Genomic DNA, 144,179 nt, shown 5'->3' with positions numbered 1-144,179 from the left:
CAGCGCTGCGAGACGGTGTAAACAAGTACAATGATCTAATTAAACTTGTGTTTTCTCGAGCTGATATGGGGGCGTTCACAGGTTTGCGTGGATTGCCTCAGTAATTTGCGTTTGAATAGCGCGCGCTCTCCGTGGGCGGAGTCACATTAAAAATAATTAGATGAGATGAGAACGACTGACATCTCGCTCTTTTCTTACAGATTACATGAACTGAGAATATTTGTTTTTTATAAATTACTTAATTTAAAAGAAGAGAATTCAAGCTTCATGCCTGTGTGTCTGTATGCCTGTTTGACTGAGTATTCGCTGAGTTATTGTTCAATTTCGGACGCGTTTCAGAATGGACTACACTGACAGAGAGAAGGCAGAACTCGCTTCGTGTTTATTTTCTTTATTTGGCAAAAAGCAAAACACTTTGTTTTTATTGTGAGTATACACAAAAATAATACACATTTAACAGAATCGATTGCTGTATGAAACGTGTTTGTAATATCAAAGTCAACAGAGCAAAATTAATCTCTTTTGAACTGATAAAAAAAAAAGAGAGCTGGTATCGCCGGCGATACCGCCGACCCCAGGGGGTTAAATTTGATTCCTATGGCGAAATGGCCCGCTTATATAGCCAGAAGCCATGCCCATTCTGGTCAGTCGCTTCACCATAGGTTCGTGCAGTTCCCGGAGCACAGCCAATGAGCGCGCTAGTCAGCTCTGCTCTGTGCTCGCTGTGCAGCTGCACTGCGTTTTAAAATAAAGGCTTCAATATTCATGAGAAAAGGAGTTTTCCCATAGCGTATAGCTACGCAATATGAGAGACCATTCTCGAAAGGGAACTGTGTCTGTGGTGATCTTTCGATGCACCTAAAAAATCTATTTGACATCTCCAGTAGACCCGCCGGTTTCACACTGCACGCGTTAACAAAGCGTAAGCAGCAAGTTAACAGATTAGAGCATTCACACCGCACGCAGAGGCGGTGCGGCAGCGCGTAGCAGGAGCAGAAGCAGCAGCGCCAAGTCTATTTTTGTTGCACCGCTCACGCTGAATTAAAGTGACACTGCGTTGATCATGGCCAAAATACACAGCAGTTTTACCCAAAAAGCGCATTGATTATATCTATTGTGTTTTAACAGTCAATCAAATGACCTTCAGCAATTTAAAAATAAAACAAATGTCCAAAAACTTTTACGTTTAAACAATTTATACTGCCAATTTAGCTTAAGTTACAGATTAATTTGATTATATATATTACTAATCACAAAACCACAAAATCACAAAACCAGTCACATGTCGCACGGGTATATTTGTGGCAATAGCCAACAATACACTGATTGGATCAAAATTAAAAAAAAATCTTTTATGCCAAAAATCATTAGGATATTAAGTAAAGATCATGTTCCATGAAGATATTTTGTAAATTTCCTATCGTAAATAAATAAAACATTTATTTTTGTGAGTGAATGCATCACAATCGCGAACATAAATGGACAACTTTAAAGGCGATTTTCTCAGTGTTTCGATTTTTTTGCACCCTTAGATTCCAGATTTCCAAATAGTTGTATCTCGCTAAATATTGTCCTGTCCTAACAAACCATACATCAATGGAAAGCTTATTTATTCAGATTTCAGATGATGTATAAATCTCAATCTCAAAAAATGTACCCCTGTGACTGGTTTTGTGGTCCAGGGTCAAATATATACAATGAACAAAATTATAAACGCAATACTTTTGTTTTTGCCCCCATTTTTGATGAGCGTAACTCAAAGATCTAAGACTTTTTCTTTGCACACAAAAGGCCTATTTCTCTCAAATATTGTTCACAAATCTGTCTAAATCTGTGTTAGTGAGCACTTCTCCTTTGCCGAGATAATCCATCCACCTCACAGGTGTGGCATATCAAGATGCTTATTATTGCACAGGTGTGCCTTAGGCTGGCCACAATAAAAGGCCACTCTAAAATGTGCAGTTTTATCACACAGCACAATGCCACAGATGTTGCAAATTTTGAGCAAGCATGCAATTGGCATGCTGACTGCAAGAATGTCCAGAGAATTTGGCAGTACATCCAACTGGCCTCACAACCGCAGACCACGTGTAACCACACCAGCCAAGGACCTCCACATCCAGAATCTTCACCTCCAAGATCGACTGAGAGCAGCCACCTGGACAGCTGCTGCAACAATCGGTTTGCATAACCAAAGAATTTCTGCACAAACTGTCAGAAACCATCTCAGGGAAGCTCATTTGCATGCTCGTTGTCCTCATCATGGTCTCGACCTGACTGCAGTTCGTCATCGTAACCGACTTAAGTGGGCAAATGCTCACATTCGATGGCATCTGGCACTTTGGAGAGGTGTTCTCTTCACGGATGAATCCCGGTTTTCACTGTACAGGGCAGATGGCAGACAGCGTGTATGGCGTCGTGTGGGTGAGCGGTTTGCTGATGTCAACATTGTGGATCGAGTGGCCCATGGTGGCGATGGGGTTATGGTATGGGTAGGCGTATGTTATGGACAACAAACACAGGTGCATTTTAGTAATGGCATTTTGAATGCACAGAGATACCGTGACGAGATCCTGAGGCCCATTGTTGTGCCATTCATCCACGACCATCACCTCATGTTGCAGCATGATAATGCACAGCCCCATGTTGTAAGGATCTGTAAACAATTCCTGGAAGCTGAAAACATCCCAGTTCTTGCATGGCTAGCATACTCACCGGACATGTCACCCATTGAGCATGTTTGGGATGCTCTGGATCGGCGTATACGACAGCGTGTTCCAGGTCCTTCGCAACTTCAGCAACTTCGCACAGCCATTGAAGAGGAGTGGACCAACATTCCACAAGCCACAATCAACAACCTGATCAACTCTATGTGAAGGAGATGTTGCACTACGTGAGGCAAATGGTGGTCACACCAGATACTGACTGGTTTTCAGCTCATGAAAAATGGGGGCAAAAACAAAAGTGTTGCATTTATCATTTTGTTCAGTGTATATACAGTATATATATATATATATATATATATATATATATATATATATATATATTGGCATAAGAACAGATGTCATGCTGACATCATACTACAAAATCATAAACAAAAGCACGTGGTGTCACAGGCGGTGGTCTTCAGAGTGCACCTGAAAAGACGACAAAAATGGACGACACTCATCTCATTGTGGAGGTTGAGAAGCATAAAAATATTTATGATCCACATAATGTGCTTTATAAAGACTTTCAGCAAAGGAAAAAGCATGGATGAAGTTGCAGTGGCTCTTGGTGCCGATGGTCATTTAAAAGTGCTGTAACTTTCCCTGGCCCACGAGCGAACAACTCAACTCAATATAGAAAGGTAAATAGAATAGACAGATTAATATAGCACACATACAGTATAGACATCTATGATGTGCATGATTTTGTTGAATTTTTTACTTTCCAGCGGGTAGGAGAGGTGGGGGTGTAGCTGCACTATTTAAAGATGTCTATCAATGTAAGCAAGTACCATTTTGGAATTACCCGTATTTCGAATATCTGGGTATTGTGTTAAAATGTACTCCATGCATTTTACTTATCATTATTTACAGGCCTCCAAAAAATTCTCCATTAATATGATTTAATATGTCTGCAGACACTCATAAAAGTAAAGTTAGGAGGGGCTGTTTCATTGAGGACTGTTGCACTGCAGCTGTCTTCTAGCCAAGTTTCATTTAGAAGCATGTGGATATTAAGTCATTGACCAAAAGTGATTTATTTTTAAGTGATCGGATGTTTAAAAGATGTCTAACTTGACGTATTAACCCCCCCCCCCCCCCCCCCCCCTCCCCCCTCCCCCCTCCCTCCTCCCTCCCTTTTTGGTTTCGCCTACTCCAGGCCTTCCTGTTCCAACTGTACAGTTCCAACCAGTAAATTTGTCCAACTACAGGAAGTTTCTGTACCAAACATAAAAGTCCCATATACAAAAGACAGAGAACTTTAGCTAGGGCCTGAAACCATTTTTTTTTTTTTTTTTTTTTACAGTATTTTATCTTCCTTCATTTTTGTAAAATAACAAAGTATCTATATTTCTCATTTCAGTTGTTTTGACTGTGGTTCACCGGTTCTCAAAGACGACTCACTTTATTTATCTGCCCAAATTACCTTCAGCCAGAGAGACAGCATTTGCGTCATTGACGCATTCATGGCCTTGGTCGCTGACGTTGTGAACAAATTTTGGAGAGAGTTTTGTCCTTTGCTGGGGGTGACTGTGAGTCTTTTCTATGGGTTTCACCCTCAGAGTCAGACTAAACGGGCCAACCAAGATCTGGAGCGGCCCCAAAGTTAATAACTAATGATTTTTACAATGGAAATGAATCAATCAAAAACGTAATTTGGCAAGACAGTGACTTTCTTCTAGAGCTTGCAGATGTATCCATCTTTCACATGTCCAAATTAAACTAGTTTTTTATTCTCCTCTTAATCTGCCTGTCCTTCACTCCCTTATTCAACAGGTAAAACATCCTACGGGGAAAGGCACTGTCACAGTATATGGGTCTGTGTGTTCAATTTTGTGTGTTTTCCTTGTGTTTCTGTCATTGAAGTGATTTGCTGTCAGCGCTGCTATGCCAACTCATTGAGCTGGTGAGCTAATCAGGTCAATCTGCACCTGCAGCTCATTCTCTCTCTTCTTTATAAGCTCTAGTGTGTGCGTTCATTCTTTTTCAGATCGTTATTCTCATGTCCTGTCGTTTTCTGTTACTGCCCAGTTTCTGAGTATTGCTTGGACTTAATCGCTTGGATTACCCATTTGCTGTGTTCTATTCTTGGATTTCCAAGGGTTCACTGGTCTGTTGGTCTGCTTACCTGCCCAATTCAGGCTGTCACCACAATGCCAAAACCTGCTTCATTCATCTGTTTTCAACATCTGACCATATGAGTTTCTGCACTGTTTCCCAAAAAGTTTTCTGTAAAGTAAATCAAATAAAAAATAAAATACCTTGGAAATGATAGGTATGTTGAACAGAAACCATTTCAGGAATGGTGCAAAGGTGTGTGATTGTTCAAGTCTCTGTGTTTAGAATAGTGTGCTTAATAATGTGCCTCTTTGTCCTTTATTATGTATATTTGGATTATGTTGTAAAAATGCAACAAATCAAAAAGCCATTCTTTTAATCTCCTTACATTCTTTCTTCTAGTCCCATTCAGCTGATAGGACCACTAAGGGGGTTAGTCTTTGTCTTCCCAGGTGTGAAACATCAATATTTATGATCATTCACACTTCACCACATACAACCTTACACAAAACAAGTCTTACAAATTTTAAATCAATATAGTTTGATAGTTTTGAAGCAAAAGATCTAGGCTACAAGATCGTGTTTTCAAACAAATATTCAGTATGGGTTGGACTTTCAGTGGCATTTTTTAAATTTATTTTTTACTTACCACACATAAACATCATTTTCTCAAAACTACAAACTTTTACATACATGCTGCTCACATGTTATTGTAGCAGAGCTTGTGCTGAATACAGTGACATTTTATAAGTATCAGAAATAAGCACAAATGTCAGGGCATGTCAAAACACCTCCAGGGCCCAGAAAACACCTTAGACCCCAGAGGGTTAAAAAAGTTCAAATACATTTGATTTTCTATTCAGGCAGATAAACTTGATCACTTCAAAGTGTTTTGAGAATGTGTATGTCCAATGGGAATTAATCAGCTTGCAGCATTCAGTAATGAACACAGAAGTCAGGCTGCTCTCCTACACCTCACAATTAGGAGAGTAATTCAAGGCATGATGAAGAAAGAGCTTTATACTTCACACGGCCATCAGTCAGTCAGAGATGATACTAACCAGAACACTCCTTCTTCTTTCCCTCTCTTCCTACCCTTTTACCTCTTTGCTCTCTCTCTCTCTCATATTCTGTCTGGCTCTCAATCTTTTCACATCAGCAACACTTAGCTTCCAGGCCTCGCTAAGGCATGAGACTCCTTGTATACTTTATTGATAATAAATTTATGAACCAAACCTTGGAGGGAGGAGTATTAAACGAGTGAACGAATCGCCGCAGTTCACTTTGCCAAGCCGGCATATCCTTTTCATCAACAAAAATAACTCTTCAAAGGCAGTAAAAGCATGCTTAGAAAGTAAAGGGCCATTTGAGCGAGTATAGAGAGAATTGTAGAGGTGGGGGTGGGACAGATATGATCCAGTATGAAACACCCCCACTCTCATCTAAAAGCTAAACCCAGCCTTTGAAAAACATACAGAGCCTTTAATAATTCAGTCTTTGGAGAGATTGAGTAGCTTCTTTAGCGTAAAAATCTGCAATCTCCTGACATAAGATCAGTCCCCACGGGGGCATCTTGCTGAGTCTCATGCAGTCTCCTTGAGTTCTCACATCACATCTAAGCACTGCGTTCCAAGACAGAATTCTGTACTTACAGCATTCACAATATTCCAAGATTACCTTCCAGATAAATAATTATTGTTATAAACATTGACACATTTCACAAATAGGCAACAAGCAAATTCAGTGAAAAAGTTTAATGTATTGACAATTATTGAAGTTGACTGCCGACTTAATTGCTGTGCCCCACCAATACTAAGCTGTAAATATTTTACAAATTTGCACCCTAAACACATTCATATTTTATCAGGTTTTTCAAGCAGTTTATTCTCAAAGCAAAGTGTTGGACTGCATAATTATTTCAGTTTAGCATTTTTTTTTTTTTTTTTTTTTTTGACCTATTACTTACATAAATACAAGAATTTGAGTTATTGCTCCTTGGAGGGCTAATTTGAGCTAAGGCATGCATTAATTAATATAACCTAGATGGAAAAATGATATCTCTAAATAAGCTCTTGGTGAACATCCAGGATGATTGCCTTCTTCAAAGGAAATTGGGACAATTATTGCACAGAAAGGTGGTTCATATTTTATGCTCTCAGATTCACTCCCTTCAAATTGGTAGGTAGCCTGCCTTCATGCGAATCTCAGGAGAACATGTTTCACATCTATCAGTAACCACAAATAATTACATTTCATTGGTGAGGAAGAAGGTCAGAAGATGCATGCAAAACACAGAGGGCCACATTAAGTCAGATACCAGTTCAAGGACACACTACAAAACACCCCATGTGTTATTGAACAAGTCAAACATGCTGATTAGGACACAAATACATTTGCAAATGAGATACATTAAATCTTAAATACATATATCCAAATATTCAGTCATTTTTTAACCCTTTTTTCCCATCCTAGTCTAGCATAGTTTAGTGCCAACTGCCAGTGGAAGGCTTTTCTGCCAGACCTTGTTTTCTCTTTCTTTCTGTTTCTCTTTCTTTCTGTAACAAATGCATTGTCTGCTCATGCTAACCCAATCCATCACTCCTATTCTGGCCATGAAAAAAGCACTTTCCTGGGGTGTGTTTTTTATTTTTGCCAGCACTGCTGTTCCTACAGCACTCGAGAGACCACACTGATGGACACTCTGGTCAACGTAGGCAAGGTGCAGAGGGATGGAGGAATACACTACCTATGTGCATCTCCTCCAAACCCCCACTCCAACACTCCCTCCCCAAGCCAACAGCTCTCCCTGTAGGCCACTTCCATGTCCCTTGTGTCTCAGTAGACTGACTCATCCTTATGATAACCTGTGCACTATTAAATCTCCCAAAGGACCACAAGTCTGTCAATGTGCTGCTGTGACAAACAAGAGGGATGCTTTCAAGGAAACAGTGGTGTTGAGGTGTTTATTAGAGCAATCAAGAAGCAAACAAAAAAACACACTCTAACTGACCAGAATGTACACTGACAGCTCAGAATACAACCAAGGTCAGTGACATAAGAGTGTCCATGATTAAAAAAAAAAAAAAAAAATCTTGTTCACATAAGTGCATGCAACCAAAGGTATTCTTTAAGCTTTGAACATGTCATCTTAATAGTTATTTAATAAGTAAATATTTTTAAAGATTATAAGTATTTTTTTTTAAAAAAACATCATGTCATCATAAACATCATTATTAATTCATAATAAATATCATTAAATTTTTTGGGGAGTCACACCACCTTACATTTTACAACTAACCTTAACTTGTAACACGATGGTCATATTAGCTGACATTTTAAGATATTGTTTTCTGCATTAGACCATGACTTTGTTTTGTAAGCAATGAAGCAGTTTTGGTTAAAAAAATAAACATAATAATAATTCTAAGAAATGGGAATTATACAAGCCAAGACCAATTTTATTTATAAAGTTTAAATTTCCAGATGATTAAGGTTTTTTTCCCTTTCATTATCATATCAATTGTCACCCTGACATTTTAATTAAAATACTCAAATGTATGTATTTGTCACTGTATATTAATTGCATTTTAATGCATTTTAAGATAAAAAAAAAATTGTCATGTCATTTCAATGACCGCTAAGAATATGACTAGATTAAATGGAGGCGTGATCATAGAAGTCTACAAAGAAAATATATGATTTCTTCACATTTATGTAATTTCTCTACAAATTCTATCGGCATTGTTTTAACAGAATTGTCATTTAGACGTTTTAAAGCTTGCTTTTGTGCAAGCTTTGAGTGATGTGGAGAGATGTGTGACTATGTATTTGCAGCAATTACTCTATTAAATCTATTCAAATTAGAGTCTGTTTCAGGTTTCCCCTGACAAAATGAAATTTGATTTCCAAAATGTTCTCTCGTCTTTGCTGCACAAAGAAGCCGTTGGGGATAGAGCGAGTGATCGCTGGAGAGGGAAGTGGGCTGGAAGGCAAATCTAGGTGATGTGTATGTTCTTAGAGTGCCCCTGGGTCTATCTTGGGTAGGCAGGATCTGACAAAAAGATCTGTAAGGAGGAAAAAAATCCTCCACTCTGCTCAAGCACGGGAAATTAAGCCCAGATAAAGATTCTTACTTAAAACACACCCTCAACTCTCGTTTTCTACATCTTTTCTCCCAACAGTCGCAGGAGAAATTACCAATTGTTTCATTATATAAACTCCCAGAAGTACCTGCCGTTAAGACCTGTAGGTTCTGGCGCTGTCCCAGGCTGGCCTCCCTCGGGTATTTGTTCAAAGGGAAACTCCACTGAGCCTCCCGGGGATGTTTAACTGATTGCAACAATAAGTATTTAGAGTATTAACTTCTGTGGGAATTCAACAAGTTTGGTTCTGTCAGAAGCTGAATTTAACTGTCAGGTAGCTTTACTTTCAAAGGGTCCTGACAGAAGTAATGACTATTGGCAGGTGTTTTTTTTATTTTATTATTATTCTATTTCTTCTAATAAACATGCAATTACCATTGGTGCGGTGAGACAGAATTTTAAGTCAGGAATTCTCAGTTTATCTCAATCAATTTAGATGATAGTCAAAATTTAGATGATTGCCAAATATTACAAAAAATGGAAATTGAAAGCCCTGTTTGATTCTTCATATCAAAACCTAGATCGGAAGAAGGTTAAGGGATTTTTTTATGAGAGGAAGGATGAATTATTAAATGTTTTCAGGCGTGAAATATTAAGTTGAAGTATATAACTTAGGGTTTCACATACAGATGTAATTCATATTGCGTTTAGGTTCAAAATCTTTAAATATACAGTAGCAATTTGAAAATGAAATAGATTAAATTGAATTGATTAAAAACTAACATTGTGCTAGTTTGATGATTAGATTTAGTAATTGTGGGTAAATGGATAGAATTCCCTCCTGCTATGACAGTGACATATGATGGAATATAACAAGAGCTTTACAAAAGAGAACAGTTGTGTGTCAGTTGACATCAAAAGACAAAAGCCTGACTGACACTGAAATGAATCTTTGAATATGTTCAAAAAACTATTCTGCTGAACACCGCAAAGCTATACTATAGCGCCCTCTGTCTTTTGCAACTAGTACACAAATCTTCTGGCTAACAGAGACCAAAGTAAATTTCAAATCACATTTTGATACCAATAAAAAAATCCTCTTTATAGCTGCTCCAGCTTTCTGACCTCACACAATCATCAAAGGATAGCAAACTTACCACTGGAGCGCACATGCATGAAAACTGTTACTAGTTTGGAAGTTCCATAATTCAATAAGTTTACATTTTGAATAATTTATGATGAAAAATGTGAAAGTTTAAGAAGCCATACTGCACAAATAAAAGTTATTTCTGGGGGGGGAAGCATGTCTGCATGGTGCCCTGCTGGTGTGTAATTTGTGGTGAGGTGTTCTGGCCTTTTCCAGTCCTGTTTGGGCCAATGATTTTCTCTTGTCTCTGTGTAGCACTGACCTTCTGAAAGGCAGCTATGTGGTTAAAGCAGTCAATTTCCAAGGCCCTTGTAGCTCAACTCAAAACTCCATTATAGATTTTACCTCCAGGGGAACCAGAGGCCTTGCAAGGTTTTTCACAATTTTACCTGTGGAAAAAAACCTAAAAGGACGGGCCACTCTCGAGAGGGCTGCTTAGGGTTGATTGGTGATTGTGAGGGACTGAGAGTGCCAGGTGTGTACCCCAGGACACCAGCCTCATCTTCATGTGATAAGAAGGGGGGGGAGGCAAGAGCGAAAATGGAGCTTTAAAAACATTCGGATGGCACTGAACCCTTGGCATGACAAGGCCAGCACCTGAGGGAGATAACGAGAACACAGCTCAGAATCTGATAGCAGCTACGTGGAGTTTAAAACACCTCCTAGCAGGAGAAAAAGAAGAGAGACGGAAATGGATATATGACGAAGAATGAGCAAGTAACAGAGGGTGGGAAAGATGGAGGCCTCCGAAGAATACAAGTAACAGTTATTAAAAAAAACAACAGTTCTCTTCCCTTGAACCATGTGTACTAACAAGCCAGGCGGGGGCCAAAGACTCAGCCAGATCCTATCAGGACATCTGTCACTTTGTGGTGACAACCTCCTTTAATAAGTGACAGGGCCTTAGTGCTCGTGGGTGCATGCTGGGGGAGGGTTCCTCCACTCTGAGCAATAGAGAGGCCACTGCATCCATCAAAGTCATGCAGAGGATGCCCTTTTTAAAACAACTTGTCCCAATTACAGCCAATAAGCACCAAATGGTGCCCGGAACACCCAGGCGGGGGCATCTGACATCAAAGATGCCAAGTGAAAATGCCCGCGTGAGGTTTGTGTGGCAATTAGAGGACGTAAGCTGCATTTCATCACCAAATGTTTTCAAAATAAGTCTTAATTTAGAGGTAGTAGTAAGAAGAAAGACACTGAGAGAGAGATTGTAAGAGAGGGAGGGGGAGATGCCCTAAAGAAATCATTAAAGCATAATTACTGCTCATCATCTCTGCAAGTGCTTACAAAGTGCCAGTTCTGGATTTGTGCTCTTTTCCCTTGGGCAACACACACACATAAACATACACACAGACACAAATAAATTCAAGGCCATACCCTAGATAAAAGTTTTACAATCAATCTCTCACTGGGTTTAATGCCCAATTAAAATTGGAGCTTCAGCATCTAGAACAGACTTTTTTTTCTTTCTTTGTATACCAGAAGTTCTTTTTGGTCTTTTCTAATAGAATATCAACATACATTTATTGCACATCTGTCACTTGTCTGTATAGTTAAAGCATGTGCTAATAAATTTAGCTTAGCACAGTGATATTTGTATTATTTTTATAGAAGTTTTTTTTTTCTTTTTTTTTCTGTAAAGCATGTGTGTTCCATATTAAACTTCTGTCATTTCAGACCACATAATGAGTCATGATAATTCAGTGTGAACAATCATTAAAATAATAAGGTTTTGTCATGTTTGGGTATGTACTGTCCCCACCTGACGTGGAATTGCGTCTCCTTAGAGGGAAAGCAATGTGGAAAAAATTATTTAAAAAATAATTGCATATTAAATCGCAATATTGGTTAAATAAATATCGCAATTAGATTATTTTCCCAAATCGTTTAGCCCTACATGGAATGTTAAGGGATTAGGACATGTGGTAAAAAGGAAAAAAATACTGACTTGACTTGAAAAAAAAGAAAAAGCCACAGTTGCCATGCTTCAAGAAATGCATCTATCGGATAGTGAGCATCTGAAATTGAATCGGGATTGGGTGGGTCAAGTATATTATTCTTCATGCGCAGCTAACCCAAGGAAAAGAAGTACGATTATTTTAATTATCAAACACTTGCCATTCATTCTTGAAAATCAAATTAGAGACCCAGAGGGTAGATTTATTTTGATCACTGGCCTAATATTTGGCCATCATATTACTGTTAAATGTTTATGCGCCAAATGAAGACTCTCCGAAATTCATATCCAAAATGATTTTGATATTCAATGAACACTGCAAAGGACTAGGAGTCTGCGCCAGTGACTTCAATTGCGTGATGGATGAAATATTGGACAAATCCTCGTCAGGCACTCTAGTCAATCCTAGATCCTCTTTGGTTCTTAAAAAACTATGCAAAGAGAGTGGTTTAATTGATAGCTGGAGAGAAATTAACCCTCTTAGTAAAGACTATACATTTTATTCCAATCCTCATCGTTCGTACTCAAGAATTGATTCTATTTTTATCCAAAATAATTCCTAATAAAATCTTACATCTATAAGTCAAATTGGCTCAATTGCATTTCAGATCATGCTCCGGTTCAGATACTGTAGATATTACATTAGAGCCTCTGACAACAAGCAAGGTATGGAAACTGAATCGTTGTCAGACCCCAAAAAATGAGGGATGCAGATACAATCCGGGATACATTAGCCTAATTCTTATACTGCTGCACATAAAAAGGCCCTGATATCTAAACACCAAGAATTGGAAAGGGATATTAAAAGATTAGAGCATCTACATAGCACAACTCCCACTCAAACTAACTGGTCTGTTTTATGCTGTGCTAGGCCCGAACTCAATCTTGATCACACCAATCATTATAAACATTTCTTTCCAAACAATATTATTATGAGCACCCAAACAAATCTAGTTGACTGTTAACATATCAGATAAAAAATAATCATTCTCAGAGAACAATTTAGTCTCTAAAGATGTCGGATGGTATCACTACATATGATCCTGCACTTATTAGCAATGCATTTCGATCCTATTATGAATCACTATATTGTTCACAAAATAGAGCTTCACAATTAGAATTTGAAACTTTTTTAAAATAATATTTCCCAGTTATTTCAGATGAAGACCGAGATTACCTTAAAGGTACACTGTATAGTTTTTTAAGTATTTTATTAGCTAAAATCAATGTCTTTATTCATAAATATTTCCTCATTGGTGTAAAATTACCTCTGCCTATGATCTGACTTATCCTCGTAAGCGAATCATTTCTTACCTTTATTTACTTGGAGCAATGGCGAAAGCAGTGGCGAAGGTGGGCCCACCTGAACCAAGCCTGTTTGAAGCATCAGGACAGCAAAGGACACCTGCATTCACAAGCTAAACTGGCCGCTTACAGACAAAGTCAACAGCCCAATGGCAGAGGTACAGTGCTCGATCAGCTAAACAGAGACAAAGTAAACGCATCTTTTGTGGAGAGAAATCGGGAACACATTAAAGTTGTGCTTGATATTGTACTTTTTTGTGCTAAGCAAGATATCCCATTGCGTGGTCACAGAGAAAGGGAAGAAGCATTAAACGGGAATTTTTGGGGAATAGTTCCGTTTGCTTTGAAACTATGATCAGGAAATTCAAAAGCGCCTTGACCAGCTGCCTAAAAATGTGACGATGACAAGCTCAGATATTCAGAATGATTTACTTGAGTGTGCCGCTTCCTTGCAGCTGTGCAAGATAAGAACAGAGTTGCATGCAACACCGGACAAGTATTATGCCATTATGGCAGACAAGTGTAAAGATCTCTCGAAAAAAGAGCTTGTTGCAGTTTGCATCCGTTACTTGCATGGAGGACTTGTGAAAGAAAGAGCCATTGGATTTTTTGATACATTTTTTTTTTTTTTTGATGAGCGATTTTGCAACAAAAGGTTTACAATCACCAGCTGTATCGGTCACACACTGAAATTTAATTGAGGGACTGAAATCAAATTTAAAAGTGTTCAGGGACAACAACAAAGCACGATTTTGAAAAAGTGCTGATGAAAGACCTGATGGAAAAACAAGACTACGCAAATGGGACATCACTGTCTCGCGAGAAAGGAAACTTCCTGCTAAACTGTCTGCCTCCGTAGTCACAAGCTCTCTTGGAAAAGGTGGCAACATTAAAAGTGATGAAGATATGAGGCATCTGTGGAATGAGATGTTGGATCGACAAATCATGGAGCTGAACAGCCGTTTCCATGACGACACCTTGGCTGTTTACCTGGTGCGAACACTTTTGGAGACATTGACTCACTAAAGCCCCTTTCACACAGCGCTTTGAACCCGGCAAATTGCCGTCAAATTGCCAGAGCGCCTTCTGTGTGAACGCAAACTCGACCCGGGATTTATGCCGGGATCGATGCCGGGTCGGGACCTAGTAACATTGCCGTGTTCAGTCCCGGAACGCGCGCTGTGTGAACAAAAGCCGTAATAATGCCGTGTCGCAGTGATGACGCTGAAGCGCGGGATCGTTCGCCAGCAGTGAAACGGTACGTAAAGCACAAGTTTATGATCGAATCAGAGAAAAAAATGCACAAGCGTGGTTTGCAGCTCATAAGCAAACTTAAGACGCTGCTGAGATTACAAGTCACATCGATGTCACGTGTCTTTACGGCATTTTTACGGGTTGTGTGAATGAACCAAAATCAAACGAACCCGGGTCAAATCCCGGGTCACTTTATCCGTGTATTTTCCGGAATCTCTGTGTGAAAGGGGCTTAACAGTTGCATGCAAACATTATAGCAGTGGCGGCTGGTGCTAAAAAAAAATGTTGGGAGGTGCAACAAACTGAATTATTAATCCAGGACTGAATGTAGGCTAATTGTTAAATAACAATTTAACAGTGATAATAATGTAGCTATCATTAGCCTAAAGTTTAGCTAAAACTTCAGCCGGTAGGGTTGGGAAATAGCCAATTGCCAAATAAATCTGCATTTTGGGGCTAAATGGCGATGTATGGTATAATCTGAGTATTTAATTATTATTTTTCTATTTGAATAAAAAAAAAAAACTGTATTTAAAACAAAAAAAAATTTGTATTTAATATCCTGATCAATATTGTCCTACAAACAATGTACATATTGAAGGTTATAAAAACAAACAGTGTAACCTTGCTGTCTATCTGCAGTCTATCCAAAAAAGGGGTCAAATTACATTACATTCTACCATTGCAACATTACAATCTAAAAACAAAATAATGCTTTTTAAAGAAGTAGTTAAATTTACTAAACTTAAAATAAATAAATAAAAAATAAATAAAAACAAAGCTAATATCATAAAAATACACATGTAGGTTTGAAATTCTCTAGCACATTTGTTCACCAACAACAACAAATATTCAACAACAAATATTTTAGCTAAATATATTTATAATTTAGTGCTAATGTATATTTTAGTCAGAATAATTGCGCTCCTATTCTATTGCGCTCCGTCTGTTCGGCGCGCATGCACGGGGCGGCGCTCGTTCATGGAAGTTTAGCTTGCAGAAAGCTCGCCCACTCATGACAGCAAACTGGAAATATTGACCTTCTAACATTTACGGATGGAGAATATGTCCGTGAAATGTAAGTTATGCACTGAGGAAATTATTGGATGTCACTTCAGCTAATGGCTAAATATTATTAGAGGTATATTTGTTTCCACCAATCGCTGCACAAGTGAAGTTTACGTATGATGACGAAAGCACGTTAGTGCGAGCCCTCCCGGAACCCATAGAGAATGCATTGCAGTGCCTGCAGTTAAAAAAAAAAAAAAAATCTTTGAACGTAAGTCTATGGGAACACTCTGGGCGATTTTCGGCCATAGTGAAATCGCCCAAAAAGAGGCGGTACTCCACAGAACGTGACTTGGCGCTGATTGGACTATATCCAGAGGCAAAACATAGTGAGTGACTGCTAGCGTAACTCTGTGGTTGAATGAGATTGTGATTGAAAAAGTCCCTTTCACACTTTGGTGGTGCGTCGCCTGATCGCCCTAATGAAGAAACCGCCGCTGCATTATAGCATAGACCAGTGGTCGGGAACCTATGGCTCGCGAGCCACATCTGGCTCTTTGGCAAAAATCATGTGGCTCGCGAGGTCTCTCACCCTTTACCAACAAACCATCGATGAAACAATTAAAACACATCAACAGAGATCGGCTCTCTGCAGAAAAAGCAGCCAATTACAATTCCCTTGTTGTAGTCCAGCCTACTTAAGTTAATTAAAAGTTTATGATAATAATAATATTCAAGTTGTACCGGCAAAAGTGCGTGTTCAGTGCTGTTCGGGAGTGTTCTGTGGTAACCTACAGCTCCTGCACTGGATTCAAGCTGGCGAAAACCATTCTAGAACAGCAGCGAAAATGTAAAAGTAGGCTTTATAAACTTTAATATATCCTTTTATTGAAACGGGGGCTTTGCTGTGCAAAGAGACATTTGCGCAGAGACCCTTTATGTCCTATAAATGTGTCGTATTTTTTGATAATCCGCGCAGATTTCAGTTGACGATTCTGTTTAAAGTTATTAATAACAAAACATGAATGAATGAGAAAGAAAATAACAGGATGTGCTTTATATTGAAAATAAATATTAAAAGCGTGATAAGTCGCGAAAGAGAACTGAATTCTACTGACAGGACGCTGTGCGCGCGCTCCGAGCGCAACACGGACAAGTAGCCTTTGTCTTCGGTTGCGCGCCTAAGCGGCCAAATAAACAGAAATATTTCAAAATGGCAAGTCGAGTATTCACGTAAACACAGCAGATGTACTCTGTGCATTCACTCTCTCTCTCTCACACACGCACACATAAGAGGATTTATGCTCATCACTTGGTAACTCAACCTCACAGTGAAAGCCCTGCACAATTAATTCCATATTGCAACTAATTTATTGTTTGCTGAATATTTGTTTGTTTTTAGTTGTCTATGGACCTAATAATTAGCCTACTACTGTTGAATTTTTTATTGAAAAAAGCACGTCTTTAATTTATATATATATATATATATATATATATATATATATATATATATATATATATATATATATATATATATATATATATATATATATATATATATATATACATTTTTTTCTACTGTGGCTCTTTTGGAAAAATGCATTATCCAAAAATGAAAAAATGGCTCTTTGGTCAAAAAAGGTTCCCGACCCCTGGCATAGACATTGGTGTGTTCCAGTGTTCATGCAGCAACTAAAACGGAAGGTGGATGCTGGACAGGGCTTCACATCACTAATGGATGTATTGGATAACAGTCCTGAGGACATCTTTACAAACGTTAACAAAATGATACGAGCACTGATTACTCTGCCAATTACATCATGCAGTGTTGAAAGACTGTTCTCCACTACAAACTGCATAATAACATGTCTACGGTCCTCAATGCTTACTGGACGCCTAAACAATTTGTCTCTTCTCTCCTTTGAACGTGAACTGACAGAGACACTTGATTACGATGAGATCATCTCCATTTTTAATCAAAAACCCCATCGTCTCAGACTATAGGAGCTGGAGTGGAGGACATGTGTAGGAAGGTAGATGTAAATGTATGTAAATACAAACATTTTCTCAATATTTTTAGTAAAGAAAATCTAACAATAATTCATATAGGCTAATATTTATAGGCCTACTTGACAGAAAATATAACTGTTATTGTGTTTGTTACAGTGTCTATGTGCATATAGTGAGTATATATGTTGCTATTCGCTACTATATTAAATGTTATTTGCTGTTATGGAACGTTATGCTGCGTTGTATTTTTATAAAAAAATTTTGGTGATTTGGCATGCAGTTTTTGTACGCTACACTGCCCACCCTGTTTTAGGAAGGTCCACCCACTTTAACATTTCTGGCCTCACCCCTGATTGGAAGACATGTTTTTATAGCTTCTTGGTACATAACAGCTACTGTAGTGCAACACGCATTTGAAAAAGTGAGGCGCTAGAGAGCACTATTCGTTTGAATGCAAAATACAGTTTCACCGCTAGATGGGAGAAATTCCTACACAGTGTACCTTTAAATGAGTAGTTCACTTTATAATGAAAATTACCCCATGCTTTACTCATCCTTGAGCATTCCTAGGTGTATGACTTTCTTCTTTGAGACGAATACAATCGGAGTTATATTAATAAACACCCTGACGCTTTATAATGGCAGTGGATAGCAACCATCAGTTTGAAGCTCAAAAAAGTGTATCCATCAATCATAAACAAACTCCACACGGCTCCGGGGGGATAACAGTGCTGCCTCCTCACTAAAGTTTATAATTTGCCTGCTACCATTTGACAATATGAGTGCATATGCGATCTTATAATCAAGAAACAGCTTGTGTTTTAAGCCTTTTAAACTTAAATTTTTCTGTGATGTCACAAACATCATAATTGTTATGCTCCTCGGTTTCTCTTACCTTATTGGATGTTGTTAGCACTTACGCCACCTGGTAACAACCAGTGAAGAGACGGCAACATGGCGGCAGCTTCAAATTATGAGGCTAAAAGAAAACATCAGTTTCTAATGTCTTGGAAGCAGACCTTTACATGGGTACAACACAACGGAAAAAAATGGTTTGATGTTTTGCTCAGTTTGCCATCAGTTTCCAGGAAAAGCAGACAAGTCGGGAGCCTTTTTCGTTGGAACAAGCAATTCATTTTGTATTTTATTCATTTTTATACATTTTCTATGTCAGAACTTTGCAGTTTGTGTGTAATAAGAGAGCCTCAGACCACTTACATAAAGGCTTGCCACGGTACAAGGAACGATATAATAGCCATATATAATGTAGTTGTTTTAAAAAAAAAAAAATCTGTAAAATTCAAACATTGAAATCAGATTTTTTTTTTACTTTATTTTTAGACTATTGTACAAAAATGTTGCACATAGTACCACCTAGCTTCCAACCAGCGGCAAGTCTAGTTTGGATAATTTAACGAAATTACAAATAATTACAATGTCAGCTAAGTGAGCCAACTTTTGTTAAATGATTTAGAACTGCATTAAAATTTCTGCACGTTTTCCATACTGCTATTTGTTTGTATTACACTTTCAATTATATCAAACAAATTTTAAATATTTTAATTCTAGATTTGCAGATGTTATTTTTAAGGGTCTTTGGGAAGATGTCCTAAATTACATTCAGGCAGTCCACTTCATTAGTGTGCAGGCAGATTCTTCTACAGATTCAAGTGTAAGAGAGTTGGAGGGTGTGTTCGAATCCTCCACAAAGGTATTCCCAAAAACATCTTCATTGGAGTGGAAGAACCTCCAAATGCCTCTGCACCTGGACACTACACTGCCATCAAAAAAGGTGATATGTAAACACATATATTGCAAGAAAAGTGTTGTAATGATGCAATGCAAATAATTGACCTCTTGTCTTGATTCAGCTCTTCAGAAAGCAGATATTCTTGACTGGAAAGAACAGTTGGTTGGATTTGGCTCAAATGGTGCAGCTGTTATGGTGGGGAAGCATGGTGGTGTTGCAAAATTGCTGAGGCAGGATGTTCTGCACCTTATTAATAATGCTCTTGATACAATCAATGCCCATGAAAAAAATTAAGAAAGTAACTTAATCTTAGTCTCATTTTGTTTAATCTTTCTCTTATATCAATTGACTCTGACTAACAAATATTACATATTGCAGGTGACAGATATGCTGAAAGGGCTATATAAGCAGTATCATTATTCTCCAAAAAGCTTGGAGAGAGTTAAAGGAGGTGGGGAATATGCTAGAACAAAGGGTATGGAAGCCCACCAATTTAGAAGGAACAAGGTGGCTACCCCACATAAAGGGAGCTCTTAACACAGTGATGAAAAACGACAGAGTAGTGTTGACAGACATGGAGAACACAGTAGCAACAAGGCAAGTCTTATTAACATGCATAACGCAAAAAGCAAATAATTATACTAAATGGACAGTTGACCAAAAATTAAACATTCTTATCTATTCCTATTGGTTGTATGCAGTGGTGTAGTCTAGTTTTTTGTAGTGAGTATACTGTGATGCACCCCGTCACCCCATAAGCACCACACTCACTAATGCATACAGTATGCATCGACATGTAATTGAGAGCATTATGAAAGACTAAGTGTTATCAACATGTCAATTTCTTATAAGCAACACAAGACTTTAACAGCCAATAACAGTTACAGCTGGGGAGACTGGACTGATTTTCTACTGTTTAGTGTTAATCACCATCTAACTCAGCCAGTTAAGAGCTACATTTAGCCTTAGATGTTATGTGAATATGGTCCCTGAAGCACAGGTTTTATCAGCTGACAATTTAAAAGAAAAAAATTAAATTTAAAACATTATAGGCACAAACACAAATTTACTTTTAGAAATGGTGTTTTTGAAAAAAATGGTGTTATTGTTTTGGCAAGTTTACTGTTTAAATTAAAACATGCATGAAAACTTGTGTGATATTCCATTAAAATAACATTTTAATAGATTTCATTATTATTATTATTATTAATATTTTAAAGTACATTTACTGTGCAATTTCTTTCATAATTTTTTTTGAGTTAAGGCCCTTTCACACCGGATGCGTAACGAAAAAGTGAAACGAAAAAGCGAATAGTTCGTGTGCGAATAGTTCGCATCAAAACCATTCACATCAGCCGCGACGCGAATTTGCGACGTCTGTGACGTTCAGAGAGCTTCAACATTCCCAAACTTTCGCGCGAATCGCGCCGACAGCTGAGAAAACATGGACACTTCATCATCATCATCATCATCCAGTCATAGTCATAGCATCCAGTGAAGACGAGCTTTTCATTTTATTTAAAAGAAAGAAAAAAAGGTTTTGGGTGCACCCAATCTTACAGAACAGAGAGTCTGAAGGGGAGTATGCTTATGTGCACATTTTTTTTTTTTTTTGCCGTCTTCAACTAAACACAGTGCGTTTTGTATGTAACTACACATTACATGTTACACACGAAGTAAGTAAGTTAAAAATCATTCGACTAGAAACTGTAGATATCACACAAAGAATGTATAGTATACTAAAAGCAGCCCTAAATAGTCTCACTACATTTTGTTACGTGTTCAAAGTAAACACGGTCTCTGTCTCTATCTTTGACGATAATAGTGTTAGCTTTGTATCCCAAATGTAGTTTGGCCTGCTAGTCTACACAGCACAGGACTATATGACTAAAACTATCACACAACAAACTCACAGTCAAGATAACCGAGTTGGTTGGCAATGCTACGCCACACATTGTCTTTCAAATCGTTGTCCTTGTAGTATGTGATTGGCTGAAGCCTATTCTGTCGCCGCAAAAGTAAAAAAAAAAATCGACATCGAAGCGAATAAAATAAAAGTCGTTTTTTCGCCGCTGCGCATTCGCGTTCGGTGTGGAAGCACTCATTACACAAACAGCTGATCGAAAAATAAAACCATCGCGCGAATGATTCGTGCGTCAAAATCACGTCCAGTGTGAAAGGGCCTTTAGACCGAACTTTTATTTTGGTGGGTTGTAGACATTTGAGTTTCTGTGTATTTTAATAAACTATTATTATTATTATTATTATTATTATTATTATTAGGCCTACTTGAAGTATTCTCTACTGTGCAATAGTAATTTCTGTTATAATTTCTTCAAGTTATACCGAACTTTTATTTTGACAGGTTGTCGTAACAGTTTCTGTCTGTATATGATACGAATGAATGACGATAGTTTTATCAAATGAAATGGTGAAATTCTCGTGAAGTGACTCTCATAGCAGCTCTGCGATGAAGTTCACATCATGTCTCAATACAGTGAAACGCTGAAAACACAGCGTGCTTCAGTGTGTGTGTAGGCTAGTAGTAGAGTACACATTGAGCGCTCATTCCCAGAGATGCTTGAACAACTGCAGTCTCTTTGAGCTTTAATATTCACAGACACTAGTCCATATCGAGATTTGATTCATTGTAGGCTACAGCCCTACTTTTGATTTATTCATTCAAAAATGGCCAAATTCCATGACGTTCTGCTTTATACAGCAAGTTCTGGATTCCGCGATTCGATCCGTGTTGCTTCGCAAACACAGATGGGGTGAATTTATGAATGAAAGTGAGAAAGTTCTGACAAAACGAAGTTGTTACGTATCCTCACGCTTTTTTAAGGGGGTATACGGAAATCCTTGGCCTTTCCTAGTGGGTATATGGCGTATACGTGCGTATCACGTAGACTACACCACTGGTTGTATGATTTTAAATGTATCAAATTATAAAACCTTTTTTTTATTTATTGCTTTCCTCTTACCCTTCCTCTCTAGATCTGCAAGTGCTGACATGATTGGTCGAGCCAAACAATGCCTTTTAATATTGTAGTTTAGGTTAAATGTCACTTGAATGTCACTTTCTGCAGCTTTAGTCTCAAACTCCAGGAAAATTGCCTGACCCTCCCACAGGCTTTTGCAAGCTTTTGAGGTCGCAGTACTTACACTTGTCAGCATGCAAACAACACCAGGGGAGAATCTTGAGCTATTTCTTGATCACACGAAAGATGAGGGCAAGTTCCAGGCAGTGCAGCTTTCCAATTTCAATGAAGATGGCAAAGGGAGATTTAATAGGTAGATTAGTTAAAAAGATGAGGGAAGGTGTGGGTGTTTGTTTTATGATTCAGTTTCAGAAATGAATTGCAAAATTATTATTATTATTATTTTCTTAGAGTGAAAACAGAGCTCCTGAGTGCAGTGGTGGTCAGCCTGCAGAGGTGATTTAAATGTGCTGAATTAGAGAAAGTCCTCCTGGCAGCATGCTGCATCCTGGCTCCAAGAGAATGGCCAAAGGGTGCAGAAGTATTAGTTAGCTTTGGAAGCAAAGAGCTTCTGTTGCTAACAAACCATTTGCTCAAGTCCTGGATCATATGGGCTGTGACCACGACACTGCTCAACACATGGAGTGGCTTATAAAATATTTACTTCCAGGCCTTCAGGTAGATGCTTGGAGAGATTTCTTCATGGATGACCACTGTGAAAATGAATACAGAAACCTCTTGCTGATTATTGAACTATTACTAGTATTACCTCTTTCTACGGCTGCTTGTGAGAGGGGCTTCAGGTCAATGAAACAATTAAAAAATAACTGGAAAATAACAGAATCTCAGTTGACTCACTCCACAAACTCCTATTCATCAACGATGAATATACTGTATTCATCAGCATTGAAGGCCCTGAGTTGGACAGTTTCAGTGGCCAGAGGGTTGTTGAAAGGTGCCACCGACCGACCGGGCCAGTAGAAAAAAATATTTATTGATGAGCCCTGGTTACAGCACTGATGAAATACGCAGACTCTTAACTGTTAATTTTAAAAGGAAAGGCAAGATACTTGTTGCAGACTTGTTATCTACCTTGATGCTTTTTTCAAAGACTTCAAAGTTTATTTGGAATAAAAAAAATTTTTTTTTTTAATTTAACCTTTATTTATCCAGGTAAACTGTTTGAGAACCACTTCTCATTTACAAAGTTTATTTGGAATAAAAAAAAAATGTGCCGGATTAAAATTTCTAAACTAATGAAGCCAAAAGACAAAGGTGGGATCGCCTTGCCAAATATTCAGTTATATTATTGGGCAGCCCAGATAAAAAAAATATATGATTAGTTGGTGCTGTGAGAGGACCAATTTTATCTGGTAGTAATATGGAAGCAGCAGCTTGCTCTCCACTATCAGATTTGCACCATTTGTTAAGAATTATACAAAGGTAAAAAATAATAATAATAATAATAAATATTACATTATTGTGCTTTTTAATGTGTATGGAGATGTAGTTTTTTTTACTAAGTGCAAAATATACATTTTGCTAAAATATTTGTTGTTAGACATTAATGGTGCCATATGTACAATTTTAAACCTACATTTAAGTGCATTGTTATGATATAGCAGTAACTGTATCATGATTATTGTCATGGAGTAATCAAATGTAGGCTAATATAATTAATTACTAAGCTTACCAGTTAACATAAATCTGCGCTTTTGTTTTTATTAATTTTCACTTTTAGTTTAGTGAATTTAACTTCTGCTTTAAAAAGCAGAAGTTTGCAGTCGGTTCATTTTCATTAATACCCACAAAATAACATATAATAATACAGCTAATACTTCCCACATAATCATGTATTGAATTATAGGCTTGGAATAATGAGTGCAAGATGACCACTTGGCCAAAAATGACGTCCACACAATTCAATATGTTTCGTTGCATCATGACAAATTATACAACTGGAACGTAGAACACGTTCATCAGTTTTGCACTCCAGGCACAACTTCACAACATACATACAAAATATCTATTATAAATAATATTTAATAAAAAGTAGGGATGCTCCGATCGATCGTCCACAGATCGGTATCGGCCGATACTCGCATTCTATGGCCCTGTCCCAAATGGAACCCTAAACCCTTGCAATCTTCCTCTAAGACCCCACTTTTGTGACATAATGGCACTTTCGTGGGCTCAGCAAAAGTATGTATCCAAGGGTGCATCTTGGCCACCCTTCTGAAACCTAAAACAACGTGGACTTAACGGACATGTGCATACGGCGACCATTGTAAGTCCACAAGACCATAAGTGCACATGAAGTGTGCCATTTGGAACAGTGCCTATGACTTGACCGGTAGTCACTAAATTTGGATTGCAATTTGATGACGTTAAAACCGTAAAAAGTCACCACTGACTTTACGCATGTAAACAGTATACAGAATCAAATGAGGCTTTTGTGCCCCGTTCTGCTTTGTAACTTTACAAAACATTAGGAAACCATAGTAAATTGCTCATTTTTGTTTAGAGAAGGTTGTTCTTGATTCAAACGAGCCCACACACATAGCATGACCCTACTACTTCTGCCATAATTCTGAAGTTCACAACCAATAGACACTTTACTATCCAGTATCCATAGGCCATGGGAGAGGAGTCATGAATACAGGTAAATTACACAACTCACTCAATAGCTCACATGATAGCGGCGGATCTAATACACTGTAACACATTTCTGTAGTTTTCACAGCATTATTACTGTAAAATGAACAAATGCTTAGAACCTGTATACAGCATGTTGCTGTAGATCTGCAAAGCATCATGGTCAATTTGCAATGGTGGGTAAATTGTACAGTAAAAATATTTTTTTCTGTGAATCACAATACAGCAATTTCTTGAGGGATTTTTTTCAGCCGAAAGCTACGAGATTCCACACTTTCATCGGAATTTTAACTTCAGAAAGGTAACTTTGCTCATTTATTTCCACAGTTTACTCTTGTAAAGTTACCTGTTTGTTCAACTTTAAGAGTGCAATGAGAGAGAGAAGTAGCGAGCGGCACCCTTCATATAAGCTTGTGTCACGTGTGCATTTTATTACCAAAAAAACAAACAAAAACAAAAATATATGAGCATGATTTAGATAGATCTTATCTGGCAACATTTGCTAACGTCATCAGTTTGGAGAAGGATAGCATTGTTGAATAAAACTAAATTGAAATTGTGTATGTGATGTATTTGTTGGTGCGCTAGCCGGAAATTTTATCACTTGGATCTTTCTCTTGCCAGCTAACGTTAACTGTCACCGCGTGCGCATGAGGCAGTGTAGCCAGCCGACTCCCGAGTCGAAAGAAAACGCAGCTACAGGTAAAACTTAATTTTTCATAGGGTCATGATTTTTCTGAACTTCATCGCAGGTCAAACCGCAAAAACGAGATTGTTGATAGCCTAATTTGAAGTTTGTGGGAGCATTATACTGTATTAAGATTTTTCTTATCTGGCAACATTACATTTATAACGTCTTCAATTTGGTTAAAGAGTAACATTAGCCTTGTTGAATATTGTGTAGGCTATGTGATGTATGTGCTGGCACGGTATCCGTTTGAATAATCTCACTCGTTTTTTTCTCTTGCTTGCTAACGGTGCCGTGTGTGGAATCAGACACTTAAGCGGGCCAAGTCGAAGGAAAATGCAGCAACAAAACTTTAAAAACATGACATTTTTCAAAGGATCGTGATTGAAAAATTTAAAACACAGTGCAGCTGCACAGCCAACACAGGTGCAGAGCTATAAGCGTGCAGATTGGCTGGGCTGCGGGAACTGCACGAACCTATGGCGGTGTGGCTGCGCGAACCTATCAGGGCGTGTCCCGCCACCAGCGAGCTGAGCCCGCCAAAATGGGCGGAGCTACTGACTATATAAGCGGCCCATTTCGCCATAGACATCAGATTTATTCTCCTTCAGCGAAGACTCACCTCGTCGCTGATCTTCTCCAGCTTTGAAAGCCTTCTCGCCGTCGAATGAGCCCAGTAGCGCAGTTCAGCAGAAGGCAGCCTCCTGCTCAGTGCTTCTGACTTGACGCCGTCATCTGCTGATTCGCCGTTTCCCTGCGGCCATCCGGCGAAGTATCCTTTTAACGAGCGAATCCGCCTAAAAGGAAAATCTCTTTCTAAAAGAGCAGCGCGGCGTTGTTTCAAATGACTCCCGGCCTCTCGTTTCCCGCCTCCCAAGAACCTCGGAGGAAGAAACGGCAGGGTCAGAGGACACACAAGCACACGGAGACGAGTGAGCTCACACCGGCTCAGACCCCGCATGCCTCACTCTCTCCACAGAGAAAGATTTCGCCGGTGCTCATGACCAAAGCAGACCAGCGCCCCTCCTTTGAAGCGGCCTGCCTCGTCTCGTTTGGTGGATCGGAGGAAGACCTCCACGATGGCAGCCTGTCATTGACGGCCTCTGAAGGCGAGGATTGGTCGGGCTTAGTCATTGACCCCACCCCCGTCTCAGTCTAGCAAAAGTGACGCCAGGGCGAGCACAGACGCCGAGCTTCTCCATGTTCTCACCAGGGCCGTTGAAGAGCTCGGCCTCGACTGGTCTTCACTGAAAGAGCCCACTAGAAACCACCTCGACGAATGGTTCCTGCTGGGGCGTCAACAGGCCCCTCATCAGCGATCAGTGCTGTTCTTCCCTGAAGTTCATGACGAACTGACGAAGTCATGGCGCCCCCCCCTACTCGGCCCGCCTACGCACTTCCGCCTCTGCAGCGCTCTCAACTCTTGACGCCGCAGAGGAAAAGGGACACGCTCACACTTTCCCCCTCCCATCTTTCCTCTGCCGTGTCATCCTCTCTTCCCCCACCCTCACAATTCTCATCTCTGGATGTGAATACCGCAACGGACACCTTATGCTCCACTCTAATCTCTTCTCTAGACATTATCTGCCCTCTCTCCTCCAGGCCAGCACGCGCTACTCCCTCTAACCCCTGGTTATCTGAGGTTCTTCGGGAACACCGGACCGAACTCAGGGCAGCGGAGAGGAAATGGCACAAATCAAAAGACGCATCTGACCTGAGTATGTATCAATCTCTCCTCTCCTCCTTTTCTGTTGATGTTCATGCTGCAAAATCTTCATACTTCCACAACAAGATCAACAGCTCCTCCAACACACGATTACTCTTCAAGACATTCAACTCTCTCCTCTGTCCACCTCCACCACCACCCGCCTCCTCCTTAACTGCTGACGATTTTGCGCACTTCTTCACCAACAAAACAACAGCTATCAGCAGTCAGTACTCAGCTCCACACACACAGGAACCCAGACCGACCCCTTCCACAGCCAATACCCCTCTGTCCTCCTTTTCTTCGCTAACCGAGGAAGAAGTATCTACACTTCTCCTCTCCAGTCACCCTACCACCTGCCCGCTTGACCCCATCCCCTCACACCTTCTACAAGCCATCTCTCCCACACTTCTACCATCACTCACACACATCATCAACTCATCCCTCCATACTGGCACCTTCCCTACAGCATTCAAGCAGGCTCGGGTTACTCCACTGCTCAAAAAACCAACGCTAAACACATCATTTGTAGAGAATTACAGACCTATCTCTCTCCTACCATTCATTGCGAAGACACTTGAAAGAGCTGTCTTCAACCAACTAACATCCTTCTTGTCTCTAAACAACCAGCTGGATGTCAACCAATCTGGCTTCAAGAAAGGACATTCAACTGAGACTGCATTACTGTCAGTCACAGAAGCCCTACGGATCGCAAAAGCTGCTTCCAAATCTTCAGCCCTCATTCTCCTGGATCTGTCCGCTGCCTTCGACACGGTGAATCATCAGATCCTTATGTCCACCCTCTCATCACTGGGCATCACAGGAACTTCACTCCACTGGTTTGAGTCCTATCTCACAGGTAGGTCCTTCAAGGTCGCATGGAGAGGTGAGGTATCCAGAGCACATCAGCTGACCACAGGTGTTCCCCAGGGTTCAGTTCTTGGTCCCCTCCTCTTCTCCATCTACACCACATCACTGGGACACATCATACAGGCACACGGTTTTTCCTACCACTGCTATGCTGATGACACGCAGCTCTTCCTCTCCTTTCAACCAGATGATCCCACAGTAGCTGCACGGGTCTCAAGCTGTCTGGCGGACATCTCCACATGGATGAAGGAACATCACCTGCAGCTCAACCTGGCAAAGACTGAGCTTCTCGTCCTCCCTGCCAATCCATCTCTACAGCACGACTTCACCATCCAGCTAGAGTCATCATTAATCACCCCATCAAGATCGGTCAGAAATCTTGGAGTAACGTTTGATGACCAGCTGACCTTCACAGATCACATTTCAAAGACAGCTCGATCATGCAGGTTTGCACTGCACAACATCAGGAAGATCAGGCCTTTCCTAACTGAGCATGCAACACAACTTATCGTCCAGGCCCTGGTCATCTCTAGGCTTGACTACTGCAATGCTCTTCTGGCTGGACTTCCAGCATGTGCAACCAAACCCCTACAGATGATCCAGAATGCTGCAGCTCGTCTTGTCTTCAACGAGCCCAAGAGGGCCCACGTCACTCCTCTGTTCATCTCTCTGCACTGGCTACCTCTCGCTGCTCGCATCAAGTTCAAGGCACTGACGCTTGCTTACAGAACTATCACAGGCTCAGCTCCCTCCTACTTTCACTCACTCCTACGAGTCTACATCCCTACCAGACACCTACGATCGGTCAACGAGCGACGTCTCGTGGTTCCATCACAGAAAGCCACAAAATCACTTTCCAGAACATTCTCATTCACAGTTCCATGCTGGTGGAACGCTCTCCCCACCCTCATCCGGAATGCAGAATCCCTGACAACATTCAAAAGACAGCTGAAAACCAATCTCTTCCGTGAGCACTTAACCTTATAGAAAAAAAAAAAAAAAAAAAAAACACATTTTTCCTTTCCCTTTGAAACATCACTTATCAGGCTTATGCTACTCTGAATAATACCTGAACTTCGTATTTTGAGCACTTCTTGCATTGTTGTTGCTTTTGCCTCTTTATGATGACTCGCTGAATTTAGTCCTAATTTGTAAGTCGCTTTGGATAAAGGCGTCTGCTAAATGACTAAATGTAAATGTAAATGTAAGTTGCTTATAGAGCTGCCATTTGGGACCTCCAGTATTCTAAGCAGTTGTAATGCTCCACGCTGTTAAATATATTTTCACAGCAATCACATCTGGTGTTCAGTGAACATTTAATGGTCAACAGATCTAATCTCAGAACAAACAGTGAAAAGGCAAATGTCCATTCCCAAAAATTATCGGGAGCAACACAATCTAACACCTGCATTCAAATATAATACTGTAAAGTTTAATGGCATTCAGAACAGTGGCAAAATATTTTTACTCAAAATATGCATATACTACAGAGACAGTACAAATTAATCTCAGACTGCACTGTGAAGAGTACACTTTTTTTTAAAGATAGAAAGAAAATGCCTACACTTTGAGAGGAAAACTAGCCTACACTTATTAGCATGAATCAATGTGGACTGAATTATGAAATCAAAATGATGAAAAATTTATCTCAGGCCTTTTACTTTACAAGTTCATCTGAGCATTTGAAGTTATAGAACAAGAAACTACCATAGAACAAAGCCTTTCCCTCTTTTCTCTTTTTCTCCATTCATTACTTATATCCATTTTTATGAGTCACTGTTCTCTTCGTCTTCCTCTGCTTCATCAGATCTCTCGGGGTCCTGAGAATCAGAACTTGCGTCTTTGGCATCTGTTGCAAATGGATCTTCTCCCTGTCAAATTAGAAGAGAAGAGAAATAACTTCAAATATTCTTTAAAAAAAATTAAAACCTTATTTTGTGTTTCAACATGCCACAAATGTTGTTACCTTCATGTACCTCTCATAGCGCACTTTCACATTATCATTATTTATTATGGCTTTGGCTGTGACCACGCTGTCTCTTTTTAACTGCTCCTTGTAAGCCTTTGAGGGGGGAAAAACATGATAAACAAGATATATACACCATTATAATATACAACCCAAACAAACACACCCCTCACTTCATTGCTCCGCCCCAAAATGCACAAACATGCAATGCAAGAGTCGATGTCCCTTTATCATAACTGAAGCGAAGCAAAATAATGATACGCAAAACAATGCGAAGATGACGAACAAACGACAAGGAGAACAAAAAAAGAACATACAGTGCACAACAGTATACAAGCAAATGTTTGTTGTTAGCCACCAATAGCACACCAGCTCAAGACAAACAATGTAACTCAAAACTGTCCTGTTACTATAGCTAACACTAGAACAACAGCATATCTTAGTTCTGTGAAACATAGCAAAACCAATGTTACTCGTGAATGGAGCAGAAACAGAAAAATCTGATTCATCCAGTAATTAAACAGGTGAAGTGTTTATGAGTGAGTCATTTAATTATTTTTTAAAACTATCGATTTAATTAATTATTCATTCAAATTAAATATTTTTAAAATAGACTGTGGCAATTACTATTTTGTCAGAACCTCTAGTAAATTACGTTTTGTTTAGTTGTATGTTCAGAATTGTGATTCACAATTTAACCAGAATCGTGCAGCTCTAAAATAAATAAATATATAAAAATAATAATATAAATATACAAATATACAGTCAAACCAAAAATAATTTTTTTACTAGTGGGTGCAGGACACTATAGTTCATTTTTGTAAGTGAGGATAGCAAAATAAAGTAAACTGTGACATATTATACCCAACAATTCTTCATACAGTGGACTACCAGTAAAATGTATAAAATATTTGGGACCAAAAATGATTCACACTTTGACCTGACCACGTTTTGTTTAAGTGTTTTTTCTTTAATTGTTAATGCGACCTTTTTACACCACAGACTAAACAAAATTAACCATTGCTTGGTAATTGGTTGACCTAAATTGGTATTATCTAATTGTGTAGTTCATTTAACAGCTGACAGCTATTCAACCTAATTCATTTGTAAGACAGTCTAACAGAAAGATGGCCAAAACCAGTGAAATATCAACTGATCTGATAACTCTGAGTACTTGTCATATTTTATTACCATTTTCTAAACCATAAAAAAAGTGTCTCCCAGTTTGTTTGAGTTTAATTGGAGATTTTTTGAGTTTACTGCTTGATGTGAGCATTAAACGACTTTTCACAGTGAAGTAGTTCACCAATGCCAGCAGCTAAAAAGGCTCCCCACACAATGACACCTCTTCCTCCATGCTTTACTGTGGTAGAGATGCATTTATTATAATATTTCTCAGCAGATTTATGAAGACATCGCTCTAGATAGAACATCATAATGCAATTTGTTTCATTGTGATTCATCACTCCACACACAACTTCCCATATTCTGCCAAAAAAACATTATTCTGTCTTTGATGTAATTGCTTTTCAAGTGGTGGATTTGCTTAAATTTAGCTAATTTGTGGATAAGACAATCAAAAGTCTTTTCTTTTGTTTTGTTTGTTTTTTCGCCCAATAGTTTGTGTATGTTATTTTTTCATTAGATACCATCCATTTTGAAACTAAATGAAAGCATGCAGAGGATTGGTGCGCAAACGGTAGCTCAGGACAGGTGGGTCAAAAACACAAGAGGAGAATACAACAGTATATGCATATACATAAACATGAAGGTTCGGGATATTTAGATGAGACAGAACAGAGATTTCTTACCATTTTGCTCTTGAGGTGAGTGAGTGAATGAAGATGTTGCTGTACAGAGCTGAAAACCACAGGAATGTGACTGTCACATGCAACACAGTAAACCACCTCCATCCTTCTCATGTAATCATCTTCTGTCACCCCTGTAAGATTATGAAGTTTGAATAAAGTGTTAATAATCATCTTTGTAGTTATGTAGGCTAATAAAGCCTATTTCCATCAAGTGGGGAAAAATACCTGTATGCATTGCAATATATTAAAAAATATAATACAATGTATTTATTCATTTCATATTATGCGTATTTATAACGTTACATACCTTCCATTATTTTCACCCACTCATCTTTGCTTCGTCCACAGGAAAACTTTAGTTTGTGTAGAGTAGAGACAGTTTTATGAAATTTGTGAACCATGCAATCCTGTGCAATATTAAAACAGGGTAAATGTACATCAACAACTGTAATACAAATCCATACAAAAACCTCAAACAATTAAAAAAAGAACATTTCAAAAGTCTTACATGCAAAAAATTGATGACCTTGTCATCAAATTTGGCTTGCCGTCTTATATAGTCAAGAGTCTCTCTGTGATACGTGCTTTCAAAGTGTTTCTCAATGTCTTTGTCTTCAAACGTGTGGAATTTACAAAAAGCACATGTAAAAGCCCACCTAAAAAAAACACATTGTGAACACTAAGCTGACATAAATCTGCATTTACCTTGACATTTAATGTATTTATACAACTACTAATGTAAATGTACAATTTGAACTATTTTGTATTAGCAAGTGAATTTAAATTCTTTAGCCTTTCTACAGATGTCACAATTCAACATTTCACTGCCTCTATAAGGAATACAGCAGCAATTATCAATTCCTACCTCAAATAATATTTTTTTTTTTACAAATATTTGTATATATTTGAATAATTTAATTAATAAACAACCAATAAATGTAGATGCGGTTTAAAAACACAAGTGATGCCTTACTAGAAATGTCAGTGTTCACCTGTGCTTATCTCCATATTTTTCATGATTCTTCTCTCGTCGTCTTCTGCGCTTCTCTCTGGTTCGAACATTTTTGCCAAGGTCTGCACACAAATATTAACCCATGCTTGCATTCAATTTTTGTGTTAGATACAACTTTGTCCCCCCCAATATAATAAACAATGAAAATAATAAAGCTGTTATATACCATGCTCTCCAGTTGTTTCCTTGCTATTGGAAGAAAAGCAACGGTCCTGTGGAAAATAAAAACTGTAGTATCACAGGACTGATTCTATAATGCACCTTTGATTGAAGATTCTTACCTTTGAAATGTGTGGTCCTAAGAAAAGTAAACAAATTAAAGCATCATAAGCATCAACGCAGAGCAGCATTTTAACAGAACGTGCAACAATTTAACAGTGGAAACTTTGTTTTGCCATTTTTTAAACCATGTTTGGTCTATCAAAGCAGCACATCACATACCCACAATGCTGCTGATGCTGGGACCTGCTTTGACAATCCTCTTTTTTTTAACCAACTTGCAAGGAGGCACTGGTTCCATCATCTTCCTCTTGGTCCCTCGAAACACTAGAGCAGCTGATGTTGAGGGGTATCTCTCTATGCAAATAGATGGGTTCAGACTTGAGCACTGCAGAAGAGAAGAGACAATTCAACACTAAATGTCATTGATTTTGTTCAAATGATAAACTAGATACCAGACGTACCCTTACACCTTGTCCTTCAGCCTCAGGTACAACAGAACCTCTTCCCCGGTAGTTTCTGTGCACGTATGGGTGCATGTCTCTGCCCCGTGAGCCAATCGGCGCAGCCCGAGAGTGTGAGGGAGAGTACAGGCTGGAGGAATCAGAGAGATTGGAAGAGTATTGACTCTCTCTGCCACTGTCTGAGAATGGAGACCTGGACCTCTGGGAAGACATGGCATAGGGCCTTTCCCAGTTTGACAAGAGGTCTACATTCCAGGTGGATGAACAGGAGTCACTGTACCCTCCATTAGAATGATCAAAAACACTATCTGCATCTTCAGTGCTCAAGGCCCTTTGTTCAAAAGACTCATAGGCACCATATCTGAGGACAAAACAAATGGTAGCACATTACAATATGCATATATATATATATATATATATATGTATGTGTGTGTGTGTGTGTGTGTGTGTGTGTGTGTGTGTGTGTGTGTGTGTGTGTGTGTGTGTGTGTGTGTGTGTTTTTACTATATATCTATATACATTTAAAATGTTTAATTTAAAATTTCAACTTCAATATAATTTTTTCATATTTATTTATTTTATTAAGGTTTTGAAAACCTTTTTGTTTATAATTTAAGCTTCTTTTTTTTTAAGATCTTCAACAGTTTATATAGAAAAGCAATTTCTATTGCCTGCTAAGAAAAGCACAAGGAAGATCTTCTGACAGTTCTTACCTGTCAGAGCTATTGGTCTGAAAGGACTCAGAGGATGCAAACGATCCAAATAATGTCTGACTGTAGCATTTCCCTGGACATTTGACAAGTGAAAGTGATTATTCGAGAATGTACCTCATTCAGAAACAATAAATACGAGACAGCTGTATATAACATTATAGCAACATAAGAGTGAGAGATTTATGCAATTACCTGGATTTTCAGCTGAGGCCGGGAACATATCTTCTTTATCTTAAGTCCTTTAAAACAGATTGCATAATGTCATAATTAAAGCCCTGCTTAAATATAGATTATTACCAGCAGGAAGACACAGCATATTAGCTGACTGCTACTGTCAATTAGCCTAAGCAGGGGAGTGTGTTACCTCCAAAAAGTAAGCTTTTAATTCAATGTTTGTTTGTTTTTTTTGTTTTTTTTAATGGGCCATAAATAATGATCGAGCAGAGTAAACTTCCATAAGATTCAGATTTTGAATGGGTCTTGTGTGAATTTTGCCCTTGTGTTTGTGTCCTCTGATAAAGATTTACTTGTCAGATCAACTGAAACTGGCCAATGCATTTTGCACCATTACTTCTATTTAAGCAGAATGTGTTTTGTGGTGTGTGTGAAATGTTACATTGTGTTTCTTGGCCAACTCCAGGCATACAGTCGATTTGAAACTTTTTGGCTTATTTTGCTAACGTTTCTCAAACATGTAAGTATACTTATGAAAACCAAAGGCATCACGTTTAGTAATTAAATACAAATAACTTAGTTGAAGTTCTGAATACATGTGCAAGTTGCCGTAAATACTGAGCCCGGTCCCAATTTAAAACGTACGAATCCTTTCGTTTAAATTATTTATTATTATTTTATTTTTAACGAAAGCAACGTTATTTTCAAAATGAATGCACACTTACCACATAAACGAGGGTCAATCAGTCCTACTGCGCTAAATTAAAGCAGGTGTCACTGAAATCATTTCCCCCTGGAAACAAACTAAACAACAGTGTCAGGCAACTTTGAGGCTGTTTTTTTGCAACAACTACTTCATAACCATTTCAAGTTGTCTTCCTCTAGAGGGCGCTTGTCGTTCACAAACAGATTTGAGACTGCCTCATACAAATCGTTGCTGCTTTAGTCTCACTAAGACATTTTATAAAACATGCCATTTTAATCTTCTAAATGCACGGATTGATACAGACGTGCAATATAATAAAGGTAAAATAGAATGTATAGTTGTAAAACTGCCAGAGAAATCTCAATAAAATGATTAAATACAGGACGTTTCCAGTTATCACACCTGAGCAGCGCTGTGAAAGGTTACTGTTACCACGTGACAAGACCGTATGGATGGCGCTTACATCTAGCTCCCCTTGCTAGACGCTGGACAATAATTTACACCCATCACAGAGTAACAAAACAGTTCATCGTGAGAATTGCTAGTAATAGGTATAAGGTATAAGGTAACATACACAACCAATTCGAGAACTTAAGGGCCACCAAATTCCGCCCTTTGTGGTAGGCTATTAGCCTCTGCTTCATTAGATTATTCACAAAAATATATTCATGAATACATATATGGAAGTAGAATAATGTCAAATGTTTTTGAAATAAAAAGCCTGTTGAATTGCACTACTTGAAAAAATATAGGCATTGCATTAACCATGCTTGCATTTTAATGCATTGTATTTTTAGTGCTTACATTTTTATGGGCTGAAATTCAACATGGTTGAATATTTAAGCTGTGAATATTTCAATTAAAAACATTTCAAACACCTTTTCATTATTAATAAAATTCAACAATCCATATTCACCTTTCATATTTCACTTCCAAAATATTCAAATTGTTTAAAAATACAACCAATAATATTCAACAGGCAATTTTCGGTCCATTTTATTTCGCTTTGCAAATTCGCTTCCAATTCAGTGGTTCAAATTCGACAGTAAATTCAACATTGACGTCCAGGAACTGCAGGAAAAGCAGTAGATTGCCGATCATACTCTCCATCTGCTGTTAGTCGACCTCACCATCAGATGGTGCAAAAGCGCTTGTTGTTGACGAAGACCAGCAACAGTTAGAACAAGTCATTCATTCATAAAACTCATTTACAGCAATGTAAGTGTATTTGTGATTATTATGACGGCTGTTTTATGTTAAATTCAGTGTCTTCACGGTTACTTTTCCTGTGTAGCCTACATGCATCTTTCTCTACCGTGAACGAGATTATAATTATTCCCCGATGCGGGTATACAGATCCAATGTTACATTTTTGAGGTTGACATATATTTCTCTTGGTTGTTTAGTTGCCTTAACTTTATATTGTGGCGATGTGCTGCCTGCAGGCTATTATGGTTTCCCTCAATACTTAAGGATTACCCTGCTGGACATACAACGCTTAACGTAGCTTAATGGACTGTACAGTGATATAAAAGACCAAACTCGCAGGCAAGCAGATGGACTCAGAATAACGCGCAAAGCTTAATGCTGAGCGTTTCCCAGTGATAGATTGGCATACAGATGGCTTGATGTTGGACATTCGCACATTTAGGGACCGTCTCTAAAGTGTATACGACTTAGGTATACACGTTTCTAACTCCGATAGCATTTGAATAGAACGACTTACAGTCATAAAACCTAATGTAAAGTGTTCATTTAGTGTCAGGCATAATGCGCACCCTTTGGATTTTTGATATTTATTCAAATAAATTTAAGTTTGCTATTGAAGTTAGAAACGTTTAATGCCAATGTTGTATGCAACTTTAGAGACGGTCCCTAAATGTGCGAATGTCCAATGTCAAGCCAATTTTTACATTTAGTCATTTAGCAGACGCTTTTATCCAAAGCGATTTACAGTTAAACTAACAATAGGACAACAATATGCAAATGCTGTGACAGTTTAAGCTAATGCAATACACGTATGCATACTATATATATATATATATATATATATATATATATATATATATATATATATATATATGTGTGTGTGTTGATTTTATGCCAGTATATCACGAAACGCTCAGCATGAAACTTTGCGCGTTAAGTTCATATTCTGAGTCCATCTTCTTGCCTGTAGCCTATATAATAGCCTACAGCCTACTTCCCTAATAAGGTGCAAGATTGGTCTTTCATATCACTATCAACGGAAGGGAAATCCTTGAGTATGAGGTAGCCTATTGAGGGAAACCGATTATAATCCTGTTCATGGTAGAGAAAGCTGATGACATGTAGAATACACAGAGAAAGTAACAATGAAGTTATTGAATGAAACATAAACACAGCTTTTGTGTGTTTATCATATTTTCCGCATATACTGACACAGATAATCATTTTCATTTTATGAATAAATGTCTTCGTTAACAACAAGCGCTTTTGCACCATCTGCTGGTGAGGTCGACTAACAGCAGATGGAGAGTATGATCGGCAATCTACTGCTTTTCCTGCAGTTCCTGGACGTCAATGTTGAATTTACTGTCGAATTTGAACCACTGAATTTGTGGAAGCGAATTTGCAAAGCGAAATAAAATGGACCGAAAATTGCCTGTTGAATATTATTGGTTGTATTTTTAAACAGTTTGAATATTTTGGAAGTGAAATATGAAAGGTGAATATGGATTATTGAATTTTTAATAATGAAAAGGTGTTTGAAATGTTTTTAATTGAAATATTCACAGCTTAAATATTCAACCATGTTGAATTTCAGCCCATAAAAATGTAAGCACTAAAAATACAATGCATTAAAATGCAAGCATGGTTAATGCAATGCCTATTTTTTTTCAAGTAGTGCAATTCAACAGGCTTTTTATTTCCAAAACATTTGACATTATTCTACTTCCATATTCATATTTACGAATTAATTAATATTATGAATTGATATATTATGAATTAATTATTCATAATATAAAATAGTATTCATCTTGTTATCAAATATTGTTTATTTTTGCAAAGAGCAACAAAACAATGTTTGTAACAAAGACGTTATTGTTATTCACCTCTAGAGGGAGCTTAACGACTGTGCAAGGATTCGGCTGAATTGTCCAAAACCATATATTTGTTTAACCTGTAGGTGACCTAACCTAAATAACCCAAATTATGCTTATTTTAAAATGTAAACATACAAAACGTTTTATAGAATATACAGTTTGTACATTATAAAAATCATTATGCTTATGTAGAGTCCCCCACAAAGATAAACCTAACTGAATTTAGCAGTTACCTAACAAAACCTAAAAAAAAAAACTAAAAAAAAAACCTTCCTGTATGTTTTGATAGTGAGGTCCTGTATTTATTAGAAAGTTTTAACTTTGGCTTTGCTTTACCTCCTCGTATACATACTGTATGGGTTTTACTTTCTTTAGCCTAATTCAGATTTAAATGTTTCAAACAGCACAGACACCAATGTATTTATTTTCAATATATTTATTATATTAAAAATAGCAAGTTGCAAATTGAACGTCCTTTAAAACAAAACATCTCTGATTAGGAGCAAAGCAGACTAACTTCACTCTCCTTTCCATCAAAAACAGAAAGGCTAAACCATGAAGGGATGCAGTATCAGGCTACATTCAAGGCTGAAGAGTAGCGTAAAGTAGCTTCTGTAAAATAAAAACAAAATTGCCTTCATTCTGAAAATAAGTACTCAGTTGGAATGAACAATAAGTGTACCTGAATGGACACAAATCAGGTATTTCAAAGTTAAACTTTTTGTAGGCTATAGAAATGGAACATACATAAATCTCTACATAAATGAAAACAATCTTTCATTCAAAACATCAAACAGAACCATTTTAACAGTGCAACATAGTTACATTTTACAAAACCTACAAAGTAATCTAATTTCAACTCGCGCAAAACATTGAAACCCATCTTTAGATTCACATGTGGTTATGATTATTGTTAGTCACACATGTATCAAAAATTATTTTCAAGCCTCATCTGGCAAGCCATCAACAAGTCTGAAGATTCTTGAGGGGTCAAAAAGATACCAATTACAGATCAGACCCTGCAGCATTTCAGAGGGACAAATATAACACAGTGTGGGAAGAATAATTCCACAAAACTGGACAAGTCTTCTTTGAAATGTGAATAGGACAAAAAATAAATATGTGAAGTTTGTGTCCTTTTGAACTCCTTTTGGTTTGGTTTGGTTTGAAAATAAGGAAAACACAATGAACTTTATTCCAAATCATTCAATTCATGTTAAAATCACTTGAAATCTTTCATTAACAACTGAATGGCTTGAAGCAAACACCACTTAATCTGTTGTCAACATTTTATACGTCAATACATTTTGTTTCAACAGATTGAGCACATAGTTGCACCTCCTCTTCACAAATTAATGGCTTAAAAATAGAAAATGGTTAAGGAATATTTGGGTGCAACAGTGAAACCATTTTAGTTATAATAGCTTGTTATCTTAAAGGTATAGTTTACCAAAAAAATACAATTCTGTCATCATTTACCCTCATGTCGAAACAACTCAAAGGGTCCAAACAACTTTCAACTACTTTTTATGTTCCACAGAATAAATAGTCATATAGGTTGTCTGGAAGGACATTAAGGTGAGTAAATGATGACCATATTTATTTTTAATTGAACTATCCCTTTATATATTGACCATGTTTCAATCATTTCAATCAAGAAAACTTTAACAAATCAACGAAGGTTCAGGATAGGAAATCCAATCACTGGAGTGAATATCGGTAACTAACATCTGACAAGTCACCATTTTGTGCATTTACCTCAAAAGCTGACTGCATGGGCATTCACAGCACAGAGAATGTCAATTGCAAGGTAACTTAAAACACTGATTCACACAATGCAAGCATTTCCGTTACTTTTACTAGCCAGTAAGGGCTAACAGTTAAGCAGATGGTAGTTTTACACATTTACTGACTAAGATATGATTTTAGAATATATATCAGGGCATGTTAACTACTATATGTCTATTGGGAGTTTTTGAGCAGCAAGGACCATGCAGTGTACACATTACAGGTCTGTCCCATCATAATATAGTGTTATATACAAAACATGCACAAGTCAAATGAGGTCACTGTAACTTATGCATTACTTCTCTAAGTCACATAAAAAGATGATGTTAGCAGAACAAGACTATTTTGTTGCCAAGACTTGCATTGCAATGCACATTATTACCATTAGTTTGTACATCATCAAATCCAAATTACATGTTGCTGCAAAAGCATCGATACATTTTCAATGCTGAACACTGTTATTACAGTTCAAAATAGTTTGTTTAATAGTAATTGAATAGGTGGACACAAACTCATTACAGAAAGATGGAACAGACTGTAACTAAAGTATAAAATATACAGTTTGATCGAGCTAGATGGATATGATAATTTTGTATCAACGCAAACATTCAGTCCTCATCTTAAATTACTTTAGTGCACTTTTCACTAAACTCAAATAAGAATTTCTTTTTGAGGAATTCCAGGTAGACTCTTTTACCACTTAAACTCAAATACAGTAGTTGTGATTAACTTTGTAATTAATGTCAGTTGTTCTGGGTTCTTCCAAACAATGTATACAATCGTTAATGGCACCACAATGCACAATGCATGTGATGCAGACTGTGTGTAAAACAGCTGGTGAAAACAATTAACATAAATGCTAATGGAAAGTAACAGAAAAAAAAAGAAAAAAAAGATCTGAATTATATCTACACTGTAACATGGGCAAATAATAAAAATGATAATAAATATAGCTGCAAGCAGCAATTATCGGGGCCAAGCACAAGAAGACGATAAGACGTGCCAACATGGCAGGGAGTGTCCGACCAACTGCAACAATGAGCAATTTAAACATTTAAAGATGATTTTAGGCAAAATAGCAGAATAATCATACAGTAATTCAAAATATGATTTAACGGTTCATCACTTTCGGCCAATAGGCGGCGCAGTTACGTGATGTGGTGTGGTCAGAGTGAGATGAAAATGACACATACAAAGTTTGGTGTCAATATGTCAAGGCATTGCAAAGATAAAGCCTGAATAGTAATTTTGGCATCATACCTAAACTTTGCTGCTGCGGTATACAAAAACGAATTTGTCTATCGACATGAAATCCATATTATTTTGTTGGCCCGGTCTGGAGATGATACGATTCGATTTTGGTGAAAATCGGACAAACGGTCTAGGAGAAGTTAGAAAAAGTATGTTTTAAAAGAAAATAAAGATGGTGGACAGGAATTGGTATCTATGTTTTTGGCATAACCCAGGGAATCTATTAAGAAATTAATTGATTAGGCAAATTTTTTGCCTAATACAATAGGCAAAATTATTCAAAAGTTAAGTTATTCATTTTTGGAAATTTTGCTATAACTTTATACCACAAGGTGGCGCTGCCCCAAAACCTTTTGAGTACCTTCAAGGCATGGTGCCGAAGAAACATACCGGGTTTCGTAATGGGACAACAATGTATTCGTAAAGTGTAGCATTTAATATCATTAATATTATATTGTAATTAATGGCAATTTCCTTGTTTTGTTCTATAATAGCGCCAACAAGAGGCACAATCCCACAATTTTTTTCATGTGTCTTCAGAGTGTACATGTGTGTCAAATTTGGTGAAAATATCTCATTTCGTTTTGGAGTTATATCCAAATACATAAAAAATGACCCACAACTGATTTTGTTTGTATTTTCTTTCCACTTACTATTGATATTTTGTCATTTGGGCATTAGCGTATTATAGCCAACAACCTATTTTCCGAACTTCCTACATTGGTTTCGTCTCGATTTGTCTAACGATTTCGAAGATATTGGCAAATGTTTTTTAAACGCTCAATCACAACGTTACATAAACAGTAACGCCAAACCTAGCATGTTTGGTATTGTTGAACTTGGAAAGGATTCAGGAACCTAAGGAGATGACTCCCGTGAAAATAAGTCAACCACACCCAGAGTTATAAGCATTTGAAAAATATTTTTTGCCACTAGTTCGAAACTTCGCACTAGTGGCAAAGAAACTTTTTGTTGGTTCGAAACTTCTCAGGCTCCTTCAGGGCATATGTGGCGCTGTGCCAAAATACAGCATGAAGCCAAGTCATGCTTGTGATGACTTGTACCAAGTTTGGTCTGAATGTGATAAAGAATTGCGGAGATACAGCCTTAAGTCTGTTTTTGCAAGCGCTACGTAAAATTTGTTTGTGCGGTATTTGAGAACGGTTTGACGAATCAACTTGAATTCCATAATTTTCTGTCGGCATGGTCTGAAGATGATCTGATTACATTTTCGTGAAAATTGGAGAAACCGTCAAAGACGAGTTCGAAAAAGTATGTTTTTCAAAAAATTCAAAATGCCGGAAAGATTTACGTGACGGAAAATGACATCATAGGGTGCAATTGAATCGGCTTCAGCCAAGGAATTAGAGGGGGGAATAATTTTGTTTCTAGCCAATAAGGTTAAAAAGTTATTAGCATAAACATGAGTGCAACTTGTTGCAAGTTGGTGGCGCTAGAGGGATTGAGTTAGAGACTCCAAATTTGCTATGGTGACTGTTCCGACTGTCCTCTATCAGTGTGCCAAATTTCATAACTTTCCCGCAAGCGGTTCTATGGGCTGCCATGGACTTCAATACGGAAGAAGAAGAAACAAAAGAAGAAGAAAAAGAAGAACGCCAACGATTTCAAGAGGTGCCTACGCACTTTCAGTGCTTTGCCCCTAATAAAGAAGAAGAACAAAAACCCATGCAAACAGGCATAATAATCTCAAAGATTTGAATAATTCTTAAGAATTCTATGCACTATGCATAGTTAATGTCCAAAAAGTTTTATATTGGCTTACTGGCAATTTGTTTTGGCCTGTGCAGAAAATGATAATAAATGTTAACATAAGCTTTGATACTGGACTAATTATTTACACCTGGAACATCCATTCATGCCAGCAGTCCTGGATAAAATTTATTTCAATTAAAAAAAGAAAAAAGAAAAATAAAGAAAGAAGAAGCAGCCTTAAAAAAAATAAACAGAAGTATTGAAACATTGCCTCTTGAGCTCTCTAATTCCGTTCCACTTAGAAAACCATGACTGGGCTTTAGGTCTAAACATTTATTCCCGATTCACAATCACACCCCATTAGCAAAAGTAGCAGTGATTTCCTGACTTATGCTCTCTTTGACCTCTAGGGGCAGTGAATCAAAAAGGTGGTCCTCCACAATGAGACCATTTCGGCGCAAGAGTCGGCACTGGCCAAGCTGTGCAGGTAGGCGATCCAGGCAGTTACCCTTCAGCTCAAGATGAGTCAGCTGCAACAACTGTCCGATTTTCTCTGGTAGCGACGTGATGCAGTTGTGTCCAAGGGATAGGGTACGCAACTTTGTGCATTTGAACAGCTGCTTGGGCACCACTTCCACCTTGTTTCCAGTGATGGCAAAGTGCTGTAGATTTTGGAGAAACCCCACCTCTGGAGGAATCACTACGATGGAGTTGTTACTAACATCCAGGTATCTCAGTTTGAGAAGATTGAATAGAGTGGTAGGCAAGGTCTCAAGTTTGTTATGTGACAGATAGAGGAACTCTAGGTTTTTTACGTGACTAATGGACAATGGAATGGAAATTATTTTATTGTGCCACAGTTTGAGGCAGTTAAGCCTTTTGAGGTGCTGGAAGCTGATGACCTCTTCAATGGTACGGATATTGTTCGATTTCAAGTCCAACTCCTGCAGGTTGGTCAAACTAAAAATTGCATGCGGTATCCTCTCCAACTCACAATTGTGCAGCTCGAGCTCAGCAAGATTCATCATCTTTTTCAAGCTATTTAAAACCAAGAGTTTAGTACCATCGTTGTGAACCACAAGTTTGATCAGGTGGGGTGATAAGTCCGTAATGTTAGTTGGGATCTTGGTAAGGTTGCTCTTCAGATGTAGGATCTTTAGATGCCTCAAGTCCCTGAGGGACTCTAATCCTATCATTTTGTTATTCTCGGAGTTCAAGTTTCCCACCAAGTAGAGCTCTCTCAGGTTCTTCAGCATGTAAACCCAAGTGGGAATTTCTGCTACATCCGTAAACTTGACGTGAAGGCACCGGAGGTGATCGCGGAGGAAACTGAATGCAGTCTGTTCGACTTTGGCGGGGCAGTGGTAAAAGTGCAACTCGTGGAGATTGATCATCTGGGAAATTTTTGCTGTGATACGTGCCTCTGGGATGAGTTCAAGTTTCAGGACCTCTAAATCAGTCAGGTCAAAGACAACATCAGGAACACCTGAGAGCATGAAAAGATGCAGCTCAAGCTTATCCTGTGCATTACGAGTCACATGTTGCCGTAGTTTCTCAAAGGTCCACTCGTGGTTTAAGCTTATTTCCCGCAGTTTGTTCTCACTTACCTCTGAGAGAAAGACACCAAAACGTTTTGAGTACAACTGGTCATACTGGTCCACCATGTGAAGGAGGAAAGCAAAGTCATTCTTCACATCTGGGATGTCACTAAAACTGCTTTCTTCTCTAACTTTTTCAAAGGAATACTCCTTAAGAGGCCGTCTAAACAGCCAAAAAAGAGTGTAAATGCAAACCAAGCCATAAACAAAAATGAGGACAATGTAGCTAACGAGAAGCTTTTTCAACATGAAAGCCATGTTGTGGGTGCACTTAAATTTGGAGTATCCAGTTAAATGCTTAATGTCTGGCTCACAATCATGGTCGAATTTAATGGAGGTGACAAAGGTCATGGTGTAACACAGAATCAGAATGAATTTGACAGTTTTAATTATAGTCTGAGCAACATAAAGTTTGTAGATCAAGTCACTATCTTCGACATGTGTGCGGAATTTCCTCACTTTCTCAAAAAGTGCTTTAGCTTGCTCTCCATCTTTCTTATCAAGTATAGTCATGCTTGGAACTTCGATGACTGGCTTCTCTGCAGAAAACTTAATACTAGATTTTACAAGCATGGGTGTGGACTGATTTGGACTTCCCTCTTCACTGCTGGTTGAAAAATGCTTTGGTAATGTGGAGGCTCCAGTCAATCTCTGCTTATTCTCTTCTGAGTCTTCACAGGCCGTCTCAGACAATGCCTTGGTTGTCCAAGGGGACTCAAAACACTTCCCCAAAATAGACACAAAATGCTCAATTTTGGAACTGGTCTTTGGATACTTGAACCAAAAGTTACTGCTTACCATAAGAACAATAGTGTGAATGAGAGCTAGATATGGAAAGTACTTTGAATACCATGGGAGGGCAACATGGTAGCACATCTGATTAACAAAGACATACTGCTGAAAATCCAGATTTGTTCGTAAACCCGTAGGCTGAGGTTGCCTGACAGCAGACGACTGTGGGAAGTGTTGGACAACACTGTCGGTTTGTTCTTTGCTTGCGATAGGTGCAGCTGCTAATGTCATATGGCCTCCTCCTGTCCCTGAGCCAAGAGCTTTCTCTGGTGTCCTTTCCGTGGGCACAGGGGTTCGGTCCTCCAGCGATTCCAGAACAGGAAGACAAACCACCTGATCTTTGGTTAACTGCATGGTCCCGGCAAATATGGCCAGCATAAGCATGACCACACCCAGGTAATCCATAAAGACGTCCCACCATGGTTTCAGTATCCGATAAGTTGGCTGGATGTCATTTAGAGAGGCAACTTCTGTGAGGGTAAACATTCCTACATGAAAACATAAAAACAAGTATTTAGTAAATAGTATTATCAATGACAAATAAGAGTGTCCATGAAAATGACAAATCCTTTCCATGAATGACAAATCTTTAAAAAATCTAGTTAAAAACACATGAAACCAGCATTTTATAAACTCTTAGAATGTGGCTTTGAATACCGGTACATTGAATGTGAGTATACACATATTAAACATTTAAAAAGTATACACTTATTAAAATTTATAAAAATAATTGTAAAAGTCATTAAAAACATTTTTCAAGGTAAAAATTTTTTTTTACAAATATCATGGATTAGGCGAATTAATAAATGTAATTTTGGGGGAGTCGCACAACATTATATTTTATAAACTGAACTACTCTTGCTTTGTCAAAGAGGTCAAATGATTTGACATTTTAAGACAATAATGACTTGAATAAACAAATCAAGTGTCTCAATGTTACGCTCATTTCTATGTGAAATACAGGCTTGACAAAACATAAGTCTCAATCTCAAATTCCATTAAATCAATGTACAAATATAAGGAGTGGCCTAATACACCACTAAAGATAACAAATGGTTCCATCGCTTGGGGAGACACCCTAGTGTCTCTGCCCTGTATCACTTTCCTCTGCACAGAGCTTGATCAGTGCTGAGGCACTAAAGCACAGCATTAGACATCCTTATTAGATTATCAGCCTTAGTGGGTGCATAATATACTGCATGAAGACAATAGTACTGCAGTGGTGAGTCTTGCCAAAGACAATATTGTCTTTAATATCAAGTTGCAAGACTGCTCTAACATACATGCATTTTGCAGGGGTAATATTGACGAGTGGAGCTCGACTTTCACATTGCTAAGACATAACCATAAACATCCAATAGGCAAAACCGCATGACCTTCTCACTGTCAAAAAACAATTGACTGAATGTCATAATGATTAATTAACTTGTATTTCACTTGGCTAATCAAGCTGTTATTTATATAAATTATAAATGTCAATGTTTTGAGTAAGATGAATTCATTGCTGGATGATTGAGTTATTCTCATTGAAACAGTGTTATCAGATTACATGTAGTATTACTTAAAACTTTTAATTTTTCTACCATGAGGCCTTAAGCACTTAATTTACAGCCTCGTTGGTCTACTAATAAAACAAAGTCTAGACTTGCTTCACAAGACAATCACATTCCTTCCATTCATCACACCAACTATTCAAGTCACAAGCACTTTGTTCTTGGGCTTTGCCTGTCCTACAGATCTTTCGTTCAAGCCTTACACAGGCTTTGATGTCAACATGTCAACTGTAAGGAATATGTAAGAATTTAAGAAGGATAAGAAAACTGTTTAAGTTTAAAATGCATTTTATTTTGTATTTCAGTCAATTAACATGCAAATGCAGTGTGTGTCACAGATGAACATCTTTAAAGGGGTGCAATCCAGTCCAAGCTTCAGTTAGTTGTAAATGAAGAAGTCCTCACCATGTATTTTCCTCTAATTAGTCTCTAATTTAGTGCAATTACACAATAGCTTATTTAGTCAAGTCAGATTGCCGTAAACAACAATTATTACTTTCTTTAGTGTGTTGCCTTGGGTTAACAAAAACACTCATGATTTCTCAAAAGGCACAACATAATTATGTACTGATGCATATTAGCCTATATGACAGCATAGAGATACAGTGCATTCGAATAAAAAACCCAAATTCTGGCTGGATATTCCTAGCCTGGTAATACCAGACTCTGCTACTTCACTTTGCTTCGTAGACAGAGTCTGGCATAGCATAATAGAGAAGTGTTTTCTCTCTCGCGGGGGGGCGCTTGTCTGAAGTTTAAAATCATTGGTTACCCGTAAGCCAATCACATAACGTTTGGTTATGGCGTGTGTTATGCGCATGCTCAGCCGCATCTAACTTCCACTGTAAACGCATGTATGATGCAAAAACTAAACCATCGAGCGAAATACCGGAGTAAACATGGCTTTGAATGACTTTTGCAGATTATGTGAAGTAAATCTACGCATCCACGGTACAATCAGCGTCTACGTCACGGCTCTCAGCCCGCCCTCTGTTCGTTGATTGGCCCGGCTGTTTTCAGGCCGGTGGAAAACTGAAAGATAGGCTGCTATCTCAGACTGAGTACAGAAGCGAAATGAAATTAGCGGAAGTAGGAAGTCTGACGCAGTCAGGCTAGGATATTCCAACATGTTGATCTATTTTGGCAGATTTGTCATTTTACAAGTGTGAACATCTGTAGAGTCAATCCTTATAAGTATATCAAATAAAGTAGAAATTAAGAGCACAGCCACCAGCGAGACTGTGAAAAATATTGAGTCACCTAATAAATTTAATGCTCAAAGACTGGCAAAGTAGGGCTCAACAAGACTTCAGAGAACATCTGAGAATTGCTTTTCCCACTGCTTACCCAAAATAAGTTGCTATACACCAGTTCCCAAGATCTACAGCTGGAAGGTTACGCACACTATGAGCTGAGAAGTTAAAAAGGCTTGTTTTTTTTTTGTTTTTTGCTTCTTTTTAATTTTTTTGTTTTTTGAAGTCCACAATAGGCCTTTTCTGTTCCACAGCAGAAATGCAGTAATATATTATATATAAGACTATTATGATTATATATCAGACTATTGTAGCCATCACTATACTTGCATTCAGACAGGAAATGTAATATATCCTTATCACTGGTACAGATCCAACAAGCAATTGTCAATTTCCTTAACTACTCTCATCATTCAACATGCTCAACACACCAGTGAACTTTACATACTCTAACCTTAACCACAACAATTAAATAGAAATGACTTTTTATAAGTTGACTTCCCAAAAGTGTAAGGCTAAAGGCTCTGTGGCACCTACAAAACAGCTGTGATTATATTAACCAATATTCTGAGTTCAGGATGAGACAACTTGTTTGTCCAAACAATTATATGTTGGAGTGTTCAGTAAACCTGTTTGGAACGATTTGCCATTTCATTCAGCACAGAAATTACTCACTTCATTTTTAAAGACAATTTGAGGTAAACAAATGCTTTCATCTGAAAATGAATTAATTGTTTTTAAAACAAAATATGCCAAAATAACAATTAATTTACTTATTTGAAAATAGTCTAAATAATTCCTTATTTCAGAACATTCCTTGAAAATATAACATTACTCTTTATTACTATCCAATCAGTATGGATCACTTTGGATGAGCCAATAGATTTGGACTAACAAATCAGAAATGCATAATTAATTGTGGGCTTTCGCTAATTTTTACCAGTCTATGGTGATAAGAAGCCTCGGTTTTTAACCTCACCTTGGTAACACAACCCTAATCCACCAAAAACACAATTACCATAACGGCTAGCCTTATTTAACCTTCGTCTGAGCTTTTACCCCGTAACTAGGTCATGGCTGCCGCTGATATTTTCATTTATGTTATCCTGCAAATTTCAATTTTGGAGTAACCATTTATGACCTAGGCCTATATATATATATATATATATATATATATATATATATATATATATATATACACACACACACAAACACACGTAGAGGTTGCTGTAGTTCAGTGAGTTCAAATAAAGTGTTGTGCAATAGTGTAGCTTATGTATTTTATGTATTTAATGTATTTAACGCTAAATATGACCCACACCAAAAAGGCTTATGTGGTAATTAAATAGAAGCAAACATAGTTCGTATGCATATGTGTAGAAAAAAAGGATGAAAGGCTGAAACTTAAATTGACTATTATGTTCACATCTGCCAAATCAAGTGTAAGAAATCAAAATCAATTAATCTAGAATAGAACCAAGTTCATAAAAAAAATATGAATATCTTCTGCTCATAAATATGGCAATTTGATATCAACAAATATGTCTCAAAAAGACAGCAAAAGAAACTAGTAAATCAACTAGAAACAGGACAGATGCACACTTTTTTTTTTTATTAAAACTGACTTGACAACATTTGCTGTGTCAAGCACACTGTATTCCTGCTAGATAACCTTTTGGCAATTGGCAAAAAATAAGTGTACAATATAATAAAACAAATTATGCAATGTGTATTATGTAGAGTTTGTGCATGGTAACTTATTATAAGAGACCTAAAATCCATTTAATGTAATATTAGCCTGTGCAACTGTACAATTTGTTGAGTCTCATCCAAAAGTGTCCAAAACATCTTGCTTTATATATGTGCTCAGAACTACTCTGACAACCTTCACTAACACAACCTTAAGACAAGATACTCGGCTAATTGTAATATTTCAGAAATGTATGCTTAACATAACGTTTATACTTACTGTCTCATATAAACGTCATCAAACGTCATCCATCACCACTTTAATTCCTGAGAATCTGAAACATTTCATCCACTTGTCCTTGCAGTAATGGTGACTGTCCGTTCGCATGGGAGACGTCACGCCATTGTGTTTCTATACCGGGTCACGATATGTAAACGACAATGGCTTTATTTTCCAATGACACGTAAACTGCGAGCAGAACGCGATTTACTGGGACGGGCTGGAAATATTCCCTATGAACGCAATCCGGTGTCCTGTCACGTCTTCGTGGTTCTGTGCAGATTAACGCCGCTAAGGCAGGAAACCATTGGAGGTCTGATGATACTGTTGTGTTAAAGCGGAAAAAGTATCGGTACAAAAGGACAATTTACTAATCATTTACCCGAGAGGGCTTAATGAACATGTAAGGGTCCCCGCTCATCTCATTATTATGGTACATTCAGTGCCGCGCGCACAGCAGCAGAATCAACCAGTCTGCACCAGTTCTCTACACTGCATATTCGTCACATTTAAACCCCACACAAAGACACATTCACAGGCTGATACATACCTCAAACCAAAGCTGTCATTTTAAAAAAACGTCAGAGCTTGTACTATGTCCATGCGTGCGATATGAATGAGAAATGTCTGTAATAAACACATATATGCTGTCAAATAGAGGAAGTGTGTGGGGGCGGAGCTAAAGTTTACGGGAGGATTTACGCGCGAAACACCTGACCGGTTTTCTGAAGTTACTAAGCAACCAAACCCAGTATGTTACACTTGAACTGTTAAAGATTGAAGTCACTTTCCACGAATAGTGTTACAAAATTGGGTCATCAGAAAAATGTTCAATTCTGTGAATTATAGCCTATTATGTAAATCTGACATAAGATTGTCGTTATAAAACAAGTAGACACTGTGTGTGTGTGTGTGTGTGTGTGTGTGTGTGTGTGTGTGTGTGTGTGTGTGTGTGTGTGTGTGTGTGTGTGTGTGTGTGTGTGTGTGTGTCAAAATTGGTAACAAGGCTGTACATTTATTCTAAATGAAGCTGTCGCTCAGAAAGTGCTTATTATTTGGCTGATATATTATTATTATTATAATTATTTGTTATAGTGACTTGGACAATTGGTTTGAATGATTGAGACTGATTAAGCAGTCAGTACTAAAACATGTAAGAAAAAAATTGAGAAAAAATAATAGGATTATTCTCTTTTTCTCATTTTATAATTTTCATATTTTTTTGTGACAGATTACAAACTTTTAGTTTTTTTAATAATAATAATAATTATTATTAAAATTATCATCAGAGATTATGTTTCAGATTAAGCAGTTCTAAAATAAAGGTGGCTGAACATAATTTTTATGGTATATCAGCTAAATGTTAAACTCTGTATACTTTTTGAGTTTGTCACCTTAGATGCATAGAACGGATATTTAAAATATACAATTATATTATTTAAAAAATTTAAACATGAAGTGAATATAAAGCCTAGTTATTACCAGACACCAGAATAATAGGGGAAAAACTCACCTTATGCAGGTAAATACATGCCTTTGCATGCATTCTGTGTTGTTTATATGTAAATGAAATCCTTTATGTTTTACAAATGAACCATATGATTGCAAATAAGATTAAAGAGACTTTGCCTCCCCCAGCCGACTGGGCAGCCAGGTCCTGCTGAGCGGTTGTATTTAATTTCCACATGAACCTTTGGTGTGGGTCATATTTAACGTTAAAGTGCAGGTGGTTGTGGATGTTTTGTTTGACTAAGCACCTGCGTACACACAGATGGAGACAAAAGACAGATATCAGAAAACCTCACAGATCTAAGTCTCAGAGTTTGATCGAAACAGAGGGTGACAAGGTGAATCCCACATTCCAATTTGTGCTGCAGGCAGATTCTGGGTATGAGGACGTTTCTTGGCACTCAAGCTCTTGCCTTTTCAGCTACTGTGAAAGACTACTTGTTATACTGTGAAAGACTGACTTGGCTTTAGCTTTGATGACTCGTCTTTAAATTACAATTTAATGCCCAGTTTCACAGACAAGTCTTAAGCCTATAGTCCCAGACTAAAATGCATGTTTGAGCCGTGTTAACTGAAAGCAACTTGCACTAACATATCTTCAAATATGTCAGTGCCATTTTTTTTGTCTCAAGATGCACACCAGTAATGTTTTTTTAAGCTGCTTTAATGTCCTAATTTAACTAAGGCCTAGTCCTGGCTTAGTCTAAGACCTGTCTGTGAAAAAAAGATAGACTGTGGAACAGCAATTAAGATTTTAGTTATTTAGAGTTAGTTATGTTTATTTTGCATTCAAATCAGTTTTCCTCTAATCACAACTTTGCAAGTGTCCTTTTGCTTCTATTCACAGCTCCACTTTGACAGCTGCTGCACCTTGCCTTTTCATGGTTGAATGGAGAGCCATCTTCTCTTCAGGGTAAATTTTCAAGATCACACCGTCCAGGGTCATCAGCTTGTCAAGTTTATAAAGGCTTTTGAGGTCTGCTGCAGAACTTTCTCATTCCTTAATGCAACACGAATCACAGACCTGCAAACATTTTACAGACAACAGATTGATGAACTTACTCATTGCAACATGCTCTATTTTGCACTAAAAAACTTGCTACAATATTAAGTTATTAATAATAATAATAATAATTGATTCACTCCCAGCAATACCGAGAGTTATAGTTGCAAGAGTTAAACATCTCCATCTTGTTGGAAAAATAGTGTTGTACTGTCTATTTTAGGGTGCAAGTACTTAGCCGCCTGCCGATCTTTTCATGGTGTTGTGTTTCAGGATGGTACAAGATGTGCTCTAAATAAAGGCATGTGCTGTTCACTTTAGTCATAGTTAGAAGACATGCCACTAAAAACTGAAAGCTGTAACAATATTAGTATCCAATTAGTATGCTTATATTTATAGCTATAGCTGCCCTCTGCTAATGCATAGAAAACGTGGCCTAATTTGGAGAACATATTGTAGAGAAAATAGAAGAGTTTGTTTTTACCTTAAAATGTATGATAATTTGTATCAAATAACCACATGCAAGGTAGAGGTAATGCCTTTGAAAGTGGCTGAAGCTAGTATGTTCCCTCTCCCAGGCCATGATTCAGCTATCAATAGCCATATCCATCACCGCTGATCATGTGACTGAAACATGAGATATGATGGGAGACAACACCCACATACAAATTATTCTAAAGGCATAATGTTACACTGTTCATGGGATTATTTAAATTATGTACTAGCATGTGATTTTTTTGTCCATTTGACAATTCATTTTCAGTGTTTAAAAAGATAAGACCCAGACTTATACGAATAATGTCGTCATCATACTACCCTCTCTCCAAAAATCTAAATTCTGAAATTGCCATCTTGTTTGCAATTGCATTTTTTTAATGCCGGCAACGTTTCAGACGTTTCAGTGTGTGCATGCATTTGAGGTAAAAAAATTATCCTTAAACATTGCACAGACTCTGTGTTGCATTTACTGCACAATACTGCCACCTGGGTGACAACTCTCCCTTGAGAATTACAAAACATTAACTGAACTCAACGCAAGGGACAAAATACATGCATTTTATTTATGCCGTTTTACAAATTAAAAACACTTTGGTAGAATGCAAATTATACAAAACAAGAAGATAAGGCATATGGTCAGCACTACATTATGTAAGCACTTATATCTAATGGCAAGAAACAACATCCTTCATTTTATGCACAGATTTGCACTTTGGCATCAACATCATTATAACCTTTAACATGCAGACACAAGACCAGAACAGCAACTGACCTTCCTAACCATAGACGGGTCTACTGTTAAAAAAAAAAACAAAAAAAAAAACAACAACAACAAATTACTATGCATGATCCAAAGCTATTCATGTAGATAATATTACTGAAATACAACATGAAAAACACACAAAAAGGCCATGTGACTCAAGTATTCAGCCTTAACTTCTTAAAGCGCCTAAAGATGTATGAATTCCAAGACACTGGTAATACACGTGAAACACTGATTCAATACCTCTTTATGGCAATGTAACTGGCAGTCTGTAGAAAAAGGCCACATGCTGATCTCAGTACATCAGACGAGTCACCTCTCTCAAGGCAATATCAGATCAAATACAATGTAATTGCCATCTACATGGTGACCTAAAGACACTCATAATCTATCTCCTCCAAGTATCTGAGAGAAAATACTAAGGAAACTAAAGTCTACCTGATTTATCTTGGTGCACCTTGAGAGATCTTTGACTATTTATTTATTTTTGCATAAAGGACATTATAAAATAATAAATTTCTTAAAATGCATTTGTTTATAACCTTAGAGCTTTGTTTCTGACAAATGTTTTCCTTAAGTTTGCATGAAATTTACAATTACAGCGTACAATACAAGATGGAGAAATACTGTTGACTAATATGATGATTAAAATGTCTATTAGAGTACATTGTTGGTTTCTGAGAAAAAATTTTGTACAAAAGGCCAAGATAAGGTAAGATAAATCCCTTCTGCATCTGGATTCTGTCTTGCACTTGAGAAATCAAATCAGAGTAATTGTTTAAACTAGGCAAACCACAGCAGAATACATAACCATTTAAAACCTAAAAACCTATATGACCGTTGAAGCTGGTGCCACTAGTTTATAAGATGTATACTGCAATGTGGTTATCTTTATCTGCCCAGGATCCACTACCAACAGCTGTAAAACAGTGATGCAAGGAAAAACATGTGAAGTCTACCTGAGAAACAAATGCACAAGGATCCTGCTCTCCAAAAGCTTTATAATTATTAGAGTAAATATGCAGAAAATGCAGAAAAACACTACTAGTATGAATGATTACATGAACTGTATATTTTCCTATCATATAGCCTATACTTCAAATAATTGCAAAGTCCTATATACACATTAAAAACTAAAATGAAAGGAATGGTAAAGTTTCCAGTGCAAATTCTAATATCGCCATTTCCAGTGCAAAACATGTGGTACAGTACTTGACCTGTAAAAGCTTAATGGATTATGAAAGCAAATGTCAGTCATAAGCAGTGAAAGCATACAATGGAATTGCATGCCACTGTCTGTAAATGAATCCCTGTCGTAAGTTGTCTTTTATGACTTACAGATTTACATTATCTTAGAAAATTAAGATAAGAGTTTTTAAATGTTTTACATTTTCATAATATACAATATAAGGCATTAAAAGGTGTTCATCCCTAGATATTTAGATTTTCTTTTTTTGCATCAAAATACCATTAAGCTCAAGTCCAGCTTTAAACATGAAATTGCAGGTACTCACCCATATAGATCGCAATACATACTACAGGACGTAACACTTGGAGTCTTGTCTCCTAAGGAGTCAGATTACAACATTTGGCATTAAAGCTAAGCAATCACTCTGCTTGCATTTGCTCCTTGATGTCTGAAGGCAGCGTCTCAAACAGAACGTCTTCTACAACAAGTCCACTGCTCTTTAAGGCGCGACAAGAGCCAAGTTCAGCTGGTAAGATCTCAAAGTGATTACCCTTTAACTCCAAGTGAGTCAGTACACTTAGGAAAGAAATCTTTGGTGAAAGGACAGACAGCGTGTTTCTGCCAAGCTTCAGAGTCTTGAGCTTCTTACAGAAGAAGAGCTCATCAGGAATATTTTCGATTTTGTTGCAACTAACAGAGAAGTATTGAAGGCTCTGGAGAACGCCTATCTCCGGTGGGATAAAACGGATGTCGTTGTAGGAAAGATCGAGGTAGCGTAGTTTGTTGCAGAGGAACAAGTGTGAAGGTAGGATCTCGATCTTGTTATGGCTTAAGTAGAGGCGCTCCAAGCTCCCGAGTTTTTTTATGTGTTCAGGTATAAAAGTGATGCCGTTGTGCCAAAGCTTCAGACTGGTCAGTTTACGGAGGTGCTGGAAGCTGAGGATCTCTTCAATGGAGCGTAGATTGTTCTCCTTCAAATCCAACATTTGTAGATTAGACAGGCTGAAAATGGCATGTGGTATGCGTTCGAGGTCGCAGTGCACCAACTCAAGTTCTATTAGATTCACCATCTTTTTCAGGTTGTTAAGCATGACCAGCTTGGTGCCATCATTGCAAATACAGAGGCGTTGTAGATGGCTGGCCACATCCACGATGGACTGAGGGATCTTGGTGAAGTTGCTCTTGAGTGACAGGGTTTTCAGCGCTTTGAGCTCTCGTAAAGAGTCCAAGGTCACGTTCTTTGACGCATCAGAACTTAAAGAGCCAATCAGATGGAGCTCTTCCAAATTCCGCAACACATACAACCACTGTGGAAGTTCACGACCATCATCAAACTTCACTCGCAGCACCTTCAAGTTCTCCTTGAGGAATGAGGTTGCTGCACTGTGGATCTTGAGCGAGCACTGGTAAAGCGAAAGCTCCTGGAGATCCTCTAGTTGGGCAATGGCTGCTGGTATGGTAACATTATTAATGATCTCAAGCTTCAAAGACTGCAGCTCTGTCACCTCAAAGATGGTATCTGGGAGTCCAGACAGCATAAAGAGTTGAAGTTCTAGCCTGTTATTGCTGTTGGTTTGCAGCTTCTGCCGAAGCTTGTCAGCTGTCCACTCGTGGTTAAGGTTGAGCTGTTTCAGCTTGTTTTCGCTCACCTCTGACAGAAACACTGCAAATCTCTTGGAATATAGGGGATCATACTGATCAATCATGTGCAACATGAAAGCAAAATCGTTCTTTACATCTGGGATGTCATCAATTCCAGTTTCTTGCCTAACATATTCAAAGGAATACTCCTTGAGAGAAATATAGAACAGCCAGTAAGATGTATAAAGGCATGTAAGTCCATAAACACCAACAAAACACAAATAACAGTAGGAGAGCTTTGAGAACAAGTGGGCCATGGTATGATTGCAACAGAAGTACCGGTAACCTGTCATGTCCTGCATGTTCTCAGTGCAGGTAACATTGAACCTAACCTTTGACACCAGAGCGCTGTTGTATGCAATTATAAGGATAAACTTGAGCACTTTTACAACAGTCTGACGGACATACATCATATATAATATATCACCCTCCTCCACATGCAGGCGGAATTTTTTGACCTTCTCAAACAAGGCTTTGGCTTGTTCTCCTTCCTTCTTGTCAAGGACACTTGCTGCTGGCTTGTCAACGACAATCTTTTCAGGTATTGATCTTAAAGACGAAGTCTTCTCCAGGTTGCCCTCTCCAATCGGAGTATCAAGGTTTGACCTACTGGCACTGTTCTTCTTGTTGTCCTTCTCTTCAGGATTCTCCCCAGACACTTCTGACAGTGCTCTGGTAGTCCATGGAGAGTCGAAACACTTTCCCAGGATGGATATGAAGTGCTCAATTTTAGAGCTGGAGCCAGGAAACTTGAACCAGAAATTGCTGCACACCATGAAAATTAAGGTATGTATGAGAACCAGGTAAGGGAAGTATTTGGCATACCAATGCAGTGCCTTTTCGTAGCACATCTGGTTTATGTAGTTATACTGCTGAATATCCAAGTTGGTCTTCAGTCCTTTCAACTCATGGACAGGCACTAACGCTACATGATTTGTGGAAGGTGGTGGGCACATCAGCTCGGTCTGGTTTGGAGAGAATGTCCTTTGAGGAAGGCATATGATTTTGTCTTGCATCACCTAAAAGGATAAAAGAGTGTAGCTATCAGAATCAACACAATGAAATTAAGACATACTTAGACTATTGCTGATATTCTATCCAAATGTTTAGCATTTTTATAGCACATTTCTGAAATCTGACTAAAGAAGAGAATGCAACATTGCCATTCTGAAGCAATACTACATAGCATGAAATAAATGTGGGTGGGTCATCCTCCAGAATTTTTTTACTGGAGTAGACTAGAGGTGTTCCCGAAGCCAAATACCTTATCTAAAATCTCTATGCAATAATGAGTAAAGTAAATGAGTGAGAGCAAAAATGAAACGAGCACAAATCCGTCTATGTGTGCATCTCTCAGAAATCAGAGCTTGGCAAGAGTAATATCAACTCAAATAGGCTACTACATCATATAAATGTTCTACGATATATGATATTGTATATTATTGCATGTATATTTAAATAATTTAAGCCTAGTACAATCTGATACTCAATTTTTTTTAAGAGACATCCCTGCTTATTTCAGCAAGACAATGCCAAGATTCATTCTGCACATGTTACAACAGTGTGGCTTCATAGTAAAAGAGTTCAGGTACTAGACTGGCCTGCAAACTGGCAAATTATTAATGAACATTCCCTTAAAATACCAGATTGTTTAGTGATAGTATGTGAGCACACACCTGAGCTAGATATCAAAGACTAGAAAGACAGTTCACTATTACTTATGAATGGGAGAAACTGTCCCGCCTTATAAGTAAAAGAGCCAATCGCTGATTGGTAAAGTCATTGTTACTCCATTGATCTGTTAGAAGCTCCGGTTCCCATAGGAACCTGAGACTCACACTTAGGACAGCACATGCTCATTGGCTCGTCTAGCCTGAAAAGTAAGGGTTTGATGGGACTTTGAATGAGCCAAGTGGAATGGATTTGAGCAGCAGCGTGGAAATCAACGCTATAGCTAAAACACGGAATGGAGTTTAATTTATTAGGGCATTCCTCAAGTAGAATGGATTTGACTGAAGGCGCTCTGAAAAGTGAACAGACATATGCGCTGAATTAGAGACGGTAAATTTGAGTGGGTCCAATATCATTGGTCTTAAAAGTGGGTGGGTCTTGTCCCACCCATATACAATGGTTCCGACGCCCATACTACATAGTGTTATAAAATGCCGCCAGGAGATATGCCGAATCATACGAGAGCATTAGCTTATATATAATGAATGCCATCAGACATCAGAATTTATGTCGATACTAGGGGTGTAACGGTATACATATTTGTACTGAACATTTTCAGAACAGGTCTTTTGGTTCGGCATGCATGTGTACCGAACAAATAGTGTTGTTTTAACCGCTGCATGTGGAACTTCATTTCAAACTCCATGTGTCCCCCCTAGGATGGAACAATATCGTTAATATTTATATACTCTGATGTTGCGAACACATCTAAAAAATAACTAAAGACAAAGAGTGATCTGCAGCCGGATAAGTGTACGATACAAGTTGTCTTAAACATGAGACATGCTTTATATAAAGCACTTCAAACTAAGTCATAAACCTGCATGGCTTGCCGTACAGCAGTGGTTGTTAAAATTATTTGGTCACACAAATCATTTTAAAATCCCCCTCCCCACATGCTTTTCTATGGCGGGGAACTTCTATGCCGGGCTTGTTTAGACAGTGACAAGTCTGAATAAGAACGATTCAGTGGAATTGTTGTTTGTTGCCTTTTTATAATGGCAGAACGACAACCGCTATTCACGCACTTGAACACTACTGCGACATCCGTTTTCTGTTTTGTTTTTTTCTGCTGATCTCCCACGCCCCCTCCCAATATTTAAGGACTTTTTTTTATTTAAAGACAGACATAATTTGTCTAGTAAAACATTGTTTAATTACAAAAAAACAGGGTTTGTTTTCCCCCTGCTGTACCATTGATATACTGAACAGTGACTTCGAACCATTATTATTGTGTACTGTTACACCCCTATTGCATACCCACTTATAATGAATGGGTTTTGTAATTCCAGTATTTTCTGTGTGGACAAATCTTAATGCTATGTCATACAATAGCATTCTGGTGAACTGTGTTTTTTTTTTACTTTGCTACAGCTTGGTTCAATAGGGGTTCAGGTCAGGTTTTTGTGCAGGCCAGTCAAGTTGCTCCCCACCAGTCAGTAAACCCTGTTTAAGGACCATACTTTGGGTAATCCTGAAAATCTATACCTTTGAGAGTTTACACACAGATTAAGAGCTTGCTTCACATAAAAAGTAGCATTCATCCATGTACAGTCATTCTAATTATACGAATATGCCCAAGTAATTTTCCCTGAATATAAAAAATAAAGATGAAAGCTAATAAACCTCAAACACATCAGAGAGATAAACCTCCAGTGTGTAAAACGGTAGATGAGGATCATTTTATGGTTTCAACTTCTAATCCCACACCACCTTTAGATTGCCGGGAACAGTGTAACAGTATCTGATGAGGAGAATATCTTTTAAGATAACCATTTTGGTGCTCTGAACATAAGTGTTGTGACTCAGACAGGAAATGAGAAATCATTGCACTGGCCACTTGAATTCTCGAGGGAGGTGAAATACCTTTGAGTTAGCAGAAAAAGGTGCTCAACAACTACTCAGTTTTGCATTAAATATTTTTAAAGGACACACTAGGCAGAAAAAAAAAAGAAAAGAAAGTATGTTCACTAGAAGTGAAAAGCAGTAAACAAAAGCATTCTGTATTCATTTCAAGATGTGTGCCCTTCCCCCCTTTTCCTGCAAAACAGTTTAGTTTGTCTGGTAATTGCCATGTGGTTTCTGCCTGCAAAGGCAACGAGAAATGAGAAAAATCAGCTAAAAAGAGAGGGAACGAGAATTGTGGTAGCTCTATACAGCACTATAGTGTAGGACAAGCACAAAAGGCAGACTGCAAAGTAAAGTCTGCTAATGAAGCATCAGAAGCTCTGAACATGGCTTCTCTGCATTAAAATCGATGTGAGGCGCAGCAGCCCCAAGTGGCTAATAAAATGTCCATTATGCACTACAGGCCACTCAAAGCGCCCCCAGTCACACATGGTCATTTAGCAAACCATGGAATTATGCAGTGGCATTAGTAAAATAATTAATTAGGAAATATTTTACTGCCTCACTGAGATCATCATGAACATCCAGTTGCAATTTACATATTGCAATTCATCATACAGCTGTGCCATTCTTTGATGCACACCTCCAGGGACAGTGGGGGATATCCCTGTCCTAACAATGGGTTCCTGTTAATGTTGTTTGTTGAAACTAAAAATAATTCAGGATCATCTAGAGGAATTGTAACTGAAGGGCAAACTTGCTGCTTGAAGCTCCACCCACTAGTTTACGAGGCCGAGCAGCTAGACTACAGGAGTCATTTTGTGTTTATATAGGGGCCACCATGAGGGGAAGAAGGGGTAATCTTTTCGTGTGGGGTGACTGGAATTTAGCAATTTTCCGTTAGCAAACTCCCACTTCTTTATGCAGTATGCACTGCCCAACAGTGGGCTGTTCATGCACAGAGGAAATCCATCTATGGTGTGAAGTCATTTATTATTCCATTGCCATTGATCAAGGAAGACTGTCCCCCCGGTGTCACAGACAAGGCTTAAACCTAGTCCCAGACTAAAATGCATGTTTGAGCCGTGTTAACTGAAAGAAACTCGCACTGGCATATCTTAAATTATGTCAGTGCCATTGGTTTGTCTCAAGATGCATATCAGTAGTGCTTTTTTTTTTTCTCCAAGGTATGTTTATAAAAACTACTTAAATGTCCTAATTGAACTAAGGCTTAACCCATTGCTTAATATAAGCCCTGTCTGTAAAACCAGGCCTGTATGTTTTGGTACTGCTTAAAGTGGAAATGAAGCAGTCAGTCAAGTTAATATTATTTAATAAATAGATTTCCACTCTAATCAAATTATATTTAACAAACACAATAAATGTAACCATTTTTGTTATAGCTTTTGTAGCAAGGTCACCGCCATCTTGCAATACTACAACCTGTGACATCATGGCGTAGGTTGGCTCTGTTGGATTAATGAAGATTATAATAGTTTTGATTCTGGTCTTTGATTTTTCTGCTTAGTTGCTGTAATCATTACTAGTAATAGATAAAGTCATAATATCTGTCACCAAGAAGATGACCAATAGAGGGCTCCAGTACTACTTGCAAGGCAAATCTGGGCTGATAAAAAAAAAAAAAAGATACTGGCAAGGGAGATGACGGGATTAGGGATAACCTTTGGAGACTAACCAAAGTATGGAGTCCTGATTAGTAAACCTGGACTTGCGGTAAGAAATCTTTATTTTGCTGTCAGATGGGTGTTTATTATGGTTGTGGTTCATTTTCATTTCTGACATTTTTTTCGGCAACATGCTGTATTTCCAAGTGTAACTATGGAAATCTTGTGGCGGTGTGTCTGAATGTGTATCAGGAAATGAAGCAACTATTCTCCCTTTCAGCGGCAGTTTATGAATATGGACTCTTTTGTCCTTTGCTTTAACACTGTAAAACAAATTTTTACATCCAGGACTAATGCAATAGTGGTCCAGTTTCCATCTTTCATGGTCTCCATCTTTATCCTTCACTATCTGTCCTCCACTGTCTTCTTTAACTGTCTCTCTACCATTGTTTCTGATGAGCAAGACAACAAACCCTGTGACATCACAGCAAGTGTAGTACTGTAAGATAGCGGCGCTCTTGCTACAAAAGCTATAACAAAACATATTCATTTCTTTTAAATGGTTACATTGACCGTGTTTGTTATATAATTTGATTTTAGTTTAAATCCATTCACTAAATAATGAACTTGACTGAATGCTTCATTTCCACTTTAAGACTCATTTTTCAGCTATAACAATAATAAAAATAGTAGTTTTCTTTTGGTATTTGGTTTAAAGAGAAGAATAGTAATATTTACCTGCAGAGTGCATCCAAACACACCTATCATGAGCATGACCACAGAAAGGTAGTCTGTGAACACATCCCACCATGGCTTCAAAACCCGGAAAGCCGGCTGCTGTTCCGTGAACTGCCGGAATTCGGTCACTGGAATCATGCTCCTGTAAAGGCACAATGAATAATTATGAATTATGAGCTATGAATATTTTGAATAACATATTATACTGTAGGGTCTACTGTAAGGTTTTTGCTTAATGACTTCAATGACCAGCCGGAATTGATCAAATTACAGCACAATACATCCTCACTAAAGACAGCTGATATGCTAGCTAGAGTTGTCACAATACCAAAATATCAGTGGTTCTCATAAAAATGTCAGTACTATAGCAAAAACTATTAGAATTATTTAATTATTTAACTATTAAAAAAATGTTTTATATATATATTAAATTAAGTGAGTTATAACTATTATTAGTGTCATCAATTAGCCTAATAAATAACTAGATGGAAAAATGTTTTGACTTCAATAACAATATTTTCCAATTAAGTAAACAATTCTATAAAAGTTAAGTAAAAACTTAAATGAAGAACAAATAAACACATTATTCATTAGTCAGCATTTACATTCCAGGACTTAAAGGATTAGGATCACTTCAAAATGAAAACTGTCATAATTTACTCACCCTCAAGTTGTTTCAAACCTTTCATTTTGAAGTGAACTACCGGTAATCCTTTAATGCAGGTTATCAATCACTGCAATTTTGTTTCAGTCTTGCATGTAAATGCGGTTTTCACTCTGAAGTGACAACTTTGCAGTGTTTTGTCGGGAGTAAGAAAAATAAAGCTTTTATTCATATTCTAAATTGTCAATCACTTCTTGTGAAAACTTTGAACAAACCCTCTGATTTGCCACTGTGTTAATGAGCTCAACAGTCATGTCTGTGATTGACTACAATGTGAAACGCTTCAAAAAACACATTGTAAATAAAAACCTTTGACACGCTTCACAAAGCATGCACACAAATAGCTTTTGACTTTTGACAAGACTGCACTAGTCTAAATATAAATTGATGGATGTTTAAAATAAATAAGCTCTGGAATGACAGCCTACCAGAATTATAGTATCAAGCAGATTGAAAGGCATTTTTAAATTAGTTAATATTATTCTCATATTCTGTACAAAAAGAAAAGAAAAAAAATAGATAGTTCTTGTAGCTCAACTGGTAAAGCAAGATGGAAAAGACATGGGTTTAATTCCCCTGGAATGCATGGCCTGATAAAATGTATGCACTAGAATAAAAGCCACTGTAAAAAAAAAGAAGTATTGTTCTACAATATTTTTAGCAGTAGCCAAATAATTCTCAGACCAACAATAAACATGTTTACACAGGAGCAGCCCATTTGTATTTCAATAATAATTTCACTTCGTGATAATCCCACCACGATCCAACCATCACTAATATGTAAGGCCGTAACCATGTCTTGAACATTGTGGAGGGGGCAAAACATTTCTCGTCTCACACCCTTTCACTGCTAAAGCGTCCCGTTGGATTTCACACTCGTCTTCTGTGAACAGTATGGCCCGCCTTCTTTGATCTGATTGGCCATCTCAATAATTTTGACATTGACCAGCGCTGTTAGACCGCTGAGGCAGACCAGCCTTAAAAAAAAAAGTAACTTAAAACATTTTGTCACCCCAACAAACAGAGTGGTGCGTAATAGAGTGCAGCAGAGCAGCATCAAGAATATCAAATTGAGGGGGACAATTTAGCCATGTCGAATTATTGGGGGGAGCGGGGGGACTTGTCCCCCTCAACGTCTATGGTGGTTACGGCCTTGCTGGTATGTGTCGTCTGGCTCTATGGTTGATTCTTGATTCACTTGCTACATTCAGCAATCAAATAGTTCTAAAAAAATTTTTTTTTAAAGAAGACTTTTCCAGGTCAACACCTTATAACTGGCTGCTCATTCATGAGCTATGCTTTATTATGTCCTTTCCCTCAATGGTCTCTACTAGTAAAAAAAAATGAATTCAAATCCATCAATTTATTTATTTGGCAAAATTCCAGGTAATAAGCTAAATAAAATTGCACAAAGCAAATACCTCTTTAGTCGGGATCAAATATACCTAACTAGGATATTAATACCTTGATGTTTTATTGCGAAACAAAAAAAAAATGCAAAAGTTGCAATTAAAAATGTCCTATCGATCCTGAAAGACACTTGATAAGAATTTAGGTCATCTTAAGTATTGAAGACACCGTCATGAAGGCTAGCATAAAACGCTCATACTGATTCCTAATGAAGGCAGTCCAGCAAACTTAATCTAATATCTTTTGATGCACTTCTTGCATCATGCCGTACACAATGCATATTCCACTGATCTTATTAATTATTGAGATTAGTGCTGCATTGGCTTCACTTTGCAGCAGTCAGCCAGTCAAAAAAAAAAAGGGTTTACATTGACGTACCTATAAAAGGCCTGAACAGATGGAGAGCAATGACAACAACCACAGTAGTGAAACATAAAATGCAACGAGGAAGGGGAGTAGTATTAGACATGTTCATAATCTAAAAGTCCCCCTGTAGTCAATCATTTGTTCCCTAAATCTCACCTTTGATCACATATTTTTTTACAAATTTGACATGCCTTAAAATAGCTTAAATGTAACTTTACACCCTTGCCTCATTTAGTATATGCGGTTCCATGAATATGCAAATTATCCCCGCCTCCACTCACTCACACCAGCTCAGAGATTCACTCGTTGTCGATCACACGTTGACGTGATTACTGATGATTACCACATGGTTACAAGGTAGTTTGTGACGTAAGAAACAACTGCGTTTTTGAGACTGTCTTTGGTTCACTGCAGTTTTAAGGAGAAAATACTCAGCAATGGTGTTGACTTTAAAAAGCTTGTTTAAATTAAAATATTTTCACTACAGGGGGACTTTAAACACCATTAATGAGTACAATGCACCTTTCACAAAATGCAGACAAGTACCCAGTTGTAGTCCTGCACTTGATGTAACACACCTGAAATCCATTTTAAGTCAGGCAGCCTAAATTACATCAAAATGTCAGATAAACTAAAACATCCCTCATATAATTTACATGGAAGACCAAACCAAAGACAACACTTCAGTCTGTAAAAGGACCCAGGGTCAAGATGTGATTGCACCAAAGTAAAATGAACACTAAAAATACACCATTGTGTATATGGGTGGGACAAAATATCAGCGCCAAATATTGATATTTTAATTAATAAAATAAAGTGCTCTAAGTAGATTTCCCTGCTCCCAGCATCGCTACTTTAAATGTCCGTTGCTAAAGTCTAATCCTTATACTGATACATATTGATATTCAAATTTAACATTTAAAGCTAAACACAATTTGACTGATTTATGAGTCTATTTAAATAGTGTCTTCACAAGCCAGTTGTCAAGGGAATTCTCTCACACACACACACACAAATGTCCTTTACAAGTATAGCTAAACGTGTACACACAAAATTACAGGAAAGTGTACAACAACTCTAGTAGCTTAATCACAAAACAGTCAGCAAATGAATTAGACAAACCCAACCTCAGCTGACCATAAATCCTAGAAGTTGTGTACTTGCTGAAAATGTTAGTCATTCAATGGTGCTTACATCAGAGTAAACACAATCAGTCTTCTGTAGGTTAAACACAAGTATCCACATACTGTTTGTACTTTTATAAATATTTATCAAGAAAAAAAAAAAAGACAACATAAAAGCTTGCATATTTAGATGCAATCTGCTTGTGTACTGTGCACAGAATGAGTAACCAAAACCATTATAAAAAAAAAAAAAAAGAAACCCAGGGCTACAAGATCTTCACTGTATGCAACATGCTTCAACAGGCAGCCTTCTTCAGGCAGGGGAAAATATTTGGACATTTGTGAACAGCTGCAGCAGTTCAAGTATCTGGAACTCCTGATTACTATAGTTGATTTGTTACAAGATATTTTCCACACACAGGTTTGACACACACACACACACACACACAAATAATGATCAATAATATTCAATAAATATTAAATTTAGGATAAAATGTCATGACTTAAATCCTAAACTATACCCAATATTCACACACTACAAGACAGACAATAATAAAATGTTGGCAGACTGAATGGAAAAATCCAACGTGTTCTGGTAGACAAGAAATAAGCAGTGCAGAAATGGATGGGAGTGCATGTTCCTGCAGACCTGCTTATTTAAACTAATAGGCTAGCTACTAAACTCAGATCTGTCCATCTCCTGGAGCAGCTCTTCCTGCCAGGAAATGGGGTGGTTCTCAAATATAGTAGTGGAAGAAAACAGTACACAACTGAATCACATCCAGTCAGCAGCAGGACGAAGAAGAGCTCACTTTCAGATAGCAGTAAAAGCATGAGCACGGAAAAAAGATGTTTTGTAATGATAGCTGGAGCTGATTTCCTCTACTGCTAATTGCGGAAACCGAAATAAACAACATTAATTTACTCTCACGGGACAAAACAAAAACAGTGCACGTTCATTCAATGCGATATTAATTTCATTTAAAATCCGGCCATTTGATTGAAATCTCAAGAGACATGAAGTTATTTTGAGTATTTTAAATGGAGGCCCGTAATGACTACCACCATGGGTAGGCTAATATAACAGGCCTAATGTAAAATAAATATAAACTAAACAAAGAATCATTCATACGCAGAAACGTATGTGACGCAAAATTCTAATTGATATTCTATGAATCTATATCTACACTTTCCTCACAGTCCTCGGTTTTCTTTCGTCTCACGTGTCTGTTTTAGTAGTTTCAACAAATTCTCTCCACCAACACGTCTTTGGAACAATAATTGTACCACGTTTCCTCACTGAGGGGGTCTGAAAAGTTAAACGCTGTCCCGAGCGCGTTTCACTGCTTCAACGACTGTCTCACAATTACGTCACGAAGATAGAATAATTCAGCATAAACATTTACAATCTTAATGTTTGGTCGCAAAAAAACAGATAACGTGAAACAAACGGTCCCATTTTTCTCTCACCTTTAAATGGGTTGAAGGTGTCTAGATGAAGATTCTAGCGGGGACTACAGCATGTCCTTGTGGCTGCGGTTCTCAGTCTCTTCTGTCCTCCAAGTGCTATAGGCTGAGCTGCCTGGGCGGGACTTCAGTACATGGGGGAAAATGAGAGTCACAATAGCGTTCCCAGAACCGCCTTTCTCACTTTCCGTTTAGATTTCACTGTGTTATGTCGCGCTATCTGTCCATGACTTATAAGCAGCAGCTCATTGTTGCAGGAATTCTCAAGGACATTTCCTCGGCTCCACATCCCCAGTTCCCCACCATTTTTACTAACTAAATAAAGACCTTTCCTATGCGTCACACTAAAGTTAATTATGGTTTATGGTCCTTGTTTAACCATAAAGCTGTGAGAACGGGCTGGAGAGATTATGGCAAGGCAGTGGTAATTGTAAAACACTGTAATTCACATAGGGTTTCTGACCACATTGAATGACCCTGCAATGGAACTGCTGAACAACAATTCCTGAAATGTTTTTTTTTATATATATTTTTTTATATATATATATTTTATAGACATTGTAAAATAGAGTAACGGAACTTTTAAAAGTATGCATTTTTAGTGGCCTATCATAAATGGAAACTAACAGCAGTAATCATGCAAGTGTCCAAAAACTATTCATAGTTACTGCCAGACTCCTCCACACCAAGCATAGCAGACATTAACTTTGTCATCCCACTGTCTCCATAGCCCTTTTAGATCATATGTTTACAGCATGTCTGATTGGCTGCACCATCTGCCTCAGGCTTCCTTGCACGCTCCCTCTTTGTTCTACGGAAACCCTCTTTGACATTGGGCTGCAGAGACTTTAAAAGGTCTTCCTCAACTAAAAGCCTATTCACTGTACAAGGCTGGCATTTTATAAGCTCTGCTAAAAGACTGGTATCTCAGAAATGCAGTATAGAGTTGGGTTAGAAAACTTACTGATCTGTGGTGGAATATATGTGGAGTGTGGACTAAATATATGACTAAAATTTATTTTAAAAGGCATCTGCTCAGACATTTCAAAGAAGAGTTTCCTGTCAAGGACAGAATTCATGAGCCACCAAATTTTCAAAGTGATTTATTTCTTGCAAGTGGGAAATTCCAAATATAGTCTTGTAATGTTGCTTTACTCCTACATAGAAGTCCAGTCTAGAACATCAAAGTGGGTTTTCTTTAACCAGCTAAGGTTTTGCAAAATTATAAAGGATAAAGGCAGAGAGAATTTAATTGTAATATTATTCTTTTTTTCTTTGGGTAATTGAGGGCCATTGTAAAAGGTGTAGTATGCTCTGATTTGGTTTTGTGTTCCTGTTTGTCTGCGTTTCTTATTAGGTTCTAGTTACTGATTATCACCACCTGTGTCTAATTTAATTATCTTGTTACTGTTCAGTTCTCTGTTAGTTCTCATTAATGTATGGATTGGTTTGAGTTTATCCTGATCTTCAGAGTCTCTGCGTTCACACTACAAGCGACTTTGTCGCTGCATGTCGCTGGTGGCTGGCGATGAGGTCGCTAGTGGGCGTTCCCACTACTGGTTGCCTTGTAATGTTTATGAATAACATCCAATGACAGCGAATCAGTTTTCTTGCCGCTAAAAACAAACATTCTGGAGAGAAAATATTAAATATTTAGACTCGTAAAGCATGTAAGTTAAATGAACGAGTACCTTGGTCTCACAACTCCGAAAATATCAGATCAAAATTGAAAATAGGTGCTATCTGTATAAACAAACCACATATTTGAGCTTTAAACAACTACATTCTCGACTGAAAAACTCATATAACTACATTTCATGACACAATAACAGTAGTATTTTAGATTTAAAAAAATCTTTCTGTCGATGGGGCGAGGGGCTGAGCGGAGAAGGATGATGACGCGCGCTCCAGGCTCCACTCCTATTGGTTGTCGCTCGTGAAAGTCGCTCTTCATTTGCATAAAGCTAAACATTTCTCAACTTTGTCGTGTCGCCAGACACGCCCCATCCAGTCACCAACGGTCGCGACCCATACAATGTTGTTGGCTATAGCCACAAATATACCAGAGCGTCTTGTGACTGGTTTTGAGGTCAAGGGATAGATAGATAGATAGATAGATAGATAGATAGATAGATAGATAGATAGATAGATAGATAGATAGATAGATAGATAGATAGATAGATAGATAGATAGATAGATAGATAGATAGATAGATATCCCTTTTAAACTATCCCTTAAAATATACTTTTAATGCACTTAATGAACTGACTCCTAAAACTGGCCTTGTTGATTAGCTTGCGTTATTAAACTTTTTTTTTATTTTTTTTATGTGACATTGCCTTATATAATGTTTGATAAAACTGTAGCTCAGAAGATTAAGCATAATGCAAAAGATTATAAAGTCTATTCAAATTTTCCATAAATATTTTTTAAAAATAAAAAACTGTGAAGGGGAATATATTTGACAAGATGACACTGACAAGATGTTTCCATAAATGTAGAGCTCTCAAAAGTTCTGCAGGCTAAAGATTATCTTTATAGGATCTTGTCCAATTCTGTGAAAAAACTTGAAGTCCAGGCCAAGACCATTTGGTCTGCAGATGCAAGTCTATCAGTATTTCTTATGTAAGTTTCTGTGGTAGACTGGGAACTATTATTTCAACTCTACTAGTTCCCTTAGTTCAAAAACAACATTTCTGAACATAAGGTTGATGTCTTCTTAACCCTTAGAATTTCACTAGCTTCTGAATGAACTTCGCCAGAGGCTGAAGCACAGCGGTTTCAGCTGCTTTTTTTGATTGATCCCAAACAGGAACCACTGAGAGTCTCTTAAGAACAATGAATTGTGCTGATCCAGTGGATGAAATACGAAAGCAAAGTCATTCTTGAAATCAGCAGTTCCACTAATAGCTACTCTCATCCCACATTAGGTCAAAGGATACTGCCTATGAGAGTTTTTGATCATCCACAAGAAACTATAAATGCTAGTTTGGCCTCTGCATATACGGTCCAAAACACCCCGCAGCTTCACTACATTTCTTTTGTGTCCTCCCTTTAAACAACCGGGTCCCCTTTGAGAATGATCTTCCATGATGAGCCACAACACTTACGATGGAGAATATTTGTCCAGAGGTGGTTTAGAGCTGTGTTTGGGTAAGCGAGCCAAAATATATTCACCTTTATCAATGCATATATCAGCAACAAAAACCAGTTTGCTTGATGACCAGTTTGCTACATTGCTGACATTAGCATACTGCTCCAAGTCAAGCTTATAAACCCAAGAAAAAAAAATATATTAGTACCTAAATAAGGGTTTCTCAAACTCAGTCCTGGAGGGCCACAGTGACTGTCCTGCACAGTTTAGATCCAACCCTGATCAAACACACCTAGCTGTGAGTTTCTAGTGATCCTGAAGACATTGATTAGCTTGCTCAGGTGTGTTTGATCAGGGTTGGAGCTAAACTGAGCAAGACAGTGGCCCTCCAGGACCGAGTTTGAGAAACCCTGACCTAAATGGTTGGTCAGTGCTACTGATATGTAGGCTAAATATGTTTAAGGACGTGCCTCTTCCCCAAAGGTTGTTTTGGAAACATACTGTATGATCTTGTAGATTGTCATATGAAGTTTTCCTCTAAGCACGACAATTGCAAACATGTCAAATGAGACATCTCATCAGGGCTAAAAAACATGGTAGACTGACAAATGTCTTCAGCTTCCCTGTTCTAGCAGCATGCACAGCTGGTAATGTCAAACCAATCAACAAATTGCTTTCAGATGGTTGAAATGCTTTGTAAAGATTTCATATATATATATATATGGGTTCACCCATTTCTGCCAAATGATAGTCAACATGTTAAAATGTGTTCCCCAAAAGGCACACACTATTGAGATCATCTATTATTTAATGTCAGGGTTTTATTGACTCCTGGGGGTCTGTGAAGGTACTGCATAGGGAGAAGGTACGGCATAACGGATTGAATTATGTAATAATGTTAGTTGTTTTATTTTTATTTTTTTTACACAATTAGGGGTTCTTGGGTCTACTGAGAGCCTTTCAACTGAGGAAGTGCCAAGTGACTGCAAACAGTGCAAGCATAACACGAGCTCGCACAGTGTTCGTTCCCGTTTATCTCATGGAACCAAGGTTACGTTAGTAACCAAAACGTTCCCTTTCGATAACTGTTCACTCACATTGCGTCGATAGCTAATGCTATGGGGAATGCAATCCAACAGCACGCTGTTATAAGCGCAGGACTGTCCAAGCCAAAGGCAGATAATAGGCCCTGTGATTCTGGCCCAGGGATGGCTCGATCCAGGGGGCTCAAAAGTGGGGAGCATGACAGTGGCCACTCCGGGAGCTCTGACTGATCTCAGGCTCTGCCTTGGGGTGGGCTGGGCACAACTTCTCGTGCACCTCTGGAAAAAAAATGGGGCGGGTCTCTGGTGGGTGGGCTCACTGGCAGTGCCCGGGCTGCAGGAACCACTCTAACCCCAGCTCCTCGGTGGCCTTTGAGAGGACTAGCCAGCCAGGGCAGGGAATCATCTGGCACGTTTTGTGGCAGGGTGGCGGAATCCTCAGCGGGGTTCAATCACTTCTCTGCATTTGAAGCAACCAGGGACATGGCATCATCGCCATCATTTTTCTCAGACCCTCCAAACGAGACCAATCCACCCACACCGGAAGAGGGGCATTGGTCTTCGCAGGTAAACAGCACATGGGAATCCTCTCGCTGTGGGGAGAATGAGACTCGCTGGATCTGGGCCGACGTGAGCTCACCGAGTCCCGTTTCCCAGGCTACGCGAATCCGACTTTCTTCCTCCTGGTCTTGTGAGAGGAGGGGGTAGAGAAAGGAGCATGAGGGGCAGGATTACTTCCTTTAAAGAAAGTGATCACGTGCGCAGCGAGGTGAGACATTTGTGGTGCAATAATTTGCAACAAACAACTTCAAATATGCTCTTTTATCAAGAGTAAACTCGCTCGATCACTCGCCAGGTGGCCACATGGGAGAGGCGCCTCTCAGCCGAGATTGCTATCGCTGCTGGGCTCTTCAAAACGGCAAGCAGGTAGGCATTTTTTTTTTTTTTTTCTTGATTCTTCTTCCTGAGATCAGTGAGATGTTCTGCACACTTGGGAAAGATTCTGATGAAATTGCAATCAGCTTCGGCTTATGTAGGCAAATGTCCCCGCCCATTTGGCAGCGCTGAGACGCCATTGGTCTGTGCAGTTGCACAGACTTTATTCAATCAGGCTTCAGTATTTTCAGAGAAAGGGATTTCCCATAGCATCAGCTATGACAAGGGAACCCTGATTTAATGTAGTGAAGCCATGAATTAACTAAACAAAGTAAGAAAAGTTGGTGATTTAACTGGAAAATAATTCTAAGGTAAATAAAAATGTATTGTATGAATTTAAATTACAAGAAAAGTTGAAATTTAATAGCTAAAATATAAGCAGAGAAATTAGAAATCTTTGGATGAGCTAGACTGCTAGAGTTAGCATACACTGGCGATTCATAGACAGTTCTATTCAAAGTTGAAATATGATAGCTAAAAGATTAGCAGAGAAATTAGAAATATTTGGATGAGCTAGACAGACAGTTTAAGAATAGAATCAGTGCATGCTATCTCTAGCAGTCGCAGGGAAGTTTACTTCAAAATAATACATTTCAATGACTTGAAAGGATGTTTAAACAGTGAAGTGTGAAGAGAAACTTTTCAACTCTTCTTTACTTTACAACATTAGCAGGATTAGCCTCTACTTCAGTGAACCTGCATGTAAATAAATAGGCTTTATAAAGTGAGACTACATTACACTACATTCCAAGTCAAAGAAGTAAAGTATGTATTGTCTTGACTTGATACTAAAACTTTTTACAGCTTTAATGTGCTGAGCCTGAGATGTATAATGTTAATTTATTTACTGAATTATTAATCCTAATTGATTACTAATGAAAGTAGAAGGCAACTGAGTGTCATGTCTCTGTGGTTACAGCGCCACCTGCTGAGTAAAAATACATGTTGACGAATGATGTAAAATGCTGAAAGCTTAGATAATCTCACTGTCATTCAGTTTTCCAAGAAAATATGGACTTTATGTCGACAATTGGTGACATGCAATACGTAATACATTGTCTAGGCGAGGATACCACCATTAATGATTAATTTAACCCTGACTAAAAAATAAAAAATAAAAAAACTGTCTCTGTCCCAAGGCACGTTTTTGCTTTTCCAGCAGGAGCTTCTACTTTTAAAAGAGGCGTTAACAAGAGAGACAATCACAAATAAAATTGTTACTGCGAGCAAATTGTAAGTCATTTTTAGTTAATGTAGCATGTGCCAGTGTCTAAAAGGTATATTGAGGCGTTAACAAGTAAGACAATCACAAACGTGAGTATAACATTATTTCTTCTAGCAAACTGGAAGTCATTTTTAGTTCATGCATCCTTTAGCATGTGCCAGTGTCTAAAAGGTTTTTATTTTATTAATCTTTTTATAGCCTAGCTTGATGTCAAGCTCTTTGACCTAATTATATATTTTATCGAGTTGGTTTTAAATACCACTTAAAAAAGAAGAAAAGAAGAAATACTTTCAATCAGACGTAATAACTTGTAACGTTACGTATTTAGCATAGACTGTAAAAAATCGGTATTTAGGTGACGTTTTTGTGAACTGAATAAAGGCTACCAAAAAACGGACACACTGGGTTTTAAAATAAGCACCCAGGCTTAAACTTTAATCGGTAAAAAATAGGCCTGAATAAAAACGTACAATATTTTAGGAACGGTATTCCACTCTGGAGATGAATATTGTCCACGCAGTGAGATCTGGAGCCGCATCGCTTGGAAACGTAGAGTCACTGACTGAATCGTTTTTGACTCGGTTCTTTGAAATTGACTATTCGGAGAACTGAATCTTGGGATTGATTCGGACTTCCCATCACTGCGAATAAGATAGATAGTTCATACATATTTAAACAGGTTATGCGGGCTTTAGAATCGTTGCATCGAGAGGTCAAAAAGAGAAAGGCCATCACGTAATTTAATTAACCCTTACCATTCTAGACCAAAACACACAGAACTGTATCGGATCTTTAAAAACAGCAATCCGATTGGTCCGTTTTAGAGGCGTGGGACGTATGCGTCAGACAGAATCTGCTCCCGTTAAACACAAAATAGATTTACAAAAACAGCAACCAATAAACTGAAGGAGTCTTATATCTGTGACCGCAATGTTTTGAAGTGAGCAATGAATATTTGATACGATTTCGACTTATTTTTTGGGGGGCAGAAATGAATCTACTCCCTATTTTCAGATCTGCTCCACGCATATTACAAACTAATAGATTTAACGTTAGAACTTTATCATCCTGCAAAGTGAGTGTAAGTTTGACTGAATTACTCATTTCTCTTTGACATTCCTTTATAGTTCTTTCACTTTTTTAGTGTAAGATGGCATCCATGAAACACAAGAATACGAAAAGAATAGAAGGTCTGGACAAGAATGTATGGTAAGAATCAAGCTTTATTTGCAAAAAAAACTTTCTTACAGACATGTGTTAAATGTTCTTAATAGTGTTTCATGTGTTGTTTAGGGTGGCCTTCACATCAGTGGCAGCAGACCCTTCCATTGTTAATCTAGGACAGGGTTTCCCAGACATCCCTCCTCCCTCCTATGTGAAAGAGGGTCTCGCTCAGGCAGCAATGGTAGACAGGCTGAACCAGTACACACGTGGCTTTGTATGTTCTATCCACACTTTATTATCATCCTGTATTATGTGTCGAAAAAGCACTCAAATGGTTATTTTTTCTGTTTTCAGGGCCATCCAACACTGGTTAAAGCCCTGTCAAAAGTATATGGAAAAGTCTATGACCGTCAGCTCGACCCATTTAAAGAGATCCTGGTAACAGTGGGTGGATATGGATCTTTGTTCAGCGCTATGCAGGCTCTGGTTGAGGAGGGAGATGAGGTGAAAACATATTTAGTACTCATTATACTTATCCACCTTATTCCTGACGACCTTACTGCAATTTGAATTAAGGGTGGCACTTCCGGTTTGGGGAACTTCCATTCAAAAAGGCTGAAACAAATAAATCTGATCCGTCAGTTTGACTGGATGAGCTGTCAATTTTCCTTAATGATTTATTTTCAGACATCATGAGAATAACGTTATAATTGGTATTTTTAACGTGACATGTTATAACAAGAATATCTGGCAAGAGCTCTTTTCAGTCGCTGCTTTCTTTTCCTTGTGATTATTTTCTTTTTTCCCCTTTGCAATCCGCTGTAAAAGTATGAAAAAGTACAACATATATTATACTGCACATTTGTGGTCTGTTCTCCGGAATTTAATTTACAATATAATCCATTAATAATTCACTGGAATGCACAAAGAATCTCTCGTTATTCTCCTCAAATCCTCATGTCTCTTTTCAGGTTTGTTTTCACAGGTAAATGCAAATTAAAATGTAAATGAAATCACTTTTGAAATAGTATCACGTAATGCTGAAGTTAATGAACATTTTTGATTAAGGCAACATAAGTTACATAATATATATATATATTACTACAGTGATATTTAACCCGTCCGTTATTGCTGTGGAAAGACTAGCGCTTTTGGGGTTATTTGGTCTGTTGAAATACCTTGATGCTTTTACACTTTTAAATTTCCTTTTAATGTATTTCCTTTTAATGTTCGATGGTTGAAGGGTGAGTAGATTGTCATCTCATTGTGACATTTTTAACGTATTGCGTTCATAGAGCAAGCGTTTCACTGATTGTTTACAGCTTAACGTAAGTTACACTCATAATTCGCGCAAAACGCCATGGGGTGTAGGAATAAGGTGGATAGCATTCCACTAGATTATGATTCACTCACTCTCCATTTTCTCCATTCAGGTTATTATTATAGAACCTTTTTTTGACTGCTATGTTCCTATGGTGAAAATGGCAGGAGCCAAACCTGTTTTCATACCTTTGCGACTGGTAGGTTTGCCTTCTATATTAAAGTGATTGTCATATTTCTATGAAACATAACACTTGAATGACCTGTTCTGTAGAAGTCACCTGCAACAACCAGTATAAATAGTGCTGACTGGGTTCTGGACCTGGAAGAACTTGCTAGTAAATTCAACTCCAAGACCAAGGCTATCATCATCAACACTCCTAATAACCCTATTGGAAAAGTAAGGTGACGTATTGCATTTAGTTCCAAAATGGCATATTAATATCCTAAAGCTCTCTTCCACTCCCAGATATTCAGTAGGAGCGAGTTGCAAGCGATTGCAGATCTCTGCATCAAACACGACACCCTGTGCTTCAGTGATGAGGTATATGAATGGCTCATATATAAAGGCCATGAGCATGTAAAGATAGGTATGTGATGTTTCTCCAGCTGTGCATCTTATCTTTTGTGTCAATGGATTTACATGTGCTATTAAGAGGTGATGATTCTGCAGTTTTCTCTCTGAACAGCAACACTCCCTGGAATGTGGGACAGAACCATCACTATTGGCAGTGCAGGGAAAACATTCAGCGTGACTGGATGGAAGGTATTTGACCGTTATCTTCATTGTTCATATTTATGTCTGGCTTTACCTTAAAGCAGGGGTTCTCAAACTTTTTGAGTGTGTGGACCACTATTTGTAATCAAGAATTTTCGCGGACCACCTCATAATACACATAATAAAATATGTCTACACACAGTCCTACCTGAATTAATCTGCACCTCTAAATAGGCTTACTAGCACTAAAACTATAACTGGTCATCACATCACAGGCTTGTTAAAGGAAAGTTTACTGCACACAACGGCTGCCACATATTTAATTTATTTATTTAGGCTACTCAAGCGCCCAGGGCATAATCAGGTTCATTTGAACAACAGGCTTATTTCCATAGCAATGTAGTATGAAATCTATACAGTAATAACAACACTGGAATATAGTCAACATTTCAAAACCTTTGGCGATTTTAGGGGATTATTATTATTAATCTTCAGAGTTTTACAAGTCCTCAAAAAGTTTGTCCACTTAACAGCACATCTGCAAAACATTTCAGAAACGCGAGATCAAGAAACTAACTGGAAATTAAATAATAACAGGCCTTATTCATTCCATTTATAAACATTTCGTTTCATATAAACTGCCTATGCCTAACTGTGCGTTCACACACCGGACGCGAATAGCGCGTCAAATTCAAAAAGGGATTATGTGAAATTCGCGCCTACCGCGTCTAGTGATAGGCCTACGCTTGACCACTTTGTATCAATTCGCGCGTCAAGAGCTAAATTGACGCGCGTAAAAACAAAAGTTTGAAGCGAAATTTCGTCCGTTGTGAACGCACCATTAAAGGCTATGCGTGTGATGTGATAATGAGAACATATTTGCCTCTGCCCTTTTCTCTTCAGAGAACCTGTTGCTATCCACCGAACCAATGTTGTGGTTCTAACGGCACTGAACTTGAATGTCACGGCCGAACACCACTAGGCTATTTTAGTAATCACACAATAACTTGACAATTTAATTAAAATGTTATATCAATATAGGCCTACATATTCTTTTTACTTTTATTTTTTTATGGGAATTTCCTGGTAAAATGAAGGTAAAAAAAATATTCTTTTATATTTTATTTAGCCTTTCCACGGACCACCTGCAGTACCCTCACGGACCACTAGTGGTCCGCGGACCACAGTTTGAGAATGGCTGCCTTAAAGGAATAATTCTTCCCAAAAATTATAACTGTCACTATTTACTAACCCTCCTAACCCTCAATTTTTAATTTGAACTCCAGTCTCCAAAAAAGTACAAAAAACTCCATAAAAACAACATGACAAGACATCATGGCAAGTTTGATGCCAAAGCACGATAGAGTGCAAGTTCCCATTCTTTTTCTCTATAGGGGAATGATTTTTAAGAATAACTTATTTAAAAACAGACCTATTGTGAGCTATGTGGTGGTAAATGGTGATATATGCTTTTGTTAAAGCCATCAACACACAATGTTTAATTGTTCTTGGTGAAAAACTACATTACCCACAGAATCTTCATCAATCAAAGAACCAAAACAAGCAAATTATAGGCAATGGCGTTTTGGTTTTTTTTTTAATTATACTGTTATCGTCTCCGTGGAAAGTATAAAAATGTTGAGGTTATGTGCATGCGTATTACGTGTTAAGTCTACAGGCGCGTAGTGTTTCTTTACACATCACCAACTACTGGCCTAACATGAATAATACAACGTTTTAGTCGTTTTTGCAGATCTGTGTGAACGGGAATTGTTTTGACGACATTGTCTTCTGTATGCAAAAAAAGTAAAAAAAATTCCATTTATGATATAGTACATAATTGTCGTGTAAACATTCCCAAAGTGCAAGTTTTTGAAAACTATACTGTTATTGTCTCGGTATAAACTCCAAAAACACAAATTAGTGAAAACTGTGATGTCATGCGCATGCGTATTATATTATTCTATAGGCGCGTAGAGTTTCTTTACAAAGTGACATCGCCAACTACCGGCATGGCATGCAAAATACAGCATTTTTTCTTTCTTTTTTCTTTTTTCTTGGATCCGTGTAAACAGGGATCATTTTGACAACGTTGTCGTCTGTACGTGAAAAATGCAAAGGAAAACTTTCCTGGTTTAATACATTGTTGTCGTGTAAACATACCCTAATTCGACAGTGGTTCCCTCGTGATTTTTCCCATGGGTTTTTATAATGTGTTTTTTTATTTTTTTATTTACGAGTAAAAGTAAAGTCTGTGGTAAACTTGATGAAACTTTGCTCTGCAGTGTAAATGATCAAAAACGTGAATTTTAAAGCTATGGTCATTAAAAAAATCTATATGTTTGTAATAAGTAACTAGATAAGAACATTTGGTGTGTGAGTGTGTGCAGTTTATGTACAATACAACAATACTTTTTTTTCATCTTTTTTTTTTCAGTTGGGTTGGTCAATCGGGCCTGAACACTTGATCAAACACCTGCAGACTGTTATGCAAAACAGTCTCTATACATGTCCGACACCATTACAGGCAAGTTTTGTCTGTTATTGTTTTTTACGGTGTTGCAACGCACTATTCTATGCATTTGTGACATAATTGTACCGCACAATAGGAGGCTGTTGGCCAGGGTCTTCTTCGGGACTATGAGCTGATGGGTCAACCCGACTGCTACTTTTCCTCTCTAGCATTAGAGCTGGAAGGCAAAAGAGACCGCATGGCAGCCATGTTGAGACAGATTGGCATGACTCCAGTGGTCCCTGAGGGAGGATACTTCATGATAGTGGATGTCACAGCACTCAGTAAGTGGGTTGAAGTCATGTATGTTAATAAGATTATATTTACAGAGGCAAAGGTGACATTGGTTGTGGGTGGTTTAATCTGATTGATGTTGTTCTGTCTTGTCTGCTAAATATAGATCAGGACCTGTCACATATGGGAGACGAAGAACCTTATGACTACAAGTTTGTCAAATGGATGATAAAAGAGAAGGTACTCTCTTTTTTTGGGGGGGGGGGAATATATATAAAAGAACAAAAGCATATTCATTTTTATTTTAATTTTTTTTAAGAAACTGGCTGCAATTCCTGTAACAGCTTTTGTGGGGGAAGATTCAGTAAAGCAGTTCGAGAAATACATTCGTTTGTGCTTTATCAAGGTAAGGAATGGGTTTACAGGCTTTTACAGTAAATTACAAAAGATAATTCGGCTATCTACAAACCGCCAAATCTATATTTAGCTGTATTCCCTTTCTGAATCTGTCTGAATGTTGCAGAGATTATTTTCTTATAACAAATTACATTAAATGCCTTGCCAGTGCTAATAGTATGTAATGGATTTTTTTTCCCCACTACAGCAAGACAGTACCTTGGATGCAGCAGAAGCCATTCTGAAGAGCTGGAACAAAAGCTGATTTCTGAAAGCCTGATAATCCAGTAATAAATATGCAGCACCTGTCAGATTTATAACATATTTTACTTGAATTGTATATTGTTACATCCTCTTACAATGACTAAACAGTGGCTGAAGTGTATTTTAGAGCGTGTGTTGACAGTTTTCTGGATCAGTCATTTTAAAAACTGGTGGGATTATGGTTCAATTTTAAATTGATATTTTGTCACAGGCTACTAGTTGTATTACATTTTCTGAATGTAATTCTTGTATAAATAAAATCCTCTCTATGTGGGAAATCACAATTTATGTCTGGATTTTTTTAAGGTACCTTGAAAGTTGACTGCACACATACACTGCCGTTCAAAATTGTTCAATATTGAAGACTGCAGTTGATCCATTGCTGAAAATTCAGCTTTGGATCACATGAATACATTACATATAAAATATATATATATTGAAATGTAGCCTGCGTGAGCATAACAGACTTAAAAAAAAATGTATTCTTACCCCACACGTTTCAATGGTAGAATAGAATGTGTAGAAGGTGCTGTTAGTTCAGGGCTTGTGAGATGGAAACAGCATGTTGTATCTAATTTAGCTGCATTTCTGATATTAGTTCCCATCAGTATATATCACAATATCTGTGACCCTCCATGCAGAAGTCAGGAATTATGTAGTCCCAGTGTTTGTATTATTTTAAAATCTTTACAGTAAATTGCATTTACCCACAGAGTACAACTCATATCATAACTGGTGCAGCAGTTAGAAAACATACTTCTAGCATTTTGAGTTATGGTGCTCATATGAGAGAGACAGGTTTGAGTCTGACCTGCAACATGTCCTGGTCCCATTTCTCTTGGATCAATATTTTTCTTTTCTTTTTCTCCAACGTCTTAGTTTTTTTTCTTTGAACAAACTTTTTTTTCCCTTTTTTTTCCAAGACAATATCATTGGTTAACCTCAAGATGGCATTATTCAACCAAAAATATTTCATATAGGTGGAACATTAACCTGTTTGAACATTAACCTGCCTAGTCTCAGACTAAAATGCATGATTGAGCTGTTTTAACTAAAAGCAATTTGCACAGAGATTAAAAAATCTTAGTCGGTACCATTGTTTCACCTGATTCTAGGGCACATTTATAAAAGCTACTTAAATGTCTTAATTGAACTAAAGCCTAATCCTGGCTTAATCTAAGCCCTGTCTAGAAACCAGGCCTGAGTGATATAAAATATATATTATTAGACAATTAATTTGTAGCTATTTGACTTCTTGGCTCTTTTTTGTTAGCAGCAAATGTTCATTGAAGTTGAAGTCCCCCTGTAGTCAATAATTGTAAACTCATCTTTGATCACCAAAATTACATATTTAAAAAAATGTTCCTTAAAAAAATCTTCATGCCGTGCCTCATTTAGTGTACGGGGTTCTATGAATATGCAAATTAGCCCCGCCTCCACTCACTCACACCAGCTCAGTGATCCACTCTGACAATCACACGTTGACGTGATTGACGTTTCTAGGTAGTTTGTGACGTCAGAAACACCAGTGATTTCAAACCGCGTTTTTGAGACTCTTTGGTTCACTGCAGTTTTAAAGAGAAAATACTCAGCAATGGTGTTGACATGCATTTGTACATGGTTTGTCTTAAAGCATATTAAAAACACCACATTGACATATAAACAACATTAAAAGCTTGATTTTTACCACAGGGGGACTTTAAAGTCTTTTATCAGTGATACCCTCATTTCCTCCTATATTTTTGTTCACTTCCTTTCAGCAGATAAAAAAATTATCTGAAGCACCAGCAAGTGAAGGGCGCAGCCTCTCCTCTCCAACCTATTTCCCAGCTTCCCTTTCCTCTTCCTGTCTGTAAATCTGTCCCATGTCCTGACTATCCCCTGGAGAGCATGTAGCCTATTGCTATGACAGTTTTTCAAGATAGCGTCTGGTCACTGACTATCAGACAGAAAAATCTGATTTACAGCACTGTTCAAAAGTCTGATCAGGTTTGAAATTCTGGTTTAATCTAATTTAAACCTGAAAATTAAGTTTGAAAGGGGTCAGACTTGCCCTTTTCTTATTATACTAATATGTTCCGGATGATATAAAATAAATATGTAAGATCTGTCACTAATTGTTACATCCCAAGGGGCGTATGTGTGTTGTATTGCTGTTGTAGTGCTTGTCTCTGTGTATTCCATGTCTTTCCTTGTTGCTCCTCCCACTATCCACTTCACAGGTTTGGGAGTGCCACCTGATTTGTGTTCCAGCTTGTTAAGGTGTGAGTGGAGCAATGTATATAAGAAACCAGAGAGTTCCAATCCAAGAGAGAGACTGAGGCTTTCCTCTGAGAGACTGTCATCTTCCGGTCCCAGCACTTGTTGGTTTCATTGTGTTTGTGGTGTCAGTTATAGTGCTTAAGTGAACGTTAAAAGAAGGTGTGCTAACTTCTATGTGACTTTGTGGTAACCTTGTGTTTATAGTTAGCATCATCTAACTGGAGTGTTTTTCTTTTAAGTTAATATACTGTTTGGTTGTTTCTTTATTGGGATCATTTGTAGGAAGGTGTATGCCATTTTATTTGATATACTGAATTAGTTTTCTCCTTTGTTAAATAGAGAGGAAGTAAGGGAAGTGTTTGTCTTTTGATTTTATTAATTTTGAGTCTTTTGAATTTTATTTATTAATTAATTATTAAATTTGAAGCTAGGTAAGTTATTTCTAAAAACCTTTAATAATAATCTTTGTTATTTTGGCCGTTTCCCCTCCTGAAGTCCTATCTTTATATCCCACTGATTATGTAAAAATAAAACTTGTGAAATATTGTTACTTTACAAACTGGTGTCCTTGTAATTTGTGCTTGTCCTGGGACCTGGAGACAGGAGTTATCTCACCCTCTCCCCGCAACTTTTGTTACCTTCCTTTCCTTTCCTGCCCCTAGACCTGAAACGGATTGTAACACTATTCAAATAAGTACATTTTTACATTTGCCTTGTGAACTCTTTGTACAAATGGTCAGATGTTCTAGCGTCCACTGAATCACAAGATGCTCTTTGGAATATTCTCAAATCATGCTGGATAACAATGGTGTGTTTTCATACACCTTTTTCACCTAATAGTTGGTTTCTCAAATACTGCAGAGGGAGTATTTCACATGTTTATGATACTGTGCAGAGGAGGTTGTTTAAACACATTAGACACTACCTTAATCTTGCACACAGAGGAGGGAGTTTTGAAAGTTCACAGAGTGGATGAAGCTTTCAATGGGAAAGCCTAGTTACTCATGTAATACACACCCAGATAGGACCAGTTAGACCCGCAGAGCGATAGTTTGTTTCTTCCCTGCAGCAGTTAGGTGACTCAAACATTAACTGCTTCTGCTTTTTGCTAATTTGTCACATGCCACCCACTGCAGGAAACGGTTAAAGAAAAGTAGCTTATTGGTAAATTCTCCTAGACCGGTTTGCATTTGTCACTGATACAAAATCCCATTGTAACAGCAAGTACTAAAACTAGACCAACAGGTTTGACCAGACAGGTACGTCAGTCATCTTCCACCTGTTGTAAGATTTACATTTATCACATTAGGCTATCACTCAGCAGTAAAGCCGCCAATTCTTATTTCATAACAGACAGCCCGCCAACAGGTTTAAATGCAAAGTTATATTTAAGCAACATTGTCTGTCCAAATGAGCAATCAAATATGAACTATTAAACAAGTCTTTCGTTTTGGCAAGGCAATCATTACATTAGCCTATTTGATAAGCATGCTTATGGCGTCTATTAATCCAACACACACAGGACAGACACACACACACTAAAGGAAAAAAAAACTCAGGCAGACTAAAGTTTTTACACTACATTTTTAAAAGACAACATATTGTTTCAGCCTGCCTTAAGTCTAATTCTGAAGTGCATGTAAACCATAGACTGTAAAAACGATGTAAACATGATAGTATGGGACGGGTGTGTGTCTTTATTAGTTTGTTTGGAGCACACACATTCTTCTGTGAAGTTCTTACCAAGAGGAACAGACAGAAACCAGGTGTCAGTTGTTGTACAGAATGTATTTGAGGAAGGTTTCGTGATACACTTGAGTGGAATTGTTGGCAGGAGTCCATCGTAAGCTACCTCACAGCTAAGTGAGTTCACTGGAACAAATTATGTCTAACAAGTAGGAATGGTAATCACAGACTAATGAAACCATTTCTATTAAAATGGTTTAATGTTGACATACAACCACAAAATGGCTAAATTGTGAGAAATCATTGTAAAATGATCTGAAATAGTCAGACTACAAATTTCCTTTAAAAAAAATGTCAACTAATAAAACATACAGCCAGCTTTGGCATGACCACATGCCAAAAATATACATTTTTTTTGTATTCACGAATATACATTTTTACATTCCATTTGAAAAGTTCAGAATTGCTCTCAACTTTGAGCTGCCCTCTCCAAAATGATAATCTTACAATTCATATATGTGTACAACCATTGTCATAACATACAGCAGATCCAAATGGCTAATATTCTAAAAATACAGTATAAAACTATAACTTACATTTCTTTTGATGATTAGAGTACAAGGATGCTTTTATAGAAACGAAAAATTCTTGAAAGATTAATTAAATCGCAGCTTTCTCTCATTTTACCTTTATAAAATTCAAGTTAATCTGTGCTCTTGCCCAAGGTCTTTTTTAATCTAACAAAAAGGGTAGAAGAACATTTGGCAGGAACGCTTTGGTAGGTGTTTCTGTACCTGATAGTTATTATTTGGAAGCCCTGTAAAGAATTTAAGGCATTAAAGGGAATACATGAAAATAAATTATTCAATAGAATTCTCCTTGAGCTTTCTCCTCTTGTAAGATGTTTCTATTATGGAGTGAAGAATTTGCAATTTGAGATCTTGGCCAGGTTCAGATATTCAGTTGTGTGTCTGCCCCCAAAATCTGAAGACAATAGGCACATTTTAGTCTTTGAAAACAGAGAAAATGTGTTGAAAATGGAGAGAGAAGCTGCAGTTGATCCTGATGAATCCTCACAAGTTTGTAATGGTCACTAATCAGTGTCCCAGTGCTCTGACAATGAAAAGACGCCACATTGGGCTACCAAGACTCAACCAATTCATTCTTGTTTCTTAAAGCAGGTTATTACCAATCCCTTAAATGGCACGAGTAAGAGCATAGAGGAAAAGAGGTTTCTTCTCTAATGTGTCCTAAAAGGAGTATTTCGGCTGGTTCAGTGTTGAGCATGTGTGATCAGGGTTTATGAGGATCTGGGTTAACACCAGTCAGCGATGTAGTCAAAGTCTGCAAACTGCTCCTGCTCGTTGACTGTCAGAACCCTCGGCTCACGAGGTGGAGTCAGTATCGGTGCCTCTGAGGTGAATTCGTCATCGAAGTTACTAACGTCCTCACGGCTTTTGATGGTCGGCACGAATGGAGGCCGGATCTTCTTTGTCAGCAGTCCATCCCAGTCCATATTCTAAGGGAGAATAAACAAATGTGTGGTAAGGACTTTATCGGTGACACATGGAAGTAAAAAAAAAAAAAAAAGGTAAAACAGATGGCCTACTCTGAAAAACGGATGCCTCTTCACTTCCTCCGCATCTCTTTCCCCTGCACCAAGGCGCCGCTCTGGATTTCTCCTTAACAACTGGATAAAGAGGAGAATGTTTTAAGCTTATAAACATAGCTAGTAAATTAATGCTAAGTGTCATAACAAAAGAGAACTGCCTTTCTAAAAAGCGGTGTTGTGATTTTAAGGATCGCCCTATACAATAAAATGAGGTGTAGCCTAGGACAATAGTTAAACCAAAGCAGGACATGTCCAAACATACCCTTCTCATTATGGAAATGGCTTCTGTGGAGAGGAACCTTGGATAGCGAACTTCATCATTAACAATACTGTCAAACACCTCCTCTTCATCATCGCCAGGAAATGGGGACTGAGAATAAAATGAGAAATAACCCATCACCACACAATCTCTCCATGTCATTTACAATTACACGACTTCAATGCATAATGCACTTCAATTTAAAAAAATTTTTTTAAATGATTATATAATTGAAACAATTTCAGTGTACTATTTCAGATAATAAAATAATGGAAATAGCTGAAAAGTGTCTTAAAGTGAATATATAGCTTTTTATTTCAATATCACTTAACATGAATTCATCAATATTATATCACTATAATAGATAAATAAATAAAAAGTTAAAAATAATTATTAACTACAGTCTTAATAAATTTTCCCCTTGGGATCAATCAAGCATTCATCCATCTATCATACCTCTCCAACCAACATCTCAAAGATGAGAACTCCCAGACCCCACCAGTCCACCGCTCTTGTGTACGACGTCTCTGTTAAAACTTCAGGTGCTAAGAACTCAGGAGTTCCACAGAACGTACTAGTACGATCTTTAAAGCCCATTCCTACATGATGGGAGATGGAATGAGTTACACAAACAGTAATGACAAACACATAAATCACACAAACATCAGTAATACAAGTACATTATCTACCTTCTTTGCAGAGACCAAAATCCGCAATCTTAACATATCCCTCAGTATCTACCAAAAGGTTATCTAGCTTCAGATCCCTGCAGAAGAAAATGTATGACAGTCACATGTGGTTCACAGAACATTCATTAGTCTTCAGTTTTTACATTCAGCACTGACACTTACCTGTACACAATTTTATGGTCATGCAGAAATTGCAGCCCCAAGACTACACAAGCAGCATAAAAACTGAGGGAATAAAAAACAAAAAACTTTTTAGCATTTTAAGTAAGAAATGATCATGTCAAAGTAACAGCAGCAATGGTAAATTCAGCCACTCACACAGCACGAGGTTCAGAGAACACGTCTGCATGAATGTGCATCATCAAGTCTCCTCCGGCTGCATACTCCATGACGAAACACACATGCTCCTTGGTCTGGAAACAAGCGAAGAGGTTCACCAGGAACGGATGCCGAACACTGTTCACGGTCTCAAAGATCCTCTTCTCACACATGAGGCTGTGGATATATAAATTAATAGTTAGTATAAATGGATAGTTGATGAAGAATGTCCATTTTTTTTTTTTTACTTTTCTGGTTAACATAGGCATACATACTTTAGGTGCTATATTTAAGATGGTCAACTTTATTAAAATGGTCCTGCAGTGTAACAAATGCATTTTTAAAGACTCCCTTGTGGTGAAAATCAAGTTTTTAATGTTGTTAATATGTCTATGTGGTGTTTTTAATATGCTTTAAGACAAACCATGTGCAAATTCATAATGCACAGAAACACAAAACGCGGTTTGAAAAATTGCCGGTGTTTCTTATGTCACAAACTACCTTGTAACCATAGTTTGTGTAATATTAGCAACACATTACTAGCCGTTTTATAACGTAGTCAAGCAAAAGACGAATCATATTAATCACCGTTATGTGTCTGACGTTGTAAAGAGCGATACCATCGTGTAGCATTTACTACAGTAAAGTTGGCCGAGAGGAACAGGTATTCTGAGCTGGTGTGAGTGAGTGGAGGTGGGGCTAATTTGCATATTCAGGGATCTGCATATACTAAATGAAGTAAGGGTGTACAGTAACATTAAAGCTATTTTAAAGGCGCACCAAAAAAAAAAAAAAAAAGTTTAAATATGTGGGTGGTGTAGGGGGGTGGTGGTGGCGCAATGGATAAGACACATGCCTTTGGTGTGAGAGACCCGGGTTCGAATCCACTGTGAGACACCAATGTGTCCCTGAGCAAGACACTTAACCCCTAGTTGCTCCAGAGGCGTGCGACCTCTGACATATATAGCAATTGTAAGTCGCTTCGGATATAAGCGTCAGCTAAATGAATAAATGTAAATATGTAATATTGGTGATCAAAGATGAGTTTTAAGGGATACAACTATTGACTACAGAGGGACTTTAAAAGTAGAAACATTCATGTAGTCCGTTAATTAACATGGCCACATTAACTGTATGCATAATAATTATAACAGATCATGAATGGAGCGTTGCATGTCAAAATGCATATAATATGTAACAACGACTAATGATAATGTATGTTACATTACAAATATATGTAGGATATATTAGAAGCATACAATTTTTTATAAAAAATTTCCTCAGTGCCAATCTAAACTTAATGTTAATCTAAAGTCAATTACTGACAAAACACAAATATAAATACATAAAATTATATATATAAAAAAGTTTTAAAGTTGGCACAATTTTCACAATTTTGCATATATCATCAACTAAAATGTCCACTAAAATTTGCATTAACATATGACATTTAAGACAAAGTAAATGAAGACTAAAATGAATGAATACGACAAGATGAAATTTTGTGGAGCCCCTAAAGGAACATTGGATGGGAAAAAAATATGAGATGGACGGAAGTTCTCCAGAGAAACTTTGTGTCCACTCGCAAAACTTTAGAGTTCTTTGCTAGTGAGTTTCTTGAGGGAACGCAAAAGGTTTTGCTAGCAAATGCAAAGTTTCTCGAGAGAATGCAAAAGCAATGAAATATATTTGTTCCATCAAAATGTCACTTTAGGGGCTCCGTAGAAATAGACAATTCGTCAAAAGACAAAAACTGTAAGAACACTATGCTCTGTGGCTCCAACATGTCTAGAGTACAGCTCTGACTCTTTTCGCCTTTAATAATAACAGGAAGTAAAACAGGAGCAGAATACTCCCCACTGTATACAATTACTGATGTCTTTACAAATGCTTCCAAGCATCGTCAAGTACATGAAGTTATAAGTATAAGTTATAAGTCACTTAAACACACATGCATAGCCTTTACCTGTCCACTTCATCTCTTGCAACAATGTCACCTTTTTTCAAAGCTTTAATGGCAAACATTTCTCCAGTGGTCTTGTACTCAGCAAGTAAAACCTATTGAACAATTAAAGAGATGAGACATTGAAACAATCTCCTGCAGAAATCACAAACTGGTGGTGTGTAGAGATAATCTACAATACATTACACAATTACCAAATACAAATGGTTAATGCACTGTGACCATTACATTATGGCACATTTGCAAATTTTACAGAGCTCACCTTATTGCACATGTGAAAGCACAACATTTACCTTTCCAAAGTGGCCACGCCCCAGTACAGCTATACATTTGAAGTCTGTCAAACTGAATTGAACTTCCTCTTCTTCCCTAAAAGCATGAACATACACTTTGACCATTTGACTACAGTTAATGAATGCATGTTTATATGTAGGCATGATGTCATCAGGAAATGGGGAACAGACTACCTTATTTCAGTTTTTCGTTGAATTGCAGTCAGTTCCAGGTCAGGCTGCTCATTTTCAACCAGACTGTCATAATCTGGTTTAGCTACTGTTTTGTTCAGGAAGTCAAAGGTCGCTAGGGCATCCTGTAGGCAAGAGGTACTTAAGAGTCATTCCAAACCTTTGCAAAAGAACTCTCCTTAAGGGACAGTTCTGCCAAAAATGAAGATTCTGTCATTGTTTACTCGTCATCATTTTGTTCCAAACCCATGACTGACATTTGCCCATCAAACACAGAGCAGCATGTTAGGCAGGATGTTCACGCTGTTCTTTTCCTTACAACAGGGGCAGTCAAGCCCATAAATGACAAAAAACATACACCATATGATAGCTTTTTGCAAGGAAAAAAAGTCTTCATTCGCTTCATTCACATGACTTGGCATGCTATATTTAAATATGCATGAAGGTCAATGAGATTTGAGAGCTGAGGTGAAGATTATCAGTGAACAATATTGAGTTCAATTTCTTTTCCTTACTGAAAGCAATCATATTACTTAAAAGTTGTATGAACTACATTAATGGTGCTTTTGGTCATTTTGAGGGTGATTTGAGGTGATCATCACCCACTTTCATTGTATGGAAAAGAGTGCCATCAACATTTTGCTGAAAATTTTCCTTTTGTGTCCCACAGAATAAAAATAAAGTCAGATGTTTGGATCGACATGAAGGTGAATAAATGATGACATCTTTCACATATCTCAGTTTTGTGTAAACTATCCCTTTAATACAACCCCTCCTTTACCTGCACATCTTTTCTATCTGGGATCTTATCCGGTGGTGCTGTTTCCTCTATCTCCACTTCGATGGAGTGCCGTTTTGAGGGAGGGGTGGTTGCTTTGTCAAAGTCTAATTTGGTCACAGTGGGGTCGCTGATGAAGAGAAGACAAATCATAAAAGTTTCCGCATAGCAATAGTAACATTATGGAATGCATACACTGGGATACAGACCAGGAATGTTAAGTCATCTCATTATCTAAATATAGAGCACCAATTATGTTTCCAGACAGATTAGTCATTGTTTATCAAAGACTGCAGAATAATTTGAGGGCTTTCCGCTACTGATGCTCTTTTAGGAAATTAGTCTGTGTGGATGAGATGGAATGAATTTGTACACATATGCACCTGGGTAGGGAGTGGGCGTCTGGGTGGCCGATGGGTGCCATTTCAGGGCTAAATGCTGAGCCCAGATCAGCCGCCTGAGGACTGAAGGAGTTATTGATTGACGGAATGGCTCTTCTCACCAACCTGCCCCAGGTGGCGATGTTAATGTTCATCTGAGGGGCACGCGGGAACGTTTTACCTAAGAGGAACAAGGTTTGAGATGAAGAAACTTCTGAGCAGCAGATAACATTAGTTTCAAAACCTAGTGCGCTACTTATGGAGGCAATATTTTAAAGCATCGTAGACATGTTTTCTAGCAGGGTTTATACAACTATGGGTGTGTTCACACTTGTTGGTTCTTTTGGTCTGGACCAAAAAAGAAAATGATACATTTAGTCCTGGTTTGCTTAGTGTTCACTGGCAATTTTAACACTGAACCTAAAGATAAAAAAACTAAAAAATGCTGTGTGATGCTCATTATATGTTATTTATTATATTTTACCAGCTGAGAGCTCACAAATAGCTTATAAAATGTGTAAATGAGTTGAAAGAGTCAGGAATTCCTCTGTTGTACACACAAACAAAGATCTGCTGCAAGACGACGACGTTTCCAATGCCTGTACTGAACTGTAATTGGGCAACATCGCGACTATGTAGAGACAAACCAGGCATGCTTGAGCATTCTGTGCTTTTTAGGGTCGCATCAAGTGACATCGGGTCATATTTTTGGTTTGTTTAGATGTCTGTGGTCTGTTGTATTCATATTTCAGTCGAACCGCTTCGGAGTTCATTTTGAAGTGGACCAAGGCCCACCTTTTCAGGGGTCTCTAACAGAGCAATCGCACAAGAGTTCGTTTTAATCAAATCAAATCTGCCAAGTGTCAACACCCCAAGATACCTAATTTTAGCTACACTGAGACAACATAGCATGTATCCTTCAAATAGTGTAAAAAATTTTTTTATTTATTTATTTACAGAGAGGTGTTCTAATATCTTTTCTATTGCTCTTTGAATGAAGCTGGCCACCAAATAAGATTCACATGCTCAGAGTAGCTGAGGTTACAAAAAAGTACAATTTGGTGCTGCTTACGAACAGTGTTTTGCTAAGAGACAGTGAATAGCAGAAGAATCCAGAACCGTAAATTGGATTTATTTATATACATTTTTTTAAACACCATACCAAATACTAAAATCTGAACAGCTGTCTGAAAACATGTTAACAAAGTTGTGCTACTCTTGTCTACCAGAGTAACCAGGGCAGTATTTCTGCTTCTCTACAAGCGCCACAATATCAGAGAGTGATTTTACACATTCATTCACCCTGTCTTAAGTTTTTTATGCATTGGTCTAAACAGCTAACGGACCAAAATTACGTCCTGAACATTTGTGTTGGTGTGAATAGACTGTTAGCTTAGCAACATGCTAACTGAAAACTTGAAGTCTCCTATGCATATCACTATTTGTGTGACACCTATAAGTTAAGCTGCCAGTTCCAAATTTATCCTTTATGAGGATCCATGAAAGATAAGTGCTTTCTCAGAAGGCAGCTGCCTATGTAGGCAGTAGACAGACAGTTCATGAGATTTTGGAACACAGCTTAAACCAGCTTTTCACCCTTTTTGTAAATACATGGTTCAAGCGAGTTCAAAAAAAAGGTCAAAGTTCATTCTGACTTCACAGTGCAAACACTGGTCCCGCAGCAGAGCAATATTGAACCACAGAACTGTGTTAAGAGTAGGCTGCTTAATCTAATCTGTTTGAGTGAACATGTCAACCATTCTCAACACTGAGGCATATTTGCCACTTCATAATCTTACCTTGCTGTTTGGAGAAGATTTTCTTTTGCCTTTGTAGTTTAGGTCGCCTCTCAATAACTGGGTTAAAAAATGTAACCTGTGTCCAAAGAGACAGAGATAATCTCCAAAATATCCACAACAAGGCCATCAAATTTGTGTATTACATGTCTGTGTGTAGTGGAAAAAATTTATTTACCTCAGCAAACAGTGTTCCTTGTGGTTCCAGGTAGAGGCACATGCCATGACGCTGGTTGTCCAGGAAGTCCTCTAGACGTAAAAACTTAACAGCACACAGTGAGCGCCAGTCTCTCCAATACACAGCTATCTCCAGTTCACGAGACTACAGGCCAAACAGAAAAAATATTCAATATATGATATTAAGTATATTACACACTTTAAAAGATTAAAAAATTGCAATTGCTTTGCAATCATACAGGAATAAATTACATAAAAAAAAAAAGAAAAGAGTTATTTTAAATTGTAATAATATTTCATAATATTACGTTTTTTTTAATAAAATAAATACAGCCTTGGTGCACAAGAGACTTGCCAACCCTAAACTATTGAACGGTAGTGTACATGCATTTAGGCTAAAACTACTAATGAAACTAGTTTTGTTACAGTGTTGTGCATGGTTGCCAGGGCATTGCTATGTGGTTGCTAGAAAGTTATGGGAGGTGAATCATTCATGTCCAGTACAAAAGCTGAATTTTAAGGGCCTAACACCTCACGGTTTATGCTGTGAGTATGAATCTATAGTATGAGCAACAGTAACAGTGAAGCTTAACCCAGCATGCACCTCTTATGAGTATTACTACGGTTCACAGCCAAAGGTTTGACATTTACAGGCTTTTTACAGGTCTTTTCAGAGTCTGTCTGCCATAGCACAACTACTAATTAGAGCTCTCTCGTTTCCTGCCATGAGATTAAAAGATTATGCCGTCACACATTCAAAAGCAAGTCAAAACACACAGACATGCATGTGTAAGTTCATTCAATAATCAATCCTCAAATATAAATTGAATACAATCACATAGCAAGTAGTAAGCCTCCAAATCAGTCTTACTTTGAACTATTTTCAATATCTTCCCTAAGGAGTAATTTAATTTACACTTATTTTGGGAGATGTCAAGAAGAAACCTGTGCAATTCCATAAAAATAAAAAGTGTCTGAAATCAACCAATTTCTTAATGTGGAGGAATGGAGATGCATTATAAAGATGAACAAATAGGGAACTAATGTTGATTGTGAACATAATGACAATCATTAAAAGTAAACTGAGGTTTGGTTATGCTGCAACAGTGTGACTCAATAATAAATATACTGCAGAAAGGAACATTTATATATGTTAGAATTAAGAGATTACGAGTGATGACTTCTGATCCGCCTTTTGAGAGTTTCCATAAGAACTGGGTCAAATCTGGGATTAACATTTCCAAAGTTAATTGAGAGAGGCTGGAATGGCGTGCATGTGTGCATATGTGCATATGTGTGCCCATTGACTCATGTGTTGAGGGGATTATGGGATAAGACTGTGGTTTGACAACTGTGCAACTGACTTTTATGCAATTTCTCATGCATTACCCGGTCAAGTTCCAGTGTGAACTTCTGGTCCCAAGATTGGTTGCTGACTGGCTTCCAATGGGTCTGTCCCACAACTGTGTTGTCCAGCTTCAGAACCGCACTGATTTCATCTGCCATAACAGCACAAAATACCTCTTAAATTATTTGTCTTTAACAGAGGCATGAATATATTCACAAGAGATTTGTATTTAATACATTGATTTATTGTCATTCTTAAAAAAAATGCTGTGATGAAAATAAAAATATCCCTTAACGACATGAGTCTGCACGATAAAAAAAATACTTAGACTAAAAGTTTTAAAAAAGCAGATGGGATACAAGAACAGATCTTGTGTAACTGCCTTTCTTGGACAAACTTGACTGAATTTACAGGGAGATTATCAAAGCAAATATTGATATTTTCAGTTACTTGTGATTTAATTAATCTGCAAATCATGTAATGAATCATTAGCATTTGAATTAAATGTTTTAAAAAAAGTAATCAAATAAATTCCTATTTTGAATCGACAGACCATTCAAAAGTTTGGGATTGTCAAGATTTTTTTTATGTTTTTGAAAAAACCAAGGCTGCATTTATTTGACCAAAAATACAGTAAAAACAATAATATTGTGAAATATTACAAAATTAAAGTAATTGTTTTCTATTTTAATATCTTCTTAAATGTATTGTAATACTGTGATTTCAAAGCTAAACTTTCAGCATCATTACTCCAGTCTTCAGTGACACATGATCCTTCAGAAATGCTGATCTGCTGCTCAAGAAACATTTATTTTTATATTATCACAGTTGAAAACAGTTGTGCAGCTTAATATTTAATATTTATAACATTATAAATTACTTTACTGTCATGTTTGATCAATTAAATGCATCAGATAAAAAAGAAAAAAAAATACTGGCCTCAAACTTCTGAATGGTAGTGTATTCCCTTGCATACAAGTCAGAATAAGTCTCTCTTATTTTCCACACAACTTTATAGAATAAAAGTAATTTTGATGGGAGACAATGACTGAAGATGAAATCAAGTCAAATTCAAGAGCCTTAGTTTGTAGTTCGCTAAAAGCAGACTGTACATGAGTGAATGTAGAGTAATTTATATTGGCTACTCGATTTGAAATGGTGAAGCCCAACGGCAATACAAGATCCATAGAAATGATCTTAAATGGGATTTTCAAAGGGCATTTAAAACAAATACAAAGCCACTCAACTGGACAGATCATCGGACTTGGATAGGGTTCTGGTGCTGCCAGATTTGTTCTTGTTTCCTCGGCTCATAAATGAGGAGCGTGCCTCACTGGGGCTCCAGCCGGGTAGAGGAACAGCTGCTGTCTTTGAGCGACCCGGGACGTTCTCCAGGAGGTCCTGACAGCCCATGAGCCTCACGTCTAATGTGCCTGCGGATTAACAACAGAAACCCTACTCAGAGCCAAAAACGCTGCATGATCTTGAGATGTAAATCACCAAACACATCTATTCTGATTAACACAAGATAATAAGTGTGCAAACAATTACAAATGTCTATTTCAAGACACATGCAGTAGTTATAGAGCCTTATATGGAAAGCAATACATGGTACAAGTCTATAATGGTAACGTAAGCTCTCTCGTTCTCCTTTAGAGTGAAGGTCAAAGTTGTGTGTGATAAAGCCAAGGGTGGGGGAGGGGGCCGCTGGGGCCGAGTGTGTGGACACTGTGCGAAAAGTCGAGTGTAGTTCCTACATGCCTATACCCAGACAGCTGTTCCCCCTCTCAAACAGAGTTGAACGTACAGTACCATGTGTTGTGATAAAGGACTAAAGGGCCCATTCACACGGGGAGAGAATATTTGCAGAGAACAAGAATATAAATTGAAACAATGCATTCTAACAGAGACAAAAATTCAGCTGAACACAGGAGACAAAAATTCAGCTGAACCCCCCATACCTTTATTTGAATTAAAGCCTAGAAGGATAACTTTTACAAGCCCTTTATTACAAGCTGCCATCATTAAAACCAAGCTAAAATGAGACCAGTAAATAACAAGAGTTCAAAACACCTTGAGTGCCACGTGACTGTATGAATTTTGTTTTGTTACCGGTCAGAGCAGCAGGTTTGGCCACAGTGCTGTACTGGTTGCTGGTGGATATGATGCTTTGGCGGGGACTGAGAGGTGGGGAGGACACCATGGCTAACTCCTCCATAATCAGATTGCCCTTCGGGTGATTTTTGGGCAACTCACTGAGTCTCTGCTCCAGAGAGAACTTCAGCAAGTCTAGCTTCTGACTGGACTCATTCAAGCGGGCTTGAGCCTGCAAGACAAAGTTAGACAGCGTTTACAAATGCATTGAGACTAGGGATGGGTACCGAAACCCGGTATTAAACGGGCCCCGGTGCTGAATTGTGAAAGACCGCTGGATCGATAAGCTCGGACGTTATCGGTTCTGCTGTCGGTACTGGAGAAATTAAGAAAGTACACGTGCCATTTATTATTGCTATTAAGAAATTATTATCTTGCTAATTTAATCTCGCCAGCCACTTCTATATATAATAATATTGAACCATTATTGTCTGTGATGCATTTTTGCTAAAGAGAGAGAGTGTGTGAGAGAGAGAGCGATCTTTCACGCGCCGCAACACAACAGCCCTGCTTAATGAGTGACGATGAGGACAGAACTAAACATTCAAACGGTTACACTTTAGATGTTTGATATTAAACAAATTTTATTTTAGATTTAGATTTAGATTTTGGCTTCCAATGATTATAAAAGCCGCATTCTCTCCAGCGCAACTTCCTTCCCTTCACAGCGGTGCGCTGTCATTTCTCCCTAAAACCCAAACGTAACGTCAGAATCTGCACGATCGTGATTGTTGTAAAATATAGTCTATACTGATGCTAAACTGCGGGACACGTTTGATAATAAAAGGCTATTAAAAGTACCAAAATTGACGCAATAGACGCTGTTCCAAAGGCGGCGCGCGCTCCGAAACACACCGCAACGAGACAAGCAGCAACGTATATTTTGGGCTTCGTGTGCGCATCTAACCGATCAAATTTACACACAAATATGTCAAAATGGCCTTCTTGGAGATTCACGTAAACAGTTTATTCACTTAACTACAGTTTATGTCTTAAATGGGCGTAAATAGTTTTGAGAAAATATGATGCGTAATAATGATTAGATCTGCATTTGGTCTTAAAGAGGCAGCAGTCTAATAAACCTGCTGACGATTGCTCCATTAATGTGAATCAAACAACAAAAGGCAAAGAGAAAATCAGCGCAGCTCTTGAATGAATAATTTTGGCTTTTATAAGCTTTAATCCATCTATGATAAACTATGCAGTGTTATTTTACATCTGACTTTATTAGATGTCTTTTTAGCCCATATTACTCCTGAACAGTAATCTCAGTAGACATTACTGAAATTAAAGCACTGGGTATATAATTTGTATATTTGTTTTATTGTATACTTTTTTTATATGTGTTTTATATGTGTTTGTACTTTGTTTTTGGTGTCCTATGTCTTCTGTATATAAAACACAAAACCCTGCACCCTTCTACATAACATACATGTTTTATTTGTTTTGTTAAAGCATTGCTTTTATATATATTTAACATTTCAGAATATAAAGCAATATTAATTATGTTCTAAATAATTTTTCCCCTTTTTTTTAAATAACGAAAAGAACCGATAAGAATACCGTTAAAGTACCGGATCGATAAGGAGTATCGGTAAGAGTAGTAATACCGTTAAAACCTTAACGATACCCATCCCTAATTAAGACATAAATACACACATTTTAAATGCAGTCAACAAAACCTACAAAGACCTTTGAAAGACAAACCAGATTTAGAACCTGTCACAAAGATAAACAGTTTTATGTGCGTAACATTGGCAGTGTGAGTGGAAAACCGCATGGTAAATCTATGGGATAGAGTCTGGGCGGATGCCACAGTTGAAGACAAACTCTTCACTACCTTGTGGAAGTTCAGGATTCAAATTTCTCTGTGAAATTAATGTGTAACAGAAATTGTTGTAGATGAGGTTTGTTTTTTAAACTTTTTTTGGAATGAATATTTCTGTGTTAATTATTTGCTTTAATTCAGTTATTATTGTGTGTAGGAATGCACAATATATGGGTACCTAATCAGTTATGGCCAAATACTAGTGATTTTGCCATTTACTGGTATGGGTAAATTTTGGATATAAATCACCCTATATTGGATATTTTGCAGTAAATACTGCTTCATTTGAACTCTAAAGTGCTGTTAGACACTTATAACATATACCTGTGAACGTAACATGAATGAGAAGCATTAATAAAACTGTTACCAAAATAAAAACTTGATGGTTTACATTTGTAAACATTGGTATTGTGTTTACATGTAAATATTGGTATTGTAATATTATAGTTGTGCTATAAAATTATTTGTTTGTTTGTTTAATGCCATGCCTGCTACCCCGGCTATATTCATGGTGAGAAAGAGATTAAAAAGGAACGATTAAAATAGGTTTTTGAATTGTATCTTAGATAAAAAAAATTATATATATATATATATATATATATATATATATATATATATATATATATATATATATATATATATATATTTATATATTTAAAGGTAAAACTAGATCAGAGGCCAGTTGCATAAACATAGCCATTATGTTAAGACTGTGTCTTAAGAACTAGCATGATCAACTAGAAGTTAGTTAGGGGTAATCAGTCTTACGGTTCGGTGTCAAATTAGACCAATCTACGTTTTTATGTTACTGACTTTAAAAAGTTATTAACAGTTTTAAAGAATAAAATTGGATGACTAACTTGTAAGACTAGTCTTAACAGTTTATGCAACTGGCCACTGGTCTTCATTAAAGGGTAACCCTCGCCAAAATGCAACCTAGGGTCTTTTTGTTAATCTACTTGAGGCAAACTTTTGTTTAAAAGCATAATTAGAATGGAAACGCCACTTAAGTTTGACCGTATTTTCGTTTTAGGTTAAAATGCCTTGTGAATGGGGCACTTTTATGATAGCATCAAAAATCGCTATTTTTAAAACACCAAGAAGGTTCGAGCATTGAGCATGTCCATTTCACTGAGACATTAGTAGCTGTATTAGTATCAGTGATACTGGCCTTCATTCATAAAAAGATGCCATTAAACAAGTATTTAAAATATACTGTCTATGTTGTTTCCACATTAATTTGGATGGAGATTAACTATGATATTCTTACATTATAAAACATTTAAAAAGTATAAAAACTTTAATGTTTTTAATCGCGATTAATCACAGAGAAAATGTGTAAATCTAGTTACGTTTTTTAATTGATTGACAGCAGTAATATATATAGCTCTATTTAAAAATAATTAATAATTCTATAATTAATGGGATGATTTTGTCGGGGGTGCATTGGCAAAGAAAATATAAATAATAAAACAATATTTTACATCTACAAAAAAAAATTGTTACATCTTCTGAAACAATATTGCAATCAGTTTTTCCAAAACTCCAGCCCTAAAATTAACCCATGACGTTTACCTTGCTCTGCCAGTAGAGCAAACGCAATAATCAATAACCTGAATAATAAACAGGTATATTAATCCCAAATATACACAATGATTCAGTGGATATGGCTAGTATTCTGCTTGACCACTATCATGCTAAGCTAACATGATTTTTTTTGTCGGGCTGTCTAGATCATGACATTTTATGTGTTGTATTCCAAAAAATTTTTAATTTGACTATGCAAATTCACCTTCTAATAGGTAGGAAAGTGACACATGAGTGAAACAAATTCATGACAGTTCTAAAACTATTTAACCATCCTGTGTAAAGTGAGAAAGGCTGTAAACATTTGGACCTTGAGGCAATGCAGGCTATTAAAAATATCTAGTAAATGAATAACTGGATTAAATTGATACAGAAATGAAAGTGTTTATATAAGCACAAGAAAACGATCAATCAATGAGAAGCAACTATAAAAACAATGATTTAGAAATGAAGCCAACCTCTGAATGAGCTTTCTTCTCCGTCACCTTCCCTGTTCCAAGCAGTTTCATCACGTTTTTGGCACCCTCTGCCACAGCAGACTCTATCCGGAAGTGATGTCGTAGCTCTTCTATCCTCAGGTCCAGGGGACTGATGATAGGCTTGCTTGAAGTTACTGCTAAAATCAGATTTATGACTTTTTACCACACTTCTGCCCATTTAAAGTGCAAATCATAGATATAATTAGAGAGGATATCAGCTATACCACATACCATCATTGTTCTCATAGTTCATCTCGCTGGTCTGGCTGGCTTTAAGGATCTGCATTCTAATGAACTCTATCTTTGTCTTGCTGTCTTGAAGCATCTGCTGAGCTGCTGCGAGCAGTTTGCGGTCCTACAGATGTAGCCACAGCAGAAAAGTAAAAACAGAGGAGTTCAGAAACAAAAGGAGGAATAAAATATGCAGAACCATAGTTTATAAACCTTCAAATATGAATATAAAAAGAGATATGCACTTGAGTTCAATTTCTATTCAGACAACAATGTCAAATAATCCCTGTTCACACAGATCAGCAAAAACAAATATAAAAACAGTATTTTGCACACCAGGCTAGTAGTTGGCGATGTCACTTAGTAAAAAACACTACGTTGCCTATAGACTGAACACGTAATACGACTGCGCATAACGTCACCGTTTACACAAATTCACACTTTTGTAGTTTACACAGAAACGATAGTTTATCATTTTCAAAAACTTGCACTTTAAAACCCATTTTCAAAAGTTTGCGTTTTCAGGCCTCCATAACGCTGTTGTCATGTATATGAACAGCCAAAATGCATAAAAAGTTTTTAGTTGAAAACAGTGTCGTGTAAACTGCACCTCAGATCCCTTTTGAGGCGCCCTAGAAAATCCCCTTAAACATATTCTTAAACACCTGTCAGTTTGGACAACTGTAAAAATTGTTTTAATAAAAATGTGTGTCCTGAATGTCTGTATTATGTATTAACTGTTTATTTTTATTTTATTTTTTTATCTGAGGCCATGCTGTATTGTGCATATAAATCATAGTTGAAACATGACCTATCATACCTTCATTAATTCATATTCTTAGTGTGTCTTACTTTTATGATTTAAAAGTTATTAAAGTAAAACCAACAAATGAAAACCTTGCCGTTTGTCTGAAGTGTCAAGGGATGTTTCCTTGTCACACCAAGCATTCAAATCTAGTGAATGTGAGTGAGTCAGGAGTCTCTATGGACTGAACTTCCTGTAAGGCTGACATTACCTTAGAGGCCTTTCCTCCGGATGTCTAAAGCAGCTGGGAACCTGCATGAAGGACTCACCACTTCATTTTGACTGACCAGACAAAACCCACATACTGGTAAATGTGTAATTTTTTTCAGGGCCTAATATTAGCTTAACCAATGGTGTGAGTTTGGGACAGGGTTACCCGTATGGTCCAGCATTAAAAGACAGGGAGTTTTGTTTGCATGCAATTTGATTTGTTGCCACAAGTGGCGCAAAAATGACTCGCGGGCCAAGAGAAACGTAGGAGTATCTCTTAATCAGTGCGAGTCAAATTAAGTCATGTGCCGCAGTGCTGAGCATGTTTTCGTGACAGCTTTTTGGAGGGTACTAAACTGTTCATACATCTGGAAATGAGTCAGACTCCCTTGTTCTGTCTCCCTATGTTTATCACTCCATATATTTCGCCCACAAAGACTGTGCTGATTTAACAACTCCTTTGTGAGTCCAAGATGATAATTTTAGCCATAGAGCCTCTTTAATTAACCGTTCTTGATAAAAGGCAGGAAAGGAGGGTCGGACACTCCAGACCAAAGCCAAATCAAACCATGGATTCCGCTGATACTACATATATGTAATGAGACACACTATATGTACAGTAACCAGCACTGATTTCCTGAGGGGGAGGGTGGAGAAACATAACTGAACTGTTCTATTCCAGTTCTCCTTAATGTCAGCTGCACCCTAGGGGGTTACTACCATGACATTGGCATATGTGTATAAATGAGTCTGGTCTGGCTTCCTTTACCTCTTTTGGAAAAAGGAAAGGAGATTTCATCTAATTTTAGAGAACATATTTGCTAACATCTGTTTTCATTTCTTGGGATGAATCTCTCACAAGATCTTTAAGAGATCAAACGGTTTATCTTCTCTGCGAGTAAGAGCGAAGTACAGTATTTAGTGTAATTTAGACCTGAAGTGTTTATTTTTTTATACAGTACTGTACAAAAGTCTTAGGCACGTTAGTATTTTTTAAGAAAGTTATATCTTTTTTGCCGTTAATTGTAATAATCTGTGAGATTTTTTGTATGCACAAAGCAGTCTAACAACAGCCGGTACGCTCCACACGGAGATCTGATCTCGCCATAATCGATTACATGAAGAAACAGAAAAAAAATGAGAGACTAAATCCAGAAGAACTGCTCTAAGACTCTTGAAGAAACCTACCGGCAAAGCTACAGTACTGAGCAAAGTTTTAGGCACTTGTGTGAAAATGCTCTAAAGTGAGGATGCTTTCAAAAATAAATGTCATAAATAAATATGATCAATTAACTTATATGAACTAAATCAAATCAATATTTGGCGCGACCACCCTTTGTGGGTGGGTCTCTGTGTAGAGCATACCGGCTGTTGTCAGACTGGATTATTACAATTGATGGGAAAAGACATTTTTGGAAATGTAAACATATTTCCTAAATGTAAACATATTAACTAAATCAAATCAATATTTGGCGCGACCACCCTTTGTATTTTTTTTCCCCCTAGCTACACTTGCACATAGTTTATCAGGTAGCTTTGCAGGTAGGTTTCTTAAAGTGTCTTGGATACATTGCCGCAGTTCTTCTGGATTTAGTCTGTCTCAGTTTTAGCGGTTTCTTCATGTAATCCCAGATGGACTCAGGTCTCTGTGTAGAGCATACCAGCTGTTGTCAGACTGGATTATTACAATTGATGGGAAAAGACATTTTTGGAAATGTAAACATATTTCCTACTGTGAAATTTTTCTTCTTTTGTTAAAAATACTAATGTGGCCTAGGTAACAAGTTTGCCACTTGAAGGTTGATTTAACTGAAAAATGTAAACACAGTGGCTCCATCAGTACTAACAATGCAACATTGGCTCAATTAATGCTGTGAGTTTGTTGTAGAACTATTAAAAAGGGGGAATGTTCAGCAAACCTGTTTAATATTGGGCATATTTTTTTTTACAACTGCACTTTGTAACAGTCATACAAAACAAAACAAAAACATCTTGGCCATTCTTTCCAGATAATTTATGTCCATCAAAATGACTGTTCTTATCACAAGCAAATACATTAGACCACACAACAGATTATCTAAACGCAGACTACTACCTTGGAAGAGCCGTTGGAATACATTTGTATCATATTTTCCGCTCCCTGTTTCACTTTGAGCTCGATGTCGGCCTGTTTCTTCAGAGCAGCCAGTCGGCTATTGTTGGTGGACGTCCGGGCTTCACTCTTGGGGGTGTCTGGGGTTAGTGGGTACTCTGACATTGAACAAACACAAATCAACATCAAAGAGTTAATAACGCACTAAAACAACAATAAATACAGCATGTTTGAAATGTTGTAGAAATTACAGTGACTGCAAACATATGGGCAGTAAATGCACCCAAGATTAGTGAAACCACACACGATCCTTCAGGGCAGGTAGAAAATGCTAAATGCAGGACAGCTAGCATGAGCACAACATCATTTTATTACGATAGTAAGCCACAAACAACTACACAGAAAAACAAACAAAGTGTAGCTGAGGATGATTAACTTAATTTGTTGCTTTAAACCCTTTAAAGGGTAGTCTCATACAGCCAGGCTTTTAAACGGCAAAAGGTCCTGTTCACATTATAGCTAATTATGTCAACCTGAACCACATACTTATCCATCCAGAAATATGACAGATGGAATATACAGTTCTGCTTGTGGATATCTTGTTTAATTGCCTCTTCAGTGCCTTAAAGGATTAGTTCACTTCAGAATTAAAAATTCCTGATAATTTACTCACCCCCATGTCATCTAAGATATTGATGTCTGTCTTTCTTCAGTCGAAAAGGAATTAAGGTATTTGAGGAAAACATTCCAGGATTTTTCTCCAAATAATGGACTTCAACAGTTATCAGTGGGTTGAAGGTCCAAATTGTAGTTTCAATGCAGCTTCAAAGGGCTCTACACGATCCCAGCCGAGGAATAACTGTGCTTTCACACCGTGGCCGGCGAGAGCGTTAAAGTAACCGGAAGTCATTCATTTTCAATGTGAGCTGGTTACGAGCGGCACAGCGCTTCTTGGACTGTGTGGGCGTCGAGGAAAGTTGAAGTCAGGGCAACTTTATGGTTAGGGATGGGTATCGTTAAGGTTTTAACGGTATTACTACTCTTACCGATACTCCTTATCGATCCGGTACTTTGACGGTATTCTTATCGGTTCTTTTCGTTATTTAAAAAAAAGGGGAAAAATTATTTAGAACATAATTAATATTGCTTTATATTCTGAAATGTTAAATATATATAAAAGCAATGCTTTAACAAAACAAATAAAACATGTATGTTATGTAGAAGGGTGCAGGGTTTTGTGTTTTATATACAGAAGACATAGGACACCAAAAACAAAGTACAAACACATGGTCAAAAAAAAAAAGTATACAATAAAACAAATATACAAATTATATACCCAGTGCTTTAATTTCAGTAATGTCTACTGAAATTACTGTTCAGGAGTAATATGGGCTAAAAAGACATCTAATAAAGTCAGATGTAAAATAACACTGCATAGTTTATCATAGATAGATTAAAGCTTATAAAAGCCAAAATTATTCATTCAAGAGCTGCGCTGATTTTCTCTTTGCCTTTTGTTGTTTGATTCACATTAATGGAGCAATCGTCAGCAGGTTTATTAGACTGCTGCCTCTTTAAGACCAAATGCAGATCTAATCATTATTACGCATCATATTTTCTCAAAACTATTTACGCCCATTTAAGACATAAACTGTAGTTAAGTGAATAAACTGTTTACGTGAATCTCCAAGAAGGCCATTTTGACATATTTGTGTGTACATTTGATCGGTTAGATGCGCACACGAAGCCCAAAATATACGTTGCTGCTTGTCTCGTTGCGGTGTGTTTCGGAGCGCGCGCCACCTTTGGAACAGCGTCTATTGCGTCAATTTTGGTACTTTTAATAGCCTTTTATTATCAAACGTGTCCCGCAGTTTAGCATCAGTATAGACTATATTTTACAACAATCACGATCGTGCAGATTCTGACGTTACGTTTGGGTTTTAGGGAGAAATGACAGGGCACCGCTGTGAAGGGAAGGAAGTTGCGCTGGAGAGAATGTGGCTTTAGTTTTTAATGGTTATACCTCAAATATCATCTTTTTTTATAATCATTGGAAGCCAAAATCTAAATCTAAAATAAAATTAGTTTAATATCAAACATCTAAAGTGTAACCGTTTGAATGTTTAGTTCTGTCCTCATCGTCACTCATTAAGCAGGGCTGTTGTGTTGCGGCGCGTGAAAGATCGCTCTCTCTCTCACACACACTCTCTCTTTAGCAAAAATGCATCACAGACAATAATGGTTCAATATTATTATATAAGAAGTGGCTGGCGAGATTAAATTAGCAAGATAATAATTTCTTAATAGCAATAATAAATGGCACGTGTACTTTCTTAATTTCTCCAGTACCGACAGCAGAACCGATAACGTCCGAGCTTATCGATCCAGCAGTCTTTCACAATTCAGCACCGGGGCCCGTTTAATACCGGGTTTCGGTACCCATCCCTATTTATGGTAATAAGCTATGGCGCGATTTGGCGACAACCAATCGGAATGTAGACTTTCGCAATAAGACTTTTTCTATGTACACAAGAGGCCTATTACTCACAAACATTGTTCACAAATCTGTCAAAATCTGTATTAGTGAGCACTTCTCCTTTGCCGAGATAATCCATCCACCTCACTGCTGTGGCATATCAAGATGCTGAATAGAAAGCATGATTATTGCACAGGTGTGCCTTAGGCTGGCCACAATAAAAGGCCACTCTAAAATGTGCAGTTATACAGTACTGGGGGGTCCGGAAACCAATCAGTATCTGGCGTGACCACCATTTGCCTTGCGCAGGACAAAACACATCTCCTTCGCATAATGTGGAATGTTGGTCCACTCCTCTTCAATGGCTGTGCGAAGTTGCTGGATATTGGCAAGACCTGGAACACGCTGTCATATACCCCGATCCAGAGCATCCCAAACATGCTCAATGGGTGACATGTCCGTCCGATTGTTTTGCTAGATAAGACCCTTATTCCTTGGCTGGGATCGTGTAGAGCCCTTTAATGCTGCATTGCAACCGCAATTTGGACCATCAAACCATTGATAACCGTTGAAGTTGGACCGTTGGAGAAAAATCTTGGAATGTTTGCCTCAAAAACCTTACATTTATTTTCGACTAAAGAAAGAAAGATATGAATATCTTGGATGACGTGGGGGTGAGTACATTTTTATGAAATTTTAATTCTGAAGTGAACTAATCCTTTAAACTAATCTAAGCACCTCAGACGTTAGCGTTTAATCTAACGAAGAAGAAAAAAAAAAGAGAATAATTTTTTTTTAGGAGATAAGAGTTGTGACAACACAGAAACAATAATATTATAATTATCTTATGGTATTTTATAAGATAAAGAACATTTTACCTCCAAGACAAAATTTCAACTTGTTAAAACATGTAGCCAAATACTATGAGGGTGGTTTTTGTTTAACTTTAGCATTTGATGAGTTGTGTAATAAGCAAAAATGACAATGATGTAATGACACCCAGTGAAGGACTTGTACAGGCAGGAAAAATGCAAATGTTCTCTCAGGTGACAGTGTGCCAGTTTCTCAAAGACTCTCTGTGAGAACAACTAGGCCATCATGGAAAGACTTGCACAAGATTGAGCAAACATAAACATGAACAGAAAACACCTTAGGAGAAAAACTGAAAGAACGGGGCAAAACTGGATAGTCAGTATGAAAGGTTCTTCATCTTTACCTAAACAAGCAATACTAAAACTACTCAAATTCACATACGATTTAAAACATGATCAAGTTAAAGGCAAATGGCGTCATTTTCTTCCTCTGAAACTCTCTCTCTCTCACACACATACTCTTCAGGCTTGTTTTATGACGAGCTGAGGTTCAGTATGAGGAGATCATCCACTCATGTCCTGACAAGAACACTTAACCACAAATTATATACACCTGCAAAGGTAAGGTGGAAGCCCAGTTTCTGACATATAGCTCTGTCATGACATATAGAGGACTAAAACAAAACATTAATATTAATAAAAATAAAATTCAGTGTCACCCACATTTTTTTATAGCTGGCATGAAATGCAATGTGACATGCAATACTTAATCTACGGTTTCAAATAGCATTAGGCTAATTATTAACCATGCAGCTTATATAACCTGAATACCTTAAACACAAAAATGTGTTTAAAACTGGTGGCCACTCACAATGACTAAAACACATTTAAAATAAGCAAAATCCACTGTCGCTTATCTCGAGCTTGCGGATTTAAAAACTGCCCAGTGTCCACACAAATATGCACATCTTTAAATCTCTATGCACTAATACACAAACATTAATATCCAATGTAACCAGAAATCAATGATACTCATAGGGCTGTCTTATTTAAAAGCATAAAAAAAATAAAAAAAAAGATTATTAAATTTAAATTAAGCATTAAAATCCATCTTAAATGCACAAATCTGATCTTTTCACCAATCTGAAATCATTTGACTTGGATCAGATGACTCCCTGTATGATTCACATGTTGGGAATTCCCATGCATTTACTCACTGCACCTGAGTGCAAAGTGATGATTTCAGATTTCTGAGCAACTCATCAAGAGAGTATAATAGAATTCAGAACATTCCTGTATAAATGGTTGGGACATGAATAAACTAAGACATGCTCATTCTTTTTGTTATTCTATTCTGGAACTACTGAATATGCTCACTTGCACCATTTATACTTATTTCGCTTCTCCTATTTTACATGTTCTGGAAAGAAACTTATGCATAGAGGCGTATATGCCTTCCTTCACATTATAATTTTTTTGTCCAGTGATTTATACTTTTAATAATGCAAAAAAAAAAAAAAAAATCCTTTGTGCAAAATGTGAACTTGACATTTCACAACAACTTGCCATTTTATAGCTCAGGAACTGCTTAGGTTAAACATCCACAGCTTTAAACATTCCATTAGAGTGGATATTAATCATAAAACTACAATAAGAGGAAATTAAAGAAGTTTTTATATGCAAAAAAAACTGATTTATTAGTACATGCTTGAAACAACATTCAATCAGTACTACCTGATATTAGTATATAGCAGAGAATCCCGTTGTTTTCAAACAGAGATCACAATTCTGAACAGACAAATAAACAAAATAACATGTAATTTACTAGAGGGTTCTTACAAAATGTTATTGGCTATAGAGTATTTAAAATGTTCGATTGATGTTTGAATGAATGATTCAATGACTCACTCATAAATAGTTTAGCCTAATTACTGGATGAATCAGTGCTTGAACAAATCTCTTGAATGAATGATTCAATAAAATAAATTTAAGTCAGTTGTCACCACCTGGTAGCGTAACAATGCGTCAAACTACTTTCAAAAGGTGATTTACTCTATTTTGATCGCTACCGTAGACGTGTTTATATCCAAACTATAAACTTTTCTCCCAGTACTTCTGTGATGGTATGAATATATTTTTTACACAGAAATAACAAAACTGTGGTTGAAAGACTTTTTGTGAAGCTGTTTTATACCAATACTTTACATGATAACTTCCCTCTCTGGCTCATCGGCAGCATGGATACAGATTTGAATGTTCCGCTGTGATTTTGTCAAAGGTTTAATAGATCTTTTAATGATTAATCGTGCAGCTCTAGTACGTTGTGTGCATGAGTTAGCATTAGATTATGTAATTGCAGCATTTTCTTCCTTATTGGATTATTAAAGATGTTGATATATCTGATTTTTATCTTAGCTGTTTACATTCGCATCTCCAAATAATCAATAATAAATTCATTTTTAATTGATTATTAAATTGTTTAATAAGGTTTATACATGCTAGATACCAAGAACGAGTTCAAGATAAATCTTTTCATTACTACTGGAGCTGCTAGTGTGCTAAGATTATTATTATGTAAACGGTTACTGGAACGTGCATCTCGCACCATGCATTGTAGATACACAGAAGCATCATGCCCATTCATGAGCACTTTAAAAAAAAATGTATTTCCAAATAATGTGTGATTCATCATACCTTTTATGATACATCACAAGAGCAGCATCTTTGAAATATGCATTAATTTTGAACTGTTAGGCTATATGTTGTGCATGCAAAATTAGGAAAAGCGAATGTAAACTGTATTTGCAGTTGCGTTTCAAACACATTGATCAAAAATATGCTAACAAAGACTTCAGTGAAAGGTGGTTTCTCTTCGTGTTCTGAGCTGGTGTGAGAGACTCACCAACAATAAACGCAAGCTCTTATCAGCCATATCCAGCACATTTACATTAAATGTGATTAATAGTGGATCATTTCACATGCTTCTGTGTCAAAGTGTCAGTTATCAGATTTGTTGAACATGCGTTTTCTGTTCATGTGCCAACTTGAATGGTTTAAAGTCACTTTTATCACTTTTTGATGCTTTATTGCATCAGATATGCCTCACAGCTGATTGGTCCAGTTTTGGTTGGTGATCTCTAACCCAGAATAAAATCTGCTCCGGGGCAGGAAAGCAGTTTAGCGGAAATTAGCAATGGACATTGCTTAAAGCCAATCCACCTTCTTAAGCCTGAAAATCTAGAGTTTGCTCAAACTAACAAACTTAGGTTAATGCAACAGGCCTTAAGAGACATTTAATGCATCAACATGTAAGCAAGTTGTTATTGCAATCTCACTAAAAATGAAAGAAGGTAGCCTAATATTGTATTTTTATAAACATACAGTACAGTGATTTTCATGAAGCATTTGTAGAACTGACCAGGAAAAGTTTCACATTTGCCATGGGTTTCCCCACTACTAAGTGCCAGGATAGAGACACTTCCTGTCCTAATTCTACTCTAATCCCTCTATCACCCTCCCCCTCTTGAAGATGGGCAGGTTGCTTTTACCAGACCAATAAAAACATTAAACATTTAGAAAATGCATTTAAACACACCATACTGTAAACGTACATTGATTTGAAAAACCTAAAAAGAGTCAACAAATGTTTTGGTTTGATCTGTTCACAGTCACACCAAGAACAAAATCTATAAAGATGGGCCTAACTATAAACAAAATTTTAAAAATCGTTCTAACTGGGAGTCCACTCAGTCCACACCAAAACTATAACAATAAGGATACAGAGGAACAATACTGTTCGAATCACTTTCATAGATGAACAATAAAAACAATCAAAATACTTCCTACTTTAAAAGCATGTGATGCAATTATGTTCATGGAACATAACTGAAGTGCAAAACAAACGTCTACCGTTGGTGTAGACGGTATATAGATATTGTTTTGGCCTTAACCAAGAACAGGGAATGCAGCTGGTGAGACAGTAACAAATGCATGTATCTACAGAGAAACTACAGACACGATTCTAAATGCAACAGAAGTGCCCTGAAGCACTGCCAAAAAAATTAAAAATACAGCTTTATAATCATGAGTCTGCATTCATCATTTCAAGTCCACAAAAAGTCACACTATAATATGTCACACCACAACGCCATGAGCCAAATACAACACTAACACAGACACACAGAGATGCAAAGACAGACACTCTTGCCATATTGCTTCTTTGAATTAATTTATGATTAACTTGGCAGGTCATATTATACTACTGTAGTATTATCTATAATAAAGTTCAAAGGGAAATAAAGACAGCCGCATAAATAAAGTGTTCTTTCAGTAAGCGGCTGAGGGTATAAATAAGAAACAACATAAAAATTCAAAAGCAAGCTGTTTTTATAAGCAAAAAGGCAAATATAAAACCATCTATTTTGGTTAATCCCTTAAACCCCTGGCAAATCATTAACATTGGTCTTTGTTGTGATTTTGTTTTTTCAAGAGTATATTACAGTGTAGAGTAACATCCATGGATAACTGTTGTTTTGGAAACAAAGCCCTTGGTTGTACAACCACAGTAGAGCAAAACAAGTGCTTTTGTTGTACCAAGGTACAGTGACAGTATTCGACAGTAATAGCATGGTACTTGAATGCATACCATTATACTGATGATAACAATATTTATATGACATGTTATTTACATGTACCTCAACAAGGTTCAATGACTGCTATGGTATTACCACAGTCCAAAAACATGGAATTGCCATGGTACCACTTTACCTACATGGTTCCTTAAAGACAATGCCAAACTAGTTTTGCAATCTGCCCTTGCCAAACATGAGATTTAATAGCATTTTGATTTATTTGAACTTAAGTAGCAAACAATCGTGATAGAGTTGGTAAGTTTGATTCATTTCCATGCATGGGTTCAGTCTATCGGTTTAAATCAACTGACTCATTTTTCAATTAAAATTCTCACATGGAATTTATAAGATTTAGTACAAAAAACTAAAATATGACAAAAAAAAAACTTTTGGTATGTTTTTGTCAGTGATTAAAAACAAATATACAGTATACAAAAGCTAAAGAGACATGGATGGAGATGGAGTGAAGTCAGCCATACCTACAACCTCCTCTGGGTCCTTCACCACTATGTGTGCGTTCAGTTCCTGAAGCTCCTGATGCAGTTCCTCCACCTTCTTGTTGGACTTTTTAAGCATGTTGTCCACATAAGCCAGACTCTTCTTATCTGTGGTCACCTTCCTCAGGTTCTCGGCTCCTTCTTTGATCTTCAACTCTTTGCGGATCTCTCGTTTTATCTGATCCTTGATCTCATCCAACTTTTGTTGGACCATAGTGTCTGAGAGGTCCAGATTATGGCCGAGACCCAGACGTTCCGAAACCATCTGACCCCGAGTGTCACCCTGAGGAGCAGGAGAGAGAAAGAGATAGCAGAAATGTTTACAATTATCTGAAGCGTTCATAGACATGGAATGCATCCTGGAATGTAGCATCGTTCTCAACATGCAACGTAATGGCAAGTCCTCAAAATAATAAGTGGTTTGCATTCTCTGAGTAATATCCTTCTATACTGCAGAATGATGGGAATTCACTTTAACATACACGGTGGTGTGTAATGATCCGGTTCAGGTTGTTATGCAATGGAATAAAGCACTAGCTAATCAGCTTGAGGAGGCCCAGAGAGCTCCCAAGAACAATGAAACACCTTCAGACAAGCACAAGGGTCAATGACAAACAAGAGTGTACATGATTGAGATAAAAAAAAAAATAATCTAGTTTAAAATACATGTACCAAGTTTTATAGAATTCTAGTTTGGAGTTAGAGAAGGAGTTGGTCTTATTGGTAACACTTTACAATAAGGTTCATTAGTAGCAAAAAATTCGATCCATCGATCCATCGATGCATCGCGATTCTCTCTCCAACGATTCTGGATCGATTCTGAGAATTTCAGAATCGATTCTGAGCTTAGATTTTTACCAGATGTGCGATGACGCTGAGTTTGCTTTAGAAACACCCGTCTTCTGCTTGCTAACAATTCCTCACACACGTACACAACTCGAACCTTCCATAAAATAAGCTTTCATAAAGTTCAGAAAGGTTGAAGAGAATTACAAGGACATTCACAGGCTTCATTGCACAGGATGCGCTGTGAGAGACGCATGCTTGTTTTGATGTTACACTTAAAGTGTGCTGTCTCGCCCGTCTGTATTTTCCTTACAAATGCTCTACGAAGTCATCATTTATGTTTGAAATGCAGTGGACTTATATATTTAAAATATGAATCTCACTAACAGAAGGCTGCTTTCAATTTTAAATGCTGACGCGCGCTTTGTTTGTGTACGAGACTGCTCGCGCAAGCGGCTGTGCGACTCTGTGTAAGTGGTTTAATATACTTGTGCAAAATGAACGTAAACACAGCCAGTTATGTCTTAAAGGGTAACTAAACCAACTTTTTTTAGTTAATGATCTGTAAGAATGGGGGTTTATTAGTGCTGTTCATTGATTCAAGTAGTTTTTTTGACATTTGTGATTAAAGTGTTTTAATTTTACAAAATATGGTGTAAAAACGTCTGAGTGCTGCCCTCTTCAGGTTGAACAGTGGCTACTGCAGTTGAATTTTCCTATTGGAAGTTGTGGTACCCTCTGACGTCAGAGGGTACCAGCTAACCACGCCCTTGCCTGCAGAGAGATAAGTCACAGATGCACGCCCCCTCTCCACTGGGCTCTGCCTACTTTTCCAGCATTTTTCAAATATTGCCAGTGGGTGGAGTCAGGCTCTGACCAGGGGTTTAGTTACCCTTTAAGGGATTAAACGGACAGGACAAACCACATTACTTCTTATATTTCAAAAGAGATCCGAGCGTGAATGCAGCTTAATAGATCTCCCGCAGTCTATGTCATAGTAAAATACAAAAGTACGATGAAGAAAAATCACTCACAGTTCTTGAATGGAAAATGTTCAGATAATCTTAAATACTGAAAGCACTCTTTGTTTGTTGTTTGTCATGTTTCTATGCTCCTCTTTATTATTTGCTACTTGCTTGTATGGTTTGAAGTTATACAAGTTTAAAATTCTTAAAATACAACTGTTTTAATAAAAAAAATAAAAAAATTGTAATTATTTTTTTTAAAGTACTTAATTACTTATGTAAACTAATGAATTAATAAGGTGGGAAAAGTAGATAAAGAATCGATCTGGAATCGGATCGTGACCTCCAGAATCGGAATCGGATCGGATCGTGAGGTGACTAAAGATTCCCACCTCTATTCATTAGTTAACATTAGTTAATGTATTAACTGACATGAACTAACCATGAGCAATCCATTTGTTACAGTATTTCTTAATCTTTGTTAATGTTAGTTAATAAAAATACAGAGCTCTGTTCATTGTTTGTTCATGTTAGTTCACAGTGCATTAACTAATGTTAACAAACACAACCTTTGGTTTTTAATAATGTATTAGTAAATGTTGAATATAATATTCACTAAGATTAATAAATGCTGTAGAAGTATTGTTCATTCTTAGTTCATGTTAACTAAGGTAGTTAGCCTAACTAATGAATCTTATTGTAAAGTGTTACCGTTTTATTTGATTTTGAAAACAATTTTATAATTTCTTTTACAAAATGTTTACATTTAATATTTCTAAAAATGTCATGCGTTATAAACAAGGCAAACTATTTCTCAAAAATGTTGTATGTTACGCATAGCCTATAATGATAGTAGGGCCGCAACTACTAGGCTAATCAACCAATCAAATAAATCAACAATGAATTTGATTAATCGAGTTGTTGCGTCTGCAAGCCTTGCAGTCACTTCGCTTTGGGGTAGTGATTAACACATTTCTAGTATGGACAATATGCATACAGAAAATAGTGGAGGTCACATGGTGAGCTGCTGCAGGAAAGGAGCACGACCCAAGTTATCTAAAACATGGGAAACGCTTTAGCCTATATTTATAAGTGCTTCAAACAAAAGCATAAGTGTTTAATACAGCGTCCCCTTTTGGGCTTTGGGAGATGTGTGTGCCGTTTAATGCTTCTGAGACGAGTTTTCCTCAGCGCATAACTAACATTTTACGGTTATATAATTATCTGTAAATGTTAGAACATTTCCATTTAGCATATTCTGACAACAAGCAAGTGTCCATTGAATTTCACAGACTTCAGTAAATGAGCATTTAAAACGGTAAGCAATCAGTTGTTTTTAGGTTTAGAATGTAATGTTTATATTTTAACAAATAAACAAAAAAAACTTTATTTACTAGAGGTTTTGTAGCCAATCACAATCATATCTGTTGAGCACGTGAACGCCATGTAAAGTCAGAGAAAGGCGAATCAACAAGTTAGTTAGAAATTGCTTAACGCATCTGAAAACCCACAAGGTTTTGTTTTGTTCTATGCAAGCCGCATGCTCATGAATCCTTACATTATATCCAAGTGTAAACACAATGTAAATAATAGATTCCTTGTACAATTAAAGGGGACCTATTATTTATTTTTTGCCCATTTTTACCAGATGTAGGCTAATATTGGTCTCAGGTGTCCCCAGAATGTCTCTGAGAAGTTTCAGCTCAAAATACCCTACAGATAATTTATTATACCATGCACCATACCATAGTGGTGTTCAGCACTATACGCATGAACAGGAGTCGGACACTGATAAAGGAGAGACTCCGGCAGAAGCAACAACTTTGAGAATAAACCAGGAAGTTTCTGAATGTTTTTTGATTAATTTGTTTAGTTGAGTTTTTTCAGCTGTTTTCCAGCGATGGATGAGCAACACACACTCACAAATACAGTTGCAATGTTCGCTATGCGCTATAACGAAAACATGCAACATACACACACAAACATGTTGCTTCATGTTCACTTATTAATTGTTGTACAGGTGCTCATGTGGCAAAGTGACAGGATGCCTACCGAAATAGAAAATATATGCTGCATGGAGATAGAAGAGGTATTATTTCAATTTGTAATTTCTGTAAACCGATTGTATTATGAAACATGGGAGATCAGCAGAAAAAAAAAAAAAAAGAAAAAAAAAAGTCGTTGCAATGGCGTTCAAGTGCGTGAATACCGGTTAGTGCTCTTGCCTTTATAAAGCGGCATTGAACGGCAATTACACCGAATCATTCTTCTTCAGACCGTTGTCTTGTCACCGTTGGAACACAAGCCCGACATAGAAGTTGCTCGCTATAGAGCTGGTAAGTCCCGCCCATCCGTAAACCCCCAAGTGGACCTCTAGGTTGAAAAATCGTCAATGCAAGTGAATGTGAGAAAATAATTATTTTCTGGTCCCGTTTGAACTGTGCCATGAATGTGAACATATGTTGTCTGTGAATTTTTTATATAATTTTTCATGTCACGAGTTTGACAGTATATTGTATGATTCTTTGGCTAGCAGTTGTGGAAAAGACTTAAAGAGAAAGACTACATGTCGCCTATGTGACGTCACCCCATAACACATTTTCCCTCCACTTGTCAAATCACGGTGCTAATGCTGCGATAATCTATGGAGACAGATTGAGATGCCTGTGTGTTTTGTACCCAAATGTCACCATTCAAACCAAATGGGCTGTTCTTTCTTCCGATTAGATATCAAACACGCCGAAAGCAGCGAAGAGTTGTAGTCCACAAAGTGCTCTCACACAAAGTCTAACCGTATCAAACTTCTACCCGCTAAATTGTAGCATTCTTCACATGAAAAATTATATTAAAAATTCACAGACAACATATGTTCACATTCATGGCAAAATTCAAACGGGTCCCGAAAATAATTATTTTCTCATTGACGATTTTTGCATTGACGATTTTTCAACCGAGAGGTCCAGTGGGGTTAGCGGAAGGGGCGGGACTTACCAGCTCTATAGAAAAGCACCTCTTCAGCGGACCGAATCACAAGCTGCGATTGTTGACGAGCAAGCAACTCCGCAGCTGTGCGTGTTCCGGTGAGAAGACGAACAAGAAGCTGAGCACGTGAGGCGCTATCAAAAGCAGTTATATATTTGCACTTTTATATATTGTTCATCTAAAGCATCACTGAAAAATTTAAATGTTTTTGTTTATTTAAATTAAAAGTTAATATTCTGTATTATTATTCTCTCTTGCTGTTATATTAAAAATAATGACATTACAAAGTGAAACTGTTGCAGTTGTTCTTCAATGCATTTTAAAAAATCTTTCAGTTTTTATTTATTAAATTTGCTTTGGGGTGTGGTGCATATTTTTTTAAAAGGTTTAAAGGGGGGGGGCACGACAAAAAAAAAAGTTTGAGAACCACTGGCCTAAGCAATGTGACGTCACATAGAACAAGCCGTTTTTAAGCAATGAGACTTAAGGTTTATGAGGATTTTTTAAAGAAAAAGGAGCGGGTGGATTTTCATCATTATAGGGTGGTTGCGTACACAATGAATTTTGCTTAATAGGTCCCATTTACGACTGCTTTTTTGATTATATAATAGATTTTTTAAATGCGCATTTGAATCGGAAACTGGAAATGCTTAATTCAACAGTTTTTGCACTGGTACAGAGAACCACAATTTACTGTTTTTGGTACCGGCGGCTACTACTGAAATATTGGTACTGTGAAAGCCCTAATTTACAATGCTTTATAAGTCATTTACAGTCTTTAGGGTGGTTTGTCCGCATCCATCCAACACAACTAGATATCAAACTGCTTTTGCAAGGTCAATATCAAAACAAGTTCAACTGAGAATAATTTTCCACCATAGGTCGGTTCACAGCCTTCTCACAACAGCATGGCCTGCCCTGTATTCTCAAAGTTCACACAAACATGCCTGTGCGGTGAATAAGACCACCCCTCCTGAGAAAGATTTATAGAGACACAGCAAACATGGGGTTTGGCATTCAGAGCGTGTGTTATCAGCAGGGTGGGGTCAGCGCACACAGATCACTGACCGAGGAGCCCAACTGCTTCAAATCAACTAGATGTGGCCACACAGAGCGAAAAACAAGTGGTGTGATTTAAACTAGAGGCTTTCTGAAAAAAAGGGAAGTATAAACGTCTGGAAGGTCACCACAAGCTTTTAAGTGCAACAGTCTATAAATCGTAAAGCTATAGACCATATCTGGAAGAAATAATGTCAGTATCAGTAGCCTACTGGGTAGAGGATAAAAATGTATTCCTCAATACATCATGATTCTTCGAGGGCTGCAACTAATTTTGATAACGATCAAAATGTCTTTGATTAATAATAATAAAAAAATTATATATATATATTATATATATATATATATATATATATATATATATATATATATATATATATATATATATATATATACACACATACATACATGCATGCATACATACATACATACATATATACACACACATACATTTATGTGTGTGTATTTTTTTATATTTTTTTTATTAATCGAAGACATAATTAACATTGATCACAGTGCTGGGCAGTATACAGGTGTTTATTTTTGTTATAATATAAATTTTTAATATACCGCATTAAATTCTTACAAAAATTCTTCAAATTATTAAATTAAAGTTAAATTAATAAAAAATTAAAGTGATCGTAATGTCACTTTAACAACGATCGGAACGCAACGCTACACTGTTTGAGAGGGGTCTCTTTTCACTGTTGCACTGTGGTGAGGGCACAGTTGTATGTGTTACTAAGCGTGACGGGTGAAGATGGATGGGTTAAACTTAGTGCTGACAGCTATCAATTATAGTTTAACCTATTTTAACCTAGTTTAACCTTCACCGTCACACTTTTATTTTTCTCTCACCGTCACGCTTAGTAACACTAAAGGCTGTGCCCTCCTCACCACAGTGCAACAGTGAAAAGCGACCCCTCTCACACACCGTTCCAAACTTTGTTAAAGCGACATACGTTGGTATTTTCAAAATTCATATCATAACAAAAATAAACAGCGGTATTCGGTATGAACCGGTATACCGCCCAGCACTAGTTAGAACTATAATTGATAGCTGTCAAATTATATTACAGTGTTTCCCATACATTGGTTCACAATATCAACACTGCCCGCCACAAATAGATTTTCCAAAAGGCTTTGACATTGTTGAAAAAACATGAGCACTGCGCGTTTCAAAGTCAAACCGCAGCGCGGGTGTTTTTATATGAATGTATCTTTGAAGGGAACTGACTCTCTTTAGAAGTTTCGATGTTATTTTCATTTAAAATCTTAATTTATCTTTCCTGAAAAAGCAGCGTTTATGAGCGCTGCGCTGGTTTGTGTACAGACGTTGCCGGGGAAACCGCTGTTTCTGCCGCTCCTAAAGTGCCTCCTGTTGGCATCTCTTTAAATATATACACCACATATACCGTGAAATGAGCATAATTTTGAAAAATACTGTGATATAAATTTTTGGTCATACCGCTCAGCACTAATTGATCATTATCAAAATTTGTTGCGGGATATCCGACAAAATGCATTCAATTTCACACTAATGCACAGATCTCTTTTGAAATATAACATATGGTTTGTCCTGTCTGGTTAATCCCTTGACATAACTGCCTGTGTTTACATTCATTTCACACAATTGCACACAGCCGCATGTGTGAGCGTTCACAAAGCGCACATGAGTATTTGAAATTTGAAAGCAGCCTTATGTCAGTGAGTTTTTGAATTTTGATTAGAGGTTGACGATAGTGGATTTTACCGATACCGATATTTAGGTTTGACCGTACATGGCAATAACCGATTATTCAACCGATATTTTTTTAAATGGATACTGGATTAAAAACAAACATAACACTCCAAGTACAACAGTGCTGAACTGAAATGTGCTAAATGAAATAAATATATGAATATATTGAAATGAGAAGTTCTACAGAACGAACTCTACAGAAAATAATTTAAACATTAAAATATTACGTCAAATGTGTGTTTCTTTAGCTATAACCTAGAAACATATATGTAAATTTCATAGGTAACACTTTGCAAGTCCCATTTGTTAACAAGGATGTATTAGCTAGCTTTCATGAACTATGTGCATTATGCAATATAAATTTTTTACTGCATGTATTAATATGAGCAATACAATTGTACCTTTATCATTCATGTTAGTTAATAGTACATTAAGGTAATGACAGAAAATAAAAAATAAAACTCAATTTCAAATGTATTAGGAAATGTTGAAATTAACAACAATAAATAATACTTCAACATTTATTAACCTTAGTAGTTAATGCTAAAAATGGAATCTTATTGTAAATTGTTACCATTTCATTTAAATCCAAAGAGTCATGCTTAAAGATGGCCATTTAAAATGTCATAAATGTGGACCTATATTACATGTACAGTCTCTCACTTTATTTGCTTCTATTTTAGAACACTTGATTATTTAATCAAATTAACAATATGTATTGTAGTGATAAAAAAAATAACAAATACGAATGCGTTTCTGATTTGTTTATGTTTATGTCGGCTACATGAACATATCAATGTTGAGAAATCACGTCACTAGCTTTAAATTTGCAACATCGCCGGCTAATGAATGCATAAAAGTGACCAGCTGGATATAAACTAACGCAAAAGATGGGAACAATTGCGACATAAAACATTTAGGTGAGGTTTGCGTGCATGTGTTTTTTTGTCACATTGTTTTAACTGCTTGAGGTATCCATCAGGCTACTAATGTTAGTCCTCTCAGCCTCGACGGCAAACATCCCGGAAAAACTATCGGCATGGACTTTTGATGATAGCGATAGTTCCACCAATCAACTATCGGTACCGATATATCGGCAAAACCAATGAATCGGTTGAGCTCTAATTTTAATATAAGAAGCAAGCAGAATACGGGTGTTTTGAATACTATGCAGCGTCTGCGGTTTAAAAACTAAGCTCAGGATCGATCCAGAATCGTTGGAGAAAGAATATTTTCTTCCACCCCTATTGTATAGAACAACACAATATTAGATAGATTAAACAAACTGTTCTTTCCTGTATGCCAGGCCTATATGCGTAAAGTGCCAAGTTGACGCTTCCTCTACAGACTGCTTTACTCTCGCATCACTTGATCAGAACTTAACCGCAGCATTTGCGGTTAAGTATCATTTTATCATATTGCGATATTATCGCAAATGCAATTAATCATTCAGCCCTAATAGTTATTAGACATGCTTAATATTTTTATTTTAGGCTTTTAAGTGGAATATGACACATAATTAGGCAACTCGCCAACGATTCCTTGTGACTCCCTCCGTCAAAGTTCAATCAACTTGTCACACATTAATCATAACAAAAAAAAATAACAAAAAAAGGTAAATTAAACGTGTGCATGACCATAAACCAAACAATACAGAACTGGTTCTTACCAAGAAATGGACGATTCCAGCTGTGCACACAGACCCCAACATTGTTCCCTCTTAATAGCAAAAAAAAACTCAAGCAATCTTAAGAGACTTAGAACTCTCTTGAAATATACATTCCCACTCCAAATGTAAAACTATAAAGCAGCACAGAGCTCCAACACAGCCTGTGAATGTGAAACCAATCCAACGTTTAAGCTAGTTTTGGCAGCGAAGAGTTCCATTCAAGGTATGGCTGATGTTGGATAAGCCTTATGGTTAAGCTTTTGCTAAATGACGGCAACTCGGACCGAGGTATTGGTGGTCTTAAAATAACGAGGGTCAAAGACTAACGGGCACGCTGCAGTTCCAGCTGCCTTAATCTCCTTCCTCAAATTCAACCAATCAGAACCACACAAAATACTCAATTAAATCTGGCCACATGAGAAAGTTGCTTGTTTTGCGTGTAGATTTAGAATTACTGTCACAAATTTGGCTGAAATTTCACAAGGAAAAAGGTTGATTGTGTATTATCAGTAGTGTAGCACAGCTTACACTAAGCTGCACAATTAATCACTATGAAACTGCACACGATTTGGCAAAGGCTGCAATTATTTTATGCGCAGAACGGCTGGATCAGTAAATGCTATTCCATCTGAACGCCAGAGGGTGCTCTCACGCAGACACTACAAATATGCAGCCTATAATCGTGCAGCCCTAGCTAAAAGTGGATTCCTATTGAAATTTCTGTCACAATTTTTTTTTTTTAACAAGTGTAAATGTGACTGGACCTTAAGGGTCATGAGTATGGCTGGAACGATGCATCAATGTAATCGATTATGAGCACTGTTTATGTTTATCCCTAATCCCGTCATGTTTTGCACAAAAAAACTCTATAGCAGATGCCAGAGCCATAGAGAGAGAGAGTTGCGACACTCTTTGATGTCGCCGCTATGGCTGTCACGTGGTTCATGTAAGCCCCAATAGTTCCAAAACGTACGCTGGCTGTCATGTTCTTCTATGGGACAGACAGCAGCGATTGCATTATTGAACGGTAAATATAAAATAAAACACACACCCAAGTACTTTTTCAGCTGTTATTGCATTATTGCATTTTGTTAATGTCAGTTTTGCATTTGGAGATAAGTTTTAGGCTATATTTTAGGCTATATTTTTGGAGGGAAAAGCTTAGTGTTCATGTTCGCATGGGTAGTAGCACTGGCTTTAGCGGCTCTAACTTAACTTTTCCATATCATTCATCTGATGATGGACGTCTCATGATATTTATTTTAGCACAACTGGGCTGTATTAGGCTATTGATTCCCGTGATTTTGCTTATAAATTTTGATTCAGCCATTAGCCTACCTTCGTGATCACGCAAAGAGGAGGTCTGCCGTGGCGGTCCGTTCAGAATTCGCTTAGAAGCTAGCTCACTTCTTCTGATGAAAGTGGCCACCCCCAGGACCACAACGTGAAACATGATCATGTTAAGACTAAGAATATTATTTTAAGATTAAGGCCATACACATTATCAAAACTATAACAGATTAAAAACGAATTTAAGCATGGCTGATACAAATGAAGGTTTTCAAATAAAATATTTTTTATTAAACAATGACAGACAACAAAAATGTGTGCTTGTGTGTGTGAACAAGAAAAACAAAAACCAGGGGCAGGTGATCCATGAAACAGACAGGACTGGTGATGGCCATAAAAATCCAGCATTGTTCTCACAAGCCGCTTCACTCAAGACAATAATAACATAATGAAAAGTTAGTATATCCCAAAAAATTTAATTAAATAAAAGTTGCTATAAAGGTGGTAGCGATTCATTACCGAACTCTTAGCCGAAGTCGCGCTAGCTAACTAACGTTAGCTAGCAGGCAGTGCTTGAAAATTGGTTGAAACAACCAACATAAAATATAAATAATTACGCTGTGCATGTACAAATGAAGACCAGTATAAGCATCGCAAAGGGCCTCTGATACAATATAGACAGTTGACAATTCAAAAGAGGTCGATATTTCGGCAACTTAACTCTGGAACAACTCGACGTGCAGCAATGTAAGTGAATGGTGTCCAACGCCCAAATGACAGTGTTTGGAACTATTCCGATCTTCATATCCCGGAAGTAGGCGGTTAAAAGCGCCGCCATTATTTACAACGGAGGTCTATGGGAGTGTCGCAACTCTCTCTCTCTCTATGGCTCTGGCAGATGCTAATGGCTAGTATGGCAGCGCCGCTTAAGAGCCAGCACATTTTCAGGATTCACAACCGTATTCAGCAAGTTTTCAAAAATGGTGATGTCCACAACATCAGGAAGTTTTAATCAAAATGTACAGTGTTATTAAATAAATTAGTCTAATCGAGGAGCGAGTTCATCCATCAGATATTTTAAACAACCAACAATGACTTTAAATGCGTAGTAACCAAGTGCAGAGTACGTTTAAGGCGCAGGCGTCGCACCATTGCAGCTTTGGTGGATCTGCGGATGAACGCAAATAATTTATCCGTCTCCATGAGTAAACTAAACCCGTCATGATTATCAGGGATGCACGATATATTGGCCACCATATCAGTATTGGCCGATATAGGTTCATTTTAATGTTATCGTCTGCCTGATAAGAAAAGTTGGCCGATATATTTCCTTCAGCTGAGACTCTTCAGATGTGCACTGTTTGCCTTGATGGTTTTGAATCACTTAAAGGACAATTCCGATATTTAACACCATTAACCACTCGGTTAGTTGAACAGTTTTGAAAACGAACGTGAAGGGTTGTTTTAAGGGCATGTTTGTGCATGGCCATAGACTCCCATTCTAAAGCGGTCATGGGCAATTCTAAAATAGTCAAGAAGTCGAGACAGGAACCATTGTCAAAATGTCTTTGTCCACCACTCTTGTTCATCCAAAACAAACTACAAAATAGACTCAAAGTGTTAAATACCGGAATCGTCCTTTAAAATATTATTGGAATCACTTAAAAAAAAGAAAAAAACAGTTAAGTGCAACATATAGGCTTCATAAAATAATAATGAGAACATTATGTGCTTGGGACATTGCTTTTAATGTTGAGACTTTTGTTTTTGCTCTCACAAATTGTCCAATATCGGTTATCGGCTTTCCAAAAATAAATTATCAGTATCGACCAAAATTTTCATATCGGTGCATCCCTAATGATTATACAGTTCACTGTGGCTCTCACATTATATGACGTGCCAGACAACTAGTACGGGTTTGTCGAGAATGCGTTTGTGAGCCCTGCAAATGTGCAGGTGTCAGTTTGGTTATAGAATGGGGTTGGCACACTCGTAAAAAAACAAAACGCTGTATGAACGCTACCATATTAAGCTGTGCTGCCATACTAGCCATAAGCATCTGCTCTAGAGTTTTGACATATGCTCATAACATATACAAATGTACATGAAAAAAGAAAGGAAGAAATAAAGAATAAAAGGATATTGGCCATGTCTATCGGTTGGATTTTTCTCCAGTAACAAATGCCCCACCCTGTGAGAAGAAGCTGGCTGAGGAACAAATCCACTCACAGGGAACACAGTGGCCACATTGCATAACAAACTCCCATACAGCAAACAGCAGGTTGACACATGGCCTGTGACACACTGAGGCAGAAAGTGTACCATTTACCTGTACAAGATTTCAGAGAGAATGTGTGAGAAATCTTATGTCACTGACAATGTTAAAGGGAGAGTTCCAACCCAGGTTCATTGGAAAAACGTGCCTTTTTGCAAACCTAAAAAATAAATAAACTGCAGTTTCCAGCTGAAATGAACACTAGTGGCAGTAAAAAAAAAAAAATGCAAAAAAACATTTACTCTATTGCGACTACAGTGCACCTGTAATCGTAATAGAGTAAATGTTGGTGTTTTTATTTTACTCATTATCCATTAATAAAGACTTTTTCTGTGCTTTTTCTTTCTTGTAGAATGCTATGTTATGACCTTAAAAGTCAAAACACTTCAACCATTGTGCATGATTAGTAAACTAATACTTTTAAACATCACATAACCAGCTCCAAATGTATGGCTTTATTCTGATATAGTAAACTTGCTCAGTAGCTCACCTGCTACTGCATTGCACTTGTGTTTAGTGTACGTTATTTGTTTTATTATAACCGGGTAGATTATTAACCTTTTAAACTAGACATTTTATATTCCGTATGTAGCCTATGTACAAGAAATATCCAAATAAGCGGAATCTCTGAAACGGCTGTTCCTCAGTGCGGTTAGAGTTGTTTCAATGAGACACATACTGGACAACAGTGATGTTAACAGAGAGAGAAAGCCTGAAACAAAAGATTCATTCTCTCTTTTTGACATTCTGAGTTCCTCTCTATAAGAAAATTACAATGATTATAATAATTAATAATAATTGCTTTAGAGTTTGGTTCACTGATTAAGTGAATCAAAGCTCTGATGATCTAATCATTATTTTGCATTGCGTTCAGGTTAATATTGCTATCTATTACTATATATAATTGTTAAATTATTGCATAACTACAAATTACAGTACAAATAAATGTTTCATATATTTTTATTATTTTACAATATCACAAAGTTTTAGTGTCCATGTTCAGATTTACTTTAGTGATTCTGAAAACTGTACAGAAATTCAAAAACCAAGTTAAAAACTGGAAGAAAGAAGAGCTCCAACATGTGAAGACCTTCACAGAACTATGCTGGGAACTCCATGACATCATCGGTGACTGGCCAGTTCTTTGAGACTCCACCCACAGAAGGGAGAGTCATGAATGAGCTCAGAGCCAATGAGGGTTTGAGAATTACCCTTTTAGTTTTATCTCAGAGCTCATCCTATTATGGTTTTACCATGACCAACAGCAGTGAAAAGAATCTCCTCTAACCCACTACCGTATCTGCTCCATTACCTTTACCACGGCAGTTAACTCACACTCACAGCAAACACATAAGCCAATAGACCTTGTGCTCCGGCACGGATCACTCAGGATACGTCTTGCTTTATAGAACTAGATTAGCCTAAACAAAGTGAATATGGTGTTATGCCAGCTGACTTGACAAGTAAAAATGAGGGTTAAAGGACAGACAGACTCTTCATTAAATGGGGGAAAAATACTTTACTCATTCTACACGGTTCTTAAACAGTCTGAGGCTAATTGATGGATGGGATGCATGTTTGCCTAGCATCTAGTGGTTATAAATTACCAATTAAATATAATAATTTTAAACAACATTTAATTAATAGCCTAATCAATCATTCATAAATATTAAATATTCAAACAGTTCAACCTTGCTACCTTATTCACATGAGAGTCCTACTCCTCAAAGGGAACAAATTTGGCACCAGGCTGACTGATAAGCCATTATTTTCTCACAGCATTTGACTTCTAAAGAATACAGTCACCCAGTGGATCTGTTATTTGAACAGATATCAGATTTTAACAGATTTTTTTATTTTAGTCATGGAATAAAAAATTAAATAATATAAAAACCCTGAATGATATTTACAGCTTTTGAATATTATGGATGTAATTAAGATACAAGTTTTACACACACTACACTTTATATATATATATATTTATATATAAGCAATTTGTTATAAATTAATTGGTATCAATGTTGAGATGCAATATTATCAACTGAAAATTATGATACAAATACACATCTAGTCCTCAAATTCAGTCGGGTAAAGTTAAGTTTACTGCTAAATTGTTATATAGTCAGATGAAACAAAACAAACATAAACCCTGTAACTTGACTGCTCTGACATTTATCAACACAGAAGTCCATTTCATGTACTTCTTTATTGTAACTTCCTATAGCATTTGTATTCTGTAAACTGTTACCTACAGCTATATTTATTTTTGCAATTGATTGCAATGGAATATTGGGCAGTACATTGCAGCCTATTACGTGACTGCATGCAGCCAGAGCACAACGGATTGAAACCAAAACCAAAGGTACTACAAAACAATGAGACGTCATGGCTAAACACATTCATCTGACATTTTGTGCATGGCCCAACCTCTTAAAAAAATAAATAAAAAATTGAATACCGTTGTAGTATCAAACAGTGCACAGCTTGTTTTTTGTTGGCTGGTAGCTAATTACTATTTAAATACATTTGACATATATGCTAAATGTATAAAAAAAATTAATAAAAATATTATAGCCTAAATAAATAGCTTATCCTTACATCCTCTTCCCTCAGCTCTACAAATAACTTCCCACCCAAAGACTGTGGTATTTCTGAGCTAATGCCTCTCTCTCCTTCAGTAACTGGTGATTTGGCTCCAGATAAGGGCCATGCCAAAGAGGATACCTGTCCCACACTCCAGCCAAAACTAACCTGCCGGAGTGCCTCTGAACATTCAAACTAAGAGTATCAGTTAACTTGCTGGGGTTCAGTTGTGCCTCACTGCATTTAGATTGGGAGGAGACAACCCAAACACAGCAATCAAACTATTCCCTCTCAAATCAACAAAATGACTGGAGTTTAAAAAGGATCATATTAGCAAGTGCCTGATTTTTACTTTCTATACTACTACTTTACTGATTGTTATCAATTGTTTGTACTTTATTCTATCTTGAGGTTTGAAACATAGGCCAATGTCTCATTACAATGACAGTGTTGCTGTACAATGTGTCACACAAACTAAATGAATAAATGTAAAGGGTTTAGGCTAGCTAATTAGCCTAGTCAAAAAGCCAAAAAAGCAAACTTGGCATTATATTTGATGAAACATGCCTTACAACAAGAAATAAACAAATCTATGTCAGACACAAACTTTGGTTAGATTACCATGTGAAGACCATCAACAGCTGGACTAAAACCCTTACGTAAGACAAAATATTAATTTACATCTGACCTTCCATTCGCAAAAAAAAAAAAAAAAAACAGTTTATACTTTTCCCTCATTCCCAACAAAATCAAACATTGCATATTGTTCAGTTTTGCTCTTGACGTCAGTTTTATTTTACTATTACTACATTTTCTTTAAGTAACTTCCATCATTTTTAGAAACGCGTTTCATAAAAAGCAGGCAAACAAACACTGACATAGCCTCACAGTAAATTCAGAAGTGTTTCAGGGAGTTGCCAGGGTGGAATAATTCAGGATATGTTACTAATAATAGATTTTACTCCAGATTTTCCCCTCACGACACAGACACGAAAGAGGGGTTCTGCTCCAGTTTACATTTATTGTGTGAGCACAAATTCATTTGTTTAGCTAAATGTTTTTAATCATTTAATATTTCCTTCCTGAAAACAGCTCTTATGGCTTTTGAAAGGACATTATTAGTCAACTTTAGACAGTAGACTATGCACACAGAAAACTCCTTTACTTTTCAAACAGTCAACATAGCAAATAACGTTAATAGCATAACGTTAACTGTATGCCGTTGAAAGAAAGAAACTAACTAAGTTAAGATCATCATCATTTAAAAGCTACATTCGAACCAGCACAAATAAGTACAAGTAAACTGCTGTTCTGAATGCTACTGGAGTTATGTAAATACAATATCGTTATACAATACACTGTATTTACAATAAAACGGATAGTTTAACTATAGTTATGGCCTGGGATTAAAGCAACAGTTGGTCTCTGTGTCAATATTTCTAGGCCACATTTAACTTAACCCTTTCAGACACAGTTATAAGTCACTATCTAATCCTTAAGATAAGTGTATTTTAAAGTAACTTAGTAAACAGATGAAAACATGGATGTTGAGATCAAAGTGTGTTGATGTTGAAGCGCGCGATTAGTAAATAAAAGATAAAATAATTCTCTCACCTGCACGGAATCGGCCGCCATCTTGCCTCTTAATAACTTTGAATCAAACTCAAAGGAAGCAAAAAGGAGGAATGTCTGTATGAAGTTAAACCTCTCCACTTCTCTCCAAGTTAGCTCGTATTTCTTCCTGATACTGAAGAAAACACATCGGATCCACGACTTGAGCTATTCCATAGCGCAGCCGGTAAACTTCCCAATTCCCATGACGCTGCCGAAATATCCTTGTATGATGTATAAAAAGCAATTGGGTAAAAGCTTTAAAAGTTTCAAGAAATCGATGCAATAGGTTTCCGTGACAGATCCACGAATAGGAACGTGGACATGCGAGTGTTTTGAATGCGTGTATTGTTGAACACGCTCCTCTCCCCTGCTCTCCCAGCTGGAGTCAAATCCTACACTTCCAGTCATGTGATCAGAAACTCGCAAGCATTTTCCCATGAGTGTCCATGCACACTGCCAAATATAGAGTTTAAATCATTCTTGTATATTTACTAGAGCGTCGTATCAGATTACATCAGAGCTTTAATGTTTGATAATTACAAAAACACACAGGTCTATAACAGGGGCAAAATTCCAAATTTGAGGAATTACATTTTTACACAAGGCTGATACTAGGTGGGGCTGTGTGTATTCTGTAGGCTTTAACCTGTCAGAAATGTAGAAATATGTTTTAGTTAACAAATCGGCTATTGTTTATTTATGATATTTATACAGGGATTTAAGTTATAAGCACAGCATATTTCTAGTGCTTGATAATAATATAATATTTACAACATATTATATTACATTTTATTATATTATTAGAATAATTTAATATAATATAAAAGTATATCATTATAATAACGCTTATTGTTATAAATTATAATATCACATTTACATGTGAATTAGGCCTAGCCTATTAGCCCATTTATCATCCTATTTCTTAAATGTCTTTTATAAAAGACAACAACAGTTTTTCTGTTCTGCAGCAAGTTTTTAACCAAGCCAAGGCACAAATATAGTATGTATGTAAATCATTTGGTTTGACAGCTGCATAGTGAAATAAGAGCAAAGAATAATGCACCGATTGTAAGGACTGCGAGCTTGCGGATTCATCTTCTCACAAATTTCCTTAATTTTCCTCTCCTCTTTAATAATGAACCCTACATTATTTAATGTTTTAAGTTTATTTAGATCATTAAAATGGCTCTGTACATTGTTCATAAATCTGTTCAGCCTTCTTTTCCTCTGTTTTCTGCAGCTATCTTTGGTTTGAATTCGGTTCATACCATGAGGAGTCATCTCCTGTTTGAAACCTCATAACCACCATTGGCTTTCTGACTTCCCAGCTTCCAAAGAGCTAAGAGCTAGAAACTTCCTGTGGTAACAATTGGGCTTCCTGTGTTAGACCATGTGTTTCTCTATCACATATGATAATCTGCTGTTGCTTTTATAATAGGTTACAGCAATAAGCTCAGTAAAGGGGTTTAGACATTGGACTAAACTAAAGCATGAAATGGCAATAGCATCCCAAGAGTTCCTTATTTAGAATGACAGTGTATTATGGATTTCTATGGCACAGTTAAGAAAAAAGACTCCCTGTTGTACTGCATGAGGAATCATTGCCTTAAAAGCACAGCAGCATTACCTTAAAACTGCTGTTCTAATAAATATAAGGTGCTTGTTATAAGGTGCTTTTAGCTGTATGGAGATGAGAACATTACCATAAAAGCATAATGCTCTGTGCGTTCACAAGGGAAAACCAGTAAAACCTGACTCTGGGGCAATAGGGGTAATAATAGCAATTGATTATTTTATTTTTTTATCTATGTTGCAGTGGGAGCAGGTTGGCTTTGAGTCATGAGTCATGACTCATATGTGAAGGAGGGATTCTCTCACTAGTGTCAAACTTGAGAGAGACAGTACAGTATAGGGTTAATATTCAACACAGAGCTGATAGTAAAGGGACATTCAAGAACCATGGAATTTAGTATCATTAAAAAATGAAATGATATTGGTCATTCCCAGTAGTTATTTGACACACACACACACACACACACACACACACACACACACACACACACACACACACACACACACACACACACACACACACACACACACACACACACACACACACACACACACACACACACACACACACACACACACACACACACACACACACACACACACACACTATGGTCAGACTCTTATTAAGCACATGCATTGAGTATAATACTGTTGAATACTGTATTAATTTCGGTGTTGGGAATAGCAGTCCTTCTGTTACAAAATTCCCATTAGAGGTCTATATAAAATTCTTCCATTTGGCTATTACCATGTATTTTATCGCCATCTAGTGGCACATTGCAATATAACAATTACGATGTGAGATATCTGGTTTAGTTTGAACTTTTCTAAAGTAGGCCTACAAGTAAAAATCATCTTCTTCTTCTTTGTTATTCTTCGCATTATTATTATTATTATTATTATGAATGAAGAATGAAATTCTTGAAAAGAAACTCTTATTAAATAGTGTGGCATAATCTTTTGTTATATAAAACATTTTAACAAATCAATATCCACAAAATCAATGTCATGTTGTGCGACCAACATGCAAACCAAAACACCATCATAGGCTATAGCCTTTTTAAAACATTTTTATTTTCATGATTAAACAACAACGACAACCAAACTCTCTCTCTCTCTCTCTCTCTCTCTCTCTCTCTCTCTCTCTCTCTCTCTCTCTCTCTCTCTCTCGCGCCATCGTGTGGTAAATTGTAATCTCTAAGAAATTCTTCTGCAGAACACAAAAGAAGATACGAATGTTGGGTGGTTAGGTGACCACTGACTTCAATTGTATGGGCTTCATTTGGGTGAACTATCCCTTAATCTATGTGTGGGCAGATACATAAAGGACACAAACATAAAGAACACGTGTGACAATATCTGTGACATAAAGAACACAATTTGTCGATCTGACATGTAGCCTAAGAAATGAGACATTGTAGGCCTATGCTTCCTCGATTTTTCTCCTCTCTACTTTAATGACAACGAGTTTTACGGAGCATGCAGTTATTGTAGTTAACTAAAACTAAATCCATAAAAAAGTTGAAATAAAATGGGAAAGGAATGTTTTTATGCTTTTTTTAATTAACCATAGGCTACAATTATTATTACAGTCCTATAGATGCTAACATGGCTCTAGTCTAGACAATAATGGTCACAGAATTCATACGACCTCACTCGTAATTAGTACGATTTTTGCTAAATCGTAGCCTACATATTTTACGAGTTGCCCTAATCGTATGAATTCTTACGAATGAACTATACCCCTGACCCCGCCTCCAAATCTACCTATCACGTGGGTTTAGACAAATCGTACGAATTCGTATGAGTGAGGTCGTGAGATAGCGTTGGGGAGACAGAAGGACCTTATCGTCCTTACAGTGCCAAACCATGTGTAACCACGTGTCCCCCCCCAGACATGTTCGAGAACTTGCAAGTTCCTTGGTGGAAGAGTAGAGTAACATCAAGAATGACACCTATGTAGAATGTAGAAGAAATTAATTATGTTCCAGTTTAGACATATGTTTTTCTTTTATTTTTTATTTCCTGTGTACACCAGAGGGAGCTCTGTCGGATTTTCCTCATTCCTGATCAAAATTTCAGTGAGGAAACATCACCTGAGTTTAATGTTTATAATTATACTATTTTCATTGGAGAAACAGCAGCACAATCATAATAGATAGAATAATTTCCCTGTAAGATTCAGACACCTAAGAACCAACTCTACTGAATACAAACATGTATGTGTATATATATATATATATATATATATATATATATATATATATATTTATTTAAGTTTTCCTGCACACTTAATTAAGACAAAGTTGCTCCAACCGATGTACACCCAGCCTATATAGAATGATGACGGTATCTGTACCTAACAATTAAAGCCATTAATCTTGGTCAATTACAGTATGCTGGAAGGAAGAGTGTAAGATGTATGCGTGTTCTCTTGGGTCACATATATCACATTTGGTTATTCTTCATGTAGAGTTTGCATGCTTTTTGCATAAATGAGTGGCTATCTGCAAACACCACATGTGAAATAGATCTGTTTTTATGCTTCTAAACTTTTGAACTCACACCATTAGGATGTCATTTATAAAACACTTAAAACACTGCTTTAAATGAGCTTTTACTGTAGTTAAAATAGCTCTTTGTATATATATATATATATATATATATATATATATATATATATATATATATATATATATATATATATATATATATATATAGGGGAGCGCGGGGCACAACCTAACGCGGGGCTAGTTGTAACACGCTTGTTTTAAATACTTCCGCACATGCTTGGATGACGAAACTTTGTGTATTTACTAGTTGCCATATCAACACTATATATATAAAAAAAATCCGCCAAAATGTTTTTTTTTTTTGGAAGATATCCATAGACATTTATTAAACCATAGCAAAAGTAAATTTCTTACTTAAGTTAATTTTTCATCTCTATTTTTTGTGTTTATTTAAAATAAGACAAATCTGATATTATTTTAATCTCCAAGATGTTATTTAACTGTTGAGATAGTTCTTTAATGCTTCACTAACTAGCAGAAGACACTAGCAGGGTTTAAATCCCAGTTGTGCAGGCGGGGGCATGTTGTAACACTGCGTTACAATGTGCCCCTATTAGAAATATGCTATTATATTCTATACTTTTATTAATTTTATTGGGAAAACGTGAGAAAAAGGTGAATAAAGACTGAGAGTCAATGTTCAAAAATTACTAATTATTTATTTGTTTTGAACTATGTTGTATAGCTGTGTTTTCATGTGTTCGTAGTCAAAACTCAAAAATGAGTTTATATTTAATTATTAAAAATTGCCATTATTTTATATGAAATTTTTTTTAATTGTATTTTATTTAGAAAATATTTTAGTTTGTTTTGTATATTTTTTTTATTAGATCAGATAACATTTTAAGCTGTCATATGTTATGTTACAATGTGCCCCCACACATGTTACAATGTACCCCACCTATGGGGCATGTTGTCACATTTCACTTCCATTCTTTCGGGGTATATCAAGAAAAAAGTATATACTGTATTAATAAAACAAAAACACATAATTGTACTAGACATGTGGGAAAGTAATGTGGGAAAAAATAAATACTCTGAACCATAAGTAGATTTACACAAACTGAGAAAGTCAAAAAGCGTTACTTTGTGCCCCGCTCTCCCCTATACATACATACAAATAGCTATTTTGTTTAGCTCTTTGTTTAGATTTTTTCTTTTACATGTATGAAATTGATTCAATTTCGATTCAGATTCATGGTGCATCTGGCAAAGAGATGAAGCAAAATAACCACCAATAAGAAAAAAAGCTATTCAAACCCCAGCAGGTGTTGACCATTCATTCAGAGGTTTTCATTACCATTTTCCCAGCTCATTTATCCATAGCTTATCACAGAGATCCATTTTTATGCACATTCAAACAGTTTGCCATTTTCAGTCCTTAATCCCCTATGAATGTGCAGTAAGGGATCAACTTTAAAACATGACAGCTGTCAATGTCAGGGTTAAAGGAGGCAGCACCTAATTTAATCTCCATATTAACCAGAGCAAATAACAAATGTAAATAATTACCCGTGTCACCTCAGATGCTCATAAATAAAATAAGCAAACTTTAGCTTACCAGATAAAGCCCCTTGTTCATGTTTCTTTTTACCTGTAAATTGAGATTTTTCTTATTTGAATTTTGAGTTAATAACATGAATAAAATCCGACAAATGATAATCTGATAACAGCAACTTTTAACTACGGAAAGGAGCGTTCAATGTCCATCAGTCACTTTACAATGTGTTTATAAGCTTACAAAGAAACAACTAAGAGACGTGTCAGTGTTAACCTCAGGCTGGCACTGTGATGAACATGTTTTTAAATTCTACATTTAAATTAATTAAGATATTTGTGTTGCATGAAGTCGAAAATGTCAGAATACAACTTATATGAAGAAAAAAAGATTTAAAATTATAAAAAGTATAAAAAGTATTAAAACTATAACTTTTTCTGATTTTAGTTTTTGCTGTTTTAAATGACATTAAATATAAAATAAAAAATGTATTATTATTGTAAATGACAGACATGCATACTGGTATTATAGTATTATTATAGTGTGATAGTATTATTGCTAATATAAATGCTCCATAAATCTAGAATTAAAATCTAGAACAGACAGACAGACAGACAGACAGACAGATAGATAGATAGATAGATAGATAGATAGATAGATAGATAGATAGATAGATAGATAGATAGATAGATAGATAGATAGATAGATAGATAGATAGATAGATAGATTGCACATAGACAAAAAGTTTTTTTATTGCCATAGTATTTCTAATGTTTTGGCTGTACAATTTATAGCAGTAGTTATGAGTTAAAGTGATAATTCACTCCAAAAATTCTGTCATTATTTACTCACTCTCATGTCATTCCAAACCTTTATACATTTCTGTATTCTGTTGATTACAATAGAATAAATTTTGAAGAATGTTGCCAATGTCATTCTAAAAAAAGAAAAGTTTGGCATGCTCTTCGTCACAATGTTTCTTCTTCTTTTAAAAAAATAAATAAATAGTTTTAGATCTTTTAAACAAATTAATATTTGAAAAAACTTTGAGCTAAGAGTCATGTGGTGCGACCAACAAAGTCATGTAGACTTGATATCAGAAAGAGAACCCATGCAGACACTCCCACGTGTCTGTCAAGGTCAATAAATCTCTTGAAATAACTAATTATTTGACTTAAAAAAAAAAAAAAATTATAACAAGGCAAGGTTATTTCAGGTTGTAAAATGCCATGTGGTGCGATTTCCCAGACATGGGATGACATGGGAAACATTTGATGTTTGTAAAACCCCAAAACAACATCAAAAAAGCTGGTTAAACCACATTACATTTTTAAAGTCATTCAATTGAAATGTTTCTCAAAAAGTTTTTGAAAACCATATGAATCCAACACAAATACATCTAGCACATATGTTTTGAACTAGATTGTTCTTTATTGTGCACCCTCTTGTTTGTCACTGACCCATCAGCTTTTCAACAGGATGAATTATTTCCTTGGGTGGGCTGACTAAGCTATTGTTTTTCTGATCTTGTTTCATTCCAGTTTTGTATTTGTCATATTTGAAATGGTTGAGAACACAATGTGTAATCACAGATTTCTCTTCCATTTCCTTTTGCAGACTGAAGCAGATGGCAGTAGTTATGTTTATCAAGCACAGTACGGGCCAGTGTACGAACAAGGATGTTGTGACATTCATGAGTTCTAGCTTACGAATCCGCCACCTGAGCCATGACGCACAGAACACACCTCATGTTTATACACACTGAGTCAACTCAGACCACCAAAAAATGCATCAAATATTTAGACTAAGGCAGATCTGTTTCAATGCATTCAGCTGCCAAGGGAATTAATGCATTTGTATGTTTTCCATGCTGAGGCAAAGCTCTGAAAGGCCTCTCTCTTAAAATTTTTGTTTTGTTAGTTTGTTCTGTTTAATTTTGCCTCAATGGATGCACATTGATTAAATACTACTCCCTCTCCACCCTTATGGTTTTATGCTTTAGAGCTAAACACACACACACACACACACACACACACACACACACACACACACACACACACACACACACACACACACACACACACACACACACACACACACACACACACACACACACACACACACACACACACACACACACACACACACACACACACACACACACATATACAGTCAAACCAAAAAAATTTCAGACACCAGATTTATATATATATTTTTTCCTAGTGGGTGCAGGACACTATAGTTCATTTATATAAGTGAGAATAGCGAAATAAAGTAAACTGTGACATATTATACCCCCAAATTCTTCATACAGTAAAATTTCGAAAAATTTGGGACCAAAAATGATTCACACTTTGACCAGACCCCGTTTTGTTTAAGTGTTTTTTCTTTAATTGCTAATGCGACCTTTTTACACCACAGACTGAACAATATTAAGCATTGCTTGGTAATTGGTTGACCTAAATTGGTATTATTTAATCGTGTATTTCATTTAACAGCTGACAGCTATTCAACCTAATTAATTTGTTCTTGTCATATTTTATTACCATTTTCTAAACTATAGCAAATAAACTGTGATAATGTGAGAAATGTTGAAGGTGTCTGCGGTTTGACTGTATATGTATAGATAAAATGTTTACTTCATTCCCAATTTAATCTCTAGAGGGCGATATTGTACAGCGAGTCACTCCAACTGGTTGAAATGTTTATACTGCTGAGAGAGAATTTTGGGACATATGAGAACAAAGAATATAATGGTACCCATATTTTGAAAATCTTTCACAATTGCTAGCAACTTTCACAGACTCACCAAACAAACAACATATAACGTTGTTCTTCTTTAAAGACACAAAGTAGGCTATTTCTGCATGTAGTCCAATAGAAAGTGAGAAATCCAAGTGAGAAGATCTGCTAGACATCCAGGGGGTTCACTGTTGCACCCCAAATGATGTCCGTTCTCACACAAGCCATATGGTGCACGCACACACACACACACACACACACACACACACACACACACACACACACGCTCGCTGGTTATAACATCTTGCAGGACACATAATTAATTTGCCCCGGCGTCTGCCATTTATTTTCCAACCTACATTTTGTTAATTGGACAGAGGAGGTTAAAATCAAATGATGTCTCCGGCTATGCAAGAGCCTGCTAATTGTACGGAATTTGCAAGAAAGGCTACGGCGCTGGCTGGCTGGCTGGCTTGCGGGAATATTAAGTCATGAGTGATCTTTGCTGGGTGCTTGAGGGAGACTGTTGTCATTAAATAAGGGAATGTGTCATTCATACATGTGCTTTGTGTGCAGATGAACCTCACAGATGTTCATAGCCTTTATTAATATACTAATGAGTGGAGGGATTATAGTGCTAATGATGTCAAAGGTGTTAATGCCACAATGGACAGACTTGAGGTCAGCTATGCTTTAAGAAATAACAGCACAGAGAGGCCCGGGGTCATACTGTTACTGACACTAAGATTGTTCTGCACAGCTCTAAGCCATGAGTTACTTAAGCCATGAGTTACTTTCACTATATATATATACACATACAGTACACATGGGCCTGACGAAGACCTGATGGACGAAACGTTGCAATAAATACTTTTCTGGAGCAGTCATTGTGCGGCCATTACGTTTGTTTTTTGCTTAAATCTATTTAAAGCATCGCATTGCACACATACTGTAATGTAAAGCACTGTATTTGATGCCATCTGTCTCCCTTCTTCTAACGCATCTCTGATCGATGTTATACAGTCATTGACTGTTTCCTCTCTCTTGTACTCTATCCTGCTCTATGTTCACAAATTGCAAATCTTTCTGAAACACACACACACTCACTCCCTCATGTTGTGTTATCATGTTTAATGGGGACTTTCCATATAGATTTCCACTATATCTATAGAATCTGTATCTCTAGAAATCTATAGATGTACCAAATTACTATTTGATTAACCATTAAGATCAGATGGATTAAATAATAGACAAATGTATTAAACTGAACGAAAAGAGATGAAAATCTAAAGTTTGTTAGGAATGGCATTATGAAAGGCAGTTACTTAATTTATAGTATTGATGAAACAATTATTTTGTGTTGAGAAAAGGATACTTTGTGATTTTGTGTACTAACACAGTTGAAAACATGCTGAAATGTTTTTGATGATCTGTTGTGATATTAATATGAGTTTTAAAAATGTATGCCTTGCTTGTGAAAATAGTACCAAAGCAAATAAAAAAAACTTTATTTTGACTATAAGTAACGTTGCACCTATAACAACTCACTCTCATTAGAGTATTAATAGAGTATTAGTAGACTGGTAGGGTTAGGGTTAGAATAAGTTGAAATGTACTTGCAGTAAGTTACTTATAGTCAGTAGAGTGTCTGTTAGAGGACCATCACAATAAAGAGTAAGAAGATATTAGGCTGATAGTCTACTTATACTCTGAAGAGACTTAGTTGACATGTAGTTGCAAAGCTACTTATCACAGAATGTTCAAAAGGGAGCATCAAAATAAAGTGTTACCATACAATCTTACTGCCTTTTTGAATGTTATTGTATGTCCAAATATTTAACAACACTCACTTCGTACAGTACTCAGACAGGAGATTTTTACTTGTTGGACTTTCTATTTCTTAAAACACTGACTGTGAGGTAAATTGAATAGCCATTAGAATCTTTTCCTGAATTAAACACTGACTGACTGTTTCGCAATTTTCAACAATTCATTTCCATTAGTATTTTTTATCTCTAAAGCGCAAAAGAAAGAGCTGAATGACATTACAATATCACTTAGAATGTCTTTTATTTAACTGAAGGTTCATTTCCCTCTGAACCTCTGTGTTTTAGAAGGGAATTGAGTGTAATTGTCACATCGGTATCTTTATTAATATCTCAAGGAAATGATGTGGGCTTATTGAACATCTGAAACGCTTTTAAATATTTTGTCGTAGCAAATTGCAGACTGACGATCAGTGGGAGGAAAAAAACAGAGTGAAAGTGATTTTGTTTTTCTTCTGAAGTCCAATTCCTCTATATCTGACTCATGGAGCTGCTCTGAATGTGTGTTCTGTGTTAATCACATTGAATGTGTGTTTAAGCACTTGGGCGAATGGCAACTGAGAACTCGCACATTGAGAGTGCTCTCATCGCCCATCTGTTGTTTTTTTCATTTGTTGTCTTTTTGATTATGGGGTGGAGAGAGAAGGGGGGCTCGGTATCTATCTGATACTAAATGCATAACTCAACCTTATTGCTACGGCAATTACCAACTAACCATTAACGATAATTTCAGCACTTAATCACAAAAAATGGCACTAATAGAAAATGATGATGGATAAAAATGACGTTAGAATAGAAATGTCCTTGTAAAGCGAGGTAATTAAGAATAAATACATTAAAAATAGGGCAATATGCAAATAGTGTTAAAGGTGATGGACAACGACCAAGAAAAGGACATTACGCATCTACTTTCACATACAGCAGATTCAAGTTGAGTCACTATCATTCAGCAACATTACATTGTTTTTCACAGTTATGAATTTAATCAAGCTAATTGACTATTAAAGACAAACTTAATTAGGATTATAAAAAAGAGAATATATGGCTCTGCTTGCTTTTCATTCCTGGTAAACAGTAAATGAGCACAGTTATTATCTAAAAGATGGCAGTATGTGTCAGCTTCTTGACCAAGTGAGGGAGGGAGAGAAACACTTGTCGAGTCATATTTCCTTTATCATTCACACAGGAGGTAGGCTATGTGTAGCCTATGGCTGCATGCTGTGTGTGTTCATCAAATTAAATGGCAGGGATAGCAGAACCTGATTTTACCAAGTGCAACATCTTTGTTGATCCTGGAAAAAACATTGCAATCAACAATTGAGAGACGTTTACAGTTTATGTCAAGTTTTGGCCTATACAACCTTGCTTCTATATCTATAATTTTGCAAACATTACGGAAACGTTTCCGAATGTAGGCTAGCTTGATTAGTACAAACTAGCCTAACATATAGGCTATACAAAAAAATTATTATTTTTTATTTATTTTTTTTACCCGGATGAACATCCACCTAAATTGTTTGAGGAAAAAATGGTCCATGATATTTTTATGCTAATGTTTTAAGAACATTGTTAAATACCATATAATTTTGAAAGAACGTTCAACTGTCTCCATGATTTGCTAGACAGTGCAAAAAAAGTGCAACCACTTTTAAATAACATAATCTTAAATGCCAACAAAACATCATACGAACTGTAATCCAGTTTGTAATAACCTAAATTAGTTTCCATTTCACACGCATTGACTCATTTAAAGAATCAGCCTCGAGTTGGGGACAATATCTTCTAGTGCTAACCCCCACATAACAGAAAAAAAGAAAAGAAAAAAAAGCCTCGGGGTTCCTCATTTGTATCTAAGGTAGGCTACAACGCGGCTAATTTAAGCGAGAGGTGCGCTCGAGGTGGAATACGAAACGGGAAAGGGCCTAATGAGGCTTTAAACCACGGACTGGTACGCGAGGGGTTAACGACATTACAAATTACGGCAGCGGAAAGTTGGTCGTGTTCCTCCGGGCGGCGGCACCGCCAGACAGCGCGAGCGCAGCAGCTGCGCGCGGAGGGGCGGCTCGCGCGCAGGGCAGAGTGCCCAGCGCAACGGTCCCCGGCGTTGTTAATCACGCGCTTCCCGCCCTCTCTCTCCTCGCTGTGCTGATTTGCAAGAGCAGATTAATCAGAGCGCGGGGGCCTTGATGAAATTTTGCTGTTATTGTGCCCAATTTTAGCAACATCTTTTATTATCTTCATTATTCATTTATGGGGGAGGGGTGTGCTGCATGGGGATGACGGTATGGTGAGGGGGGACCAGTGTCAATTATGCAAATGACATTTTCGTGTTTTTTTCGCAGATTACTTTATTTGCCCGACATTGTTTGTGCGAATTTAATTATTAAATATTATTACGCTCACGTTTCCGTCAATTTTCTGAGGCTTGGTTTCAACTTGATTTCTCCTCCAGCTGCTCTTCTCTTCGATCTGTGCCAAAATCAAAGTGGCTTGGCTACAATAGGGCCAAATAAACTCCCCTCTAGTTAATAAGGATGAAGTTATTCCCTTGTTCTCATCTGCGAGCTCAAAGCAATGATGGCGAGGAAACGCACTGCATATTCATTTTAATGAGCATTAATTGAATTTAAGTTTGCTCAGAATTGACTGCAATTAGGTGCTGCCTTAATGACAAATTAATCTTTCTCTCTTTTATTTAGTGGAATTTGTTTTTCAAAGGCTTTCTGTGGCAGCAACAGAAGGGCGCCCAACAAAGAATACCAATTTCAGCTAGATCCTAGAGATGATAGTGAAATTAAAGCTTTATAGTTAGTACACTCAGATTAAATAGCATGTGCATTAACTAGAGATTTAGTTTATTTTAATTTGTTTGCCCATATGGACACTGACAGACTGTAGATTTAAATACTATCAACTTTGATTATATATATATATATATATATATATATATATATATATATATATATATATATACATTTTTTTTAAAATTATTATTATTTTATTTTTTTGACAAATTTCTAGTTGAACTTTTCACAGTTTGAAAGTGTATGAAATCCAAAGGTTGTGGGTGGAGTGTTGCTTTGCCTCATTACTGTTTTTAGTCAGCTTGAGAGAGAGGGAAAGAGAGAGAGAGAGAGAGAGAGAGAGAGAGAGAGAGAGAGAGAGAGAGAGAGAGAGAGAGAGAGAGAGAGAGAGAGAGAGAGCAGATAAATGCCGTCATCTGGTTGGATCACTATACCAGCTTCTAAAAATGTAGGTTGGTACATGCTGATTGGCATTCAGAGCAGCAGACGGAAGTGAGTGAAAGAGACTTCTTCCCAGATTTGGTGGCATTTTGGCGAGGGAACATAATATCCAATGCTTTTGCTTTTGTATATAATTTTAATTATATTTTATATTTATTTTAAGATTTTCATTTCTGTATTTAATTGCCCAAAAGTTTCTTAATAGTGAAAAGGTTTTTCAGATTATTAAAATGTCCTTCATACAACTGTTTACGTAATGTTCTTAGGGGAACCCAAAATGGTTATTTTATAGTATCACTGCAAAACCCCCTTTTGGAACTAAGAGTGCAAACTTCGCTTGATCATTCATGTGTTTGGATCTCGTAAAAACAATATTTCTGGCTACTCTTGAGGGCATTGTATGTGCAAATGTGTGTGTGATACAAATTCCACAGCTGATGCTTCTGGCGTCAATTCTCAATTCTGGTTGCATGCATGTTTGCTTTAGGAAAGGGTGAGGGCCCGTGGGAGCCTGCCACATGGACTTAGTAAGGGGGTGTCTGGATAAGGGTAGGGGGTGGTGTGAATAATGTGTCCTAGGGCACACTCTTCCTATTCCTCTTCATCCGATTACTCATTAACATTAGCCCACCTTGTGGCACGCTGCTATTTCTGATGCAGCGGGGGCACACACTTGCATGTCCTCCACTTTCCCAAGTTGTGCCGCTGCTTGTCCTGACCCAGTAGAGCCTGCCCTCACTACCACGGCCTTGTCTTTGGCTGGGAGGAACAGCTGTCTACACTAACGAGGCCATCGCGTCGCAATGAACAAAACAACACGGTGGCATACGAGTGAGCAAGACCGCCACTTGGACTCCACAAGGCCCCAGGACACATAAACAATGTCTTAATGAGAATGTGTGCCATTACAGTAATTAACACAGCTCAACGTCAAGCCACTGTCAGATCTCTAGACTTTCAGGAAGGTTTTGTGTTACACACAAGCAGAGAGAGTTGAACTTCCACCGAGAGGCCTTTTCTCGAACCGCCTGCTTGACTGAGGCTATGCCCTCTCCTGTGGATTCACAGAATGGACAATGAATGTTTTCTCATGAAACAGAGCCTGGGATGGGAGTGTTATTTGAACATGTTGTATTGAACACTTCTAATTATGTGACATGTATATTGTGGGCTGATATGAACCAGCTATATTTGTTTAATTAGCATTGTGCCAGGAGTAATGAAAGCTATGAATCATAGGTTAAGTACATGTGTATGTTAAACCACAGCAGTACAAACTCAGAATTACACCAGTGTTTTCCCAGTTATTCCTCTTACATTGGTTTTTGACAGCAAAAGTTACTGAGAGAGGAAAAAGTTTCGCCAGGGAGTCTATTCTACTATAATAAGTTGCCTTGGGTGTGAAGCTTCAGCTAAATCATTTTCTTTGGCATTTTCTTTGTCTTGTTTTACACTTAAAATACTAATATCTAAAACTTTTAAAAATAAAAA

General features: G+C 37.2%; 5 protein-coding genes and 1 long non-coding RNA gene across 20 annotated transcripts; 2 read left to right on the top strand and 4 right to left on the bottom strand.

Moving 5' to 3' along the window:
• Positions 1–29,480: 29,480 nt before the first annotated feature.
• Positions 29,481–35,774, bottom strand: znf326 (zinc finger protein 326). 2 transcript variants are annotated; one of them, XM_082136928.1, is made up of 13 exons: positions 35,266–35,774; positions 34,559–34,605; positions 34,367–34,439; positions 33,654–34,014; positions 33,412–33,577; positions 33,252–33,268; positions 33,137–33,182; positions 32,951–33,032; positions 32,467–32,614; positions 32,266–32,365; positions 31,959–32,089; positions 30,158–30,243; positions 29,481–30,052 (listed from the first exon to the last, which is right to left on the bottom strand). In XM_082136928.1, exons 2-13 carry the CDS (start codon positions 34,584–34,586, stop codon positions 29,932–29,934), a joined length of 1,359 nt encoding a protein of 452 aa, XP_081993054.1. In that variant the 5' UTR covers positions 34,587–34,605; positions 35,266–35,774; the 3' UTR covers positions 29,481–29,931. The 2 variants fall into 2 exon arrangements, with proteins under 2 accessions (XP_081993054.1, XP_081993055.1); XM_082136929.1 differs by having other exon boundaries at positions 30,148–30,243; positions 35,266–35,764.
• A 2,978-nt stretch (positions 35,775–38,752) lies between these two features.
• lrrc8db (leucine rich repeat containing 8 VRAC subunit Db) lies at positions 38,753–51,190 on the bottom strand. 5 transcript variants are annotated; one of them, XR_014197281.1, is made up of 3 exons: positions 50,250–51,189; positions 42,599–45,962; positions 38,753–42,484 (listed from the first exon to the last, which is right to left on the bottom strand). XR_014197281.1 is itself a non-coding variant. In XM_082136776.1 (3 exons), the coding sequence occupies exon 3, from the start codon at positions 45,958–45,960 to the stop codon at positions 43,435–43,437; it is 2,526 nt and encodes an 841-aa protein (XP_081992902.1). In that variant the 5' UTR covers positions 45,961–45,962; positions 50,250–50,573; positions 50,800–51,189; the 3' UTR covers positions 38,753–43,434. The 5 variants fall into 5 exon arrangements, 4 of the variants coding, with proteins under 4 accessions (XP_081992902.1, XP_081992903.1, XP_081992904.1 ...); XM_082136776.1 differs by having other exon boundaries at positions 38,753–45,962; positions 50,250–50,573; positions 50,800–51,189; XM_082136777.1 differs by having other exon boundaries at positions 38,753–45,962; positions 50,246–51,190.
• A 2,613-nt stretch (positions 51,191–53,803) lies between these two features.
• lrrc8c (leucine rich repeat containing 8 VRAC subunit C) lies at positions 53,804–68,287 on the bottom strand. Its single transcript, XM_082136793.1, has 3 exons — positions 67,829–68,287; positions 62,795–62,936; positions 53,804–57,871 (listed from the first exon to the last, which is right to left on the bottom strand). The coding sequence occupies exons 2-3, from the start codon at positions 62,930–62,932 to the stop codon at positions 55,631–55,633; spliced, it is 2,379 nt and encodes a 792-aa protein (XP_081992919.1). The 5' UTR covers positions 62,933–62,936; positions 67,829–68,287; the 3' UTR covers positions 53,804–55,630.
• A 4,524-nt stretch (positions 68,288–72,811) lies between these two features.
• LOC309474381 (kynurenine--oxoglutarate transaminase 3) lies at positions 72,812–81,015 on the top strand. 7 transcript variants are annotated; one of them, XM_082136931.1, is made up of 13 exons: positions 72,812–72,889; positions 75,268–75,332; positions 75,417–75,561; positions 75,642–75,791; positions 76,721–76,807; positions 76,882–77,007; positions 77,077–77,197; positions 77,297–77,373; positions 79,763–79,852; positions 79,935–80,121; positions 80,238–80,311; positions 80,391–80,477; positions 80,676–81,015. In XM_082136931.1, the coding sequence occupies exons 1-13, from the start codon at positions 72,827–72,829 to the stop codon at positions 80,730–80,732; spliced, it is 1,329 nt and encodes a 442-aa protein (XP_081993057.1). In that variant the 5' UTR covers positions 72,812–72,826; the 3' UTR covers positions 80,733–81,015. The 7 variants fall into 7 exon arrangements, with proteins under 7 accessions (XP_081993057.1, XP_081993061.1, XP_081993060.1 ...); XM_082136935.1 differs by lacking the exon at positions 72,812–72,889 and adding an exon at positions 74,066–74,212; XM_082136934.1 differs by lacking the exon at positions 72,812–72,889 and adding an exon at positions 74,138–74,212 and having other exon boundaries at positions 75,251–75,332.
• Positions 81,016–84,678: 3,663 nt separating this feature from the next.
• pkn2b (protein kinase N2b) lies at positions 84,679–129,655 on the bottom strand. 4 transcript variants are annotated; one of them, XM_082136744.1, is made up of 22 exons: positions 129,233–129,655; positions 112,251–112,551; positions 103,850–104,007; positions 100,743–100,866; positions 100,491–100,648; positions 96,576–96,789; positions 95,711–95,896; positions 94,505–94,614; positions 93,117–93,260; positions 92,942–93,017; positions 91,146–91,323; positions 90,766–90,892; positions 89,988–90,109; positions 89,814–89,889; positions 89,524–89,615; positions 87,558–87,734; positions 87,402–87,464; positions 87,240–87,316; positions 87,007–87,149; positions 86,554–86,661; positions 86,289–86,369; positions 84,679–86,198 (listed from the first exon to the last, which is right to left on the bottom strand). In XM_082136744.1, the coding sequence occupies exons 1-22, from the start codon at positions 129,251–129,253 to the stop codon at positions 85,995–85,997; spliced, it is 2,940 nt and encodes a 979-aa protein (XP_081992870.1). In that variant the 5' UTR covers positions 129,254–129,655; the 3' UTR covers positions 84,679–85,994. The 4 variants fall into 4 exon arrangements, with proteins under 4 accessions (XP_081992870.1, XP_081992872.1, XP_081992871.1 ...); XM_082136746.1 differs by having other exon boundaries at positions 100,491–100,645; XM_082136745.1 differs by having other exon boundaries at positions 103,853–104,007; positions 129,233–129,654.
• LOC309474531 lies at positions 87,741–89,295 on the top strand. Its single transcript, XR_014197368.1, has 2 exons — positions 87,741–88,355; positions 88,557–89,295. It is a non-coding gene; the product is annotated as an uncharacterized lncRNA (long non-coding RNA).
• Positions 129,656–144,179: the final 14,524 nt, after the last annotated feature.

This window comes from Leuciscus leuciscus, assembly GCF_965113295.1.
Source record: "Leuciscus leuciscus genome assembly, chromosome: 14".
In the NCBI taxonomy this organism is placed as follows: Eukaryota; Metazoa; Chordata; class Actinopteri; order Cypriniformes; family Leuciscidae; genus Leuciscus; species Leuciscus leuciscus.
Note: the sequence above shows the minus strand (reverse complement) of the source record. Positions and strands in the feature narration are given on the sequence as shown.

Coding starts and splice junctions, on each gene's coding strand:
- lrrc8c (XM_082136793.1), bottom strand. CDS start 62,932: ATGATTCCAGTGACCGAATTCCGGCAGTTCACGGAACAGCAGCCGGCT. Junction 57,872..62,794: donor TGTTTGGATGCACTCTGCAG/GTAAATATTACT, acceptor TTATCCTTTTAG/GTGATGCAAGACAAAATCAT.
- znf326 (XM_082136928.1), bottom strand. CDS start 34,586: ATGTTCCCGGCCTCAGCTGAAAATCCAG. Junction 32,090..32,265: donor GTGGGTGAAAATAATGGAAG/GTATGTAACGTT, acceptor ATAATCTTACAG/GGGTGACAGAAGATGATTAC. Junction 30,053..30,157: donor GTGAAAGTGCGCTATGAGAG/GTACATGAAGGT, acceptor CTAATTTGACAG/GGAGAAGATCCATTTGCAAC.
- pkn2b (XM_082136744.1), bottom strand. CDS start 129,253: ATGGCGGCCGATTCCGTGCAG. Junction 90,893..91,145: donor GACGCCCACTCCCTACCCAG/GTGCATATGTGT, acceptor TCTCTTCATCAG/CGACCCCACTGTGACCAAAT. Junction 87,317..87,401: donor GACCATAAAATTGTGTACAG/GTAAGTGTCAGT, acceptor TTTCTTCTGCAG/GGATCTGAAGCTAGATAACC.
- LOC309474381 (XM_082136930.1), top strand. CDS start 75,115: ATGAATCTACTCCCTATTTTCAGATCTGCTCCACGCATATTACAAACT. Junction 76,808..76,881: donor TTTTCATACCTTTGCGACTG/GTAGGTTTGCCT, acceptor CCTGTTCTGTAG/AAGTCACCTGCAACAACCAG. Junction 77,198..77,296: donor CCATGAGCATGTAAAGATAG/GTATGTGATGTT, acceptor CTCTCTGAACAG/CAACACTCCCTGGAATGTGG.
- lrrc8db (XM_082136777.1), bottom strand. CDS start 45,960: ATGTTTACCCTCACAGAAGTTGCCTCTCTAAATGACATCCAGCCAACT.